Source organism: Macrotis lagotis, chromosome 1 (assembly GCF_037893015.1).
Source record: "Macrotis lagotis isolate mMagLag1 chromosome 1, bilby.v1.9.chrom.fasta, whole genome shotgun sequence".
Lineage (NCBI taxonomy): Eukaryota > Metazoa > Chordata > Mammalia > Peramelemorphia > Peramelidae > Macrotis > Macrotis lagotis.
Window position 1 is genome coordinate 450,333,871 of NC_133658.1, and position 112,570 is coordinate 450,446,440.

Sequence of the window (112,570 nt, forward strand, 5' to 3'; positions counted from 1 at the left end):
CCAGATGCACACTTGCCAAAAAAAAACCCCTATTTTATGGAGAACTCCCACAGGGCAAGCGCTCACAAAGGGGTTAGAAGAAGCAATACCAAGTCACCCTGAAAGTCTCATTGAAGAATGCTAGAATTGATTATATAGCATGGGAGACACTGGCACAGGACCACTTGGCATAGCATACCCTCATCAGTGAGGGGGCTGCACTCTATGAGGAGGGCAGAACTGAAGTAGTTCAAAGGAAACATGACATATGTAAGTTTAGAGAACCCACCCAAATGTTCACGTGACCCTGTGGAAGAGCATTCTGAGCTTGTATTGGGCTGATCAGCCACAGTCAGACCCACTGTAATTTGTCGCAAACATAGTGATGCCATTTTGGTCTTCTTTGATAATGACAAGAATGAACCAAAGCAAAAACAGTTGGTACAAAAATTGTCTCCCAAATCGGGGACACACATACAACCACAAATGTATTATATAATTCAGGGGAAATTGCTTACCCAAGGGAGGGGAGGGAGGAGGGAAGAAAAAAAAGAATTTGGAGCTCAAAAATTTTATAAAAGAATATTAAAATTTTTTACATGTAATTGAGAAAATAAAATAAAAACTTCTATGGTTAAAAAAAGAACTCTACAAGGAGTTCACCAGAAAACTACACTAAGGAAAGTTTCAGAAAGACTCTATGAAGAGAAAAAAAATAAATTTAGTTTAGGTTTAAAGGGTATATGTGGAAAAGAAGTTAACCTATAAGACATGCTTACATGTAAAAATAATTTTTAATACTTTTAAAAATTTGAATTCTTTCTCTCCTTCCCCCTTCCTTGAGAAGGCAAATAATTTGATATAGGTTTTATATATATATATATATATATATATATATATATATATATATACATATATATGTATATATGCAGTCATATAAACTATATATTCATATTAGTTATGTTTCAAAAGAAAACACAAACAAAAAAGCAAAAATTCAAACAAGAAAAACAAAGTTTAAAAACATTCTTTGATATGAATTCAGACACCATTAGTTCTTTCTCTGGAGGTGGATAATATTTTTCAGAAAAAAGTCCTTTGGAATTGTTGTGGATTACTGTAATATTGATAATGGTTAAGTCAATTTTTTTTTGCTACCACAATGCTACAAATATTTTTGTATGTATAGGTTCTTTTTCTTTTCCTTTGATCTTAGGATACAGATCTGTTTTTACTGAGACAAAGATATACCCAATTTTATAGCCCTTTGGTCAGAGTTCCAAATTGCTCTCCAGAATGGTTGGATAAGTTCATCTTTCTAGAATTCTGAGACTGAATTTCTTCAATGTGTCCAGTGTATCCTCAACTCCTGATGTAGACACTGACATTACTCACTGCTGTTCCAGAGACACTGCTAGAATGCCCATAGGATGGTCAAAATCTTCTGAATTTTCAAAGTTTACAAAATCCCTTTCTGTCTCCTCCCCAACCAAGCAATTCTTTCTTACGAACTTGACTGAATGTGCCCTCCTCAGGATGGCCTACCACTGAAATCCCAAGTTTCAAATGGCCTTGCTATTTATCCAAATTCTCAGTATCTTTAAAGAAACCCAAATACATTTTGTTAACCATAATTTCTGTAGGCTAAAAATGAAATAACAAAGATAGTTTTAATAAATAAAGTTTAATTTTCTAGGATCTTACCAATGGGTAACCCATGGGTGGATGGCATCCCTGCAAATGCCAACATTGGTACAAAATTTAGGGGCCATTTTATACAAAATGAACAAAGAATCATAAAAGTTTTGGCAACTAACCAATGAGATTTCACATAGATGACCTGGTTTTACAATATAATTCTCTCAAATCTTATAATATTTACTTAAAATTCCTATTGACAAGAATTCTACTTATGCTGAAGCCTAAATGTTTACAAATAACAATAAGATTTTCTCTCTGCTAATCCAGAAGTTTGTTGATATTGAAGTTTGTTGATCAGGAAAGGCTAACATTGAAAGGACCAGATGAAGTCCATGTTGTAGAAGACAGATCTTATATAACAGACTGACATTTTATAACTATTAGTTAAAGAATAAGAGACTAACTTCTGATCAGAAATATATAGATCAAGAAATATTAATTCATCTTAAAGAATATCATATTAGACAATTTCTTGTGTAGTGACATTTCGTCTAATGGTTTTCACTCTTTCCAAATTGATTGACTTTGCTGCACCCAATTCAATTCTGCACCCAGTTCACTAGCTGATTGACTCAATGGAGGTGTTCTCAGCTGATAAAAGTATCAGGGTATAGATCTTCTTGTTGATTCCTGGGCTTAGAATCAAGAAGGCCTAAATTTGAATTCTGCCTAATGCCTGTATGAACCTGAGCAAATCACTTAACCTCTGTCTGCATCAATTTTCTCATCTATAAAATGAGAATATCACTTACAAGTTTATTATGAGATTAAAATGAGAATATATATGTAAAGCACTTTGAGAATTTTAAAGCACCACAAAATGCTAGCTTTTATTATTAAAATTCAAAGTTAAGTCATAATTCACCTCTCTAAGTTTCAGTAATGTTTGCATAATGTTTGTTGCATAAACATACTTAGTCACAAAGGTCAGTTGGTTTCTGAAGGGTCTCTTATGTTGACATAGCAAACTGCAGATAGCCCCATTGTAAGTTCCTTTCCATAGCAGTCTTTAATTTCTTTGAAATTTTTTATGAATCTTGTTCAAGAATTCAGGGACTTGGGTTTCCTTGTTTTTAGAGATCTAGAAAAGATTCTGCACAATGATTCCACTTTTCCAGAAAACTTAAAATCATGGGAAAATAATGAATCATCCAGAACTTATTTAAACATATCTGTCTCAAAGACAGACAGGAAAACAAAGGCTTTATGAAGGCTAAGGTTAAATCCTGAGCAAAGATAAGAAAGTAAAGACATAGGAGGAAAGGAGGATGGCTTTTACCTTAAAATATAGATCATCCAAACATTTCCTTCACTCTTGGCCACTTTGAGAAGGAAATGCTAAAATGCAATCATGGTCCATAGTAAGATCCAGTGAAGGTGGGAGTTCTATTAGTCCTTTTTTTGAAACCTGATCATTTTCTGGAGGAAAGATACAATCTTTAGCACTACCTGATGGGAAAACACTCCTACCCAAAGTTAAAAGCCACTATGGTGAATGGGACCTGACAAATGGATCATAAATTAAATTAACAGTAGGAGATATATGCTATCTTGGTGTGTAGATAATAGACTTTTAAATGGTCAAACCCTCCCATACCAATTCAATGGAGATGATCAAAAGAGATTCATTTCTATTGGATTCCAAGGAATTTGGGCATAAGCAGAATCAAAACAAGGATCCTGCTCCTAGGAGCTCAAAAAGAAATAAAAACAGAAATAGAATTCTTACCTATTACAGCAGGTGGAAATACCAGTATCTCATGCAATGAAGGTTTAGCACATGCCTAGTCTCCTAAGACAAGTCATTGATATAGAAGATGCTAGGTATTGCTTCTGGGACACAGGAGACTGGAATATGTGTGGATATTCTGCATTGGCCTACCTTATGGAGGAAAGGGAAGAGAATATGTTACAACCCTAGTGGGGGTGGGAAGGGGGATTGTAGGATTCTGTGTCTTTAAAATTGCCTAACTGGGAAATCTTTTTTCTGGAATTCTCAAAGGAGAGAGTGAGGTTCCTTTACTCATAGTAGGTGATACTATACAATAAGGAGCAAGGACCTGAGGGTCACCACCTCCCCTTGTTCCCTTAGGCCATGTATTCTTAAGAAATGGGCCTGAGGTTTTTTACCTTTGTTATTGGTTCCTTTTCTGTCTAGATGCTAGGAATGGAGTCTCCAATCTGAAAGATCAAGACATTGAAATCCAGAAATCCAGAATATAGGTAGTCTGGCAGCAAAGTCCTGAACAAGGGTCTGGGGTACTAGTCCAGTGCAATTTAGACCTTAGTGTCATTGGTGGAATTCATTATATGTAGTGTCAAAGTATAATAAGTTTCTCAAAACCATATTCCTGGTTAAAAAAAAGACTGACATCTTTAGCGAATATTCAGCCTATATCAGTAACCTTGTCCACTAAATAAAGAAATTAAGACTCATGAGTATCTCCTTCTATAGCCGCTGGACTACTTGGGTTCGATTACTGTCACACGAAGAATCATGATTCAGATCCAGGAATGTGTGTGAAAAGAAAATAAAAATTTATTAAAAGAAGTTATAACACATATGAAAGTGATAGGCAGAGAGAGAGACAGAGATAAAAGAGCAATCAAGCAGAGCTGACTGGGTCAGGGAGTCAAGAGACTGGCCCAGACAGAGGTCCAACCCAGAATTTTATGGTCTTTTCCCTATCCAGAGGACAAAAGGTGAATTCCCTTCCCTTTACTGGACCCAGAATTAGGAAGAGAGTTGAAGCCTGAGGAGATCAGGATATAAATTTTACATATGGGGCGGGGATCTCCACTCAATTTAACAAGATTTAACAGCCTTTAAGATTATAAATTTTGTTTCTGCTAGTTTACCATTCTCTACATCTTTTCCCTGCATCACCCCTATGTTAATTACAAACTCCGGAGGACAATGATCAGGATACTGGAAGACTTGTTCCTGCCTGGAAGGGACAGCAGGAGATCAGACAGTATGAAAGTCTTGGAGGAGCAATTTGGGCAACTTGATATTGTGCAAACTGCATTATCAGTCCATAAAGGAGGCTAATTATTTTCACTCTTCTCTGTTTTTTGCATAAATATTTTCCTGTTTTCTACTTCAAAGGTGGTCATTACTTTAATGTCCTCCACCTATAGGTTAGAGGTAAGATCTTAGAGAATAAAACTTAAAATATGTAACCTATATTCTCTATCATTTTATCTTAACCCTATATTTTAAGACTTTTACAATTTTAGGGTTCTAAACTATGACCCTACTCTCCTTTCCCTTTCAATGTCTGGGATGGTATATAAAGGAGTCTGTGCCCTCAAGGTATTGGGGAAATGTATGCTAGTTCTTGTTGAAGTAAGGATCCCTTTGTAAAAGCTAATCTGGTGTTAAATGGTTTAAAGGATGTCCCGTGCTAGTCACTGGACTTCTAGAAATGAAGAAAACAGAATCAATGGAGGCTCAAGTAGATCGTGGAGTACATTGCTAAGAGGTAAAATTTAACAAACCTAGCCCTCAGATTAGACTCAAAACTAAGTGGAAGTGCCTATAGGTGGTTTTCCTCTGAAGCCTCAAAAGCTATTTTAAAAAATTTTTTTCACCTTTCCTTTGACCTCTTCCTTACCCAATTTCTGTGTGTTTTTCCTGGCCAAACTGCACCATTAATTGTTGTGTTGAAGAGAGTGCTTCTTGGGGAGAGTCATTAAAAGTTTATTAAAGGAACACAGGAGCCACAGTCACACTTTATGCTTAAGAAGGCTATTTTAAAAAACTTTCCTATCAACACTATGTTTCAGAAGCTACACCCAAAGTTCCCTTTGGGAGATGTCACTAACCTCCCTCTTAGCAGATTGGGATACCTTCTATCATTCTCAGAACACATATTCCTACTTACAGCTATGTTTGTCCTGGTGGCCATTGCTAGTCTAATCTCCCACGCAAATTTTACCAGTTGATTTGTCATTGCCTATATGTCTCTGGAGTGAGGAAAGCAATCAATCAGCAGACTGTGGGGGTGAAATTGAGGGCAGTGTCAGTAAAGATCCAATAGTCCCCCCTTCCCACCCCCACCAGGGTTGTTACTTATTCTCTTCCCTTTCCTTTCTCCCTCCCAAATTTGAAGCATTTTTAAAAATTATCATTATCACTACTTAGCGGTCTTTTTTCCAAAATATATTTTACTCCAACCTTTTACTTTTACTCTATATGCATCTCTGCTTCAAATGAGTTTCGTGTAAGCAGCATATTGTAGGATTCTGGTTTTTAATCTACTTTGCTATTCGCGTACATTTTAAGAGAGAGTACATCCCATTCACATTCAAAGTTATAATTACTAACTCTTTATTGCCCTCCATGCTATCTTCCATCTATTTGTATTTTTCCCCTTTTTTCCCTTTATCCATATTCCCCAGTATTTTATTTCTGAATACTACTACCTTCAGTGTGTTTGCCCTCCTGTATGAAACCTCCTCCCCTTTATTTCCCCTTTCCCTTTTCCCCTTCCTTCTTTTCTTCTTTTTTCTTTGTTCCCCCTTTTCTCCCCCCTTCTCATCCCTCCTTCCCTTTTCCCCTTTTAATACTTGAAAGGTAAGATAAGTTTCTTAACTTAACTGAGTGTAAGTTAACTTTAAGCCAAGTCTGAGGAGAAGATGATTCAGGTGATTCTAACCTCCTCTTCTTCCCCTCTATTGCAATAGGTCTTTTGTACCTCTTAATGTAATGTGATTTAACCCATTCAATCTCCATCCTCCTGTCTCATTACTGTCCCCCCTTTTAAGGATGTATTGTTTTAAAATCATTCTATCTGAGTCACAGAAAAGTTATGAGTGTCCATCACTTCTGGCTAAGTATATTCTCTCTAATATTGTTTTAAAATCATTCTATCTGAGTCACAGAAAAGTCATGAGTGTCCATCACTTCTGGCTAAGTATATTCTCTCTAATAGAGATATAATTCTTGTGAGTTGTTAGAGTCTTTCTCCCAGATAGGGATATAGCCAGTTTCATCTTATTGGAAAGAAGTCTCATGGTTAAGTCATGAGTGTCCATCACTTCTGGCTAAGCATATTCTCTCTAATAGAGTTATAATTTTCAAGACTTATGAGAATTTTTCTCCCAAATGGGGATATAGACAGTTTTATCTTATTGGATAGCAATTTTTTTTTCTTTACCCTTTTCTTTACCTTTTCATGTGTCTCTTGAGCCTCCTATTTGATGTACAAATTTCCTATTTAGCTCTGGTCTTTTCATCAGGAAATGTTGGAAGTCTCCCATTTCATTAAATGTTCATCTTTTCCCCTGGAAGAGAAGGTCCAGCTTTGCTGGATAGTGGATTCCTGGCTGCATTCCAAGCTCTCTTGCTCTTTGGAATATCTCATTCCAGGCCCTTCAATCCCTTAATGTTGATGCAACCAGTTCCTGCTTAATCCTTACTGTGGCTCCTTGGTATTTAAATTGTTTCTTTCTGGCTGCTTGTAGGATTTTCTCTTTTATCTGATTGTTCTGGAATTTGTCCACAACATTTCTTGGTGTCTTCATTTTAGGATCTCCTTCTAGAGGGGATTGATATATCCTTTCAATGACTATTTTACCCTCTGGTTCCAATGATATCAGGGCTGTTTTCCATCACTAAATCCTGTAATATTAAGTCCAGGCTTTTTTCTCTTCAATGTTTTCAGGAAGTCCTATAATTCTCAGGTTGTTCCTTCTCGATTGGTTATTGGGGTCAGTGGTTTTGCTGATGAGGTATTTTACATTTACTTCTATTTTTTTAATCTTTTGGTTTTGTTTAACAGAATCTTGTTGTCTCATTAAGTCATTAGTTTCTACAGATTCCATTCTGTTTTTAAAGAATTTTCTTCATTTACCTTTTGCAACTCCTTTTCCAATTGGTCAATTCTATTTTGAAATTTTCCATTTGCCCAAGTGAGGTTTTGAAAGAATTACTTTCTTTTTGCATATAAGATGAGAGAATTATTCTCATTTTGTATTTATCCAGTTGTATTTTCCAAGGATTTATTTTCTTGTTGCAAGATGTTAATTTTCTCCTGAGTTTCATTCCCCAACTTTTCCAATTAATTTTTAAACACCTTCATGATTTCTTCAAGGAGGTCTTTCTGGGTTGGATATCAATTTATCTTCTCAGAAGTGCTAGATCTCTCTGGGTTAGAATCTGTCTCTTCTAAGTATTTCTCCATGGGTCCCCATTTTTGCTGGTTTTTCTTCATTTTTCTAGGATCTTGTATTGGGGGTGGGGGGGCTGGCTCTCAGAGGTTTGTTTTTGAAAACCCTAGAGGTTTTGTTTACTTGCCTTAGTAATTCCAAGGGACAGCCAGTTGGGGTTGCTGGTTGCTTTCTCTGGAGTTGCTGTCAGGATGTGCATGTTTTTCTGGTTCTGCTCATCTCACTCAGCATCAGTTCATGCAAATCCCTCCAGGCTTCCTTGAATTCCCATCCCTTCTGGTTTCTAATAGACCAATAGTGTTCAATGACACAAATATACCACAGTATACTAAGCCATTCCCCAGCTGAAGGACATTTACTTAATTTCCAATTCTTTGCCTCCACAAACAGGGCTTCTATGAATATTTTTGCACAATAAATAAAATATAATATAAATAAAATATAAATAAATATAAATAAAATATAAGAGCTAGCAAAATTACATAATACGTAAGATTTTTTTTTTAAATTAAATTAGGCCTTTGGTCTTTGTTTAGACTCCACAATTCTTTCTTTGGATACAGATGGTATTCTCTATTGCAGATACCCTAAAATTGTAGGACAGTCTTTTCTCTGAAGCTTTAGTTGGACTCTTGCATAGTTATTTCCTTAATCTCTTAGGCTTCTCTCAGTACATAATCCTTTATTGTGTTCAACATTTTCTTCTTTTTACTTATATATTTTTTTTTTTAGTTTTTTTTTTTTTTTTGCAAGGCAATGGGGCTAAGTGGCTTGTCCAAGGCTACACAGCTAGGTAATTATTAAGTCTCTGAGGCCAGATTTGAACTCAGGTACTACTGACTCCAGGGCCAGTGCTCTATCCACTGTGCAACCTGGCTGCCCCTTATATTTTTTTCCTTCAGCTTTTGTGCTTGGGATAAACTCTGATCACTCTCATACTCATGGATGCTGTGGACTGACCCAATTTGGTCCTGTAGATAGTAGTTCACCCTAGACCTTAACTTTTAAGGGACTCCTGGGTTTAGGTTTAGCTTTCTGGGGGGGGGGGGGATCAATTTGAATTTTGACCTTGGATCTTTATCTGTTCCCTTTTTCTCACAGAGTCCTAAACCCAGAATTGACTCTATCCTTTTCTATGACTCTGACAAGTCCAGTCAATTGTTGATTATGTTGGTAGCCTAGCTCCTACAGAATTCCAGGTGTTTCTATCCCAGGTGTTGTCCTGGCTCTTGGTCTTTCTGTGAATCATATGGGACCTCAGATATAGTCTACTTGCTTGTTGGGCTGCCTGAGTATTTTTATGACCTTTTCTTATGCTCTGGTTCACTGACTGGCTGCACAAGTCAGTGCCAGGGTTTAGGCATGGGCTTCCTACTGGCCCTATAGTCTGGCCAAATCTCCTACTGTTGTTCATTTGCATGCTTTGCCTTTCACTTATCCTGTGGTGTCTCCTCTCAGACCTTCTTCAGGATTATAGCAGTCCTTTGTGTACTCCTCCACAGGATAGAGGTGTATAATAGCCATTTCTCTATGGTTTTTATCATTGTTCTGTTATACTTTCAGATCTAAACGGTGTTATTTTATGGGGAATCTGACCTCCTTAAAAACCTAATATGGTGTCACAATTCCCACAATTCCCAAAATATGTATTATGTATTATTCTCAATATATTAATAGAATACTGAAAAAAATAAGCTGCAGCTCAGTACCTGCCTATTTTGATCATTCATGGAACCTCATAAAGAGGCCTATTGAAAGAAGAGTCAAAAGAAGACAGTGAACATCATAAGGATACTTCTTCGACATTTTAAGTGGTTGCAGAGAAATTTGCCTTTGGGAGTTTTCCAGTACCAGGAGAACAGATGGAGTGGTTAAGGTAGTTCAGTAAAATGAAAGGGATATTCTCATTTCATGAAAGAAATGTGAGATGGCCCCAAGTAGCAACTTGTAGGATCTATCTCATTGAAACCAGACTGTTCCAGAAACAATTTAGGAAAATTCTTTTGTCTGTGATGAATAACCTCAAATGACACCTCAAACTTCTTGATTTATGGAATTATTAGGGCTCAACAGCCCATAAGCATTGCCAGTACCAAAGAAAATGGAAGGAAAAAACCCCAAAGAATCCAAGTGAATAAGTATACCAGGCTAATGGTTCAAGATGCCCTGAACTGTCTTCAATATTAGTCTTGTGCAGAAACAACTACCAGTTTACTATGGTAGAGAAAGATAATACTGCTTATATCTAGACAGATTTTCCCAAATTAAGCACATTCCCCAAGGCTTCTTTCCACCTACATTCTAAAGACTAATGGACAAAGTATTTGGAGATATGAACTAATAGCAAGTGTGGGTATATCTTGATGATCTCACTGCTTGGGAAGACCCTGGAATAACATGAAGAGAAATTAATGAAATGTTAAATCAGCCAAAGAAAAACTGCCTAAAATTTTCAATTGAAAAGTGCCAGTTTTGCAGTCTTTTTATAAAATATAAAAATGGCATGATGGACAGAGAACTGACCTTAGAAGACCTGAATTTCATTGCCACCTTTAGGCATTCAGTCAATATAGGTAGACCTCAAGAAGCCAACCCTTGCTTTATGGGCCTGGATAAATCATTTAACCTTTCACTACTAAAGGAATCTCTTTGACACAATAAAAGCCAAAGGGAGAATGTGTTGGAGAAAAGGCCCTACATCCTCAATCCCCAAGTTCAACTCTTTTCCCATAACTGTATGCAGGCCATTGTTTCTCACTTCTACCTTCACATCTCTTATAAATGTCCCCTTCCCTTTATTCAAGCAGTGCTCATTCTGATGCAGGCCCTCATCATCAATTCATGTTTGCTCTATTGCAGTAGTCTTTCAGTTGGTGCCTTGCCTCAAGTCTCTCCCTACTCCCATCCATTCAGTTGCCAAAGTGATTTTCCTAAAGGTCAGATCTAACCATGCCACACTCTTGACCATGATGCCCCAGCCCTCCACCCTCAATGGACTCCAGGGCTCTCTATTAACTTTAAGATCAAATATAAAATGCTCCACTTGGCATTTAAAATCCTATCACAACCTGGTCATTTCTTATCCTTCTAGTCTTACCCTTTATCCCTTCTACAATGCACTCTGATACAGCAACACTAGTCTTTTTGCTGTTCTTCACATTGATGCTCCATCTTCTATCTCTGTGTCTTTTCATCCTCTCTTCTCCTTGGTTTCATTCAAAATTAAGCTCAAACCTCACATTCTAGAGGAAGCCTTTCCTAACCCTGGATCCAGACCACTCACCTATGGGATTCTGTTTTTGACTTCCTTGCTCCTTAAGTTCTTCTTAAACCAGACCCATTTTGAACTGCCCACTTCTAACTCCTATCCAGTCACCCCCAGGCCATACCTTCTGTTCTTACATGATTCAGAAATCTTGGACTTTATAGGATATAATACATCACTTGCTATGAGGAATGACCTCAAACACTCTATTCCTCACCTTCTTCAACAGATACTCCAGCATACTCCCATCTCTTGTACTTTCCCTATCCCAATGATTCCAAGGCCCCTAGATATGATTATACAAACTCTATTCTTTATTCCTGGGTGCCCATATCCTTCAACACTATTCCATATTACAATGTATTACTCCAGATCTGTCTGCTCCTTCCACTCTTCTGTCTGATTTTAAAACTTCATTTCTCACTCTGTCTTCTGATTCTCAGAGTTCAGTCTTCCCTCCTGCTGATCCCTAGCTATCCTTTGAAGTACTAGTGGCACTTTCATTCACACTCCCAAATCACTGGTCATAATTGAGGAGTTGGAATGCTTCTTGCCTCCTTGCTGCCCCCCTTCTAGACTCTCTACCATCAATATTCGGGAACTTCTCCTTTGAGGGTCATTCAATCCTAATTTATTATACTATTAAACTCTATTATCTTCTGATGCTGAGGACATTCTCCTTCTTTCTCCAATGGGTCAAAAGCCTGTGGAATAGTTTTTTGCTTCACCATGTCTCCTCTCATACTAGTAGACTTGAACATACATATCAAAGGACCTTCAATACTATAACTTCCCATTTCCTCAATTTCCATAAGCTTCTCCTCCATTCTACTTCAGTCACAAAGTAATGGTCATATTTTTGATCTTGCCATAACCCACAAGTCTTTCACCACTATGCTCATGAACTCTAAAATTTACCAGATGATAATCTTTTATCATTTCATCTTTCCTTTGGCCTGTTGTTCATCCTCACTGTCATCTACAATTCCTCTTCACCTCAGTTTTTTTCAGGTCATCATCCCTACACACTCTCTTCCCTTCCCTATCCTGACCCCCTGGAAAATTTGTTGAACTCTTATGCTATCCTCTACACTTGAGTTCTTTGCTATTTCCTGTTCCCAATCACTCTGTGCCAAATCCTAAACTTGGATTATTCCCACCATCTGCCTCCTTCACTCCTATTCACTTGATGCTGAACACAGATGGCAAAAATCATGAAACTATCCCAAATGGGTCATATTTGAACCTGCATGTCTTATTCTGCATCTTAAATTCATTTCTTTAGTTTGTGAGTAGTATGCTTCATCACCGGTTTGACCTATGGTACTCTATTATTTGGTCTTTGGACTGAAATGAGTTCTAAAGTATTTCTAAATGCTCTAAAGTTGTTTGTCAACAGTTTGTTAGAATGTCTCTTTGCTCAGTTCAAAAATTAGTTTATATGTCTTCCTTAGTTTCTCTTCTAGCATAAAATTCTATAACCTATTCAGATACTCCCCAATTAAATGAGTACCCTTTTAGTTTTTAATTCATTAATAACACAAAAAAAGATTTAGTTTAACTTTTAATCTTAAGGAATTAAATTCTGAACTTAACAAACATCAAATAAAATTAGCATTTCGATATAAATGAAATAGAAAAAGAGATTGTACATGAAAGGGTAAATATGTAATTTGATTTCCTTTTAAGTTCAACACATTTTTCAAAGCTGTCTAAGCTTGTTTGTGATTCCTTTTGACCTTCCCTCTATTTGCTTTGATGACTTTATTTTCTTTCTTTTCATTTTCTTACTTACCTGATCCCTGGCATTCCACCCCAGATGCTCCACTGAAAAAAGAAAAAAAGTCCCTCATAATGAATATCCATAGACAAGTCATAAAATTCCCACATTAGCCACATCTGAAACTATATCTTAGGCTGCGTCCTGAAGTAATCAGCAGGTTGTCATAAGGAAGGTAGAATCTTCCTTTATTGATCTTCTGGGATTGTGGATGGTCATTGCATTGATCAGAGTTCTTAAGCCTTTACAATATCAGTGATATTATGTAAATTCTTCTCCTGGCTTTGCTTGCTTCATTTTCCAGTCTTTCCAGGTTTCTCTGAAACTATATATTTTTTTATCATTATATTCCATCCATTCCCTAATTGATGGGCATCCCCCTGCTCTTTTAGTTTCTTGTTCTTTTCTATAATAAAAAAGATCTAGTTTAACTTTTAAAGGGCCTACTTATACGAGAATACCAAGTACTCTTTAAAAAAAGAAAAAAAAAGACTGAGAATCAACCTTCTACAGCAGGCTATCAATAGGTCAAATATCCAGATCAAGGAGAATTCATATCTCATTTTAGAGATACCATGAATACCAAAAAAGTCTCAAATTTGAAACAAAAAAGGAAGCTTATGACCCAAATAGATATCTTTTGTGCCAGAACAAAGGCCTTATCCTTGAGAAGATTGACCTGGCTTCTCCAGGACACAACCTTTGCAGGGAGTAGTAAATTTATTTATTTATTTTACTAGAGATGCTAATATAAAGTGGAATATTTATCCTCAGAAAAAATCACTAAACCCAGTGGAATTAAGATAGTGATAAACTATAAGCTAAAAGCAAATGTTTTATTCTTAAAGAACAGAACAGATAAAAATTGGGACACTGAATTTTAAAAGATAAACTCACAGGACAGAATCTAGGAACCCCGTGGACAATAGCATTGTAGAAAACATTTGAAGCAATGTTGCCATGGGAGAACAATACGAACCACTGGGACAGGAGGAATTTGATAAGGACTTCAGGAACCAGGTCACACACAAGGCAGGAAGGCATGAGAGAAGGGACTTCAATTATCCAAACATGTACTGAGAGGTGTCTATGCCCCAAAGCATTTCAGATGAAAAATTTCTTGACTTGTCCTAATGAATAATTTCACTCTGCAACAGATGAAGAAAGTTATACTGGGGTTGAATTGTATCTTAGGGACTATTCAATAGAGGATGTTCAGAGTAAAGTTGTCAGACCTGATTTTGGTCAATAATATAGGAGCTTTGGATTCAGCCTGTTTCACTCCACCCTCCCCATGTGTAAGTAAAGGGTTTGCAGTTTGAGATGATAAAGTCCCTTTATTGGCTAAAAGTCAGAAGAATTTTTAACACCCCTCCTGTTTACTCTGTGATTCAGCAACACTGATTTCCTTGTTATTCTTCCCATAAAATAATCCATCTCCAGATGAGTATTTTTACTGACTGCTTCCCACACCTTGAATTCTTTCACTCCTTATCTTTGCTTCCAGACTTTCCTGGCTTCTTTCAAGTCTCAGATAAAATTCTATCTTCAGGAGAAGCCTTTTCCCAGAGCAGCATAATACTGTCTTCCTTTATTATCTCCAAGTTATCATATATATTTTTTGTTTGATTATACTTGTTTGCAAGTCATCTCCCCATCAAGCTATGAGCTTCTTGAGATCAGAGACTGTACTTTACCTTTCTTTGAATCCCCAGTGCTTAGCACAATGTTGGGCACATAGTAAATGCTTCGGACATACTTACTGAGTGAATTATCTTCCCCCCTTCTTGGCTTCTACATAGCAATGAGCCAGAGGCTCCTTAAACTCATGATCTGAATAGGGACTAGGATCAAACCTGAGCCTAGGTTTAGGCTGTCTCTTTTATGTTTTCCCTTTCCTGATCTTGGGAAAATTGATACATATCTTAGCTGAGTATGCTCAGATTTGGAAGTAACCTTGTGAGTTTTAAGTGGTTTGGACATCCCTTTAGATTGGAGCTAGAAGGCAAGAAATAAAGAGTACCAAGCAACTATTTTAGTATTCCTGGAGAGGTCAGGCATCAGTAAGACTTGTCCAAGCCAGGTCAATTCATATACTCCTAGAGTGGTATGGCTGATGAAGAGCTGAGGTAAAATGTATGATATCTAATAGTCAATCCTATAAACTACTTGGAGTTCAGATAAAGTTTAACTTTCATCTTCTTAGAATAATGTAACAATAGAATCATAAAATTAAGAGTTTGCAGGGCCCTTGAAGGATACATAGGCCAGACTTGATTCTATATTTGAAACTTTTCTGGGGCCAAAAGAAGTGTAAATGATCACAAAATGTAATAAATGGCAGAGGTATATGGAGATAGATTTTGATTTTGACTTAGCGCTGGAGCCATTGTTCTTTTCACTGTCTCATACAATAGGTATGAAGTATGAGTTACTGTATCCTGTTTATGTTATTTTATTAATGTTTAATCAGTCATTATGTTTAGCACTTCTTTAATATTTAGTTACCTGGAGACTTCCAGTCAAAATGGATGCCTGAATGGGCTGCAGTCTGCCCAGCTCCCATACACCTACTTCAGCAAAGACCTGAAATTCACACCAGACCAAATAATGACCAAGAAATCTAAAAAAAAAAACTATATTAAGTAACTACTTCCACCCCAGAACTGCATAAAATGTTAGCCAAAAGCCCATGGAAAATCTAGAGGTCTACCAGTAAAGTCAGAACTAGCACAATATAAACCCACAGCCTCCCAGGTCTGTAAAGTTCAAGGCTATATCTGAAGGGAGCAAGAATGGAGACCTGGGGGGGGGGGGATCATAAAGCCTCAGAGTGGGTCCTTGGAAACTCCTGGGAACTTCAGCAACAAGAGAAGTGCTCAGACCAGGACATTCCAGACCTACAGGTTCTAAGAACACTCAGTTCTGAAATGCCACAGAAAGACCAAAAGATCTAGTGATCTTAACCTCAAAGATCAAGTGATAGGTTAACCCCAAAAAGTGACAGTAAAAAGAGGAGATCAAGTCAGGAACAAGTAGGGCTGATTTTCACTTAACACTACCTAAAAGGGAAGAAAGGACCAAGAGGCAGGTCCTGATACAAAGAGCTAATTTAAAAACTAGAGATGGAATGAGGAGTAAATCAAAGAAAACAATAGAAGAAGTTCTTGAGGAAAGAACTGAAGAATCATTCACTTAAGTTCAAAGTCTTTCATAGCTTAACCCCACTCCCTATCTATCCAATCTTCTTATATACTTACACTTGCACTCTTTGATCAGCTTCCTGACTGTTCCTCAAAAAAGACACTGTATCTCTGGGTTCTAGGCATTTTCTTTAGCTGTTTCCCATATCTAGAATGGTATCTCTCCTCATCTCTACTTCTTAAATTTCCTAGTTTCCTTTAAATCCTGACAACTTCTCTTTCTATAGGAAGCCTTTTCCATTTCCCCTTAATTTTATTGCTTTCCTTCTGTTGATTATTTCAAATTTATAATTTGTGCACAGTTGTTTACATGCTTATCCCCAAGTAGACTGGGTGTTCATCTACAGCAGATGCAGTTGCTTGCCTTTCTTTTTATCCTCAGCATTCAGCATTGTACCCAGTGCTTACTGACTAAATGGTAGAATAGTTTGGGGGAAAAAATTGCATATATTCCCTAGGAAACAAACCTCCTGAAAACTAGAATAGACCAAACCAGAATCATTAACAAAAAATATTATAACAAAATTAAAAGATGGAAAAAACAGAAGATATCTGATATATGCTAAAATAATTGATCTAGAACACAGTCAAAAGGGAGATAATTTAAGAATCGTTATTTTTCAGGCATTTAGTGAAGTCCAACTTTTCAGGGCCCCACGGATCATAGGGCCTTTCAATCCTCCACTATTTTTTGAAATTTGTCCAAGTTCATGTTCATTGTTTTCATGACACTATCCATCTCATCCTTGCCATTCTCTTTTCCTTTTGCCTCCAACTTCTAATCTTTTGCAATGAATCCTGTCTTCTCTTATATGACCAAAAGTATTTAAGGTTTTCAGTTTCACTGTTTGACCTTCAAGTGAATAGCCTGAATTAATTTATTTAAGTATTGACTGATTGATCTCCCTACTATACAATGGACTCTTAAAAGTATTCTGGGGGGGGGGGGGGTAGCTAGATGGTACAGTAGATAGAGCATTGGCTTTGGAGCCAGGAGTTCAAATGTGATCTTAGACATAGTTAATAGCTGTGTGATCTTGGCCAAGTCACTTAACTCCTTCTGCCTCCACAAAAAGTCTTCTCTAGTGATGGAATTCCAGTTGAGCTATTTAAAATCCTAAGAGATGATGCTATTAAAAATATGACAGCAAATTTGGAAAACTCAACAGTAGCCACTGGATTGGAAAAGTTCAGTTTATATCCCAAATCCTAAAGAAGAGCAATGCCAAGGAATCTTCAGATTACCAAACAATAGTGCTTATTCAATGCTAGTAAGGTTATACTTAAGATTCTGCAAACTAGGGCTCAGCAATATATGAACCAAGAATTACCAGAAAAGCAGGCTGGTTTTCAAAGAGTAGAGGAACCAGGGACCAAATTGCTCACATTGGCTGGATTAAGGAGAAAGCAATATAGGTCCAGAAAAATCACCTACTTTTGCTTCATTGCCTACACTAATGCCTTGGACTGTATGGATGACAGTAAATAGGTTTGTGGTCCATTTCTTCCTGTAACTCACTTAACTTCTCTTTTAAGAATCTGGTGCATGTATGTTTTAGTGTAGCTATTGCTTCATTGTCTAAGGTCCCTTTTAGCAGGATTAGTTTCCTCCTTGATGTCTTTTAATTTTAATTTTACTTTTGATTCTTGATGTCTCAGTCATTAGCCTTCACTTGCTCAAATCTCACTTTTAAGAAGTTATTTTCCTTAATTTGCTTTTGTACTTTCTTTTCCATTTGGACAACTATGCTTTTAAAGGAGTTTTTTTTAAAAGTAGATTTTTCTATCTCCTTTTTCACTTGGTCAGTTGTACTTTTTAAGCAATTATTTTCTATTTCCAAGCAGTTGACTTCTTTTTTTTTTCACAATTCCATTATCATTCTCACTTCTTTTCCCAATTATTCTTCTACCTCTTGTTAAATTCCTTTTGGAGCTATTCCTTGAATTCTTTCTGGGTTTGAGATGCTGTTTTTCTTGATGTTTCATCTGTGGGTGATTTTGATATTGTCCTCTTCTGAGTGTCTTGATCTTCCCTCTTCATCATAATTTCTATAGTCAGATTTTTTTGGGGGGGGTTTACACATCTTTTTTGACCTTTTTTTTTCTTTTAAATTTTATCTCTGCTTCTAGAATAGAAAGGACAGTGTCTCAGCTTTCTTGAGCTAGGGACTTTATGGCCTGGTTGTTACCTTTATGTTCCTTGATGTTCATGGAGGACCCTCATATCTAGTGCTGTGCTGATGGGGTAGCAGGAAGGGGGTGTTGGCTGGCACTGCTGGAAATTGTGGAGTCTGGCAGTTTATCTGATGCTAAGCCAGGGTCCTAGTATTCTGAGGTGTTCTGAGGTCAGTGGGGTTTTTCTGCATTTTCTCAGAGATTCATTGATGCATGTGACAATCTGGCTACTGGAGGTAGCCTATTTACCCAGGGTTATGCTTGAAGCATGAAGCCATTCTCAGAATGAGAGTCTGCCCATTCCTCTGGCTACCGTGAGCCACATGGAACACCCTGATATTGGTGCTTGCCTGCTTCACTGCATTTGGGGGTCAGGATCTTCCTCTCATTTGCTGAGGTGAGGCTTGCTGCTCTCTTGTTAGGATGCTTCCTGTCCTGAACTGCATTCTCCTTTTACCCTAATGAGACATGCTTTCCTGCCAATCATCCATGTTTCTTGAGTTCAGAGATTGTTTCACCCTGTCTTTTTATTGGTTCTACTTTTCCAGGATTTGTTATGGGGTTAATATAGAAAAGTTATGGCATCCTACTCTGTGTGTATTATTTTTAATAATAATAACAATAATAACAACTAGCATTTATATAGCACTTTACAAAGCACTTTATATAAATTCATTTGATCTTCACACCCTGGGACTCAAGTGCTATTGTTTTCTCCATTTTACAGATGAGAAATTTAGGACACCGAAAGGTTAAGTGTCTTGTCAATGGTCACACAGTTGGTAAACATCTGAGGCTAATTTTACTTCCTGTCTTCTCTTACACTCTATCCACAAGTTACTTAGCTTCTCTTAATATTAAAACTAATGTGCACTCAAATGATTTTCAAGGGATTGAAAATTTTTGGTCAAGAGGAAAAATGTGATTCTTATTTTAAAACTTTTATTATTCAGTTGTTTTTAGTGGTATCCAACTTTTCATGACCCCATTTAAGGTTTTCTAGGCAAGGATAAAATAGTGGCTTGCTATGTTTTTCTCCATCTCATTTTACAGATGAGGAAAACTAAATCAAACAGGGTTAAATGACTTACTAGTGAGGGTCTAAGGCCAAATTTGAACTCAGGAAGATGACTTGAGGCCCAGCACTATACCCCCTAGATGTCCAGAAAACTCTCTCCTACAAAATCTATAGAAAGATTAGTTTCCTTAAGAAGCAGAAAAACTAGAAGTTATAGTTAGAACTGCTTTTCTGGACATATGTGTGGACTTAACTGATCTAGGAGCATCTTTGAGATAAACTAGAAGAAAATAGAAAGAATACTGTTTTTATGTTAGAATGATCTTAACTGCATTTTTACAAAGAAATATATAAGAATTTTATGAAGCATAAGTCCTAAATGAGACTGTGTAAAGTAAAAAACTGAAGATACTATTTTTCTTTTCATGGCTAATCATAATAAAATAATAATAGCATTTATACAGTATTTACAATGCATTGTCTTTTGCATTCTGTAAATTTCTTGTTTGACCATAACAATCCTGGGAGATAGGTGCTGTTATTATTCTCATGTTACTTTTAAGGAAAATTGAGGACAACAGAAGTTAAATAACCTGCCCAAGGTCACATTGATAGCAAGTGTTTGATGTTGGACTTGAACACATCTTCCAGATTCCAGGTCAAAGTACCACCTAGCTGCCTCCAACCAAAGATAAGTTAAAGACAGAGAGGTAATATTGTAATTTTTAATCTTACAAAGAAGATTCTTAAGATTTTCTCTGTTACTACTGGGTCTATACCCTGAAGAGATGATGAAAAAGAGTAAAAACATCACTTATACAAAAATATTCATAGTGGCCCTCTTTGTGGTGGCAAAGAATTGAAAATTGGGTAAATGTCCTTCAATTGGGGAATGGCTTAACAAACTGTGGTATATGTATATCATGGAACACTACTGTTCTCTAGAAACCAGGAGGGATGGGAATTCAGGGAAGCCTGGATTTGCATGAACTGATGCTGAGTGAGATGAGCAGAATCGGAAAGACATTGTATACCCTAACAGTAACATGGGAGCGATGACTAACCTTGATGAACTTGCTCATTCCATCAGTGCAACAATCAGGGATAATTTTGGAATATCTGTGATAGAGAATACCATCTGTATCCAGAGAAAGAATCGTGGAGTTTGAACAAAGACCAAAAACTATTACCTTTAATTTAGGAAAAAAACCCGTTATCTTATTATGTAATTCTTCTATCTCTTATAATATATTTTTCTTCCTTAAGGATATGATTTCTCTCTCATCACATTCAACTTAGATCAATGTTACCATGGACACATTGTAAAGACTAACAGCCTGCCTTCTGTGCAGTGGGGGGGGGGGGAGGAAAAATTGTAAAACTCAAAATAAATGAAATCTTAAAAAAAGAAAAGATTAAAAAAAAGATTTTCTCTGTTATCTTGAACAAACCAAAGTTATGAGACTATGGTAAAAAAAAGTGAAGGCATGGAATTTGCTATTATACTGTGATCTTAGATGACTGGCTGTGATCTTTCTTAAAGTTAAAATATTGTAAATACTTATATTCTGATTTAATTTTAATGAAATGAATATAATTCTTAACTTTAATATTTATTTAATTCTAGAAGGTTAAGGGAATTTATAAAAAGATACGAGCACCTATTCATAACAGAGAGGAAGTCTGTCTAGCTCATTAAAATGCTTGGTGACCATAATAACCTTCTACTGTAATTGATTGAAAGACATATTTAAATTTTTATTAATTACTGAGGAAATATACAAACATATCCCAAATTATCTTAAAGCTCAGGATATGATTAAATATGAAACAAATTAAGAGGCAGTCTAAGTAGTACCCTAAAATCTCTGTTACATATGGGAAAATGTCCCATGACTTTGCTTCATTAGTGTATTTTTTAATTTCATGCAAGGAAAGTTATCTATTTTATCTCTTGTGATCTTTTTGATTCATTGTTGCTTAAGAATTGGAGGAGTTACAACTGTAGAGTTTGAACAATTGTCTAAACCGAATGACATAGGACCTCAATCACATTTAAAATGAGGAAAAAAATCTTAGCTTTTTGGGGTCAAGAGGAGGATCAGAGAAAAGCTAGGAACACTGCTCAGTATAAATAGGACCATACTATGGACAGGGAGAAAAGACAAAACTACTTAACTTATTTCTGTTTCCTCTTCTATGGAAGATGAGCTTTGGACTGGGAAGAATAAAACAAAATTGATTACTAGGTAGCTGTAACAAAGTTCAACCTCATTTTCTTTTCTTTTGATAGCTATTTTAAAAAATTGTCAAAAAAAAGAAATGATATAGGAACAGCTGACATTTCAACAAAGCAGTTGACAAAATCTCTAATGTTTTACTTGTTGAAAAACTGGAGATACAGGGGTCAGATGATAACATATTCAGGAATATTTGTTTCTGTTTGAATAACTGTACCTAAAGAGTTGTCACTAAGTTTTATGTCACTGAGAGAGGTCTATGGTTGCTTCATCTCAGGAATCTGCATTTTGTTTCTGGCTTTTTGACATTTTTAATACCTTGCCATCTCTTCAGATGACAGAAAGTTGGTATAGATATTAGATGAAAAGATTATCAAGATACAGCAAAATCTTGAAATACTGGACCAATGAAAACAAAATTTAATGGAGATAAATATAAAGTCTTACACTTGGATTGCAAAATCAATTTCAAGTCCACAATGAAGGTAACATGACTAAACTAACAGTTCACATGAAAAACTTGTAGGTGTTACAGTTTAGCAACAAACTCCAAATGAGTCAAGAGTATGAAATGGAAGCCAAAATAATTCTAATAAGATCTTATGCTAAATATGTTTAGAACAAGGAAAGAGAAGTTTTAGTGTATTCTACACTCTGATGAGAATAAATCCCTATTACGTGTAGTTTTGGAAAAATAACTAGCAACTATATCAGATAAGTGACAAGCACTGGGAATAATTAGCCAGGAGAGAATGTGTAGGATGAATACAATAGTGGTCTTTATATATTTGGAGAGCTATCTAATCACATGTAGACTTGATCTACTTAGCCCCATTTACTAAATGAGCAACTTTTGACTAGATTTTAGGAAATATTTCCTAACAATGAGGAACGTAAGTGGAAGAGGCACTTTTGTGAGATGGTGGTTTCTCCCTCACTAAAAATATTTAAGCAGTAAAGATTTGTGTTTAGATATGGATTGGGCCAGATGACTCTTGAATTTCCTTTTAACTCTGAGATTCCATAATTTTATAAGGCAGGATATTAAGTCATGTTTTGAGGTTTTTTTGGTCCTTCATTTTGGAAAAAGACCACAACATCAGGGAGGTGATGCCACCACAAACATATGAATTGGATTTGAATAAGGAGGTGTTTTGTTAAGTCACCAGCCTCACTTTTCTTCTCCAGAGCCATTTGAGTCCAGTGGCCAGACATGAATCAGGATGGCTAGAGATGGCCCTGGATGTGAGGCAATCAGGGTTAAGTGACTTGGCCAAGGTCACATCCAGCTAGTAAGTAGCAAGTGTCTGAGGTTGGATTGGAACTCCCATCCCCCTGACTCCAAGGTCAGTGCTCTATCTATTGTGCCACCTAGCTGCTAGGTGGTGGAGTGAATAGAGAACCAGCCTAGGAGTCAAAAAGACCTGAGTTCAAATCTGACCTCACACACTAAATTATTGCCTAGCTGTGTGACCTTGGACAAGTCATTAGGTCATAAGAGGAGAGACAAAGATAAAAATATGATCCTTTTATTTAAAATTCTTAAAATCCAGTAGGGGAGACAAGATAGCTACACAAATAACAAGGATACAAGAAAAAATATAATGAAATGAAAACATAAGACACAAAATACTCTTAGAAAAATTTGACTTATCTAATACATGAGTCAGTAGTATCAGCTCTTGAAACAAAAGACAGCTTGTTAGTAAAATTTAATAGACCAGAGAATCATAGAATCTTAAAATTGAAAGGAAACCTCAGGTAGCTAGGTGGCACAGTAGATAGAGCACTAGCCCTGGAGTTGGGAGGACCCAAGTTCAAATCTGGCCTCAGAGAATTAATAATTACCTAGTTGTGTGACCTTGGGCAAGTCACTGCCCTGCTAAAAAAAAAAGGAAACCTCCTGAGGACATGTAGACCAACTCATGTCTGAACAAGAGTCATTTCTATAATATACCTGGCAAGTGATCACTCAGACTTTATTTGAAGACATCTACTAAGGAGGAGTCCACTAAATTCCCAATATAGCCTATTTTATTTTGAGATAGTTCTGATTATTAGGAAATTTTTCCTTAAATCAAACAGAAACCTATGCATTGTCACTAGTTTTGCCTTCTGAGACCAAGTAAAACAAATCTCATCCCTTACTCAATGATAACTTTTTAAATACTACCATGTGCCTTCTGAATCTTCCCTTTTTTAGGCAAAATCAGTTGACTGCATAAAAACATACATTTAAATGCTTACTTTAAAAAAATTTCATATAATTCTATCAGATAGGCAGGGTGAGTATTAACATTCCCATCTTATAGATAAAAGAAAATAAAAGAAATAAGCTAGACAAATTTTTTATTAAAAACATTTTGTTTATTTATACAATTTTAGATGAATTTGCAAAGATTGTAGAAGTAATTTATGGCAGAGCTAGGATTAAGAATCAAGTTTTCCTAATTCCTAGCCTAATCTTCCAACCATCATTGCATCCCTCTTATGGTATAGGAACACTGTTTTCTACAAATCTGCCACACAGACTTGCTTTTCCTAAGGGCCCACCCATATAGGCTAAGCTAGTTTTTCCTTCATTAAATACTGAAACTGTCCTCAAGATTTAATTGGCTCAGGGGACTAAGGATTGGGTTGTTGAATTTGCCTCCTGATAGTCTGAATATAAAAACAGCCAGGAGGGGTTTGAGTTCATCCCTCAGCCCTCTGCCACAACTTGCTGAATGACCAACATTAGTTTAGGAGAGCTGCACTCAGATGAACCAAGGCTATATCCTGGATGAACATCTTTTCCCTGCTCTGAATGTTCCTTCCCTACTGTGGCTAAGTAAACTTGCTTTTGTTAACTGTTAGATGGACTATGAATCTTTATATCTGAAGCACAGACACTCAACTTGCCTGGTCATGCAAGGACCAGTCATTCACTGACCAACACAATACTTAGTTTTACAGTTGTAAAATTTTATTTTATTTATTTTATCTTTGTCACCATTATTATCTGTAGTCTACTATATTTAAAAGTCTCCACTCAGATGGAATGGGGTCCTAATAAAAAGCACTAAAAATATTGAAAGAAAAATGCAAAACTTTTCTAGGTCTTTGAAACATGACTTTTTAAATCTTTTTACCTGCTATGAAACCACAGTAATAGTCTACTAGCAGTACAAGGTCTTGAAATATTTCTCTTAAGAGACAGCTGACAAGTTACCTATCATTAGACCTACATCTTTTCCCTCCATAATACTGTTATAGCTAGATTTCACATTAAAAGACTAACACCACAGAATCACTCACACTAATCACTGAAAAAACTGTCTATTTTGTTTGCCTACCTCATGCATTTATTGTGTATCTTCTGTTATAATTGTTCACATAGATCCTACTTTCCTTTTTGAGGACAGCAAACACTTTCTCTAAATTTTATATTTCTTCAAAGATCTAGGACCAGCATTTAAGGAGTTTAGTAGTTAGTTTTGTCTTTGCTCTCTACCCTTATAATGGTTGCTACTTGACTCACATTAGAGCTCATTGTTCTTCAGCCATGTAATGAGGGGAGCTACAATCCAAAGGAAAACACATGTACATGCTTTTTATATACAAGACACGATGCTCAGTAAGGGGGTTAGAAAGACAAGATTTCCTTGAGTTTACTGTAGGGATAAAACATTTATACATACTTTGTGTTTTATTTTTAATTTAATCAGTACTTGTCTTCCCCATTAAGATGTAAGGTCTCCTGTATGCCTGAATCTAATAATAATGTCTGGTACATAGTAGGTGCTTACTAAAATGCTAATTTATTGAACATGCAACCAGATTAGTATATACATTATTATGGAGGAGAAAGCATTAGCAACTAATAGAAAAAAATGCTTCAATAGGAGAAGACACATGATTTGAGTTTTGAAATAAAATGGGGATTCTAAGAGATAGAGGTAAAGAGGCAGTACACTCCAAGCAGGAGGATAGCCTGTGAAAAATAGGAAAGGGGATGCCAAGTTCAGGGCTGGAAAAGCACATGGACTAGTTTGGGTGAATCCACGAATATGAAGGGGAATACTATACAATAAGTCTGGTTTATAAAGATCTTTAAATGTCATGATAAGTTTATTTTCTAGAAACAATAGGTTCTTGGTTAGGGAGAATGATATGATCAGATCTATGCTTCTGTTTTGGCAGTTGTGGGAGTATGGATTGGAAAAACTAAAGTCTTAAGGCAGAGGGTCCAATAAGAAGGCTATTACAACAGTCCAGATAAAATTTGATAAAGGTCTAAAGAGGTGTGGTGGTCATGTGAATGTAGGGAAAGTGATAGATATGACAGATGTGCACATGGAATCAATAAAACAGGTGTTGTGGTATAATCCAGACTACTAAGACTATAAATGAAGAGGATCTAGCATTTATGAAATTTACAGAGAAGTTAGAACTGGAAGGGACTTTTAGGAGATATGCATATATATATATATATATATATATATATATATATATATATATATAGAGAGAGAGAGAGAGAGAGAGAGAGAGAGAGAGAGAGAGAGAGAGAGAGAGAGTGTCTAATTTCATTTTGGGTTGTTGCTTATTTGTTTGTTTTATAAATGAGACTTTGATTACACACACATATACACATATATGTATGTATACACACACACACACACACACACACACAGCTTAAGTTTAAGTGTGTTCCTGGATGGTATCTAGTTGAGTTGCTTACAAAGTCCATTTTTCTTCTTGTTCTAATCTACTGAAGTAGGAATTTTTCATTAAAGACCCTGGAAGCTTCTCTTATCATTTTAGTAATGCTTAAACTAGTCCAATTGGTTTCATTACCTTTTAAACAGAAAAGTCAACAAATAAACCAAGATACTTATCTTTCAGAAGGGCTTGGGATTTATTAGGGAATAAAAACACACAATATTAATTTTTATTTCTTCTTTAGGTGTATTTTGGTAGCTCCAAAATCTATTCTGTTGTAGATAGACTATAGAGGAAGAAAAGTGAAGTAATGCATTTCAACTCTTACATTAATCACCAAACTGTTCATCTTATAAAATGTGACATTCTGATCTCTGATCTTTCCATACAGGAATTATTTCATTGCTCAAGTTTCATATCTGGTTCGTGAACATACTTGATACAATGAAAACACTTAAATATAGAATACTGTATTTCCTATGTAGAACCTGCACTTAAAAACTGATTTCTGTATATAATTAGACATGTGTGAATATCAGGTACATTACAAGTATAAACAAAGAGGTACATCTAAAAGCTAACCAACTTTTAGGAAAAGGATTTGGCAAGGTTTAAAATGTCTTTCTATTCCTCTTTCGTGTAACCCATGTATACAATTACTCTATAGCTAAATTTTCTCCTAATTGCACATTAAAGAGAAAAAAAATGTGCTAATGAGAGAAAATTTAATGTCCTCTATTTTCCTTCTAAGTTTTAGATATCTCTTTAAAGAATGATTTAACAGTACATGAAGTTATTAAACATTTATGTTTTTCAAAAAACTTGTATTGTTTTTATGTAACACTGTAGGTGATTGCTATTCTGATAAACAAATTGAGCATAATGAACACTTAATTTATATTATAAACATATATACAATGTTTATACAAATCATGAAGTTAGAAGGTAATTCTTATCACTTACCAGAAATACTGCACAGACTTTAAATTATGACTGATTTAAAACAAAAAAAAAAATCTCCATCTTCTGTAGACAAAATCTTTAAGAAGCAACAGTCCCTTCATTTTTTGGTATTTCTTTTTCTTGTTCTTTTTGACTGCAGAGTGCAAAATATTCGTGGACAAATTGTCTACACATAGGGCACTGCTGAAAATATTTAACACAGCCATCACACAAACATGTGTGTCTACATGGTAAGAGTACCCAATTCACCTTCCCATTCTGGCAAACAACACAGTCTTTGCTATTTTCTTCATACTGTTCCACTTCACTTTCAGCCAGTCCAGCTTTTTCCAACAAATGTCTGTCAGTGTTTTGTTCTGGAGAGGAGCTACTCAAGGATGGCATATTATTATTTGCAGACATGAAAAGTTGCTGAATAAAATAAATTAAAATGATTATAAATTAAATTCAGTATTTCTAGCAAAAAATTATAAGAGATAGCCAAACCAAATTTGATCTAGTAAATTCAAGAAAAAGGAGAATTCATAGGCAGGAAGAAATACATCTCAAAACTTTATAGTTCAATTCTCTAATTTTTGTATATGATTGAACTATACAGACATTGGACCTAAATTTCTACTATTATTTTAACCTTGGCACAGATACTGCTAATGTTAACATTGGGCACATGTATCAAATGAGAATGAATTTCATAACAAAAATTTGACTCATAAAATCTACCAAGAAACTGCTACTAAAATTACCAATTATCTATTTTAAATCTCTTAAACGTTACACTTAAAGACAGAAAGAAAAGATTATATTTAAGATACAACTTACCTTAAGGTCATGGAATTGGCCCTGAGCCAGTAGTACATACTGATATAATATTCTGCAGGAAAGTTTGTATTTCTTATCAGGAATATGAATCACAGTCACCATTGAAATCTAAAAGCAAAATAACTATTTTACTTTCTATTGTATTATGTATATTATACATATACAGGGAAACAAATACACAAAAAAATTAAGATGAAGATAAATCAGAAGTACTCCAAGTTAGTAACTTAGTTAATAAGTGCACACAACTTATTAGCTCTGTGACTCTGGGGAAGAGTCCTAGGCACTTAATTTCTGTGTAAGTTTCCTCAATCTGTAAAATACTACTCACTTCTCAGGGTAGCTGGGGGATATGAGACAAAATTTATAAAGTGCTTTTCAAGCCTTAAAAGTATTATATAAAAGCTATTATTATTTTGAAAATATTTTAAAAAGTTATATCCCCTAAAATTAAATATAGAATGCATCAACTAACAACATACCCTTCTAGAACATATTTTAAAATATCATTATAGCTAATGTTTTTAAAGGAACAAAGGGAACAGATTTCACAGCTAATGTATCAAATCACAAACCTGGATCCAGAGAATATAATTCCTCTTATGGAAAATACAGACAATAGAGAAGTTATAACTATTCCTAATGATAGAAATTTTTCTACATCATTTCAAGAACTTGTGGGTTTTGTTCTCAGAAGAATAGTCAACAAAAGGAAATATGAAAATAAAATATCAAAATAAAGTTGGCTCCTATTATTTTAAAAAAATGTTATAAAAACATTCCCGAAAAATAAATTGTTAAGACTTCAGTATTGCAGACTTATTTTATAATAGTTTTTGAAGGAATTCAGTAATTTGGCTGTTCAACTATATCAAGATACACAATAATGCCTCAGTGTTTCAAGGAATCTATAATTTTCCTGACCTTGGTACTCCTTTTCAGCAATGCCTATCATAAGTCTGTCAAGTCCAAATCAATCTTGTCCATGCCCTTCCATAAATCTTTCATAAGGGATCTATCCAATGAGTTGGAAGCTTTCCTTTGACTTGTTTAGTATTTTATGTATATCTGTTCAATGTTTAGGCTATCTATTACTCTTTACTCTTGCTATGTGACCAGCCCATCTTATTCAGTCAAATATGCCTGCTTGATTATGTCTTTTACACCTCTTTTACACGGAGATCAGTCTTGGCAATATGCTACAGTCTGCTCATACCATTTATTCAATATGAACTGTAGTCTATTATCTTGAAGAAAAATAGATGACTTTTCAATGAGGTGCATCTTATATTTAATAGAGACATAATTGAAATGAGAGTGCAGAAGCTCTAGTTTGTCAGATTTTAGACTTCAAAAATAAGATAACCAAACACTTTAGAGAGAACAGACTGATTACATACTAACAACAGTAGTCATCAAGTATCCGATTAAAAAAAAAATAAAACTGGGGCGGCTAGGTGGCGTAGTGGATAGAGCACCGGCCTTGGAGTCAGGAGTACCTGGGTTCAAATCCGGTCTCAGACACTTAATAATTACCTAGCTGTGTGGCCTTGGGCAAGCCACTTAACCCCCTTTGCCTTGCAAAAATCTAAAAAAATAAAAAAATAAAACTAGTATTCCAATAGGAAAGATTGGGGGTCATCTTCCTCAGTTCTTTCTGACTGCATCTTTTGGATGCTATGATTGATTTGCATGAGAATAAGTGAGAGAAATATCACTGCTTCTTTTAGGGGGAAAAAAATGGCAGCAAGAGTAACCAAGAAGAGTATTCCTTTCATTTTATGTTCTCCTGACTGCAGAATAGATGTAGTCAACCATACTTTTTTATTCTTTTTATATTATGTTCAAATCTTACATGAATGGAAATAATTAGCAATATAATTGAAAAGTGAAAACTGTCTCTGACATTTGCCATTTTAATAACTTCTAATAACACATGAAAGACTTCAATTCCTTATTTCTGAACTACAAAAGAATTATCATACTACTTTAACTAATTGGTCACTGTACTTATTTAATACAATATATGACTAGGGACAAAATAGTCAAGCCAATAATAAATCTACATTTATTAAATACCTTCTATGTGCTATACATTTTGCTGTGTACTGGGAATACAATGAAAAACAAAACCAAACCAAAATAGTCCCAGCTTGCAAAGGAGTTTCCAGCATATTGCGTACGTAGAACTGATATGCAGGACTACTCAGTATGTACATAGTTATATGCAATATTTACTGAAAATGTTGATTAGGGTAAGTCAACTGTGTCATATGAAGTGCATTCAAAGTCATTTTTAGTTCTATATCTCTAAAGAGTTACTGGGTTCAGACAGTTGTGAAGGATCAGATATTATCTTCTGTGAAGAGAGCAAGCAAGATTAAGGAAATAAGGCACTATAGAAATTTCTGTACATGTCCAATATTAATCCTTACAGGGAGTTCATACTGAGCATGAATGATTCAAATGTAAATGCCTTGTAAAAGCAACGAACATGTATTTATTGAGCACCTCTGAACAATATAGTTTTTTTGCAAGGCAATGGGGTTAAGTGGCTTGCTCAAGGCCACACAGCTAGGTAATTATAAGTGTCTGAGGCCGGATTTGAACTCAGTTAACTCCTGACTCCAGCGCTGGTGCTCTATCCACTGCGCCACCTAGCCGCCCCTGAACAATATGTTAAAAAGCAATTTGTTATTAGGTCCTGGGTGGAATGAGGAAATGGGGGCAGAGACATACATGAAAGTAGGTTTCAAAAACAAATAATATTTGCCCTGAAGGACAGATCTAATGCAAGTACACAAATATCTATCATAAAAACTCCATGAGAGTAATACAAAAAATCATTTGCTAGTGACTTCACACATTCCCATTATCAGGAATTTACTTGTATGTTGTTTTTCCCAATACAATATAAATTCTTTGAAAGCAAGAAATGCTTTTAATTTTTGACTTTATATCTTAGAATTCTGGAATATGGTAAACAATAAATGTTTGTTAATTGGATTGAGATATCATATGCATTTTTACTTGGTTGATTGGCAAGGAGAGGTAATCAAGGAAACTTCATTAAGAGGTAGTATTGGAAGGGATTTTGATTAAATCAAATTTTGTGAACCAAAGTATGACAACTGTATAAGCATAATTTGGTTCCTAATATATTTTTCCTCTTGACAATTATCAAAATGTCTTGACAGACACCATATAATTAATCCTAATAATGCCTCTTGAGACATAGGCAGAGAATTAAAAACAGGTCTCTTCAAAGAATTAAAAACTTAGGTCTCTTCACTAGTTCAGTGTTCAAGAACAGTGGTCTACAAAGTGGGAAACCTGGCCCAAAAACTGTGTGATCAATCAGAAGACAGGAAGGTCATATCCTACCCTCTCCTCAATAGCCAATCATAGTGTTTGTCTCTAACACAATTTCATCTACCCTAATCCTCCACAACACTCCTCCACTCTACTTGGTCTCAATCTTCCTCATTCTGAATTCTGCCCTGGCTCTTAAGGAAATTATAATATACCTGCAGTTGCCACTGGGATCCTCCCTTCCCATTAATGTAATGATAGCATTACCATTGCTCCCATTCCTTAAGGGCAGCTAGGTGGTGCAGTGGATAGAGCACTGGCCTTGAATTTAGGAGGACTGGAGTTCAAATCTGACCTCAGACACTTGCCACTTGCTAGCTGTGTGACCTTGGGCAGCTCACTTAGACCTGCCCTATATCCTGGGATGTCTCCAGTTGTCCTGCTTCATATCAGGCCACTGGACCCAGATGGCTCTGGAGAAGAAAAATGAGGCTGGTGACTTAGCACAGCACCCCCTCACACAAATCCATTTCAAGTGCTTGTCATGGCATCACCTCCCTGATGTTGTGGTCTTCTTCTAAAATGAAAGACAAACATTATTATTATTGTTTAAATGATGAGTCCTAGAGCTTAATGAGTAAAAGTCCTGTCCCTTTTCTTAGTTTAATGGGATAGAATAGGATAAGCAGGCACAGATAAGTAATGATAGATTTCATTAAATTTTCTTTTTTCTTCAAACCTATCTTTCTTCCAAACTTCCCAATTACTGAGGAGCATATATCATCCTTCCAGTTACCCAGCTTTATAACCTTGGACCAGCAACCACCTCTCATTCTCCCTCACCTCAAATATTTATTCAGTTCCCTAATCTTTGCAGAGAGAATTTAGTCTAGAGGATCAGGCCAAAGGTCAGACTGCCAAGTGTTATAAGAGGTCAAGTGGAGGCACCAATCATAGAATAATTTTTCGGCACCAATCATAGATTAATTTCTCAAGAAGTTTAGCCAGAAAAGGGAGAAGTATAGGATAACAGCTGGTAGAAATAAGTGAAAGTATTTTAAGGATGGAGGAACATGGCAAGTTTATAGACAGCAGTCAGTAAATGCAGAGAAATAAAAGAGTAGAGAGACAAGAAATAACAGTAGGGGCAATGTACTGGAAAAAATGGGAGATGATTGAATAATGTTTGTTTTGTTTTATTATTTTTTGTCCTTCATTCTCAAAGAAGACCATGACTTCTGAAGGTGATGCCATGACAAGCACATGAATTGGATTTGAGTGAGGGGATGCTGTGCTCAGTCACCAGTCTCATTTTCTCTTTGAGAGCCATCTAGGTTAAGTGACTTGCCCAGGGTCACACAGCTAGTAAGTGTCAAGTATCTGACCCTGAATTTGAACTCTCATCCTCTTGATTCCAAGGCCAGAGCTCTATCCACTCTGCCACATAGCTGCCTGTGGATTCAATAAAGGACTCATGTAAAGGAGCTGACCTTGGCAAGGAGAAGGGTCCCTTCTTCATTAGAGACTATGGTGTTTGCCCAGGTTCCAGAATTCCTAGTTGCACAATTCATCAGGATCTCTAGAGCTCCCTGATTTTACATGGCAATTATAGGAGGAATAGTCTAGTGGACTAAGTTCAAGTTAGTCAAAGTTCTGTATCTGATTCAAGGCAAGGACTAATAGTAGGAAACATGACATTTTTATATCAAAGCCACCCGGTTGGCTCTAAGTGGATCACAGTTAATTAGATTCATATGAGGTACATACATATACATAAATTATACAATCCAAAACATACATTTTTTCATATATTATAAAGAATGATAAAATTATATAAATTATTTATATATGGTGAAATTGTTTTTATCTTAAAGATACAATAGCAGCTATGAAGAAGTATAGACACTACTTGATTTCAAAAGAAGAATGTAAAACTGAACTGAGAGTATTCTAATAAATAAGAGGTCCTAACCACTTAAGTTTTAATAATAAAGAATGCTAAAAATTTCATTTAAATTATGCCTTCAGAGAAAGTATGAGAAAAAGGGAGCAATACCATGAATGAACAGTTGCAAATATATATGTCACATTCACAATCTAGTACATTAAAGTGATTTTAAGAAACCCAATTGAAAGAAGTTCAAGTTTCACAGGGAAAATGAAACTAGTCAAATTTTTATGAGACAAAATAAGGGTTTCTTTATTTTAGGAAAATAAAAATTGAGAACCATCACTATCACATTAAAACTCTAAGGGAATTTTCAAAATTACTTACAATATCATAAAGTCCTTGGGAATCTTCATCAGCTAGAGTCAAAAGTGCTACCAGGGGATACTGAGATCTAGGCACAATGCCAAAATCTTCAATTTTAGCATCACTTGGTAACTGACAGTATTTTTCTTCTTTGGTATTTTTTTTAACACTTTTATTTGACACATGTAAAGGGAAAATAACCACTGTAACTGCAAACAAAGACCCATAATAAGTTAAAAATAAGAAAAACCAATTTAGTAAAGCCTCATTTTATCCACAAATTTCAAAGCCCCAAATCCTCATTTTATATATATATATATATATATACATATACATATATACATATATGTATATATATGTATATATAAAATCCAAAGGATACAAATGTTGTTCTCGATAGACATATTTGCTATATATAGCATCTTCAAGTGCCTGTGGAGTATTTATTCTGGAGAGGTAAATGTGTTTCTGCAAAGCTTCATACAATTCTTGAACATCACAACCCCAGTAGCAAGTAAGGATGCTTTCTTCAATACAATCAGGTGTTAATGCTATACCATCTATTAAAAAAAAGAAAAAAGAAAAAACTCATATCCTTACATGGGATTATACATTATGAATGAGAAAAATTTTTGATTCTCCTGGTCAGGCTAATGTTAGCTCTCCCAGCAATTGATACAGAGATTTGTATTTCTGGAGTTGAATGAGAAAAGCTATGAATGAATGAAAATGAAATGAATGAAAAAGCTATGAATTCTTGTTTCTGTTTTAGTTTTTTCTCTATGTTGTCACAGAGACCTAAAGAAGGAGGACAGGAAGTCCATTAGCTTTTGTTTCAGTTGACAATCTCAACCTATAAACTTTAGTGGATTATTTGCATGCAATAAGCCTGAAAATTACCATTCTTTCCTCCAGTGAAAAGTCCTACTCATCATTATAATTGTTTTTCAAAAAGCCTGTTTTTTTAAAAAAGTATTACAATATTGAGAATTGCTGTTTGTGCACACTAATGGTATGGAAAACCCAAAATAGCATATGATGCAAAAAAAAAAAACCCAAAAAATGTTTATACTTGTTTTTTTTTTCTTGGTGAGGCAATGGAGTTAAGTGACTTGCTCAAGATCATTCAACTAGTAAGTATAAAGTGTCTGAAGTTCAAATGCAGGTCCTCCTGACTCCTGGCAGTGCTCTATCCACTGTCACCTAGCTGTCCCTATACTTGGTTCTCAAATAAATTTTTCATATATTTGAAAATGTATTCCTGACTGAATAACTCATTTTACTTCTGAGCTTCAGTTTATTCATACGCAAAAAATTAAAGAATAATATTTATACCACTTAAAACACACATCAAGACCTAAATAAGTGAGAACTATAATACAAGTATGGATTATGATCTGATAATTCATCTTAAATAAAACAGTGAAGTAGCATATTCATTCAAACAATATTTACAAGGAGCCTACACATGTATAAAACACTGAACTAGGCTCTGAGAGACAAAAAAATCTAGACATTCTACCTTCTTATAGTTTGCAGTATGGTGAAGAATAAGATACATAATACATTAAGTGCATTATAGAATTACAACCTCGAAATCCCATTTAAGGTTTAAGAGAGGAGGGAGAGGATCAATCAGGGAATGCTTGGTGGAGGTGGCATCTGAATTGTTTTAAAAGAAAAATGGAGAGTTGTGAACTAATCCAACCATCCTGGAAAGCAATATGCCCCAAAAGCATTAAAACTGAACATACTCTTTGAACCAGCAATACCAATAATAGATCTACATCCAGAAGAAATCATAAAAAATGGGAAAGTCCCACATGTTTCAAAATATACATAGTAGCCCTTTTTGTAGTGGTAAAAAAATGGAAATTGAAGGGATGGTTGAACACATTATGGTATATGAATGTTATGGAATACTACTGTTCTATAATAAACAATGAATGGTCAAACTCTAGAGAAGCATGAAATGAATTACAGGAACTAATGCTGAGTGAAGGGAGCAGAACCAAGAGAACACTGTACACATTAACAACATTGTGAGTTGTTCAGTCTTCTTGGATACAGCTCCTCTCAGCCATTCAGAGAGCTATTATGGGGGAGACCTGTTATAAACAATGCTGGAAGACCTGTTAAGGACAATGCTATCCACATCCAGAGGAAGAAAAACAAAAAAAAAATTTAAATCCTACAGAATCTGAATGAACACTATGTTCGCTTTCTTAAAATTTCTCTTATATTTTTCCTTCCTATCTCATGGTTTTCTTTCTCTTCTCTCACTCTTAATTTCTCATACAGAAAATGACTAAACTGTAAATATGTTAAACACAAATGTATATGTACAGTGTTTACTAGACTGTCTCAGAGGGGAGAGTGATGGGAAGGCAGAAGGAAGGAAATTATGTAACTTCTAAATATGCATATGCTTGTGAATGAATGTTGAAAACTTTTATAACGTAACTGAAAAAATATCAACTGGGGAAAAAGAATGGGAATTAACATGTTAAAAACAAAAAGAAGAGAGCATTCAAGGCAAAGGAAACAGGAGAAAAAGGAGGAATATATAGTAAAGGAGAAGAAGGGCAGAGAGATTGGCTGAAGCACAGAGTACATAGATGTTAGCAATATTGATATTGGAGATTTTTAAATAGAAAAATGATGGGATCTGAGCTACATGTGAAAGAATATTCTGGTAAGAATTGCCCCAGATGAGTGTATTGCACTAGGGAAAGAATAGAGATCAGAAGATCTGTTAGGAGGCTGTTGGCAAAAGATGAAGTCAGGTGGCAACAAAGGATTCTACTAGGGTGGTGGCAATGGATAAAGAAGAAAAGTAAAAATATAAGAGATTCAAAAAGTAAAACAGACAGAACTTATTAACTAAATGTGAGGATATAAGCAGTTAAAGAGAGGGAAAAATCATAGATTGTAAAAGTTTACAAAAATACAAGACAGAATAAAGACAGTGCCACAAACAGTTATGAGAAGTCAGAAGTAGAGAAAGTTAGCCTTCTGAATGATGATTTAGAGATATTGGAATATCTAGACAAGAGATCTAGATATTTGAGGTGTGGGTTAGGACCTCAGAAGATGGGTTAGAGATATGAACCTCATTTGCATAAAGATTGATGCTGAAGAAACAAGTAAATGCAATTGCTAAGGGAAGGAGGGAGTTAAAGAAAAGAAAGGTCAATGGGGTTCTGAAAAAGTATGGGAAAACACAAAAGAAACTATTAAAAAAAATACAGACTTTAAGAGAAGCTCAGAATCTACCCATTCTTCCCTTCCTGTAAACTTTCTACAATGGGATCAGGGAGTTCCTTTAACACCAAGTTAAAGACTCAAACCTTCCCTAAAATAGATGTACTGGTTAGTGAGAAGGATGTTCTTGTGGAAAAATAAAAAATGCAGTTAGAACTAAATCATGTTGACATATATGTGTATGTGTGCATATTTGTCCATTCAAGAAAACATGTAATTTAGCAGATCATTAAGTATACTTTGATATTATTAATAGATTTGAAAATTAATGTTGTTAGCAAGTAATCAATGTAAAAATCATCCTTACTTAAGGATGCAATGTGTTTCAATACTTCAATGAAATAATTGGTCTATCAATAGTATTCCCAATCTATCCATCTATTCTTATTCTATATAATTCCTTCACAAGAGATACATCTAATATGCTAGCAATCTTCTTCTAGTCTTCAAATTTCATGAATAATAGCACAAGATTCATGCTGCTTAATTTTTTTCTGAGGACTTGATTGGCTGTTCTGTTCATTTATATATGTATTAGTGTCTTTTGTGCCTCTTTGGCCATGAAAATTATTAATTGATAATTAATATTATTGATAATGTGTTGATTTACTTATATCTACCACATAACTTTCCATTTTACTAGATTATAATTTTAATTCTCTTGAGATACTGCTGCTCCATAACTTGCTGAGAGTTCTATTCTCTGTAAATCAATTTACTGCTCATATTTAATCCTTAAGACATAGATACTCAATGGTCTCACTATTGAGCTGCATGTAGTGATCTGTGAAATATTCATTTTTCACAACTTTTCTATTTCTATTTGAATTACTATGTAAATCTCTTGAGATGTTTAGAATCTCTTGGATTCTGGCTTCAGGATTCAATGCAATAAAAATATCAAAGCAAATAAGGGCATGTAGAGAACCTCATTATATGCAGAGAATCCTTTTTTCTATTTAGAGTTTCTGTAAAACATCAACTGTGAATTTCTTTCCAAACATTTCAAGAAAAAATAAAATTTTCACTTTTAATTTCAAAATTTGTAGACAGAAAGAAGCTCAAATACAGGATTTTTAAAGTTCTAATCATGCTAAAAAGGACCAAATTCTATCTTTAACTTTACACAGGGCAAAATTCAATTTTAACATTTTATATGTACTCAGTGGTCAACTTTAAATTTAGGAAATGAAAATTCAGTCAAAGTCAAATACAACCATTGAGCAGAAAAGGAAATATTTCACTAACAGGAATTAAAACATTTACTTTAAAATACTTATTTTTCCCTAAGCACATTAGAATCATACAAGAGTTTTCCTTTTTCTTATTTTAATGGAGGGGAGACAAAGGTAGAAGAAAAAAAAGAAATGATTGTTAATCAAAAAAGAAAACATTAAAGAAATTATATTTCTATACAAGAAAAAAGAAATGGTAAGATAATGCAAGGAAGGAAATAATGCAAAACAAAAAATATGAGAATAAAAAAGAATAAAGCATGAGCCTTATTTCTAAGATGGAAATCAATAGAAGAAAACCAGGAAAATAAAGACAAGAGTGAAAGGAAAATGAAAGAAAAGGGGGAGATGAAGATAAAAGGAAAGTGATTAAGGGAAAGGAAAGAAGAGAAATATAAGGATATGGAAAAAAAAGGAAAGAAAAAAAGGATGCAAGGAAAATCATGCTAACACTATGGAGGAGGGGTGGCTAGATGGTAATAATTACCTAGCTCTGTGGCCTTGGGCAAGCCACTTAACCCCATTTGCCTTGTAAAAACCTAAAAAAAAAAAAAAAAAAACCTCTATAGAGGGAAAAAAGATGAATGACTAAAACAAAGACCAGGATGAATAGATGAATGAATGAATGAAAGAAAATTATTAAGCACTTTATTCTAAGCACTATGTTAACTGCTAGGGACATAAACATAAAATCAAAACAATATGTGCTCTCAAGGAGTTTAATATTCTAATTGGGAGAAATAATACATTAAAGATGGCTCATTTGCAGTGAGAATGAAAAGGCCCAGTGACACTAAAGATGCATCTGAAGGATTGCAAGGAGGTTCTGGAAGGTCAAGTGGTAATGCCTGAGAGTCTAGAACACACTAGGCCTGTTGGTCCTTAGTTAAGGTTCAATATATTCCATATGCAGGAAGAATGAGATGAAGACAGAACAAAGGTAGTGTTAGTTCTTTTATAAATTCTATGAACCCTGAGATATTATTCTGACAAATCTGTAATTTTAGAGAGACAATAATTTGCTAAGAATGTGACATTTTATCCATTTGGTTTACAGTTATGAATGCCAATTAAAACATTTTGCCTTCTTATAGTGAAAATGGTGGGGATTTTCATTTGCGGATTTTTTTCACAGTTAACCTTTATAACAATCAATACTTACAAATTAAGTGCTATTATTAGTTGTTATTATTTGTTTTTCATCTAGGTATCTGCTTACAGGTTAGGGGATGAAAGAAAAGAAGAAAGTTAAAATTCTAGCAAGGTAATACTATCTGATGAATATTTAGACATGGAAATAACATATTTGTGAAGATATCACAATGAAAAAAGTAGAGTCTATATAAAACTCTATTCCCCTCAAGTATTCAAGAATTTATACACACACACATATATATATATATATAAATGTAAATATATTATGTATTAATGCATCAAGTAAATGGTTTGTAATGGAAACTTGAACTTCTATACTGATTCTCTCAGTAGGATGAGATTTCAAAGGTTAGTGGTTATCATCGTTAAATAACAAAAAAAAATTGTGTCACCTCTCCTTCCATTTTTCACAAAACAATCTATGAAAACAATTTTCTTTAGGTATGCAAATAAAATTAATAATTTATTACAATTTTATACTTCATGAATTTAACATATTTAATAACAAGAAATAATTGTTAGTAAAATCCATTATAATTTTCATAGTCAAAACTTATAAAACAATAACCATAATATGACTGTGATGGGTGGGATGAGTTTTTGGTGGGAGGCTTCTAAAAATTCAAGGACATTGGTTATATTGTTATTCATAATTCTTTTTTCAACCATTAATCAAGAAAGATATTTAATTTTTAACATTTGTGGTAGAAAACTCTGTTTCACACAAATAAGGTGGTACAAGATAATAAAATTTGTATTGTTTTGGTTGATGAACCAGAAAACTGCTTATTCGTGTACAGTCAAAAGATAAGATTTTTCAGGTTCAAACATTTGTTTCAATACAATAATCAAGATAAATCTAAAATTTTCATTTTATTTAAAAAACAGATATTTTCTTAAATGAATGGATAAATAAAATGAAAATTGTTTCTGCAGACTGGATTAAGTGATTTATAAACATGTAATGACTTACTATTTCATTTGCAGAGCAAGTATTTTTAAGTTGGGAAACATATAAATTTATTACCCACAATTCTTTTCATAAATATAATCATTTTATCTACCTGATTGATGATATGAATTTGAGGTCTGGGCAATGATTTTGTGTACTAATTTTTCCCCCAAAATACCAAATATGCAAATTTTAGGAAGACATTTTTGTCAATAATTGAATTTATTTTATTCTTATTGTTTTCATTTAGAACAGAATTCCTTTTTGAGCTCAAATATCTTTCAGAGGAAACCATGAGAAAATCACCATGTTTCACAATAATATACTCTGCACCTAAATGGTCCCACAATTTTGCAAAGAATCTTCTTTTTAAAAATATGCACATTTACTATTATTTAAAAGTAGACCTTGAAAAAGAAATTGAGGGAATTATAATTGGGAAGGAAGAAGCAAAACTCTCACTCTTTGCAGATGACATGATGGTATAACTACAGAATCCCAAAATATCATCTAAAAACTACTAGAAATAATTAGGAACTTTAGCAAAGTCACAGGATAAAAAACAAAGCCTCATAAATCCACGACATTTCTACATATGACTAGCAAGTCACAGCAGAAAGAGCGAGAAAGAGAAATCCCATTAAAAGTAATCTCAGACAACATAAAATACCTGGGAGTGTATCTGCCAAAGCAGACTCAAAAACTTTTTTTTTTGCAAGGCAAATGGGGTTAAGTGGCTTGCCCAAGGCCACAAAGCTAGGTAATTATTAAGTGTCTGACACTAGATTTGAACCCAGGTACTCCTGACTCCAAGGCCAGTGCTTTATCAACTACGCCACCTAGCTGCCCCCTAAAAAACTTTTTGAAAATAATTACAAAACTCTTCTCATGCAAATAAAATCAGATTGAAATAACTGGGCAAACACCAATTGCTCATAGATAGGTTGAGCTAATATAATAAAAATAACAATTCCACCAAAACTAAATTACTTGTTTAGTGCTCTACCAATCAAAATTCCAAAAAATTACTTTAATGGGTTAGAAAAAGTTGTAAGTAAATTCATATGGAGAAATAAAAAGTCAAGAATTTCCAGGGATTCAATGGAAAAAAGGGCAAAAGAAGGTTGCTTAGCCTTACTAGATCTAAAATTATATTATAAAGCATCAGTCATCAAAACTATCTGGTATTGACTAAGAAATAGAGTGGTGGATCAGTGGAATAGACAAGGTGCAATAGCAGGAAATGATTATAGTAATCTGCTGTTTGATAATCCCAAAGAGTCCAGCTATTGGGATAAAAACTCTCTCTTTGATAAAAACTGATAGAGAAATTGGAAGTTAGTATGGAAGAAACTTAGATTAGATCAACACCTCACACCCTATACTAAGATAAGATCAAAATGGATACAGGATTTACACATAAAAAAAATTATTATAAGCCAACTGGAAGATCAAGGAGTAGTTTACCTGTCAGATCTATGGAAAGGGAAGCAGTTTTTGACCAAAGAAGAGATGGAGAGCATCATTAAAAACAAACTACATAATTTTGATTACATTAAATTCAAAAGATTTTGCACAGACAAAAGCACTATAACCAAGATCAAAAGAAATGTAGTAAATTGGGAAACAATTTTTACAACTAGCATTTCTGACAAAGGACTCATTTCCAAAATACACAGAGAACTGAGTCAAATTTTCAAAAAAAAAAGTCATTTCCCCAATTGACAAATGGTCAAAGCATATGCAAAGGCAATTTACAGATGAGGAAATCAAAATGATCCACTGTCATATGAAAAATAGCTCTAAATTATTACTTAGTAGTGAAATGTAAATTAAAGTGCCTCTGAGGTACCACCTTACACCTCTCAGACTGGCTAATATGACCAGACAGGACAATGATCAATGTTGGAAGGGATGTGGGAAATCTGTGACACTAATACATTGTTGGTGGAGCTGTGAACTCATCCAACCTTTCTGGAGAGAAATTTGGAATTATGCCCAAAGGGCAACAAAAATGTGCATACCCTTTGATCCAGCAATACTACTACTGGGTCTATCCCTGAAGAGATGATGAAAAAGGGGAAAAATATCACTTAACCAAAAATATTCCTAGCAGCCCTGTTTGTGGTGGCAAAGAATTGGAAATTAAATGGATGTCCTTCAGTTGGGCAAAGGCTTAACAAACTGTGGTATATGTATGTCCTGAAACACTACTGTTCTATTAGAAACCAGGAGGGATGCGAATTCAGGGAAGCATGGAAGGATTTGCATGAACTGATGCTGAGCGAGGTGAGCAGAAAAAGAAAAACATTGTACACCCTAATAGCAACATGGGGGTGATGACCAACCTTGATGGATTTGCTCATTCCATCAGTGCAACAATCAGGGACAATTGTGGGGTATCTGTGATGTATCCAGAGAAAGAATTGTGGAGTTTGGACAAAGACCAAAGACTATTACCCTTAATTTAGGGAAAAAACCCATCATCTTATGTAATTCTTCTCTCTCATACTTTATTTTTTTTCATTAAGGATATGATTTTTCTCTCATCATATTCAACTTAGATCAATTTATACCATGAAAACAACATAAAGACTAAAAGACTGCCTTCTGTGGGGGTGAGAGGGAAGGAAGATTAGGGGAAAAATTGTAAAACTCAAAATAAATAAAATCTTAAAAAAGTATAGCTTCCTGAAATTTGAAAACTATATGTAACCTTTTAGACATTTTCAAAATGATTGTTCTGTAGTTATTTCAAATTAACAAATTTTTTCTCAAAATCCAATCCCTTTTTCCTAATTTTCCTATTTCTGTAAAGGGTATTGTCATCCTACTAATTGTCCATGTCTACCAGGTTGGGATCAAATTTAAATTCTTCATTCTCAATCACCCCACATAGTTAAGTAACTGCCAAATCTTATCAATTCTGCCTCCATATCTCTCCAAACCACTCCTTTTTCTCAACTCATTTGGTCATTCCGATCATTCAGGTACTTCTCACCTTTCTTCTGGAGTACTATAATTTTCTCTTATGTCCCTGACTCCAGCCTCCTTCACCAAATATTCTCCATGTAGCTGCTAAATTGCTATTTCTAAAGCACAAGACTCATCATATGTTTTACACTTTTCAAGAGGTTCCAGTGGTTTCCCATTTCCTCTAAGATCAATACGAACTCTTCAATTTGGAATTCAAAACCCTTTACAATCTAGCTCTAACTTACCTTTCCAGATTTATTAATCAATCAACCAACCCACTATATGCCCACTGTGCTAACAACTGAGGATACAAAAATAAACAAAAGACAGTCTCTCCCCTCAAAGAGCTTACAATCTATTGGGAGAGACAACATGCAAATAAATAGAAAGTAAGTTATATAAAGGATAAATAGGAAATAATTATCAAAGAGAAGGCATTAGAAATAAGGGAAGTTAAAGAAGGCTTCCTGTAGAAGGAGGTATTTTAGTTGGGACTTAAAGAAAACCAGGGAAGTTAGTCAGAGGAGAGGGGGGAGAACATTCTAGACATAGGAGACAAGCCAGGGAAAATGATAAGAGCTAAGAGATGGAATGTCTTGTTCATGGAAGAGCCAGAAGGCTGGATGGCAGCATATGTGTTGGGAGTAAAGTGCAAGAAAGGTAGGATGGCCTAGGTTAACAAAAAGTATAAAGTTTTGGGTACCAAACCAAATATTTTACATTTGATCCTTGAGATAATAGGGAGTTATTGGAATTTGTCAATTAGAGGGGTAACATGATCAGACCTGAGATTTAGGAAAATCACATTAGTGGCTGAATGGATTGTTTATACACAATGACATTTCACTTGCTGTTCCCCATATAGAAAACTGTTTTGCACATGCTTGCAATGTACTCCCTTCTCATTCCTGCCTGTTAGAAACTCTTAGAATCTGTTCAAACACTTTCAAAATGAACCTTTCCTGATCCTGAGGCTAGTTAGTGCCTCAATCTGCTCCCCAATTACCATATTTCCCCACATATAAGATGCACCCTTTCTTCGAAAAATTTGGGGTCTAAAAACTAAGAGCATCTTATACAGTAGCTGTAGATTTTTTTACTTGCATTTCCTGCTTTTTTCATACTTATTGTCTTTGCACTCATTGCTTTACATTTGTTACCAGTATATTAGGTTGTTTTGTCACGTTCTGCCCAGAAATGGTTCAGAAAAGATTTACATGCAGTGCTGAATTCAAGTTCAAAGTGATCTAGTTTGCAAAAGTGAATGGAAATCATGCTTTTCTGAATGTTTGGTCCTCCTCCAACTGAGAAAACAATCTAAGATTGGCTACAAGAAAAAGAAATCCAATTGAAAACGCTCTGGCAGAAGAAGGCAAATCAGCCAAATGGCCTGAGTTAGAGAGAGAGAAGTGAAGAGATGGAATGAAGAGCAAAGGATCATTGGAATTCCTGTGTCCACAAAGATGGGTCAGCAGGAGGCAAGAAGATTTGTTGATGAAAAGGAAGCGACTGATTTCAAAAGAGGACACAACGGGTGCTTTAAGTTCATGAAATGGACTAAGTGTGCATCCACACCCCAGACTTGCCCAGGGAGTGCTTGTGGTCAACCACAGATCAGAGCACAGGCAGGAGAGCAAGGAGAGCCTTCTCTTAAGACAGTGAATTGTCATCACCACAGATAAGGACAAGCTAATGGATGGGAGTTTGTGAGGAGGAGTTATATGAATATTATGATGAATAAAACGAGTTCAAGAACTTTATGTAATATATATTTTTTTCAAATTTCAGGTTCCAAAATTAAGATGTGTCTCATATATAGGGAAATACAGTATTTTATATTTTCTTTGTATATATTCTGCACCACTTTTACAAATGCAGACTGTTTCCTCTTAACAAAGATCTTTAAGAATATGGATTACTGAATTTTTAATTTTTATATTTCCAACACCTAGCACAGTACCTGGAACATAAAAGCTATTAAAAAATGCTTGCTGATTGATTACCAATACAAATGGTTGTCAAGAATTCAATATTTTCAAATTGCAAAGGCACTACACTTTAAACTAGTGTTTATCAACCTATGTATGATGTTTTGAAATCAACCAACTCTGTTGATAAAAAGTCCAATGTAATTTTCCTACATTGTTAACATATTCCTTTAAAAAAAAACCTGTCAATTATATGGAAAATTTTTCTAAATATAGTCTTGACATTAATAGATTTAAAAAGTAGGGGGTGGCTAGGTGGTGCAGTGGATAGAGCACTGGCCCTGGAGTCAGGAGTACCTGAGTTCAAATCCAGCCTCACTCACTTAATAATTACCTGTGTGGCCTCAGGCAAGCCACTTAACCCTATTTGCCTTGCAAAAACCTAAAAAAAAAAAAGTAACATTTTTTTCTAATATCAGTTTCAACAAAATTTGATCTTATATATAAAATCAAATGTTTTCTTGCCTTAAATTATTTATAGTCTCTAATTTTTAAAAAGTGAAATAATATCTCATTTTTGTTGTATAAGCAACACAAACAAAAAAAGAAAATAAACAGGAATAACCGAACTTGTACAAAAACAAGTACTTTTCTGTTTGTGTTGATTATATAGTTCAAGGGGATTTCATTTTTAAAAAATTAGGGACAACAAATAATTTAAGGCAATAAAACAAAATCTCAAGTAACTATAAGTTTTCACATTTATTTCAATTTTTAAAAGTAGATTTTTTTGTAAAACATATTTGAATGATATTAAGAACTACAACAGATATTGATATTTTTACTTATACTTTTAGCTTATATACTTCAGGTTCCAATGCAGCAAGTAGTAAACCAAAAGGAAAGAGCTTAAGCTGAAGAATGGTGACATGGCAAAATGTAATCACGTTAAGTCGACATTCACCAACTGAAATTTCATGTGTTAGCATATGCTGTATTAAATAATTACTGCCCTCTAGTTAGTGTTAGAAGATTATTTTAATGAAAAAAAATAGCAGATATGTTTTTGTGGGAATTATATAAATTATATAAAATTATATAAAATAATATCTAATAATTTTTGCTATTGCTGTGTTATAACTCTTTCCCACAATAATCTTAGGCACATACTCTCCATTGTGGAAAACCCTTTCAAAGGTCATCTTCTGCATCCCTCTATCTGCAAAAAATATACAGGATCAGTGGGTGGAGAATAGTCTCTTCTACTGTTTTCTTATCCAAAGTCTTTAACTATAAATAAACTTATGTATATATTTTTAAAAACCTTAAATTTGTTTCAGGAAAGTTTCTCACTGTAGTTCTTTCTTCAGCTGATCAAACTTTAACATAGAAGATATTACAATAATACAGCAGGGAGGTACTTCCTTCCTAGGTTGCAAATTATTCTAGCTCTTTTGCTTTAAGAACAAAAATCTCATCTCCTTTCTCTTACCTAAAATACCTTACTACTCCATGTTTTTTCTTTTTCTTTTCTTCCCACTTCATAAAAATAAGGTCAAATATTCCTCTTTAATGCAATTCAAATATCTATGAAATATCTATTAATTTTTTATGTTTGGCACTGAGGGAGATATAAAAATAAAATAAGAGTTCCCTCAGGAAAGTTTATAATTTAATAAATTAAGGTGAAGACAGTATTATTATACAAAATAGAATAAATGAGTGGAATAAAGTACTACAAAAGATCTAAAGTCACTCACTACTGATTTTGGAAAAGAGGGATTAGCAGGTTTAAAAATGAGCCCATAGACCAACATCTCACATCATATGCCAAGAGAAGGTCAAAACAAGTATATAATTTAGATAAAGGGTGACAGCATAAGTAAATTAGGAAAGCTAGTCTACCTTTCAGATTCATGGATAAGGGAAAAATTTATGACCAAATGAGACAGAGAACATTATGGGGGGTAAAATAGAAAATTTTAATTACATTAAATTAAAAAGAATTTGTACAAAAAACACAAATATGGGCAAGATTAGAAGGAAAGCAGAAAAATGAAAAATTTATACCAGGTTTCTCTGAAACAGGTTTTGTTTCTTAAATATATAGAGAAAAGAATTAAATTGATAAGAATATCAATCATTCTCCAATTGATAATTGGTCAAAAGATACAAACAGAGTTTTCAGAAGAAACAGAGCTATATATATATAGTCATATAAAAATGTTCTAAATCACTAATGATCAGAGATATACAAATTAAAACAAATCTGAGGTATGCCACTCACCTATCAAATTGGCTAATAAGAAAGAAAAGGAAAAATGAGAAATGTTGGAGATGTGGGAAACTGGAACACTAAAGCTCTGTTGATTGGAATTGTAAATTGATCCAACCAATCAAGAGAGCAATTTGGGACCTTACCCAAAGTTTATAAAACCATGCATACCCTTTGAATCAGCAACACAATACTAGGTCTGTATCCCAAAGAAATTTAAAAGTACAAAAGGAAAAGTATCTCTTTCTTGCAAAAATATTTAAAGTAGCTCTTTCAGTGGTGGCAAAGAATTGGAAAGTGAAGGGATGCCCGTCAACTGGGGAATGGTTGAATAAGTTGTGGTATATGATGGTGATTGAATACTATTGTGGTAGAAGAAAAGATGAGCAGGTGCATTCAGAAAAACCTTACATCACTTACATGAACTGAAGCAAAGTGAAGAGAACAAAACTAGAACATTGCACACAATAACAGCAGTATTATATAATGATTAACTATAATTGACTTAGTTATCCTCAGCAATACAAAGATCCAAGACAATTCTAAGGAGTTATGATGAAAAATGCTTTCTAGTTACAGAGAAAGAACTGATAGAATCTGAATGCAGATTGATAAAATGCCCAATGTTTTTTCCTCTTGAAACTCTGTCAATATTCTAAAGAATGGAAAATATCATAAATTACATTAAAGATCAAGGAAGATGGGATGGAGAGAAAGAGTAAAGATAGAGGTTTAATGAATATACAGTATTGAACTTAACTTCAAATATTTATATTTAATTAGAATGAACCACCAATTTGTACATGCTTGCTGCTAAAAAGAAATGGGTGGAAGTTGTGGGGAATGAGAGATAAGGACAAAGAAATATATATACATATATGTATATATATTTCTTAATATTATCCTTTAGACATATATGTCTGTCCTGGTCCATGGAGTGGGGGGGGGGGAGTGCTGAGAATGTGAATTCTAAACAAGCTTACATTTCCCCTCCCAAATTAATTCACTATCCTACTTTCCACAGCAAGGTCTCCTTACTTCAATCCTCTTCCCACTCTCTCAACTTAGAACCTAGCTTCATAAGAACAACAAATAATAAAATGAGACCATTCACCAAGAATTTCCTCCTATCATTCCCCTCATCTCACATTACTGATATTTTCATATTTTCTCCATCACACACACACACACACACACACACACACACACACACATATGTGAAGAGATAACCCTTCTCTTTGCCAAAAGAAGCCCCTCTACATGTAAACTTGATCCCTATTCCATTCTGTTTTCTCAGATTGCCTATGCTATCATTCCCACTTTTTTTCCAAATTAAAATACTTATCTAATGGTTGCTTCCTTGTTTCATATATATACCTGTCTCCCCCAATTTAAAATCCTCACTTGATCCAATCTTTACATAAAGCATCCCATATTCTTCCTGAGTGCCTTTGCACAAATCATATACAATATCTGCAAAGTATTATCTCCATGTGACTACATCTCAGAATTTCCAATTCCTTTCAAAATTCAGCTCAAATACCACTTCCTAAATAAAATCTTTTTTGATCATCCTCACCCCCAAATTGCTTTGTATTTACTGCATATTTCATATTTACAGTTGTGTGAACATTTCCCTCTAGAATGCAAACTCTTTCAATAGAGACCACTCTGTTTTTGCCTTTATTCCCATTCCTGAGAACAAGGACTAACAGAGTAGGTATTTAATAAATGTTTGTTGATGTCACATTTTATCAATTGTAATTGTCTCACTTTAATATACTGCTTTGGAATCTTTATTTATATTCCCTATTCTAGTCTTAAACAAAGGAGTTGTATTCCTTTTACGTCAGCCACCACCAAAGTCAATACTTTAATATCTAATACATCATAAATACATAAGAAATTCTGATAATACACTTGAGATTTTTAACAAAAAATTTCAAGAAGCATAAGCTATGGTTCAACAATATCTAGTGAGGCTCTAAATCAATTCTGTATTCAACTATGCAATCTATATTCAGCTATCATGATCCTTAATACTCAAAGTATTGATGTTATAGTTGATCACTATTTATGTGTTATTATTATTATTTATGGGCTGAGTAAATGTTTGCTAAAATGAACTGAAAAGATCAATACAAGGCCAATAGTCCTTCTAGATTGTTTAGTTTGCACATATAGTTGATATTTATCTGCCCTACTTTAGCATACAATTCAGCAGTTTTGTTAGCATCCTATCATGTTTTCTCTTCATTTCCAGAGTCATGAAATTATTTTACAGGAAGAATTGCTTCAATGATTACTGCCTTGTGAGGCTATTGTTGGTGAACTTGTTCAAGCTGTAACATTTATTTCAGGTTGGAGCTCTCTAGTCTTAGGCAGAATAATGCAGGAAAGAGTATTGGACTTTTGGTCAAAAGTTTTGGTTCTAACCCTAGCTCTGCTTGTATGACTTTGGACAAGTCACTAAACCTTTAGTTAACTTCAGTTTCCTTCTACTAAATAAAGTAATTAAGACTTAATAGGCTTCTAGCTCTAAAGCTATAATTGAGGGGTATAATGGATAGAGGTGGCGTAACAGTGTCAGGAGGACCCGAGTTCAAATTTGACCTCAGATACTTAATAACTACCTAGCTGTGTGACCTTAGGCAAGTCACTTAATCCCACTGCCTTGCAAACAACAACAAAAGAAAAAAATCTGTAATTGTAGGAACCTGTGATTGTTGGTAAACTTTTATCTTCATGACTTTCTTCTTTTTTCCAGTCATGCCTAGGAGATATTTCCAAATGTTCCAAAGGCATCTTAAATACAACATGTCCAAACTATCTTTCCTCACAAGTCTTAATTTGAATGAAAGGAAAAGCTGTTTTTTAAACATTTACTGTACACTAAGCACTATTAAGAGCTGAGAGTTCAAATGAAAAGATAGAATTTAAAATAACACCTATAGGGTGGCCCAGAAGTAGAGCTTTGGTACAGGAAGTCATGGTAGAACTATAAAGTGAGAGGAATTGGTAGTTTTTGGTTTAATTAATATTCATAGAGCTAGAAATGGGAAATATTGAAGGGGGAAGGGGGAAACAGCTGGTGGAAAATGTATCAAATTTCTCTGACAAAAACTTTAAATATGTGATATAAAGAGAACTGATAAAAACAAGATTCATTCCTTAGTAAAAGGATTTGAACAAGTAGTTCTCAGAGGAAGAAACACAAGTTTTGATAAACCAATGAAAAAAAGATTCAAATTACTAATAATTAGAAATGCAAATTAAAACAACCCTGAGGTTCTCCTTCACTTCCAAAGGATTGACAAGGATGAGAAAAAAAGGGAAATAATTGTTGGAATAGGGGAAGGACAAGCACACCAATGCATTGTTAATAGACAGTTCTAAAAAGCAACTTTGTATTATATACAAAAAGTCATTAAAATGGGATTCTGATGCAGTCCTACTAAATGGATACTTTTGTAATGGGGCAGTCCTAGATGTATCTAAGCCTGCTTCTAAAGGTTTGTGATGATGTGGAATGAAGGCATTATTCTGTCTGCTTCAGAACAAGCACAGATATTTTAAGGCACTGCATGATGGAAAAAAAGGGTTCGTTCTATTGGAGATTTAACTGGAACTGAATATGGCTTTGTGTGGTGGGTTTTTTTTGGGGGGTTTTTTTGGGGGGGTTTTTTTGTGTTTTGTTTTTGCAAGGCATGAGGTTAAGTGGCTTGCCCAAGCTCTCACAGCTAGGGAATTAAGTGTCTGAGGCCACTTTTGAACTTAGGTCCTCCTGACTTCAGGACCAATGCTTTTATCCACTGTACCACTTAGTTGCCCCTAAATGTTTCAATTCAATGTGAACTGAATACAAAAATACTTCCACAGGAACAATTTAATACCTCTCATTCCTAGTAATAGTGAGGCAAAAATTGCCATAAGATTTAAGGTAAAAAAATGGGATAGTGTCGCCACCTGCAACATAGCCTACTTTTCCCATCCAAGTTGGTTCTTTTATTGCTTCTATTCCTACTGTGTTTTTTCTTTTTTTTTTTCTTTTTTTCTTTTTTTGCCTTTGGTGAAGTATTGGAGACAGAACTGAATAGACAGGAGAGGGAAAAGCTTGAGACAGGAGGTAACAATAGTCCAGGTGAGAGGTGATGAGGATATGAACAAAGTAGTAGCTGCGCAAATGAAAAGAAATGAATTTAAGAGATGTTGTAGGGGTAAAACTGACAAGATTTGGCCACTGATTCCATATGAGAAGTGAAGAAGGATTTATAGCTGAGCACAACTCTAAGGCTATGAACCTGGCTAACTGAAAGACTTTTAGTACCCTCAACAAAAATAGAAAAGTTCAGAAGCAGTATGAGTTTTTGGGAGTAACATAATGAGTACTGTTTTGGATATGTTTAATTTGAGATTCCTATACATATCAGTTCAAAATGATCAAACAAGAGTTGATGTGGGACTGAGTTCATGAAAGTGGTCAGGGACAGATAAATGCAGATTTAAGAATTATCTGAATATACATGATAATTAAAACCATAAGACCTAATTAGATCACCAAGAAAGAGTAGGTATGTAGACAAAAGAAACAGCATATAGTCTTTAGTGTACACTCATAATTAGAGAATAACATGAATGACGATCTGGCAAAGGAGTCTGAGAAGAGGTTAGAAAGATAAGAGACCCAAGAGAGAACATTATCAGGAACACCCACAGAGAAGTATCTAGAAGAAATACTAATGCTGTATAGATGTCAAGAGGGATGAAAATTGAGAAAAGACTATCAGATTTGTCAATTAAGCAGCTATTACTAACTTTGAGAGAGTAGTTTCCATTGAATGATGAGGTTAGAAGATAGATTACTAGGAATTAAAAAGTAAGCAAAATTTGGAGGAAGAAATTAGACAGCTTTTTCCAGAAATCTGTGAAAAAAGAAAAATGATGATATAAATAGCTTGCAGGGATAGTAGGGTCAGGTGAGGATTTTTTCCCAAGATAGATTGAGGCCTTGGTAGGCATCAAGGAATCAGTCAGAGATAGAGAGATGAAAAATTAAAGAGAAGGAATTAATGTAGCTTAAAGCTGAATTAGCCTTTTTGGAGGTTCTATCATACAAGAGCGATATTGAGTTTCACAGTGGTACTTAAGACAAAACTTGATTCAAACCAATGAAACTTAACAGTTCATCTCCTTTAGGACAAAAATGTTAATTAACTATAGTCCTGGAAGAATTGGACAGGTAGAATATGTCTGAATGTATGCTTACTTTAAAAAAAAAAATTTCAGTGGATAGAATTCTGGAGTCATCCAGTGAATATTTCACAAAGGGATTACTTGTCCTTTATCATTCACAAAACCAATAGATTTCCAGTTTTTTGAAATGAAAAAGATAACTAGATTGAATTATCTGGTAGAAATGAAAGACATTATTACGAAATTAAATTATCTGAGAAAGAAATAGAAAACTTTCCTATTTTCTCCTTGCAAAGTACAGTCATTTCAGTCACTAACATTCAATAAACTAAGTAAATATAATTCAGGAAGCAGGTATCTCCCATGGGCTTAGAAGATTCAGCTATTTTATATAAATATAGTACATCAATCATATAAAACCTTGGTGGTTGGTGATAGGCAAAGACATCTGTAGTCTCATCTATTAACAAGTATCCAGCATTAAAATCCATTTGTGCCTATTTATCCAATGCCCCTTTTGTCCCTCTTCTCTCATGAGTTTACTAGAGTTAATCCTACTTGCCAGAAATCATTTTTCTGATGCTGCTACAATGTCAAAGGAAAAATCAAGCTGTCCATTTATATGTGACTAGCCCAAATTCTTTTTCAATGATAAATTTTCTGATATTTGTCACTCCTGTTCTCAGAGGGTCCTTTTTTATTATGTTACAGATTTATAAAACCTGTTATGCTCCTCTCTACTGTCCTATATGTGATACAAATTTTCAGTTTTTTGGATAGTAGAATGTTAGTATTAAAAAATATAGGCTGCTGTTTCTGGGAGAAGATTGAAATTTCCTGAAAGCAATCAAGCCCTCCTTTAAATCTGGGTTTAATACATTGTACACTTGTACTGCTTGTGAATGAATGAATAAAAAAGTATGAATTAAGTGCTTACTGTCTCTAAAATGTTAAAAATGGGGATATAAAGACAGTTTCTGCCCACAAGAAGCTTGCCTTCTAAAGAGGAAAAAGATATATACCAGCAAGACTTGAGACTTTGTGGTTATAGAAATGGCAATTGGGGAGAAATCCACCACATCTCATTCAGATCAATGGAGGAGTTGATTTGATCCTGGTACGTGATTTTAGGACTGAAAGAATAAGAGGGAAGAAAAAGTATATTCGGTTGGCAAAGTAAATATCAAAGAAGTTTTTAAAAACATGATTGGAAAGGAGGGAGGGAAGTAAAGCATAGCTGGGGCCTTCTTGAAATGAATGTTCTAGGACAGGCAGTCACCAATCTGGAGAAGAAAAATTTGGGACAGATGTTCTTCCAGGGTATGGTGTCTACTGCAAGCTGCTTGGTGTGCTTAAGGAGGAAGTTTACAAATAGGTGATCCTAGAAGAGAGAGTTTGCCAGAGACAAAAAGACAGACAGACAGACAGAAAGACATAACTATACTGATGCTCTAGGTTGTACATCTAACTATATGTCATACACTAGACAACAATTATTATTAATCTAGTTTTTTTCTCCCTGTGTATTTGATAGACAATAGTTTGAAAAAAAACTTTGTAGAATTAGTGGAAATTTCCAACTTGTAGGAATGAAGACTAGAGGAGGGTTCAGCTATAAATTCCAAACAAATCTCCAGAATGTTCTCTGGGGGCTTGCTAGCCAGTAAAGCTTCTCATTTTTTAGGGGTTTCTTGGGAAATAAATTGAGTTATTAGAAAACTTATTGTCAATATTAATGTCTGATGACAAGCAACATCAAGATCAAACTTTTAGTTACATCTTATTGATTACTAAATGTAGGCCTTGTAGAAAATCCTAATTTAGGCCACTTCATTTTTTTTTTTACAAAACAAAATTTGTATGCATTGTTGATCACATACAAGTTACCAAGCATAAACTCACATTATTTTTGCAAAAGGTTATTCCTTTAGAACTTCTCTTCAATTTCTTGATTCTCGACGTCTAGCTATTACTGCCATTAAGTGAACTGTCCTGAGTTTGCATTGAAGGGATTCTCATTCCCCAATTACGCCCCATATGCAAGGTTCTAAAAACAAATAAGCAGACTTTTTCCTATCAGTCTGCAAAGATAGCAAACTTTGCTCACCCTTGAGGCCATTTTGGCTAGTTCAACCATTCTTCTTTAAGTTTACAGTCCCCAATGCTAATACCTCCCTGCTCTTCCTAACACTACCTCTCCCTCCTCCAAATGAACTGTAAAGTAATTCAAAGTTATTGCAGAACAAAGAAACTAAAGAAATGTTATTTCCCAGAAAGTATGGTAGCTTCTGACATAAAAATTTTCCATATCAAAAAATGAAGAGCCTCTGTCTGTTGTCAAATGTTAATTTATTACAAATAGTCTTCTCTGCAGCTTTTGCTGGGCATTCCACAGGACCCCTATTTTTGTCAAGATTTGGTATTTCTGGTACTTTCTATATAAATGAACTCTGAAATGATTGTTTTAAGGAATGTTAATGATATATTTAACCTGTTGAATTGAAAGAACTTCCCACTAAATAATGGAAATGTATTTTAACACCATCCTCTAACGCTATTATATCCTTAAGAATGACTACATAAAATAAGATTTTATATATATATATATATATATATATATATTCCTTATCATGAAAAAAACCATACAACAAACATTTCACAACTAACAGAACAAGATTATTCCAAGACTGTAAAGATTTCTGTATTTCTTTTTATACTTCTATGTAATAAAAATAAGGTTTATAGTGCCACACTGTGGTCTAAAGCCAAACTGTACCTCTAGAAGTATTGTCAGCCAAATTTCCAGATGAGATCTTTTTGACCTTAAAGGATAGTTGCTACAATTAACATTTCTTGTTATTCTGTTTTAAGATAACAATGATGGAAGCATCCGTAGTTTCTTAACACTTTTTCTATGTCAGTGAACTTTTTAAAAAAAATTAATATTTTTACATTTGAAAAATATACCTTTTCTCCCTCCCACCTCTCCTCAATTTGAAAAAGGGGAAAAAAATCTTCATAACAAATATACAGTCAAGTAGAACAAATTGTATTGACCTTATACAAAATAAAATATGTCTCAATCTGCACCCTGAGTACAAGACTTATCTGTCAGGAAGAGTATGAACTGCTGGTCTCCTTTCAGTCCTCATCCTTTTTCTGACTATCCTCTCTCTTCCAGATGCTCCCAAATCTTTGAGTTTTCTACTAGCAGAACATTCCTCAGTCTCTTTTGTTAGCTCATCATCCATATCATAAATTGTAAATGTGATTATTTTCCACAGCTTTGTTCTAGGCACTCAATTTCACTTAAATATAGTTATCAAAATATTTTTTTAAAAAAATAAGTTCATCAATCTTAGGTTAAAACCTGTCCCTCTATCACTGCTCTAGAATTAAATGTAAATTCCTCTTTTTAGCTTTTAAAGTCCTTAAATTTATTTTTCCAATGAACATTTCTCCTCCACCCACACTCTGTGATCCAATCAAATTAATCTTCTCTCTTTTTCTACCTACCATCTCTATGGGAGATTTGTATTGGTCATTTATGGAATTCATTGCCTCCTCACCTCTGCATCCTTTAAGATACAGTGCAAGCCCCATCATCTTTATGAAGACTTTCTTGATTCCTCCAACTGTTAATGCATTTCCTCCCAAACTTCTCTGTATTTAGCTGTTTTGTATTTATTTGCTTAAAATTTAAGCATTCTTATAATCTTTATCCTTTAGATTACAACTTTATCTTAATTGTATCACGCCCTAGAATACTACAGAACCTTTCTCAGTGAGAGCTATAATTCCTAAAAAGGAATTTGTATTACTAATAATACACACTGGAAAAATTTAAATGAACACCTTTTGTCCGGAATGGCATACAGTGGATGGGTATGTATATAAAACATATATAACATATAAAAGAGCTAACTGAATGGGAGGAAGTGAACAGACTTGATTGCATTTGGGAAACTTTCAATAATCTCAAAATGTTGCTCCCTGACACATACACAAAAACAAATATTAATTTTGATATTAGGTAACTGCAGATCATAGAACACCATGATTTTCACTAAGAACATGAATGCTATCAGGTCACTCTTTCTTCAGGACTTGGACAAAAAGATTGATTTCTTAATAGCTGGCATGAAGATATTTGGATCTTGGTAATTATATGAATTTTACACTTCAAGAGTCCCTCCCTATGAGCACTCACTGTCTATAACATTCAATTAATAATTACCTGCTACTCAGTTTTTCATGTAAACATTGCATGTTCTCAACTACACTATGTACACATTAAGATAGAAGTCTAGTCTTGGACATGTTTTATATCCATACACTATGCGCAATAGGCATTCAAAAAATTTGCTAATCATGATTGTTAAAAATGACCCCAAAAAATATAATTACACTATGCTTTGCCACTGTACCCTAAGGACCATGGAGCTTTTCCACTTGCCTTGTGGTTGAAGTCTCTTTATTATATTCCCCTATTAAAATATGATTTCCTTGAGAACAGGGGTGCTTCCATTTTATAATTGTATTCCCAACTCTTGGCCCAGTGCTTTGCAAATTCTAAGGGCTTAATAAATAAGGGATTTTTTATTTATTCATGCATATTGAAAAAGCCATGCTGATTTTTCAAGGTATAATGATTGTGAATGATGTATGAAATACTTTTAATGCAAGAAATCAAATGAGATAGTGTGAACAAAAAGATTTTAAACACAACACAAATTTAAACTGGCTTGAAAATTTGTTTATTATAATTATAATAAATTTTTCACACCTGTACTGCATCAATATCTATTTATTTCTATGGAATAAATTGGATTTTTGCTTGTAGTTTTTAATCCAGGCAAGAGAATTACTAGTATGTTCCTTTTTGCTAATGTATGAAGAAATATATTAATTTTAATGCTATGTGGTACCAATATTCATTTCATGTTGCTTCCTTTGCTTGACGATACCTGATACTGCTGTGAGTCATACCTATTCATTCTCATTTCAGTCATATCAACTTAAGAGTTAGATATGATCTCTGAGGCTATCTAATGCAATCACCTACCTGAAATAAATACATAAAGGAGAAAACAGACTCATCACTCTCAATTTGATATACAAATTTTTCAAAAAAATTTAAAGAAAGTTTTAAATTATCTTATAGAAGTGTTACAGGAAAAGTTGCATTTTAAAATTTTATCATATAAGAGAAACAAGTTATAACAGTAGATGATAGATTTAGAACTGAAAAAATACCTTAGAGGTCATCTAGTTTCAAGCTTTTCATTTTACAATGACCTGTCCAAGATCACAAAAAGAGTAAGTAGATTCCAATCCAAGTCCTCTGATTCCATATCTAGCACACATTACACTTTACCACATTGACCATATTAATTTAGTATTTTCTTATGTTGTCTTTTATAAACTATCTATCACGAGTGAAATATTCCTTTTTTGTAACTTCAAGTTTCTATTCTTTTCTTTATACCTAAAGAAAACAGGGATTTCCTCATCCCATTTTTGCAGAGAATAAAACTGATGGAGGGGGGGCAGCTAGGTGGTGCAGTGGATACAGCACCAGCCCTGGAGTCAAGAGTACCTGAGTTCAAATCTGACCTCAGACACTTAATAATTACCTAGCTATGTGGCCTTGGGCAAGCCACTTAACCCCATTTGCCTTACAAAAAACCTAAAAAAAAGGGGAGGGAAGAATAAAACTGATAGGTAAGTATTTTTCAAATGACCAGAATTAAGTTATTAATCAGTGACAGAATTCAAATAGAAGCTATTCATGTGCTCCATTAACAAAACCACAATTCAAAATAGAAAAAAAACAAACAAGAAAGGATCCCTACTTGTTTTAACTTTTTAAAACTTTTTATAATATTCTGCAATTTTAAGGTGTACAGAATAACTAATAAATACTTCTGTGGAAGCAAACCATTTAAATTTTTGTATTTGGTACAATCCTACATTAAATAATTATCACTGAAATGTAAAAGTTATTAATGAGATCACTTCCCTCAAAAATTGTACTAATTCCTCAATGATACTAATCTGAACTTATCAGGATATATGATTTCATGTGACTACTTTCCTCCATTGATGCAAAATGCAACTAGTCCGCAATTTAGTAAAAAACTTTCATGAATTGTTTTGATAGAAAAAAAAATCAGACACTCTGAGGCCAATCTTCTTTGAACTTTGCTAGTCTGGTCTTCTAATGAAAGATAGAGTGTGAGGTCATACCAGAGGTCTTTTCTTTATATTTTTGTTGTTTAGTCATTTCAGTTGTGTCCAACACTTTGTGACCCCATTTTGGGGTTTTCTTGGCAAAGATACTAGAGTGGTTGCTTGTTCCTTCTGTCATGCTGGATACTAATGATTCTGGAAGAAAGAGTAAGTCTAAAGAGTCTGCTAAGTTCTGCTTCATTTAAAACAAATTCAGTGTAAGTTACCCATCATCTACTACCTCATTCATTTTTAAGTCCTGTGGCAATTGATGAGTGATGAAACAGCAGATGTGGAAACACAGGTTGCTGTAGCTACATCTTGCACACAGGCAACTGAAAGTACTGGATCACTTTTTCACTAGATTGAAGAGCAGTGTGTTTTGGCAGCCGCTGGATGTCTAAGCAGATACCCACTGTGACTCTAGGAAGAAAGGCTAGAAAAAGCTGTCCTAAAATGGCCTGCTTCCCACAACAGACAGGGATCCCACCTTATTGATCAAAACACACACACACACCCCTAAAAAAATTTACGAAGTTGATTCCACTTACTATTGGTACATAGAATGTGTGCACACCATAAAACAATATGAAATCCAGTAGATGACTACTTTTGGTGTGAGAGAACTCACAAAGTACTACATTTAATTAGCAACCATGAGTAAAACAAGGCTAGAAAACAAAGGCCAGCTTACTAAAATTGGAGCTGAATACATGTTTTTTTGGGAGTGGCTGCTGCAATGTTCCACAATCAAAACTAATCTAGTAGGGCAGCTAGATGACAAAGTGGATAGAGCACCAGCCCTGGAGTCAGTAGGACCTAAGTTCAAATTCAACCTCAGACACGTAATAATTGTGTGACCTTGGGCAAGTCATTTAACTCTATTGCCTTATAAAAACAAGAAGAGAAAGAAAGGGATTCATGAAGCCTTCATTGATGAAGTGGCACCTAAGCTGAGACTTGAAAGAAAACAAGTATTCTGAGAGGTAAATATGAGGAAGGAGCAAATTCTGAGCAAATTCTAAACATGAGACATGGATTTGCACAAAGGAATGGGAGCATTTGAATTTGAGAAGAGCTAGAAGATCAATTTGAACACAAAGCACAAGAAAGCAATTAGTATGAAATAAGGACTGTAAAAGGTAGGCAAATGTCAGATTACAAAAGGTTTTAAATGCTAAATGCTAAAGAATTTGTATTTATTCTATGGGCAATGAAAACCTGTAAGAGGTTCTGAGAGGGACATGATCAGATATGTGTCTTAAGAAAATTATTTTGACAGTTATAAGGAAGATGGACTGAAAAGGGTGAAGAATATTTGCAAAGAGATCAATTTAAGAGGCTTTTATAATAGACAAGTGAAGAGTAATGAGACTCTGAGTTAGAGTGGTGGCTAAGGGAGTAGAGAGAAAGAAACTGAAGAAATGTCATCAAAGAAGAATCTACAAGACTATGCAACTAATGGGAAGCAAGAGTTAAGGAAAACAACAAGACTTGGGAGGACAGCGATACTAAGAGGACAAGTGAGTCAAAGGGTGAAGATTATTACTTTTGTTTTGGATATATAGAGAATGAGATGCCTATGAGGCAGCAAGGCAACAAGGCCGCAAACAGATGTTTGAAGGCAGCTGATGATGCAAGACTGTAACAATTCAGGAAAGAGACTAGAATTGGTTATATATGCTCATAGAGAAGATAATAGATCCATGAAGCTGATGAAATCACCAAGGGAAAAGAGTATACAGAGAGAAAACAAAGTCCTCAGGAGAGAGAAGCTGGTTAAGTATATAGCAAAAAAAAAAAAAAAAAAAAAGAGCAGTTAGAACTAAAAAAGAGAACCAAGAGAAAGCAAAGGGAAATATGTTCAAGAGGTAAGGATGGTTAACAACATCAAAAATATTAGAAAGATTAAGGAAGAAAAGAACTGAGAAAGCATGGTCTATATAAATCACTTAATCTGCTAGGCTCAATTTCCTGATCTATAATATGAATTGAACAGTATAATTTCACCAAGGTCCCTGACAGTTCTAAATATATTCTTAGGTCCTTTGTTTCATCCTTTCAGTTCTAAATCCTTTGAGTTTGGGAAAGGACAATCAGACTAACTATAATCTGGCAGTAGCAAATAAATAAATAAATGCACCAAAAACTTTATTGATGTTCATCAATCTCAATTGTAGTATATTGTAATAGATTAGAATTGTCTGAGTCTCAAAAGGTTATGTTGTTTGCTCATTGTTACATAGGAACTAAGCATTAATGGTATAAACTCAATCTTAATGACTCCATTTCTACCACTCTATTCACTATATCACACTTTTTCAATCAACTGAAAGCATCAAGAACATTGAATATGAATTAAGATATAAGAACCATATATAATGATTGAAAGAGTATAAAAGATGATGTTGGGGCAGTTGGGTGGTCCAGTGGATAGAGCACTGGCCTTGGAGTTAGGAGGACCTGGGTTCAAATCTGGCCTCAGACAACTTAATAATTACCTAGCTGTGTGACCTTGGGCAAATCCCTTAAATCCATTAAAAAAAACAAAAATAAAAATAAAAAAGATGTTAAAATGGCAAAGGGGAATGGATTGGAGACATGGGAACCTGTGAAAAATAAACACTAACTTGTGACTGAAGCTGAAGTTGGATTCGAGATGGCTAAACCAAAAGGATTTTTGACTTGTTTCATCTCCTTTTTGGATACTCTTGTGTTGAATTCTATCTCTTCTGAATTTCTCAGGATTACTGGAACCTCCAAACCAAACCTAAGGGAAAACAAGGGAAATTAAAGTTAAAAATAGTTCAAATTCTAAAAAGTATTTTATGCTATATTTTTATTGTTGTTTTTAACACTGTTGAAAAGCAGTGATTTGCATTGTTAGATGTATACTCAAGTATAAATGAATTTATCTTTTAATCAATGTGAACATGAATCAATGTGAACATTCAACAATGTGAATCACAATTCATACAGGTTTACCCATTCTATGTGACTCTTTTTGTTTGTTTTATTTAATATTTATTCTCATTTTGTACAATGTTTATTTTTATACATTAATGAAATATTCTTGTTTAAGAGTAAACAAAATACCCCCTCTATGTGACTCTTGACCATGTCCTTTCATAAGTTTACTACAAGACATGTTCGATTAACATTCTGGGATCCCTCCTCAAGTTTTCCTGACCCAAGAATAAGAAAACCTGCAGACTGCTGATCAATTATTCCATATTTTTGTCATGTGCACATCTCTTCTTTTTTCCAATCTTTGATGAAATCCTTTACACAGCATTTCCTTTGTAATTTCACAATTTTAAATCAATCTTAGGTCTAATTCTTTGGAGAATATAGCATCTCATGACTCATAGCACACATCACTTGAAAGTATCTTAGTATTTTTATTAAGGATCCTTTGGTTCAGGGAGAGTCATTAAAAGAACCTACAGGCAGTTTCCTGAAGGCAATCCCATCTCACACTTCTATTTCTGTTTATCTCTAGCTCTAATTCAGTCTATTTGCAATCTTCATTCAAAATAAATATACTGTTAGATAAATACTGTATGTTGTCCATTTAATTACTTATCATGGTCTAGACAATAGGCATTCCTCATCTTGTTTTCATCATGTGTACATAATTAGCTCAAACTCTTTAAATGATTATGATCTAATTCAAAAAATTTTGCAAGGTTTCAGGGTCTGATGCAATTAGGTCAATGCCAACCATAAAAAAGTTTTATGAGAAGTTCACCATCCACTGGAATTCTTTTTTTACTTGGAACTTGCATTGGAATGCTTCTATGACAATGATGAGCAAGCACTTGTCTCCCTGGATATTAATAATCAGAAACAGTTATCTGTTAATTCTTTCAAGGAACATTATGCAATTTTCACAAATATGTGGGAGATATTTTGTTAGAAGACAATCTTCTAAGGCAGGATTTTGCTTTATCAAGTGAGATTTTTCATAATCAAAAACCAATTTAATGGTATAGTGTATTATTTATGGTTGTCAATTAATGATGTGATGGTATAAATATGGATTAATTTGAAATTTTTTTTTTACCATTTAATGTCCTCATGTCAAGGATACCCTCAATGTAAATGCAAATTATTCTTATAAAAATTTTGTATATATGGTACAATTTTGAGTCATGTTTTCTCAGTAGCCTTTAGGTAAAGAGTTAGTGAAAGTGTTGATTTTTTTCCCATGTTTTCCATATTTTTTCCTTTCTTCAGATAATCCTGAAACTCAAACCTCTAATGACTTCAAAATTGTGTAACTTCTATGCATGAGGTACATTTTGAAGGCATTGGAGGTTTGAGTCTCAAGGTTATCTGAAGGAAGGAAGGGTCACTTCTATGCATACTTGGTCTAACTACCTACTTTACCTGCCTTTGTTTTCTTCTCTGCCATATTAACTTCCTTTAATAGCAAATCCAAATATAATAGCTCCATTGTACCTGCAAAAAGTTTACTCTAAAAACTGTTATGGATTATTTCCATTTTTTTTTTACTGTGTTCCTTCAAGTTTCACACATAGAGGTCATCCAATGATTTTTCTTAATTGGGTCTCTTACCAAACTTTCCTCAAAACTGGTTTTCCCCCTCTACTGTTTGATGCTATTATATGAGGCAATTAGGTTGATCCAAGAAGGACCAAATCAGAGAGACCATAAACTTATATCACAAAGACCTGAAACAAGAAAATACTGACCTTTGCTACAAGAAAGATAATTGAGGGACTACCAACAAATACCAATCTATGTAAGTACTTTTTTCTCTTTACAAAAAGAATTTGTGAAAAAGGAATAAGGTTTTAACAAATGTTATTTATGCTGCAATAGACAAATCTTTACCTACATAGAAAAGATAGAAATATGTTTAGAATAAAAGTTCTTACTGTGTGTTTGTTTACTAAATAAAATATTTTGCTTGGTTGAACAAAAGGTCTTCCTAAAGGTTCTCTTCTTACAAAGGCATTTGAAATTCTATCAACTTGGGAAGTTCCCTCTCTACTTGCCTTTCTTGTATAACTCTCATGAGTTGGTCAAGTTGGTGAGAGGTATACTTTCCTAACATCATCAGAATAGCATTAGAGACTCATCATCCTTCATTCTTACTACATGATTAGTCTATATTCTCTTGTCATACAATTCTTGATATCATTTACTCTTATTTTTCCTTGGAATTTTTTAGGCTGCTCACATATTTCAGCTAACTATAATTAGTAAAAAAAAAAAGGGTTTCATTGCTGAATATCACTTGGAAAAGTGTGCTTGCTACCTCTAACATCCTCATTTACAATGCCCTTAATTCACATTAATTTCTCATAAAAAAAGGAAAGATGTTATAAAGATCAGTATGTTCTTGTGGTCATGTTTCAGTATTTAATAAGGTCTAATATTTTTCCCCACATCTTTATTATCTACTTCTCTGGATCCTTTTTTATAAATCCCTCAGTGTTCTCATAATGATAACACTGCCTATATGAATTTCCTCTAAATACACTTGGACAAATCTGCTTACTTTTCTCTTCAATGTCATTTCTACTTTCCTAAAAGCACATTTGAGACTTTGGTATTAGGGACCAGGCATAGTGGTTCTACTACCTTTGAAGGACAAAACACTTTTGTTATAATGATTTTTACAAATCTTTTTCTTTCTTTGTTTTATCTGTTTTTTTAGTCTTCCTTCCATTTTCATCTTTAAATGTCCCTGAGATAACTTGACTTATTCAAGAGAGCTATAGAGAATTAAGGAGCTATCTAATATAAAAAAATGCTGCTTGCATGTGATAGGGAAAGATATGACATAGGTTCTGCCAAGTTCTGCTGAGTAAGAGGGTGTGTCAGCACTGCCAAAAGGGTAGAGTTGGGGAAGGAAAGTAAATGGGATTTTGAAGCTAGACTCTTTCTTTCCCTCATTTATCTTCAAGAGAGATATTGGGGATAGAAGGATCACATCAAATAATCTATAGACTAAGGGCATGATTCTAAAGGGTTCAGAATAAAATCTGTTTTCCCTGATTATTGGGAAGAAAAAAGTTTATGCTCATCAACTTGGTCCCTAACTATGCTGATTACACCAAGACTATCACAAATGCCTAGTAACCTTTTATATTTTCTTACACAAAAGTAAATTGTGTATGCAGAGCCAAGATGGTGGCATGAAGGCAGCATTTCCTGGGAACTCCTGCCCCACCCCCCAAAACTCCAAAAAGCCAAAATTATAACTCCAGCCAAAATTTAGAGGGGCAGAACCCACAGAAAGACTGAGTGATACATTTTCACAGTCCAAGATAACTTCGAAATTCCATGGGAAAGGTGTGTTTCACCAAGACTGGGGGTTGGAAAAAAAGCCAGGACCACAGCACAGTGCAGCATAACACAGCCCAGCCCAGCCCAGCCCAGCCCAGCCCAGCCCAGCCCAGCCCAGCCCAGCCCAGCCCAGCCCAGCCCAGCCCAGCCCAGAGATCACTGGCAACAACTTGAAGGGGAGGTAAGAGAACTCTACTACACCAGAATGAGTGTGGAGTGAGGAGCACTGGTTGCAGAATCTGCAGCGAGAATCTAGAGAAAGTAGCCTGTACCCCCAGAGATGGTAAGGGAAGTCTGCAGAGATTTCTCTGCTCTCCCTTGGGGCAGGACTCTGCTGCTAGCCTACACTTAGATCCAGGTTGCAGTTCGGGCTTCCATACTAAGTAACCAAGCTGGATCCCTCCTTACAGCTCCAGAGCAGAGGGATGTACAGGGGCCATCTACACAGCAAAGCACAGGCAAGAGAGCATAAGACCTTGGAGAAATAAAGGTCTCAGTGGGGTGTCCCCCCCCCCCCCAAAAAAAATCCAAAGCCTTGGAAGTGCTGTAAATTAGTTTTGGGCTGAGGAAATGAGTAAACAACAGAAAAAGAAGAATCAGACCCTTTAGTCCCATAGGAGATCAAAACAAATACTCAGATGATGACAAAATTGAAGCTTCTGTATCCAAAACCTCTAAGAGAAATAGAAAATGGGCTCAGACTATGGATGAGATCAAAAAAGACTTTGAAAAGCAAATAAGGGAGATGGAGGAAAAAATGGGAGGAGAAATGAGAGCAATGCAGAAAAATCATGAAAACCAAATCAACAGCTGGGTGAAAGATATACAAAAAAAAATACTAAAGAAAATAAATATGTTCAAAACCAGTTTAGGCCTAATGGAAAAAAGCAAAACAAAAGGCAAATGAGGAGAAGAATGCCTTAAAAAGCAGAATTGGCCAACTGGAAAAGGAGATAAAAAAGCTCTCCAAAGAAAATAACTCTTTCAAATGCAGAATGAAACTAAAGGAAGCTGATGACTTTGCAAGAAAACAGGAAGAACTCAAACTCTTTCAAAAAAGACAAAAATTAGAAGAAAATGTGAAATATCACATTGGAAAAACAACTGACCTCGAAAACAGATCCAGAAGAAATAATTTAAAAATTATTGGGCTATCTGGAAGTCACAATCAGGAGAAGAACCTAGACTTCATTTTTCAAGAAATGATACAGCAAAATTGTCCTGAGATCCTAGAAGCAGAGGGTAAAATAGAAATTGAGAGAATTCATGGTTACCTCCTGAAAGATCCCAAAAGGAAAAACTTCCAGGAATATTATAGCCAAATTCCCAAACTCCCAAATCAAAGAGAAAATTCTAAAAGTTGCTAGAAACAAACAATTCAACTACAGAGGCTCCCTAGTCAGGATTACACAGGCTCTGGCAGCATTGACATTAAGGGCTCGGAGGGATTGGAATATGATATTCTGGATGGCAAAAGATCTCGGTTTACAACTGAGAATCAATTACCCAGCAAAACTGAACATCCTCTTTTAGGGTAAAAGATGGACTTTCAATGAAATAGGGACTTTCAAACTTTCCTACTGAAACAACCAGGGCTGAACAGAAAGTTTGATCTCCAAGTACAGGACTCTGGTGAACCATAGAGGGGGTGGAAGAGAAGAACTATGAGGAACTTAATGATATTGAACTGTCTGTATTCCTGCATGGGAAGAAGATATTGATATGAACTATTTCATTTATAAGGACTGTTAGAAGGAGCATATATATATATATATATATGTATATATATATATACATATATATATATATATATATATATATATGTATAGAGAGAGAGAGAGAGAGAGACAGGACATAGGAAGGAGCAGAGTATAATGGTATAATATAGTAAAAAAGATGGAGTCAATCGGTGATAAAGGAAAGTACTGGGAGGGAGGGAAAGGAGATGAAGAGGAAACTAAGAAATTTCACATAAGAGGTAAGAAAAAGCTTTTTCAATGGAGTGGAAAGGGGGGAAGGCAAGGGGGGAATGAGTGAGCCTTCCTTCTCATCAGAAATGACTCAGAGAGGAAATAACATACACACTTAATGGGGTGAGGAAATCTGTCTTACCCTAGAGAAAAATGAGAAGAAAGGGATGGGATAAGGGGGAATGGGGGGAGGGAAGGGGGGAATAGGTGATAGAAGAGAGGGAAGATCAAGGGAGAGGGTCCTCAGATACACACACTTTTGGACAGGGCCAGGATGAAAGGAGAGAGAGAATATTATAAATGAGAACAGGGAGGAATAGAGTGGAGGTACAATTAGTAATAGCAACTGAGGGAAAAGCAACTTCTCTGGTGGACTTATGATTGTAAGACCCTGAGTTTCGAAACCTATGAACTTTTGCCTGAATGCCTGTAAGACCCTGAATGTCAAAACCTATGAACCTTTGCCTAAATTCTGCTCCTAAGTCTCTGCTTGGTCAGCTCACTGAGTTTCTGCCTGGTCAGCTACTGGAGATTCTGCCTGATCAGCTCTCAGACCATGCAACAGGGGGGCTTCTCCGAGGACCTGCATCCAATAAGAACACCCCGTACCATCTCAAGACAATCTGCAGGCAGATGCTTGAAACTCCCCTACTGAACCATATATAAGGTCTCTCCTCACTTTACTTGGGGTTCCAGGGTCCTAGCCCTGTCCTAGGACAGAACCCTAGCTCAAGCTAGTTTAATAAACCCTTGCTATTGCATCTCCATCGTGTGGAGTGCCTCTTTTCCATAATTGGGGACTTTCCTGGGATCTTAACAATGATAAAGAAAGCAAATCACCCCAGAGACAGAGCCATTGGAATCTGAACACAGATTGAAGTACATTTTTTTCTCTCTCTATTCTTGAGGTTTCTAATCTTCCTGGGGTGGGGTTATGTTTACTCTTATAACACATTCAATTTTGATCAATGTGTAGCATCAATGTAGGGACTATCAGACAGCCTTCTGTGTGGGGGGGGGAGGATGGGCAAAAAATAGTAAAATTCAAAATCTTACAAAAAATGATGGGTAGATACTACTATTGTATATAATTGGAAAACAAATAAAATGTTAATAAAAAAAGTAAATTAGTTCTTCAGTTGTTAACAAGATAAAATCTTTGCTCAAATTAGGAGAAAGAATGATCTTCCCCAAGAATTTACTCTTTAAGATTTCTGGTGCTCAAGGTCAAGGAACATATAAGGGCTAACTTCTCTTATATGTCTGTGACTCTAGGGCTATAGCAGGCCATTCAAAAATCTCCCTAGACTTTCTTTTACCTCATCTCTCTAGAAGTCCTTTCTAGAGACTTTAAACAAAACAGAAGTCCATTCTTCATTTGTGCAAAGTTGTCAATCAAAAAGAAGTCACTCTCCCTTAAATATATTCTGCCCAAACTTGGCAGAAGTTTCCTTTTAAAGGGTTTTTTTTCCCTTCACTGTTTCTTCCTGCTTTACAAGACAATATGTTTCTTCATAACTCTTTTATTAAAGATTTTATATTCTAATCTAGTTTTACCTTTGGCAACTATATCATTTTAGCAAGTTAGATATTTGTGGAGAATATTTTTTTGGTCTTCCTCTACCACCAATTAATTTTCATTGTTTACTCTGAGCTTAGACTGTTACAATTTGTATCATTGTCATTTCTGTTGTCAGTTTCTCAATTTTAATTGCCAATTTACTTTTTAAAAAATAGATCAGGATTGTAGTTATTTATCTCTCATTTAAATTATATTTGTTGTTTCTGTGACATTATTCAACTCATCTGCTGCTGTTTCCTTTTTCTTTTGTCTTCAAATTTTCCCAGCATTTAGGGTCTTTTCTAATGAGTTTCATCTTCTCATCATATGGCCTAAGTATTTAAGCATCAATTCAGGATTAAGAATTGTATTCCATATTTTTTCTTATTAGGGTAGTTAACATTAAATTAAAATTGAAAAATAGAACTATTTTTTGCTCTCGCAAAATAGATAAAAACCACTTTTTTAAAAAAAAAGTGGGGGTGGCTAGGTGGTGCAGTGGATAGAGCACCAGCCCTGGAGTCAAGAGTACCTGAGTTCAAATCCAACCTCAGACACTTAATAATTACCTAGCTGTGTGACCTTGGGCAAGCCACTTAACCCCATTTGCCTTGCAAAAAACCTATAAAAATATGGAGGATAATCAAAGGACAATTTAGATCCAAAGGATACTTGGAAGGGAATCCAGTATACTGAGAATTACAGAAAGATCATCAGAACATGGAACAATTTTTAGAATTTATGAGAAGACATGGATAAAAGTTGTTCAGTTTGTAAGGGTGTGGTTGGATTGGGTTCTGCATCACTGAAGGAAAATCATTTTTTTCCCAACTGATAAATCAACTGAGGATAATAACAAATAGTTCCTAGATGGGAAGACCTATGAAATAAATAAATAACAAGATCTGTAGTAAAGAAATGCACATTGAAGTACTTCTGAGATTCTACCTCATCACTAACAGATTTGCAAAGAGGACAAAAACAAAAATTGACAAATGTTGCAGGGGGCTGTAGGAAAACAGACACCATTCTGGAAAATAAATTGCGATTATATGCAAAAAGTTACTAAGCAGTGTAAGCCCTTTGATTCAGTTAAAACACTTGTTGGTCTATACTTAAAAGAGAAGAAATATTTATACCCCTTTTTGTGATGGCAAAACTCCCTATAAATTTGAAAATAACTAAATAAACTGTAGTATAATGATGGAATATTAATGTATTAAGAGAAATAAATGAATTAAAATGAATTCAAGAACTAAAGTGAATTAAAAATACAAACAGGGAAAGAGCTGTGTGAACTGATAAAGAATAAAGTAAGCAGGGGGCGGCTAGGTGGCACAGTGGATAGAACACCAGCCTTGGAATCAGGTTCAAATCCGACCTCAGACACTTAATAATTACCTAGCTGTGTGGCCTTGGGCAAGCCACTTAACCCCATTGCCTTGAAAAATCTAAACAAAAAAAAATATAAAGTAAGCAGAACCAGAAGAATAATTTATATCATAATATCAAAATTATAAAAAGTAAGAATTCTGAAGAATTTTATAACTATGAATGAAATGGTTAGAACTATGAAAATATTTTTAGAATTAAAAAGATATGATAATAAGTCTCTATAAGGTACTTAAAGGTCTGTAAACACTTTACAAATATTTTATTTTGTCTTCACAACTATCCTGGGAAATTGATGATTTTACAGATAAGAAAACTGAGGAAGGCAGAGGCTAAATGACTTGTTCAGGGCCATATAGCTAGCAAATTTCTAAAGCTGGAATTGAACTTCCTGACTTCAAGTTTAGCTCTATCCATGGTATCAACCTAGCTGCATAACCAAACTTTGAAAGCTAAACTACAATCATTGTAATGATCATATATGATTTCAGAGGACCAAGGATGAAGCACCTACTTGTGATAGATTCAAGAGGTAGGATGAAAGATATTTTTTGCACATGGTCAAATAGGGAATTTGTTTGATTATGTGTATTTGTTACAAGGAATTTTTTCCTTATAGGTTCTTCTTTTTTCCCTCAATGGAGGGGAAAGGAAGAGGGAGAGATGTTACATGTTAATTTAAAAATTAACACTATTCAGATCATATATGAATCCAATTATCAAAGTAAGACAGTCTTAAAAAAAGTTCAACTGGATTTTAACAATTATGTCATCCTATTTTTTAAAAAGATAGCATTTTCCAATTAAAGGATGCTATCGAATCTTAAATAAAAAAATGCCAAATTCTAATCATCAATTTCCTATGAACTTTAAATAACTGAAATCATAAAAACAGAACTGGAGTGCTCAATAAACAAGTTATGTAAATGTAATGGAGAATTAGTAATTGGCAAGAAACAATGAATAAATGTGGAGAAACAGAGAGAGATTTCTGTGAAGTAAGTGAAGTAAGCAAAATCAGGGGAACAATATGCACAATGACTACAATATAAATGAAAAATCAACAAAAAAATTAAAACTGAATGCTATATAAAATTATGACCAAGATTGGCCCTTCAAATAAAGACGTGGGAAAGCACCTCCTTAACCAATTTGCAGAACTAGGATTCCAAGAATGATCTGTATATAAGATCAATCTGTTAGAATATGTAGGTTGGTTTCACTGAGTTTTGGGGGGTTTTTCTTGTTTTATTCTTTGGTAGAAGGGATTTTTCTCTGAGGAGAAAATAGAGAAATAAATTAGAAAACATGGGTGATATAAAAGCAAAAGATCTAAAAGAATTTCTCAACATCCATTAAAAAAATTCTGGCTGGATATGTATTACTACATTGAAACTAAAATAAATCTTAAATATCATCTTTCCCATCAATAAAACTTTCTCCCATTTCATGTCATGCCTATATTTGTTATATTTGTCATTGGTATTATCATCCTTACCTTTAAGCCTGATTAAGGTTCAAAAGCTCAATCATTTTAGCTCCCTTCACACCCCCCCCCATATATGTCTTCCTTTCATCAGTTATTGGTAGCATTTAGCCTTTGCACCTTCCTTTTGATTCCTACTCTAAGAAGCAGTATATTTTAGAGAAAAGAACATTGGATTTAAGATGAAAATTTATATTCAAAAAGTTGTTGCTACTCTGTCATTTATTAGCCATATGGCATTAATAGTCACTTCAACTCAAAATTCAGTTTCTTATCTGCTTAGTACATTTATTATTACTACACTATCATAGTTGAAGCCCTTATGACCTGAAATTTAGCCCGTCATAACTTCCTCCCCCAAAAAATCTTACTGCCTATGAAAGCACACAAATATTTCTAAAATATTGAGAAGCAATATTATGACTGTTCTAATCTTCATGTGACTGATGATATTATGTCAACTTATTGCCAGATATGGAAAAAAAGTGTTTTAAAGCCCTTCTTTCATTACTGAATAATCTGGCAGATTACAATAAATTAGATTATAAAAGGAAATTTTAAAACAGATCATTCAATTGCAGATTCTTTTTTTTTTTTTGCAAGGCAATGTGGTTAAGTGGCTTGCCCAAGGCCACACAGCTAGGTAATTATTAAGCATCTGAAGCCAGATTTGAACTCAGGAACTCTTAACTCCAGGGCCGGAGGTCTGTCCACTGTGCCACCTAGCCGCCCCCAGTTGCAGATTCTTAAGAAAACAAATTGGAAAATAGTTCGTGTGACAAAAGGCTGTATCTATACAAGCAGAAGTTTCCCCTTTGATCACCAAATAAGCAAAGTGACACAACAAATTAAGATTCTTGTACAAAAAGAGAGTTGATCAAGTTTAGATATTATGGGTAGCATGTTTGTGTACAAAAAAGTTAACGGACTAATACATACTATACTTTACTAATTTGAAAAAAGATCTAGATCCAGTAGGGTTTGGGGAAGAAGGAAGGAAAAGTGTGAAACATATTTGGAAGCTAAGTAAAAGAAAGTACCTGTAGTATATACCAAAATTAAAGTGAAATACTGAATCAGTACAAAGAGAAATGATTACATTTCTAACTTGTTTCAAGGCCAGTGTGGGATCAGAGTAAGGAAATGAAAAAAAAACCCCAACTTTTTAAAAAATAAATTAAAATGTAGTGAATCAGCAAGAGTATAGATTAAAATACAATAAAAACATATAGAAGCAATGTAAAGCAGAAGCACAATTAGAAGTACAGTTCCAGGCATTAACTAATCTAGAGCCCAGACCCACGTCTCTTATTTCTGATTTCCCCAAAACAAGAAGATAGAACTGGAACCTCTTGCTTTTGACAGGGACCAATAGAAAGGTCCTTATTGTACCAGCTATAGAATTCTATAGTAAGAGACAACTGAAAAACAGAAAGAAGGAAAAATCATGCCAAGAACAAACTCTGGCTCCACTAGTTTCTAGAATTCATAAAACCTATGCCATAAGAGTTTCTCACAAATATAATCCAAAACCAGACTCCTAGAAATGGTCAGGCAATTTTGAGACAGATGACCCAGAGTGATTCCTTAGACACGTATATGGTCTTTTTTTTTTTTACTCAATTTAAACAATTACTATCATCTTTCCAGCTCAGATCAGATAGACTGGCTAGGGCAGCTTAGATGGCACACAGTGAGTAGAGCACCAGTCTGAAGTCAGAAGGACCTGGTTCAACTCTGACCTCAGACACTTAATCTGTGACCTTGGACAAATCACTTAACCCTGATTGCATAGCATTCAGATTCATCTCCTGTTGTCCTGATCCATATCTGGTCACTGGACCTAGATGCTCCAGGGTAAAAAGTGAGGCTGGACTTAGCATAGCACTCCCTTCACTCAAATCCAATTTACGTGCTTGTCATGGTATCACCTCTCTGGTGTCATGATCTTTTTCAAGAATAGAAAAACAAACATCATCAGATAGATCAAGCCCTAAATTTGCCTAATGAGATAACTTCCGAGCAGGCTTCAGGAAATAATGGAGCAAAAGGTTCAAACCGGTGCTGCTATAATCCAAAATCAGTTAATAAGGTATTTTTCTTTAACAACATGGCAATTGATTTCAGGTTCCCTTTATAATATTCTAAGTTATTGAAGAATCAAAGAATATTTGTTTGAGTTATCACTATCTATAGTTACCATACTAGCAATTAAAATTTTTTTTTTTTTTTTTTTTTTTAGATTTTGCAAGGCAATGGGGTTAAGGGCTTGCCCAAGGCCACATGGCTAGGCAATCATTAAGTGTCTGAGGTCAAATTTGAACCCAGGTATTCCTGACTCCAAGGCCAGTGCTCTATCCACTACACCACCTAGGCACCCCAAAACATCTTAATATTTTATTCTCACAGACCCTTTTGAAAGTCTCAAACCACAGAGGTTTCAAATATTACCTAAAAGCAGTATTACTATACTTGCCTTATGTGCCAGACACATAACATTGGGAAACTAATTATGACAAAGAAAGCAGCCTATATGATAGGTTATTCTCTTAACATTCAAGTAATTTTTTTCAAATTGTCATGTTTTATAAATGTCAGCATATTCTCATTTTGATATCTATGTTTTTCAGAATGGGTTGATGCTAAAGCAGATTCCATGATAGTTACAAAGATAGCTGAAGGATTTTATACCATGATTTGGTAGACCATATCTAACAATAGTGATCAAAAGCCTTATTTAACAACCAAATAATGCCTTAGCACCCTCTCTCCCTATCAATTTCAATCAGTAAGAGTCCTTTGCAACCCCATTTGGGATTTTTTTTTGGCAGATACTGAAGTAGTTTGCCATTTCCTTCTTCAGCTCATTTTTACAAATAAAGAAAGTGAGGTAAACTGGGTTAAATCTTTTTAAATTTTTTTTAATTTTAGGCAATGGGGTTAAGTGACTTGTCCAAGGTCACACAGCTAGGCAATTAAGTGTCTGAGACCAAATTTGAACTCAGGTCTTCCTGACCCCAGGGCTGATGCTCTATCCACTATGCCACCTAGCTGCCCCCTGGGTTGTATCTTTAATCACCAAGAAGTTTTTTTTTAATTTTTTAAACCATAATGGTATGCCTGAAAATTAAGGTGGCCAGGATATGTTCTGCAACTGATCTGAAATAGTCAGATGTCATTCTTCTTGCTCTCCTGAGAATATGATCCATTTCAAATAAGAAAATTGACCTTATGGTCTGCAATCTTTAGAACTTTTAGAAACATCTTCTAGTTGAGAGATTTTGAAAAATCTGCCATTAAAGTGCTTCCAAGATGGATTTCTTCTGCCTAGTAAAGTCATCTTTAAATTATCATCAATTTCATCACCAAATTCAATGGCCTATTCTCAATCCTCAATTTTGTCCATCATCCTCTTTCCCTTAATGCTTTTTCCAGGCTTCCATGACACTTTTCCTATCTGTCTGAGCACTTCTCTATATCTTTTGCAGGATCTTGAGCTAGATTATGCCCTCTTATGGTGGGTATCCACTTTGTTTTTGGCTCTTTCTCTTTTTTTTCCTCGATATTATTTTGTTTAATGAACTAATTAATGTTCATGGATTGAATTATTATCACTTCTATTCAGATGGCTCTCAGATCTTGTCCATTCCTAATCTATCACCCAATCTTCAGATTTGCCTCTCTAACTTTCATATTGAACATCTTGAACTTGAGATTTCACAGACATCTGAAATTCAACATACCCCAAAAAGGTCTGCTTATCCCCCCCACCCCATCCTCCCCTCTTCTTAACTTCCCTTTTAATGTAAAGAATATCACCACCCCCATCAGTAATTACTAGGTTTGTAACTTGGGAATCATTCTGGATTCCTCCTTCTCATTCCCTCTTAACTTAAACATGAGTTTAAGTCCCACTGATTTTACCTTAATATCATATATATCTCCTAATTTCTCTCCTGATATCGCCAGAATGCTACTAAAGTGCCTCATTTGATTGACTACTGCAATAGCTTACTGGTTGCCCTTCCTCCTCCATTTTTATTCTCTAGTCAGATGTCAAACTGGCCTTCCGAGAGATCTCACCATATTATACCTCCCCAACCCCACCCCTCACCCCTGCTCCTAATCAATAAACTGCATTGGTATCTTATCAACTCCAGGATCAAATACAAAATTCTCTATTTGTAATTCAAAGCCCTTTATCATCTGGACCTGTTCTACCTTTCCAGACTCCTAATATCTTACTCAACCACACATACTCTGGGATCTGCTGCTTCCTTGCTGTTCCTTGCATAATACATCCTTATCCCCCTACTTCATATATTTCCACTGCCTGTATCCTATGCCTGTAACTTCCTTCCTTATCTTCATCTCCTAACTTCACTGGTTTCCTTCAAGGCCCAGGAGAAATCCTGCCTTCCATAGGGAACCTTTCCCTAGCTCTCATTTACCTGGTTATATCTTGTTTGTCCCATAGCATGATCTTTGACTGTTTTTGTATCCCCAGGGCTTAATAGAGTGCCTGACACACAGTAGTTGTTTAATAAATGTACATTGGACTGACTGACTGACTAGTTCTTTTCCCTTACCACTTAGGAAATATTGTTAAAGAAATGGTAGTCATGACCTTCAACATAAAAAAATATTCTTCATATGGTCTAATTTTCTTAGAACTCTCAAGTTCTTTTCTATTTGTAGCAATTAAAAATTTTTGCTCTCTGTATTCTCTCAAATTAGACTACACTGATCTTGAGAATGGGGCCCAGAACTTTTATTTCATTGTCTTATGTGCACTTTTAAGAACTCAATCATCATCAATTCAATGAATTTCAGTAAAATTTAGAAGAGAAAAAAATGAAACTGGCAAATATATGAGACAAAAAGAAAAACTGAATATTCAGCCAAAAAAAATAGTTTATAAAGCATCCCTAGGAAAGGATGTTCCCATAGCTCATGACGCTCGCAAGGTGTGTAGACCTACTGGGCTGAGGTGCGGGCCAGAGTGGACACTCCCCCCTCGTCTTCGGCCCCTGTCCTGGGGACCTGGGTGTCTCGGGCTGCCCCTTCCCGCCTCGCCTAGAAGCCGCCAGCCCCCATGGCCCCGGGCCCCTTACCATCCCAGCACCAGTCCGGCAGTGACGACGAAGCAGGTGAAAACCAAGGCGATATAAAAAAGTGGTGAATACTCATAGAGCATCACCAGAAACACGGCAGCCATCGGGCCGGCTCGGAGAGGCGCACAGCCCTGCCCGGCCCGGCGCAGCCCTGCCAGGCCCGGCACAGCCCTGCCCGGCCCGGCGCAGCTCTGCCCGGCCCGGCGCAGCCCCCACCCGCCTGAATCCCACCCAGGGAATCCCACTGACTATGGGAAGCCAGCGTGGACAAACCTGCTGGCTTCGCGTTCGCAATGTTTGTGAACATGGAAACCACAAACCCTAGTACCTGAAGCTGCGAACCAATCAGGACCTGGCATCACCCACCTCCCGACAAAGAGCTCGGGAGACGCGGGCACAAAAAGATACATTTTTGCCTATGACTGCGGTGGGGATTCAGTTTGTTTGCACAGTATTTATTTTTATAAGGTTGTTCTCCCAATCCCGCTTCTCTTGACTTTTGGTTTGTTTTAGTTTTTTTGGATTTGCAAGGCAGTGGGGTTAAGCGGCTTGCCCAAGGCCACATAGCTAGGTAATTATTAAGTGTCTGAGGTCGAATTTGAATTCAGGTCCTCCTGATTCCTGGGCCGGTGTTCTATCCACTGACACCTAGCTGCCCCCCCCCCCACACACCCCTTCTCTTGACTTTTAATGAAGAGTGAGGAGGATGGGAGACGGGGATTTGCAATAGTTATGGAGGAGAAAAGGCCCCTGAAAGTTTTTTCTTTTTATTGAACGGAGGAGATTAGGAGGTTCAAAAGTAAAGGACAATCAGAACAGTATTGAATTTAAATTCAGGAAGAATTTATTATATGCCTTTCTTAAGCAAGCAGAATGAAGATTTACAATTTCACAGTGAATCTTATTTTGTGTTCTGCTGTGTGTATAAAAATAAACTTTTTCTTTTTAATGTTTAAGTTCAAAAAAATTTTTTTTAAATTTAGGATTGTGTTAAAGGACAGGGTGACAGTGCTGGTAACTAACTCTACCCAAGAAGAAAATTTTTCACTTTGGAGAGCTACAAAACCTACAACCTCAGAAACAAAATGATGATATATTAAATTCTTTTGGTTAGTGTAACCACTCTGATTTGGGCCCAAGTTTCCTGACTGGCTCTTATGAAAACAAATTCATCAGTGTTAACCTTACCACCCCATCATACATCTAACTTCCCCAAGCAGAGTATATGAGAGAAACAAAAAAGAGAAACATACAGATGAAAAGAGAAAAAGTACAGTCAAGATCTAGAGTTAAGGGGGGGGGGAAGGAAATACTTTGTATATGAGTTATTTTATGACACTGGAACAACCAGTATTGACTCAGAATATCAATTTTTAAGAGCAGCGGCTGAGGGGTTCAAAGTGACCAACTAGCCCAAATAACATTTTAAAATTCTAATTGTCCTTTTCATAGACCATCTTAATTCTGAAGCTTTCCTAATCTTAATAAGTTTCTGGGACTGAAGGCTTAGAGATGCCCATCCACTGCATAATTTTATGTACAACTTTTATTTTGCTTTTGTTTTCTCTTCTGAAGAGAACCATCTTCAAGCAAGAACAGAAATAAAATGGTTAACAAGGAACTGAAACTCAAAATAAGTGAGGAGGTAAGCTCCCTGTCTTCTACCCTTCCATGTTTCAGAGCCTGAATAAATTATCTGTTTCAACTGGTCCTTGTTGATTTCTGAAAAATCAAGAATAGAGAATGCTTTAGGCCTGAAGATAGGTTGATGTTTTGATGCTCTAATAGGGAAGACTGATTCTTCTAACTCTACTTATGCTACTAAATTTATCTTTTATTCTTACTCAAATTCTAGAACATATTATTAAAGCCATGGTTTGTGATCTTGGACAGTCAAGTAAAATGATAAAGACTAAACTAGTACAAGTTCATTAAGAACAGGTAACGGGGAAAATAGGTTATGCCAGATTACTTTCATTTCTTTTTTTCAGTATGATTACCAGACTAGTATCTTAGTGGAATTCAGTAGCTAGGATTCCTTAGGGCTGGATTTGAGAAAGAGATTTTACAAAATCTTTCAAAACATAAACAAGATCTTTTTGGACAAGGGGAAGAGAAATGACTGAAATATAGAGTCAGGCAAATTTAGAATAGATTGAATGGAAAGACTCAAGAGTAATCATTAATGGGTCAATGTCAATCTAGGAAGAGGTCTCATTAGGGTTTTCAATAGTTACCTTATCCTTTCTGCTCAACTTTTTTGTCAGTTACTTGAAGTCAATGGAAGAAAAGATCCCTGCCAATTTGTTATCCCATATAAGATAGGTTACCTTCCCTCTAAAAGGCAAAGTTGTGCTTTAGTCTTGGTTGGTCATAGGGATTAAGGCTTTAACCCAAGGGTATAAGACCAACTCATAAAGAGTTAAGCACACTTCAGACTTGACTTGAACATTCCAAAGCCTTGAAAGTTCACTTATCCTACCTTACTGGGGTCCTTTATGGAGAGAAGGGCCATGTCTGAGTTAGGAATTTACCTTTGCTAAATATCCTTTCTGCTCCAGAACTAAGAATCCTTTTATTAACTATTAAATGTGCTACAAGTACTTCATTTCATTCCAATCTTGAACCTAAACTACCAGACCAGGCTGAATAAAAACTAGTCTTTAATATTTTGGCAAGATTGGGTCAAAATGGTATCATGTCCCACAATTGATTTAAGCAAGAGAGGAACAATGCAAAGGCAAAGGATGGGAGTTAATAACATAGCCAGATAGCAGTGTGGCACCTTGTGGAAAGAGCCCTTCTGATGGCATATAAAGTCCTTTCAATGGAACAGAAAGAACCTCTTGCCTCAGCATCTCCCCTGTGATTCAAAGCAATTAGCTCAGTATTGGATGTTAAAGGAGGTTAACAAAAAGGCTAAAGAAACAACAGGTCCAAAATTCCCTTATCACTGTTAATGATCCTTGAGAAATTTTCCAGCACAAGGAAAAGAAAGGCATAATCAGCAACTAGAAATAAAGTTCTTGTAAAGTAGTGCCATGATGGCAGAGAAGTGGAACTGGTAACAGCACAATTTAAAGGAGTAATGTTGATATGTGTAGAGACCTAAAGGCTTCAGACAGGAACCCACAAGCCAAGGGCAAAAAATATAGTCTCTGACCCAAAGGTCTTGCTTTGTTGTTATTCAGTCATTTCAGTCATGTCCATCTCTTCATCACCCTATTTTGGGGTTTTCTTGGCAAAGATACTGGAGTGGTTTGCCATTTCCTTCTACAGCTCATTTTATAGATGAGGCATATAGGGTTAAATGACTTGACCAGAGTAACACAGTTACTGTGTGAGGTTAGATTTGAACTCACTAAAACGAATTTTCTGACACCATCCTCTGTGCCACCTAGCCGCCCAGTGTTTTGCTGGAAAGAGTTAAATCCTGCTGAGAATAGAAGAAAGAGAATGAGTTGGAATTAAGCATGAAAATTGCGAACTGCCATTAATGGTAAGAAAACTGCTGGCTTATATTCCATAACTTTCCTCTCATCACTCAGTTTCCTTTACAGAAGGATGGCTAAGTTCTGACCACGAAGGACTTGGCAGAAGAGGAAATGGCAGAAAAAGTTTAAAGAACTGAGTCCTTGGAACAGTGGTTGAGTAAAAACCTGGTCTAATATATAGCCAATGCAGGCTCCTTTTCTATTCCAAAGTTCCATGGTTTAGGGTGATTACAAAGGACTTACTTTTGCAAAGTCATTTAAATCTTTTTGGGGTTCTGCCTGAGGCCTTCCTATGACCCTTTTTAAGTGAGTAAGATGGACAGTTGGTAATACTTATGTAGAACATTCTTTATTAATGGTCTGCAATAGAAGGGAAGAAATTTTTAAGAAATGGGTTTCTGGACAGAGCAGTCTTCACTCATATGGCATGAGGTTTTAGCAATGGACTCTTCTGCCCACCATCATATAGTAATGGATAAATCATTGTGGTATTTAAGCAATCACACCAGCTTTGTGGACAACTGTAGTTGATGCAAATGGCAGTCTGTAGGTGGAAAAAGTAATGCTGTTTGGTTGTGGTTCCTGAAACAAGGGATTAGAGAGGCCACTAAGGGTTGGATTATAGTGATACTGGTGAAATTGTACAACTATATTTGGCAAAGGAGTCCACAAAGGTCCTTTGTCCCCAACCCAAGTGTAACACATCTAAGGGCAGAAACATCATGAGCTCTTGAGACTTAGTACCTATAGATCTTTTTGGTCACCTCTAGTAATTACTGTAGGTAGAGCTAAAGTGAAGTCCTTTAGAGTTGTCTGAGCCATTCCAGGATTTAATATCAAACAATAACAAGTCCCCAGGTAGAGGTGTGTGTGAGAAAGATATTTCCTCACTAGTGATAAAGATGAAGAAGGCTGGAATATTTCACTATTACCAACTCTTCTTACAAAATCTCTGTGTATCCTATTAAGGCAGGCAGGTAGCACAAGTGAATAAAGGTGACATGCCAACTGCAGAAGCTGTTTCTCACCTGGTTAATGTAATGGATTAGATACCTCAAGCTGCAATAAGTGGTTTGGAGTTTTTAATCTCACCAATGCCCCCTCCCCAATTATGTATCTAAGTCTAGCCAGGAACAGATTTTCACCTGGAAAGGAGTCCAATATGCCTTTACTATCTTTCCCTTGTTGACCTGAAAATTTTCCCTCATAATGCCATAGTCTGGTAAGTAGAAACCTAAAATGACTCCACTTTTGGAGAGGACTGGTGTTCATCACTATCTTGTTGACATAATATGGCTCAAGCTAGATGAAGCCATGCTGGCAGAGGACTGGTGAGTAAGAAAGCCTTGAAGGGGAGGTCTGATAAGATCTTCATTTACATTAATTACCAGATGTTAGTCATTGAGTCTTGTCAAGTGGTCTGGGGTTTAGAAAAGACTGGAATGGATAATCCTTTTCCAGTCAAGCATAATGGAGGTTGCCAGTGTCTTCATCATTTGTGGGGTTAATGAATATTATGTCCCTTCTTGAAATGAGATAGGATGATGTCCTTATGAGACTGTCAGAAGGTGGGAGTGTAGAACCATTGCCTACCTTAATATAGGGCCTATGGTGCTTTGTTATGCTAAGTAGGGATAAATAATAAGGATAAGATACTTCTCCTGCTTAATGGGGTTCTTATCCCAAATAGTTCTCTACTTATTCCCAAATAGCAAATTGGTCCCCTGTCCCATCTCAGAGCAAAAGATTTGTCCCTACTAAATAACAGCTTTGTCATCATGCCTTTGTGTATCAGAACTGGATATCTCACCTCCCAAAAGCCATGTTTATATCAAATCAAAGCAATCCTAATGCAAGGGAGGGTTCTCTGATTCCATTGTTTCTCAAATCCAGCCTTCAGGAAGACTTAACTAAAACAGACTATTTGGGGGCAGAATTCTAGTTGATTATCTCTGATATTTCTTTATTCTGTCCCCAGGCCTTGGGCTATCTACCCACCCAGCATATTTCAAACACCCTGAGGAAATGGTTCAGGTTACTCTAATACAGTGAAACCTCTTGGGAGACTAAGAGGTAGATAGTATAGTTGGAAGGTGATTTGCTGGTTACCTAAAAGGGCAGCCCATAAAAAGTCAGTGCCTCTTAGACCCTAACAATCATGTGATTCACTCCCCTATCCAGATACATTTCTGTACAAAGACAATATGTATACTTTATCCCTGATGTTCGTAAAAATAAGTTTATTTTTTTAACTTTCACTAATTATTAAATGAAAAATTATTATTATTTTTAAATTATTTCATTTCAATCTCAAACCTAAACTGTCAGGCAGGTCTGATATACAATAAAGGCATAGATGGCATACTTGTCAGCCTTATAGATGACAGAAAACCAGGAAGGATAACTAAGATGCTAAGCAACAAACTCAGGAGCCAAAAAGATCATAGCAGGCCAGAAGAATGGGCTATATCTGATAATAAAAATGACATTTACATAGCACTTTATTCTTAAAGCACTTTACATATACTAAATCATTTGATCCCCCAAACAATCCTAAAGGTAAGTATTATAGTTTCCTCTTTTACAGATGAGGAAACTGAAGCTTAGAGAAGGTAAAGAGCTGTTGATGGTCACAATTATTGTTTCAGAGGTAGTATTTAAAACCAAATTTTCATAACTTTAAACTCCAGCAATATTCTATTCAATATGTCCTGCTATCTCCAAAGCATGGTAAAAGTCCATAACTAAAAAACACACCTGCACCAATAAAGTATGGGCAATGTGTGACTGGACAATGATTCATCTGAAAAAGGTTCAATACTTTTAATGGACTATAATATAGCTCAAGATGAGTAAGTGGTATATGTAACATGGCAGTCAAAAAAGCTTGTATTAGCAGGATTCTACTGCCAGGATGATGATGGTAAAAACCCTGAAATATTCTATTCTGGTCAGATCATATCTAGCATAATGTGTATAGTTCTGTATGCTACAGCTAATGAAGAATATTAATAAACTGTAGAGTATTCAAGAGGGTGACCAAGAAATGAGGATACTGAAGCCAGGATGAAATGAACTGGAAAGGACCTTAGAGGTCATTCTAATATAATCTTAAGCAAAATATAAATGGTACTAGTTGGACTACATGATCTTCTTTGAGTTCTCCTTTAAAATAAAGGTAATCAAATACAAATATTTTTATAAAAGGTTGTCTGAAAAGGAAAGACTATTTTGCTTGATCTCAAAGAGCAGAAAGTGGAACAAAAGGGGGGGGGGGAAGTTGCAGAGAGTCAGATTTCATTAGAAGAATAAACTTCCTAAAAATGAGATCTAACTAAAAGTAGGAGAAGCTATTTTAAAGGACTGGGGGTTTCCTGCCAAGGGAAGGAGTGGGAGTAGGGGGTGGGGGAGTACCATCAAGGAGGATGGTCTCCAAGTGGAGGATAAATGATTACTTGTTTTTTTTAAAATAATTTTATTTTTCTTTAAAACCATTCTTGAATTTCTTGCTGTTATCCCCATTATCTCTGGGGAGTCCACAAGATTCTTTCATCAGGCACTACTGATTCATTTTCCTTGATACTTTGTTTTTTTTCTGTTGAGATTTTACTCATTTTTTTCTAGAATCTAATCTAATGGCTTATCTATATGTGCAATGGATTTTTATTGAGGATTTTTCTTCTTTTCATTTTTTAGGCATTTTAGTATTTTCATTGTTTGTCCTTTCATTCTTATCTCTTCCTCTCCCCACTTCTACAGCAGCATGGCACACAATGGAAAGGCACAGACTATGGAGTCAAAGGCCCTGTCTTCAAATCCTACCTTAGACAAATACTAGAGTGACCTTAATTAAACAAATCACCTGATTTCCTTGGGATGTTTTCCTCATCTGTAAAAAAGAAATGGCTGGACTCCTACAGCTCTGCTGCTGGGATGATAAGGGACCTAGGGTGAGTGGGGAGTTAGTTCATAGGATAAGCAGGATGGGTTCCAGACCAGATCTCAGGAAAAAAAAAACAGCAGAGAGAAAGAGAGGGAGGAAGGGGTGGGGGGGTGGGGATAGTGAGTGAGAGTGAGAGTAAGAGTCAGAGAGAGAGAGAGAGAGAAAGAGATTGTGTGTCTCTGTCTACTTGTGAGTCTGTACACAACCAGTCTCAAGTGGTTTTTGGTCCCACTTGTTAGGTCCAATATTCATCTCTAGTCTGTGGATCTCAGTGTAGGGTACTTAGCATGTTTTTGTATGCATCCTATTGCCCAATTTCTTCTTAAGCTCTCCTTTTTTCCTTCCTATGGCTTGGTAGAATCAGCAGCTGCTACTTATTGTGGGATGAGGGGGGTTGGGGGTACCAATCTTAAATCTAGGCCTCAGTAACCAGGCAGTATATTTTTAGGCCACTAATTCCTTCCTCCCCTCCTCCTTTCCTTCAGTTGATTAGGCAGAATCAGTATCTTCTGCTTTCTGTGTAGTGGTGGGAGGGTAATGGAAGCATTCAGCCAAGATCATTACAGCTACAAAGCATCTAAGACCAGACTGAGTCACAAACTGCTGTTCACAATGGCAGATAGTCAGTCATTGTGTCATGAGATCTCTAGGTTATAAAGTTCTCCATTGTTAATACATAAGTTCTTTATATTGTTCAGGACTGGGGGGAGGAGGAGGGATGTGAAATCAGCTGGAATTAATCTATTTCTATCATATTTCTTTGTTTTTGAGGTTAGTAAAAAAAGGAGTATAAAACCCCTCAGCTATTTATATATTTTGCTGGTAACATAATTAGATGGGTTAGTTGTAAAGGATATTGTATGATATTGTATTCATGAAGTCTTGGAACTGGAAAGGACCTTAGAGGTCATTCTAATGTAATCTTAAGCAAAATATGAATGGTGCAAGCTGGACTACATGATCTTTGAGTTCCACTTTGAATCTGAAATTCTATCATTTTAAAAATCCTATGGAGTTCCAAATCAACAACAATCTTTCTTTTGTTTGGATTCTGTAAAAGGAATTTTCTTCAACATTGGAAAACCTCTTAGGTAAAGCTATTTTCCAAGTTTTGTCTCACTTGGTGTCAAAAATCATATCATAGAACAAAATTATCTAGGTATTCACATCTCTCAAAATTATAAAATTTTAATGGGTTCATAGGCAACAGACACTTCATTAAAGGTTAGTCCTTAGATCTATGTGCATTTTCCTCAGTCAAATGCTTTTTAAACATAAACAAATAAGTTTAAGTGATCTCTTATAATCCATATGCCTTTCAGGCCAAATGTGAGTCTATAAAGGTGTGGTCAGCAATGAAAACTGACTTTTATCTTCTAATTATCAAATATCCTCAATATAAAGAGAAAGTAAGTATAACCTACTTTCAAAAATTTTTAAAAGATGAGAAAATCAGGAATATGAGTAAGTAGTATCTGATGCTTTCTTTGTTGATTTTTATCATCTTAATTTTTTTCATCCTTTTGGCAATTCCTCCTTTGAGAGATCTTAAAATCTGACCTAAAATGCTTTTAAAACTGTCCCCTTCTGCTTGGATTTCTTTTCTCTGTGCGTAGTCAGGCCCAGTCACTTCATCTCAAGTGCCATTGTAACTCCCTCATATTATACACCAAGAAAGACAATCCAATTGTGATCTTTCTTTTACGTAACCAATTAGAATACAATGTTAAAGAAATAACATTTCTGTTCCATTTGATAATCTGTTGTCCTTCCATTTTCAACATAAAAATGTATTTCACATGATCTGACTTTCCTAGAACTCACAGCAAACTCTTCTCTACTCCCAGCACTTCTAAAGTTTCATTTTTATTTTACATTCTCTCTAGCACTAGGTTGCATTATTTGAGTGGACCATTTTTTTTTTATTCTTTTCGTATGAGCGTAGTTAAGAATTTAATCATCTGTTTAATGAATGTCAACAGTTTACTTCGGAAAAAAAATGAACCTTATAAAAGAAAAGAGACAAAAAGAAAAAATCAATATCCGGTTAAAGAGCTAAGTTTATGATGCACTTAGAAATGCTAATTATTCTTCACGTTCCTGGGGGAGGCCGAGGGATCCTAGGGCCCGAGACGCTGCTGGGGTGTTTGTTTACCTGCGGGCCTGGTGCAGGCCGGAGTGGGCTCGCCACGGGCCCCTGTCGTCCGCCCGGTGTCATCCCCTCCCCGGGGACCACGACACCCCACCGCGCCCGCTCTTAGAAGCCGGTTTCCACCCCCTCATCCCGGGCCCCTTACCATCCCAGCACCAGGCCGGTGGTCACAATAAAGCAGGTGAAGACCACGGCGATGTAAAAGAGTGGTGAGTACTCGTAGAGCATCACCAGAAACACAGCAGCCATCGGGTAAAGTCGGCCAGGATGCCAGCCCGGTCCGGTCCCGACCCGACTGAAGCGGCCCCGGAAATCCTCCGGACTACGGGGAGCCGGCGCGGACAAACCTGCGGCCTTCGCCTGCTCCCGGGGCCGAGGTCGGGAAGGAAGCCCGGCCTCCGACTACGTCAAGCCCAGACGACCAATCAGGCCATCGACTGTCTGCAGAGCCCGCCCCTTCCCCTTGGCAATGGAAATAATCACTTCCACGGTCCTCGGGCGGTGAAAGAGAGCAGACTCGGAGGAAACCGCCTCGACTCCGCTTTGCGATTCCGTGTGGCTTTCAAGATGGCCTAGCGGACCTAAGTTTTAGACAGGAGGTCGGAAGGCGGCGGAGAATCGGCGATAGATAAGGCGATGAGAAAATCATCCACGCGGGCCGGGCAGCGATGGATTCCTGGAAGCTGATGAGATCGCGAACTGGGAGAAGAGGCCCGGGGTGGCCTCCCCAGGGCCACGCGGGGCCTGGATGGGACTGAAGGGGGGCAAAGCTGCAAGAAGTGCGGCCCCCCTGCCCCCCAGAGTCGCCAAGACTACAAGGGACGGCTGTGGGGGCAGGGGCTGACCTTGGCTGTTGGGGGCCGCCCCGGCGCCGAAGCCCGTGGAACAAGTCGTTCTCATCCGTCCATTCCGCTAGGGGAGTCCTCACATGCCTGGGATAGCACCTTTCCCTCCGCCACCCCCTAAACCACCCTGCTCCCCGAAAACTTAACTAGATCCCTCGTTTGTCCGGGTGGCCACTGCGGGCGCTACAGCTTCTTGGAGCCACAAGTGAGAGTTTTTGGAAAGCAGCCCCAAAAAGGATGTGGCCGCCCTCACACTACATTCCACCCCACGCGAAAATACAAAGAAGACTAACAGTCTTCAGACAGGAGAAGTAGGAGGTAGTGTAGTGTCACAAAAAACTAAAGAACAGAGAGAGGATACTGGATGGTGTCAAAGACTGCAGGGAAGTTGAGAAGATGAGAATTGAAAGGTCAATTAAACTTTGGCAATCAAGAGATTACAACTTTGGAGAGAGCAGTTTTGATTGAATGATCACTTTAGAACTCAGATTATAGTGAGGACTTTAGACACAAAGTGGAGGAGAGATATGAGACAAAAACTGGCAGGGGAGGGATGGATCAAATGAAAGGTTTTTTGAGGATAGAAGAGACATGAGCATCTTTGTAGGCAGTTGGTCAGAGTCAGTAGTCAAGGAGAGATTGAACATGAGTGAGACTGAGAATGATTAGGGAGACTTGGGTAAAATGGGATGAAATGAGGGTTTTACCCTGGGACGTTGAAAGGCCTCCTTTTATGAGGAGGGAAATAGTGGCAGAAGGCATCTGGGTGATATGAAATGAGAAAGAGGGGAGAAGTAATTTATTATTTTTTTTTTTGCAAATGATCCTAATTTAGAAGGTTCTCAGCTAGGACAGTAGGGACAAATATAGCCATGGGAGTTTTGAGGAGGGACGGTAAAATTTGGAAGAGCTGCTGTGGTGAGAGGGATAGTAACTTATTAAGGAGTTGTTAAAGGAGTGCCCTGCATTAGTAAGGGCCCAGTTGAATTTATGTAGCATAAATTTCTGTGAACCCAAGTCAGCACAATTTTGTCTTTTTTTCCTCCAGTTTCATTCAGTAGTCTCAAAACTTAGGCTCGGCAGGGCAAGATCAGTGACAGACACAAAAGAAGGAAGTATAGAGTTGAACTGGTTCACCAGGAGTCAAGATAAGGAAGTGAAGATGGTGTAACTAGTGCAGGAATGATTTAAGAACTGAGAGGTCAGAGAGTGAAGGTAGAGTGTGGATGAGGACAAGGTTTGGAGTTGCAAGGCAGAAGGGAAGTATGACAACAGATTGTGATCAGACAAAGGAATTTCAGAATTCAGAAACTTGCATTTATAGGCAATAGAAAGATCAAAGATATGACAATCTTTGTGTGGGACTGAGATATGGGGTTAAGGAGTAGATCATAGGGAATGAATAAATTGAAGAACTGTGAAAATAGGGTGTTTAAGAGAGTATCAACATGCATATTAAAGTCCTCTAGAATAAGGACAAGATTTGAGAAAGCCAGGCACTGCATCCTCTGAGTAAAGGGGGAGGGTCCTAGAAGTTGAGAAACAGCTAACAGAATTCTAATTTGAGTGATGAATGAGTGAATTTCAAAAGAGTAAAGATTTCTGAATGATGATGGTAGATTAAGAATCTGGAAATGGCATTAGAGCTAAATGTATTTACATTGGGACATGGGATATGTACATAGATCAACACACCAGATCCAAGTTGCTTTCCAGCAGCATAAGTGAATCTCATTTCATTGAACCAACTTTCCTTGCCTCAGTTATCCGTGGATCATCTGAGGGAAACAGAAAACTGAGAAAGGACATGTGGTATAACACAAACCTCATAAGTCAGTCTTCCAATGACACTGTATTGCTGTTTGCAATGGCAGAAGTTGGAGCTGTACATTCTGTACCAGAGTGTTGTTAATTGCACTCATGGCACCAAGAAGCAGTTGGTAATGCCCAAGGCATATTGCTCCATGATAATGAAAGGTCTATGCTAAGCTTTTAGATATGACTCAAGAAAGGATTCTAGAACTAGAAAGAAAAATATTTTACTGATCCAAGATAGATATCACTGAAAGATATCACTATTTTCAAAGTACTGGCAACACATAAGGCTTACTTGAATAATAGAAGTACTAGAAACCCTTTGGAACTTGTTTGCATTGATTTCCTAGCTCTGGAAGGAGAGGAGAACAAATGTTATATATATTGGTTGTGACAAACTGCTTTATTAGCTATACTCAAGCATATCCAGTAAGAAACCATAAAGTCTCCACAGCTGTGAAAGTGTTATGAAGTATTTTTCAGTGTATGGACTTCCTTCAAGGATCTACTCAGATCAAAGTAGTGACTTTAAAAGTATAATTCTCAAAGAGATGTTGGCTCTGCCTCATATCAAGAAATGTTAGAAGCACCTTATCATCAAGGGAATCCATAACCTGAACATTTCAACTATAGCATATTAGGGATATTGAGACCAGAACAAAGATCTCAGTGGAACCAGCATATAGCTTTTCTGATGCATGTGTACAACTCTACTGCAAATAATGTCACTGGAAATACACTACACCTACTGTTTGAGTGTAAGCCACATCTACCTTTTGACCTATATTTTGGGGTCTCTGAGGAGAGAGAGACTACAGATGATCAGAATTTTTCTCATATTGATAAGTTTTTAAAAGTGTTCACCTTACATCATCAGAAAAAAAGAATGTATAAAGGAAATAAAGGGAGATATACATCTATTCATTCAGGATTTTTTGATAAGGTGACTGTCTTGCTAAGAAATCTTCACCTTCATGGGATAAACAAATTAGCAGAAGAGGGTTGTATTGGAGGCAATTCAAACCAATAAAAAGAGTCAATTGTTAAATTTTCATTGTGAGAAATTAGTAAACACTTCAGATAAGAATTTAATTATTTTCTTGATTTTCTAGATGTAAGAAAGTGAAGAAAATGTTAATGATGCATATTGAAAAATTTTTTATATATTTTCAGAGAATCAATTGTTAAATATTTACTATGGCAAAATGGAATAGAATGCTATTCCATATCTAGTTGTGAAAAGACCAGGCAACGGTTTACAGAACAACCCTTGGGACTAGTGGCTGGACCAGTAAGGAAAATTCATCATATCTGCTAAATTGCAAATTGGTGAGTTAGTTGGAAAGACTGAGGCTGGAAATTAGTTGTTCACTTCATCAGACTCCAAGTAGGATTTCACCTATCATTTAAAGATTGTCAATCCAGATAAGGGATCAGAAACAGTTTCTAGTGAAGAAGATCCTATTTGTTGTAACCTAGTAACCAATTCAAATGAGGAGAGACAACAGAATTCAGTAGACTTTTCTGCTTAATACATAGGAACTTATGGGGGGGGGTGTTATTTTATATGAACACAAGTACCAGCCTTGTTGCAGCTTATTTTGCAAGGGGCTGCAAAATTACAAGCCACAGGTAGGAGTGGAATAATATCTATTAATAATTTGCCAGTCATAAAGACCCTGAGAGTTAGTTCTTCCCACCTTGGGAAAAATGGAAACTAATAAATGATTAATTAGTCTTCGAGGAAGTGGAGGTGTTTTGTCTGTAAAGGGAGTTTTGAGGAATTCTTGAAGGAAGATGAGAAGAGGAGAAAGGAGAGGCAATGGTTTTTCAAGGTAGCAACAAGAGTAGGGCAGATGATTCTGCAACAACATTTGCATCTCTCTCTCAATGAGAGATGACCTCTAGATGGGTAAGCAGAGAGGTGTATGACTTTGTTCTTTTGATTTTTTTACTGAGAGGCTTAACCTCTCAGTTCTCTCCTCTATCTGATCCATGCTGACTATATGACCCAGGGCACATTTCTCAGAGATCCAGGCAACTTTCTAAGAATATAAGTTGTAGAGAAAGTATTAATTTACATTGGTAGAACTAATTTTTCTCAACCAGGAGTTTCCTATATAAAAGAAATCACAAGTCCAACTATAAAATATGGAATATTATTACTTATACATGCTCAGAACTTCAGCATTTAGTATTTAAAATGTGTTTTCCACCTCACCCTGAATTTGTGCTTCAAATTAAATGTTTGATTCAGTTTAGTTCAATAAATATTTATTAAGACTACTTTGTATGGGACATTATAGTAGGCAGTTATATTATAAAGGCAAAAATAAACATTAATTACCTTCAGGGTACTTGCAATCTACCTTTGAACATTCAGTCCAAAGTCCAAGAATGGAGGGTTGGACCTATGGACATATTTGGAATATTCAAAATTCAAATCCTGGCTCTGGTACTTACATAACCTTAGTTAGCTATACATAGCTAACTTTAGGCAAATCATTTAATCCCTCCTAAACCCCAATTTTCTTATTTGTAAAGAGAAGAGAATAAGAATAGAACTTTCCTCACAAAGATTTTATGAAGAACAAAATGAGATATATATATATATATGTAAATGTTTACTTATTATTTTTGAGAAAAATAACTTGTATATAAAATTAAATACAAAATAGATAAAAAATAATTACCCTCTGGGTGATTCAGTGGACAGACCACTAGGCCCCCAGTTAGAAAGAGCTGAGTTAAAATATAGTCTCAGGGGCAGCTAGGTGGTGCAGTGGATAGAGCACTGGCCCTGGAGTCAGGAGTACCTGAGTTCAAATCTGGCCTCAGACACTTAATAATTACCTAGCTGTGTGGCCTTGGGCAAGCCACTTAACCCCATTGCCTTGCAAAAACCTAAAAAAAATAAAGTAAAATATAGTCTCAGACACTTACTAGCTGTGTGATCCTGAGCAAATCACTTAATCATTTTTTGCATCAGTTTCCTTATCTGCAAAGTGGTAATAATTATAGCACCTACATCCAGGGTTGTTGTTGAGGATCAAATGAGATAATTATTAAAACATTTAGCAGAGTTCCTGGCAATAGTAAATGTTACAATATTAACTTTCATTATTGTCTTATGAGAGTTGGAACTTGAATTGAGCCCTGAAGGAATGAAGAGGGAATGTATTTCAGACTTGGATGCCATCTATACAAAGGCATAGAGATGTAAAGCAGAATCTGTATGTTTGTTGTTCTTCATGTTTGAAGAGGACTAAACATAACCCACTATCTTGGGGTTAATGTACAGTGTGTCCAACTGTGGCTGATTAGACCAATTTAACCCCTGAAGGTTCTGCCATAGTTTGGGTACAAATTATCTGGATGAACATTTGAAGTGGAGATTTCTCTAAATTTGTACATCTCACATTGCTTTTGAGCTACTGAAATTCTGCTTTGCTCATAAAGCACAGCACCTTCTTTGCTTTGAGCATGCCATGCTTGGTGGTCCTGTGCCAATATTTTCCATGTCTACCAATTGATTCTATAGTTCTTCAAAAAGATCTTGAGAAATTCATTTTATTGATTCTTCTGATTCCTGGGTAATTGCCTTATTGGAGTTCTTTTGAGTTTGCTAAAATCATCTTTTAGGCAAATGTGCTCAGCCATCAGAGTTGCACCCTCTATTAAAGGGTTTGAATACTTGACAGTTCAGCTCAAAAAAAGAATCTTACCACCCAATACTGGACAGATGCACTTCAGGATCTTCCTAAGACAATTCAAATGGAAGTGATTCAGTTACCTGGCATGGCACTGATATACTGCTCAGGTTTCACAGGTATACAACAATGTTCAGTTTCGTAGATAGTCTAATAATTTTTTTTTCTCCCAAGCTATCTTTTGGAGCATTGCAAATACTAAGCTTGCTCTGACAATGTAATAATCAACCTCATCATCTGTGTACATCCCTGTAAAGTATATTGCCAAGGTAAGTAAACTTAACCACAGCATTCATAATTTCTCCTTTTGCTATAACTGATGGTTCCACGTATGAGTGGTGTGGTGCTGGCTGGGTGGAGAAACTTTGTTTTCTTGCTTTTAATTGACAGACCAAAATTAGAAGCAGTATCTGAAAATTGATCCATGCTTCATTAAATCTCAACCTCAGAGACTGCATCAGGTCTTCCTCCAATCTAGTCCTGGCTTGTAGCCTTTCCAGGTTAAATAATTTATCAGCAATGTGCTAGCTAATTTTCATGTCATTTTCATCCTCCCTGAAGGCATCTGATAACATTGCTGAACAGCATGGGAGCAAAAGCACTCTACTGATGAAAGGATGAGAGCATCACATTATCCAGAACACATGCAGGCATGCCATCATGAAACTGATGTACTGATGGATTTATTTGGGCAACCAAATTTTGCTATGATTGTCCACAAGTCCTCACAACTCGCAGTATCACAGACCTTGGTCAGATTGATAGGCATTGTGTTCTGCTCTTGAAGTTGTGGCATAGCAATATCACATCAACTATTTCCTGACTCTTTTTAAAGTCACACTGACTCTCAAATTGATAACCATCTTCCAAGTGAAGGACCAGCCATTTTAATTTTTGCAAGTCAATGGGGTTAAGTGACTTGCCCAAGGTCACACAGCTAGGTAATTATTAAGAGGCTGGATTTGAACTCATGTCTTCCTGACTCCAGGGTCTATGCTCTATCCACTGTGCCACCTAGGTGCACCTTGTGCCACCTCGCTGCTAACCCTTCAATGATCTTCCCAATCTTTTGTCTACTGACCCAAGGACCCAGTACATGAACTTGGAATACTATCCAAAGACTCAAAACTGGATTGCAACCCCATATCCTTCTCTTTCTCCAGTGCCTTGGAGATCCTGACTCTGAAAGTTTGCTCAGTCCCCAACAGACAAGCTGCACATGGCAGCACTCCAAGTTGCGGAAGTTTGCTGGGTTTTAAGATGGAAGAGCCAGTGCAGTGCTGGTAACATTCTGAGCTACAAAAAGATCTCTGCAGTAGAGTGGATGAACAGAGTACATACACATGTACATATACACATACATATTTATGTAAAATTATACATCTATCAGGAAATACTAGAAAGCCACTTGTTCTAATGTAGATTTCTGTGGTGATTGGCTTGGATTAGCTGGTTTGCTGGGGTCCCAATTCTCAAATTCTTTAAATTCATTTGATGATATTAATATCTCATCCCTTTTTCCTCAGTCTTCTTCACCACAAAGTATGTGGTATACTTTATCAAAGTTTTGATAAGACCTAGGCAAACTACTTCATCTAATCATCTAGTAAACCTGTTGTGTGTGTTTGTGTGTGTTTGTGTGTGTGTGTGTGTGTGTGTGTGAGAGAGAGAGAGAGAGAGACAGAGAGAGAGAGACAGAGACAGAGACAGGTAGAGGTAGAGGTAGAGGTAGAGACAGAGAGACACACAGACAGAAGGCTAGTCTGGCATTCCTTGCTCATGATGAAACCATGTTGGCTCTGTAATCATTACTTTTCTTATAGCTGTTGAGCATTCAACACTTTAATAACCCATTCTGAAATTTCCAGGAATTGTCAAATTCAATGTTTTATACATCGCAGACTGTTATTTTTTTTTTAAATCAGGACATCTGCCTTCAGTCTTATGGTACCTAGAAGTGTGCTGGTAAAGGTTTAACAACTGGCTCTCAAAAATGTATGCAATATACTTTCAATCTGAATTAGTAATATTTTTTCTTTCACTTAAGTCTAAACAATCAACAATACAAATCAAGCCTTTATTTGTAGTATTTGATGATTTCTAAGGTATATTTAATAATCATGAGTTGGCTCCAGCACATTCTTTTTTTTCCCTTTTTTTTTATATTTTATTTAAGGCAATGAGGGTTAAGTGATTTACCCACAGTCACACAGCTAGGCAATTATTAAGTGTCTGAGGCCAGATTTGAACTCAGATAGTCCTGACTCCAGGGTTGGTGCTCTATCCACAGCACCACCTAGCTGCTCCGCTCCAGCACATTTTTTTTTAGGGCTATATTTTTTAATTAATTAATTTTTATTTTTGTACAACTGATGCTTTTTATACATTATTAAAATATTCTTGTTTAAGAGTAAACATAATACCCCCTCCCCCAAAGAATATAGACCCTCATGAAAAATAAAGAGAAAAGAAAATGTGCTTCATTCTGTGTTCCAACACCACCAGCTCTGTCTTGGGTGGATCACATTCTTTGATAAGTCCATCACAAAAGCTACTTCCATATTTTTCACTGTTGCCATTGCTGATCGCAACTCCCTCCATTCATACCTCTGCACTACCATATACTATATTTTCTCTTTTCTTTCACTCTGTCCCTCTTCTAAAATGTGCTGGAGGGCAGCTGAGTGGCCCAGCGGACTGATCACCAGCCCTGGGGCCAAGAGGCCCTGAGCCCACATACCACCCCTAAATCCCAGCAACCACCCAGCTCTGTAGTCCCAGGCAGGCCACCCAATCCCAACCCTTTGCAAGAAGTAAAAAAGAAAATGTGTTATATCTGACTACTCTTCCCCATGGTCCACACCCTCTTCCATCACTCACATTCCCCAGGGTTCCCTGTCCCCCTTTTCTCCTTTTTCTCTAGATTTTTATACCCCATTGAGTATATATGCTGTTTCCTCTCCTAGTCACCTCTGATGAGAGCAAAGTTTTCCTCATTTGCCCTCGCCTTCCCCCCCTTCCATATCACTGCAGTAGCTCATTGCAATAAAAAAAAAAACTTATTGTATGAAATATCTTAGCCTATTCCTCTTACTCCCATTACATTTCCCTTTTAGTCATGGACTCTACTTTTACAATATATTGTATCTTCAAATTCAGCTCTCTCCTGTGCTTCATCTATAAAATCTCCCTCTACCTGCTCTATTAAATGAGAAGTTTTATATGTTGTACCCAAAGAGCGAGACGGAGACCAGAATTTGATAAAGTTGGAGATCTTTATTCCTGGGGACTGTCTGGGGATTGAATACCCAAATCAGATAGTACCTAAGTGTTCAGGGGATAGGGTTTTTATAGTGTGTTTTTTTGGGGGGGGGTACTGAGAGCAAACAAGATACAAAAAAAGCAAAGACAGCAGTTAGATATATTATCTTGACATATAGATATGTAAACATAGGGTTCCATATAGATAGGGGTGAGAAGGGGTCAGGGTCTTTGTGTAATGATTGAACATATTTTCTGAGATGAGGGAGTCAGGAATTTACTATCTTATGGTTCCAGCCGCATCTGGGGAATGGGGAGGCACTCCTGGAATTTAGCAGATACAGCAAGACAATTAGGCTAACAAGGGTGCTTTGTAAATCTTTAGACAATTTTATGGTATATCCATGACCCCTTGGGTCCTATCAGACTATTTTCAGACCCAAAGGCACCCAGCCAAAGTTATATTTCTAAGGAATTTCTCAGGGCCCAGAAGGATGGTAGGGACCCCTTTCTATACAGGAATTTCACAAACATTGATATTGTATTTCATTCCCTGCTTTTTTTTCAAAATAACTCAAATCCTTGAGTTATCTTCATAACCTGGATAAGCATGAACGACAAACATCTTTACAAAGGATCCAGGTATCATCATTATATCTCAATCCACTTATCTCTTTAAATTGTACATGCCAACTACATCAGAGATGAGACTCTCCTTAGACAGGATATAAATATACTACCCAATAGTCTTCCTCTTTTTCTTTCACTGGAAAACTTCTGCACCCTGCCTCTCCTCCTTTTCTCAGGGAGAAGGGCATAAGTAGGTGTGTCACACTTACATTGTCAAGGGGAGGTTACAAAAACAGATCCCTTGACTATACAATGTAAACATTGGTGAGAAATGGTAGAGATGAACTGGTCCAATGTCTCTTCTTTCTTCTCTTCTCTCCTAGAGACCTCTGATGTCCTTCTGCATCTTCTGAATCTGTTACAAAAAGTCCTCTCCAGCTCAGGTGACTAGTTGAGACTTTGTCTTCTGGTAAAGAATCTGCTTAACATTTTACTTAGATCAAAACACATGTTTTCTTCACAAGACAATGAGATTTTTGGGCTTATTGCAATTTACATTTTGCCTTATTGCCATATTGATGTACATACTTTATTTTAACACAATAAACTTTCGTTAGTGTTTTACTATATGAGCAAACTCCCAATGACAATTGTCATACTGTCTTAAGCTTGTAACATACATTCAACAATCATCTTAGTTCAGAGTACCCAGCATACGGTTTAAAAATAAAACAATCTTAGCCTTTGCTCTTATTACAATAATGTCTCAAACATCCTTAAGCAAAATGAAAATTTTCAAAATATTCTCAAATATACCATTGATTTTCCTTTTCCTGATATACTTCTCTGACTCACATTCCTTTCCTTAAGCTAGACCTTAAAACTATAATTATCCTAAGAATTTCCCATTCTTCTTCTTACCTAAATATCCCTTCTAAAAATTAAAGAAACTTAATTCCTATCTTAACATGTAGCTGTTAGCAGGTGTCAGAGCCACACCTAACACACCTAACCTATCTCTGGATATTATATATCCTATTCACCTAAAATTTCTTTTTTTCCAGTTTTCTTAGTAACTAACTATAAAGATCCAGGACATTAAAGGAAAATTTCTTTATAGATATAAGTATTGCATGTCAGTGTTCAGGCAGAGGTCACATGGGTAAGTCAAATGTCTTAGGCCAATATTTATTCTCCCAGGTGAGATATTATCCAAATGTCATTTTGGGGAAATCAAGTCAAAGGGGTCCAACCTCAGCCATACTGAGAAGTTGCCCCTTTGGCTGCCCATCCCAGTCACCTGACATCTTGGCTTCCTTGGCTGCAAGAACATGACATTTACCCAGTGGCATTTCCTTTTGCTGAATATCTTGGTATCTGACATAAGAGAAAATCAATTAAAAGTCCTGTGATCTAAAATGCTTGTTTTACCTAGTTAGAACTTCCATTGAATAGAATTCACTAAATTCCAATTATAATCTTAATAGAGTCCCAATTAATGAAACCCTACCTAAAGCTTGGATTATCTTTCCTGGGTCTTTGCCTAAAACCAGGTACTCTATGACTGGCCCTACATGCCTGTCTCCTACCTCTTACATTCAGACATTCCTTTGTCTGAAATCATGTCTACTCTATCTGTATATCAGATTCCCCTTGGCTAGAGAAACTTCCTTCTAGCCTGTTGTATCTTACAATAAAAAAAATGCCTCCTTTGACCAGGAAACTGCACAGAGAAATATCAAATTATCTTGTATTTATCTTTCTCATATTACATGCTTTTGCTTCAAAGCAAACAATACATTAACTCATTTATGTACTAGCCATCCTCAGCATACAAATAGTTATTTTTGTTTTGGCAAAGCAATTGGGGTTAAGTGACTTGCCCAAGGTCACACAGCCAGACAATCACTAAGCAAAGTCTAACTTGAACTCAGGTCTGCTGACTCCTAGGCCTAGTGCTCTATCCTCTGCACCACCTAGCTGCCCCTTAACATACAAATTACTTTTCAGAATTCTTTAAAACCATTAAAACATCTTAGGTAGCTTTAAATTTCCAACATGCGTTATTAATTTCTGTGAGTAACAGAGTAACACACAAATTACTAGATTGTACAAAGCAATTCCTCCATTATTACATTATTCATGAACCCATAGATCTATCCCAGAAAGGGTCATACTTTTTCACATTTTCCTTATTGCTCCTCAAAGCAATCACATTAATCCCACGCTTTAACAATACAGTATTTAAAAAACATATTCACAATAGATAGCTAAGTATTGCAAATATTATCTCTTTGCAGTTACAAAAGAACAGCACATAACTGATAAAAACATCTTATTCATCAATAAGTTACCTTACAATAGGGCCCACAATTGCAATTTGTTCAGAGTCCCCATCAGCTGTCTCCAGTTACCAAGAAAGAAGTCTACATTCTTGACTTCTTTTTTTTTTTTAAGGTTTTTTTGCAAGGCAAATGGGGTTAAGTGCAAGGCCACACAGCTGGGTAATTATTAAGTGTCTGAGACCGAATTTGAACCCAGGTACTCCTGACTCCTAGGCTGGTGCTTTATCCACTATGCTACCTAGCCACCCCTCTTGACTTCTTTAAACATGCGTTGTTAATATACATTCAACATTAAGATTTATTTAAACATCTCATTTCCCTTAGAACAAAAGCAAAATGAATATCCCATGTTCTTTACACTTTTGTCTCTACCCAAATTCTCAGAATCCAGTCTCATACATATGACACAATTAAGACCCCAATGTAATTACAATTCAACTAACTTCCCAACAGCTTAGTTTGATAAAAAAACTTTAGAGTACCTTATACAGAGAATTCAGCACTCACGTTCCAAATGCTCTATCCAAAATAAAAATACAATTGTTAGCATTATTAAGCAACATTGAAACCAATCAGAACTTTTCCCCAAAAGACATCAGTAAACATCCCTGATAACCTAGGTATTTCTCTTCTTAGTAACCCAATACCACTTTTCTTTAACCCAAAGGTGTTACAATAGCTTAAAATCCCAAACCACATAACTCCTTGCAAAAGTTGCAATAGTGTTAAAATAGTTTAATCCCAAACTAATTTAACAGTCTAGGTTATTTAATTCCTCTCGTTCTGTACAAATTTTGTCAGAATGTTGCAACACTAGTATCCCTCTTTTAAAACCCAAAACTCTAGTTCAGAAACTTTAAAAACAATGAGAGTCACACTTAGGCCACATGGCCAGCAGATATTCATTAAACGTGATTTCCTTTCAGTAAAGGAGTCTCTTAACCCCTGGATCTTAGATTTTTTTTTTTTCCTTTCCCAATCACACATCCCACCTGTGGAGGGGTCCTCTTTCCCTTTAAGGCTGAAGCACTTGAGCTCTCCTGTCTCTCTATTGTTTTTGAGATAAGACTTTTTTCTGCCAGTTCCCCACCATCCTCCTGCTGCCCTCTTCTCCCCTTTTTATTCAGTGGAGGAATCTTCCGAGAGGGGGAGTAGCCTGGTTCAGAGGGAAGGGGAGACAGGTCTAGGAATGTTCATTACCCTCCCTGCTCTATCTAGCAAAGGAATCTTCCAAGGGGGAACAGACAGGACTTGGTGATGGGTGGGGGGATGGGGTTTGGAAATTCAGGGGCTGAGGGCTCTAAACTTAACAAAACAGTAATAAATGTAACACATTAAGAACTAGATTACACAAAATAATCTTTCCATTATTGCAGTTATACTGACCTACAGATCTGGAGCAAGATCCAACACACCATTTAAAATTTTCAGGGAACCCAGAAGGTCATGCTTTGATAATTTCCCTCATTAACAATCATTAATTCCAGCTTTGACATCATTACAGAAAAATAGTTTATATTTCCAAAAGCTGATCACATGTTTGATAACACTCTTCATTCTTATTTACTGATAAATCATCTAATTAGGGTTACATAATTTTTAATTTCCTAATCATTTACCAAAGCCCCTCACATTTGTTCAATATCATTGAAAAGGGTATCTGGCAGTTAAGATACTGTAAACATTAAATTCTTAACCTACATGAAACAGAACATGCTGACATCTCATTCTCTTAAAGCAACATAAAACAACAGGTTCTCTTAAAGTTTACCTTATAATTAAGTATCTTTTACACACAAACCTCTTCTGAATTTCTGCTTTATAAGTTATGCTATCTTCTTCCAAATACACTTCTATTTTCAAAGAAAATAAGATCTATCAATGTTAGTTTTATACAATAATTTCAAAAGCCCAATGTACACTTATTACCTATGACAGTGTTAGTTATATGTATAATTTCCTCTTTTAACAGATAATAAACTACACTGATCTCACATATCAATATTCTCTTTCATAAACATGAGGTGAAAAACAAAGCCTTTCACAAATTTTCTGGGCCAAAAGGACCTTGAGAACTATAACCCATTGGCAAGGTATTCTCTAGTTGTTTTTTCATAACAAAATCTTTACAAATGTGATAGGTGAAACTTCAATTCATTTGTTATTACAAAACAATTTTAAAAATATCAAAAAGTATAGTTTAAAATTGTTCTTATACAAAGCTTACTAATTGTACACAGCATATTTCAATTGCATGTCTGTTTTCTTTATTCCCTAAAACTTTAAAATGTAAAGAATTAAGACCAGGGAGTTGCTAAAAAATCCCTGCAAGATTTTCTCCATACTTCTTTTAGATCCCAAAAGTCATATTCAAATTAGCCTTAAATCATTTTCATTTCAAAAGCTTAAAAAGTTTGTAAATTCTTTTTATCTTTATTAGTGCAATTCTAACTTCTCAGTGCTCTCACTTATAAGAGCTTTCTATCCTCACTGACAATATTTCTTAATATTAGAACATTCTATGTTCTGGGAATTGGAGATTCCCCATAATTTGAGATATCAAAGTGATATATGCTAATTCTTTTCCTTTACGGTTTACCATTACTCACTCCAGATTCTTCCCAAATACATGATCTACATTCCAATCAGTATAAAATTATTAACTTCCTCTTGTTTAGTTATTCTAAAGCTAACTCACAAATCTGTCCTGACTCCCATGACTCTGGAGGGGCCATAAAACATCAGAATTCAAACTCAAACATATTCTTTACAAATCCCTTAATTCAATTTACATGTATGTTTAGATTAGCACACTATTTTTAAATCACCCCAACCTCATTTAAACACATATCTCCCTATAGAGTTATAGTTCTATACTTTATTCTTTTCTTACAATTTGTAAACCATTTTCCAAAGTTCCCAAAATCCATCTTTGGTGTACAAAGTCAACCCTGCTCAAACCTTCTGTCTACATACTTTTACTAATTTCCATACTTAACAAATGGTTCAAAAGAAACCCCAATTGTTTCTATGTCTAGATTTTCTTTCCAGTGCTTTCAGAATCTTTTACTCAAACTATACAACTCACATTTTCCACCATTCCTTTCCATTAGCTCTTCTTGACTTTAATTCATACTATTCTGAACTAGAGTCACATAGCTTATACAGCTATATAAACTGCAGATATGATTCCACTTTTCACAATGCATTTTCTATTCCAAGGTTTTAATATTTAACATTTCTTGATTACAACTGCTAAAATCCTGGAGAAGGTAGTCATTCAAAAATCCCTTAGCCTAATTAGAATATTCCCTGCCCCCCTTCTTCAAATAGAGTAAACTGAATAACTTTTATAGAGAGAGAACATCCGAGATTCTTTCGGGGGGGGGGGTTGGTCTTCTATTCTTCAACCCTTACATGTCTCTCCTGTAAAGGGGAGGGAAGGGGAAACACTCTGGCAGCACAGAATCAAGGAGAATGGGAAAGAGAAGGGAACATAAACAAGGAATGGGGGGGGGAGTCCTTCTCATAATAGTAAAATAACAGGGTAAGTAGTTTGGCCTTAGTCAATTTAACACCAAAATTCATTCCTTCTTTAAATAAAAAATTAAAAATCCCTCTTGAAAGTGCTCAAGAGACAACGCAGGGGTGAGGAGGGAGGGATCAGATTACCCACTGTAACACAGGCAGAAAGCAGGCTCAAGGGGAGAGCCAGTGAGGGCATTAGATGCCTAAAAATCTATCTGCCCCAAATAACAAAGAGCAGCAATTTAAATGAGGCAACCCAAGGACAATTTTAGTGGAACTTTTCTCCACATCTAGCAAATCAATAGAAGAACCTGAACACACAAGTAAATAGACAATCTAAACACATAAAGACGGATGAGGCACAAGCACAGATCACAGAAACGCAATAGAATTTTCCAAACTGACAATCACAACACACATCAATGGCAAATTCCTGACATCTCAGGAATGCCATAAAGGGAAATTTCAGTGTCAAGTCTGACAACCTCTGCCTACCAAAGGCCAACCAAGTGTGTTCCTGCTATTGCAAGGAGCACCCAAAAGAGGGAACCCAGACATCATGTCTGATACAGAATTCTCCTGCAATCAAATGTCTAGACCCAGAACCAGAACAAGCTTACCTCTGGAGGTGTAATAAGATCTCCACTTAGGCCGAATGGGGGATTGCAGTCGAGAAGAGGTTCATACTAAGACTGTCTACCTAGTCCTGGGGCCCTGGAACATCATCAGGGCCAGCTCCCCTAAGAAAGGGAGAGACAACCCGTTTGAACCTAAACTCGAGGCTCCCATGGTCTCCTTTGGTGACACAAAACACCAAGATCTTGCTGGGGCCTCCAAATGTTGTACCCAAAGAGCAAGACGGAGACCAGATTTTGATAAGGTTGGAGATCTTTATTCCTGGGGACTGTCTGGGGATTGAGTACCCAAATCAGATAGTACCTAAGTGTTCAGGGGATAGGGTTTTTATAGTGGTTTGGGGGGGGGGGGTACTGAGAACAAGCAAGATACAAAAAAAAGCAAAGACAGCAGTTAGATATATTATCTTGACATATAGATATGTAAACATAGGGTTCCATATAGATAGGGGTGAGAGGGGGGTCAGTGTCTTTGTGTAATGATTGAACATATTTTCTGAGATGAGTGAGTCAGGAATTTACTATCTTATGGTTCCAGCCTCATCTGGGGAATGGGGAGGCAGTCCTGGAATTTAACTGATACAGCAAGACCATTAGGCTAACAAGGGTGCTTTGTAAATCTTTAGACAATTTTATGGTATATCTATGACCCCTTGGGTCCTATCAGACTATTTTCAGACCCAAAGGCACCCAGCCAAAGTTATATTTCTAAGGAATTTCTCAGGGCCCAGAAGGATGTAAGAGACCCTTTTCTATACAGTAATTTCACAAACATTGATATTGTACTTCAATAGGCATATTATCAGTATCATTTTTCTATACAGGAATACATGTGGTTCATCATCATTAAATCCCTCATATTTTACCCTTCTCCACCACTCTCTATGCTTCACCTGAATCCTGTATTTGAAGGTCAAACTTTCTGTTCAGCTTTGGTTGTTTCAACTGGAACAATTCAAATTCCCCTGGTTCATTGAAAGTCCATCTTTTCCCCTGGAAGAGGATGTTCAGTTTTTCTGGGCAGTTGATTCTCGGTTGCATTTCAAGCTCTTTTGCTTTCTGGAATATTATATTCCAAGTCCTATGAGCCCTTAATGTAGTTGCTGCTAAGTCCTGTGTGATCCTGACTGCAGCTCCATGATATTTGAATTGTGTTCTTTTGGCTGCTTGTAATATTTTCTCTTTGACTTGGGAGTTCTGGAACTTGGCTATATTCCTGGGGGTTGTTTTTTCTTTGGATCTCTTTCTGGGGAAGATTGGTGAATTCTCTCAATTTCTATTTTACCTTCTGCTTCTAGGATATCTGGGCAGTTTTCCTGAAGGAATTCTTTAAAAATGAGGTCAAGGCTTTTTTCCTGATCATGACTTTCAGGTATCCCAATAATTTTTAAATTATCTTTCCTGAGTTTGTTTTCCAGGTCAGTTGTTTCACATTTTATTCTAATTTTTCATTCTTTTGGTGTTGAAGTATTATGTCTTGACTTCTCATAAAGTCATCAGCTTCCTTTAGCTCCATTCTACATCTAAAGGAATTGTTTTCCTCAGAGAGCTTTCTTATCTCTTTTTCCATCTGGCCAATTCTGCTTTTTAAAGCATTCTCCTCAGTAACTTTTTGAACTGTTTTTATACATTTGACCTATGCTTGTTTTTAACATGTTATTTTTCTTCAGTATTTTTTTGGATCTCTTTGACTAAGCTGCTAACTTCATTTTCATGTTTTTCCTGCATCTCTCTCATTTCTTTTCCCAATTTTTCCTTCTATCTCCCTTACTTGATTTTCAAAATCTTTTTTGAGCTCTGTCATAACTTGAGCCAAATTTCCATTTTTTTGGCAGTCTTTAGATGCAGGAGCTTGTACTTCCTCATCTTCAGATTGAGTATTTTGATCCTTCTTGGGATCATAGACAATGTATTTCTCAATGGTGTTCCTCTTTTTTCTCTGTTTACTCATTTCTACAAACTGTGCCTGGTTTTAGGGTGCTTCCTGAGCTTTTGAGTATTATTGGGACAATCCCCCCCCCCCACAAGGATCTCTGTGTGTGAAGCTCTGACTTCCCTCCTGGTCTGTGAATGACCACAAGTGCACCCCTCTGCCATGGGGCTGAGGTGGAGGGGTGGGCACTGTTCTGTGGAGGGCCTATACTGCAATCAGGATCTAAATGTGGTCAGAGTCCCAGAGTCCTGTTCCAGGTACAGAGGAAGTCTCTCTCCACTCCCCTACATTTGATGGACTGAGTACTCAAGGCTCAGTTGCCTGGGGGCTTCTGCTTAACTGCTTGCTTCTGTATACTGACTCCATGCCTGCTTCTGTTTCCTGGATCTGGGCTGCAGTGCAGCCACCACTGCTGAGCTGACCGGGCTGACTGCTGTAACTGCCCTGAGGATCTGGGCTTCATGTGCTCACTCTAGCAGAGGTCCCTTCTGCTTATTCTCCAGTTTGCCCCCAGTGCTCCCGGGGGTGTAGGTCAGGAAACTGCCCCTGCTGCCATTAGCCGTGGCTCCCAGGTACCCTATGGCTACCTCCAGGAGGCTGAAGTTTCTTCCCTCTGGTGGGCTGCCCCTCTAACCCCATGAAGCAGAGCCTTTCCACTATTTTCCAGGTTACCTTGCTCTGGAAAATTGCCTTACTGTATTTTTTTTTGTGGGTTCTGTCTCTCACAAAAGTCTTAATTTTAAGATTAATATTATGGAGAGAACACCTAGGAGAGGCTCTTCTTCTGTTACCATCTTGGCTCCACCCCTTTCCTTTCTTGAGAGTACCCTTGGATGTAGTTCATTTGAGGAAAGTGATATATTCATTGAAGATAAATAAATCTTTTCTCAAGAAGTTTTTTCATATTCTTTCTCTTTTTTCCCCTTAATCCATGTTTCCTCATATATAAAATGAACAGGCTGAGCTGAATAAACTCAGATTTTTTTTTAGGTTTTTTTTTTCAAGGCAATGGAGTTAAATGTCTTGCCCAAGGCCACACAGCTAGGTAATTATTAAGTGTCTGAGACCAGATTTAAACTCAGGTACTCATGACTCCAGGGCCAGTGCTCTATTCACTGCGCCACCTAGCCGCCCCAACTCAGATATTTTTTTAAAAGAATATTTTATGGCCTTGGGCAAGCCACTTAACCCCATTTGCCTTACAAAAACCTAAAAAAAAGAATATTTTAACTTAGGAATAAGACAAACATTTCCATAACAATAAATAGAAAAGATGATTGGACATGAAACTGCAAATCAATAGACAACAAAATTATCAAGTACATTTTTTTCTTTTCACTCCCATCTTCCCTAGATATGGCTACCATTAGACATATATAGATATATGTAAATTTCTGTGAATACACATAATATATACATGCAAAATTATTTTACACATCCATTCTTCCTCTGGATGCAGATATTTCTAGTAGTAAAAATGATATATTCACTCAGTCATTTTTCATGGTTGCTTTTTAAAAATCTAATTACATTTTTCCCCAGTTACACATAAAAACAAATTTTAACATTCATTTTTAAAACTTTGAGTTTTGAACTCTTCCCACCTTTCTCCACTTCATTTAGAAAGTTATTTGATATATGTTAAATATGTGCAATCATGGAAAACATTTCCATAACAGTGCTCAAAGTAATTTTTAAAACACTGTTATAACTGCACATATAAATGTTCTGTTCATTTCATTCTTCATTTCATGCCAATCCTCCAGTCCTCCAAACCTAATATCATTTAATTCATTTTTTATAGTACAGTAGTATTCCATCACAATCATATACTTCAACTTGTTCAATCATTCCCCAGTTGATGGTCATTCCCGCAATTTTCAGTTCTTTGCCATCTCAAAGGTAATTGCTATAAACATTTAAAAGCATTTAGGTTCTTTTCCTTTTCCTCTAATTTAATTCATAAATAGAAGAAGTAGTGGTATTGTTGGATCAAAAGGAATAAGTATTTTAAAACTTCTTTGGACATGATTCCATATTGTTCTCTAAAATGGTTGGATATTTCACAATTTCACAATGAATATCCCAATTTTTCCACATTCCTCCACAACATTTGTCACTTTCCTCTTCTGTCATTTTAGTCAATCTAGTAAGTATAAAATGGTGCCATAAGATATAGACTAGATCTTAGCTCTTTTCTTGAATTAAACCTATATGATCTTATAAAATCTGCTGCAATAGCCTAGGCCACCAAATCTATGGATATTGTTATTCTAGAAAACCACATCAGAAATATCTGGAGAGAAGCTTTTGAAGACTATAGAAAAAATCTCTATGAAGAGAATTTTATGAAGAGAACCATTTCAGCTTTTATATCTTGAGTATGAAGAGAGTTCTTGAGAAAAGACTTACCTGATAAACTTTGAAAACTGAATGTTGAAACTGTTTTCTGAAGCTAGCAAGTTAGAGATGATTTGAATTGTTTAACTGATCTTTTTGCAGCTAAAACATTGTAAATAATATTTGTTGTCTGTTACATTAAAAAGTTATATGATAATAGATGCTTAATTAATAGGCAATTGTTTCTATATATGAAGACAGATGCACAATTATTTATGAGAAAAAGGTTTATCTGGTTGATTAAAAAAATAAATGAACTGGACTGGAGAACCAAGATAATTAATTAATTAATTAATCAGAAATATCACAATTTTAATGATTAATGAGAAAATATTTAAACAAACACTGGGTGAACTTAGAACTAGAAAACATCAGATCAATTATTTTAATATCTCAAGTGGCAGGATAGATACACTATATAGGCTATAAGTCAGTACAGTTTATTAGCACCCTCCTCAACTTTTACATAATAATGTCCTAAGCCATCCAAAATTAGAAGGGACTGGTTTATGAAGATCAAGTTAATTTTTATTGGAAGAATACAAGCAGTGCTTAGGTTATAGTCATAGAACTTTAGATCAGTACCAATTAAATATTCTAGAACTAACTCTATCATTTGTAGCTCTCAGCTGTGAAATAAAATTTGGACTTCAAGATATGAAATAAAGAAAGATGATCTCTAAACTCCCTTTCAACTTTCATACTCTTTGATGGTATTTTATCAGCTCTAATAGAAGCTAAAAAAATTTCTACATCTTTTAAATCTTTGACTTAAATATATGTGTGTGTGTGTGTGTGTGTGTGTGTGTGTGTGTGTGTGTGTTTGTGTGTGAGTTCATCTTAAAGTCACCTGCAAATGGCAGAGAATTCAAGGAAATTGGGAATGATTGGGGAAAAAAGGGTTTCATTTGAAGGAAAATCAAGATGGCAGGCAAACAAAAAGGTGAAGAAGAAAACCATTGTAAAAGAGACTCCTGTTGAGACATTCAGAGCAACTGCTAATAAGCCATGAGGACCTGCTGGAAGGTCAGTAGAAGAGTAACAATTAGAAGACTATATGCAGATCAGAGACTATTATAACCAGTCCCCTAGCAAGAGGACTGGTAATAATCTGGTGAGACAGATTTGCCTTATCTCTTTCCCTCAGAGAAGCCATGGAAGCAACAGTGGGTAAGGAGAAGGAAGGAGGAAGGAGAAGGTGAGTTAATTCTTTCACCTTCAAGCAAATCTGCTTAATTTGTTTCCATTATTTTCATTAAAATCATATTTACCTCCCAGAACCAAAACCAAACCAGAGATTTCAACCCTGTTTACTATTTGTAGCCTGGAAAGATTATAGAGAGATGCCTCTCTCAAGAGAGGATGGGAGGCATGTTTGCTCATATCTCAAAACTGAGCTGGGGGTTTGAGAATTACATGTTCAATATGTTAGGTGGTTCTACTGAATGTCCTGAATTAAAGAGAGGACCTATCCCTGGGAAAATACTCCTAATAAGCAAAGTAGTATAGCCCATGAAGAAAGAGTTGTGTGAAAGCAAAAACCAGGTTTCTGGCCAAGGTTTTCCTTCAGAGATGAACTGTTTCTGACATACATAGATGTCTTTCAGAGAAGAAGGAATGAAATATAAATCTCTTTGGGAGAGAGAAAGGAAATGTGTTTCTTCTATTAAAAATAAATTCTCAGAATGTTTGTTTTAAAAATATTCCAAGCGATATTCCATAGTATCTTTTCCACAGTATTACATTATACCCCACATATTGCTGTGATATGTAACTGGAAAATCTAAACTTCTTCTCTTGAATTTTAAATTTGACCACCAAGGGATACATTTCTAAATTTTAAAGATGCAAACTGTTCCCAAGTAAATTAAAAATAATAATGAATTCTAAAGTTATTTGAAGAACAAATAAAATAAACCACTAATGCGGAGAGAAAATATACAGCAATGAGTTAACCAATAATAGTTAAAGCTGAAAGAAAAAAACTTTTTTATTTCAGAGACTTAGTTTAAAATATGAAATGTTTCTAAATAAAAATGCTGAAATTTAGCATGATAGTTTGACTCTGGTACCCTGCTACCACTGTGTGTCTAATCTAAACATTATTCTTGATTTTTTTTCTATTTTATGTATATATGGAGATGGATAAAAAAAAGAACTTGTAAAAATATTTACAAAAAGTTTTAACATTAAAATATTATTTTCTGCTTGTTCTTTCTTAGAGTGGTCTGGTAAGACTTAAATTCCAGCAAGAAATCATTTCATTTTTGTTCATCATTCCATTGCTATAGGGATAAATTTAATCTTGAAAGACACTGGCTATGTTATATTAAAGAAATGTCACAGTATAGATCGGCTAATAATGCCTTGTTGGGGAAACAACATGACTTTTTGCTGATTATGATTATTTCATGTCAATATTTTAGCATTTAATTAAATTCTGAGGTCAGATAATAGTAATTTCCAGCAAGAATCTGTGTGTAAAGATGTTAACAAATGTTAAATGTGTAAAATGTTAACAAATGATAATGTTTTTTATACATTACAAACACAAACTTTCACATGGTGTTTAACTTTGAACCTAAGTATTTCAATTTTAGCTTTTAATAGGACTCTTGTAATTTGATGAGTAAGTTCAATGTATAGCAATGTGTGCATAAAGAAATTATATTTTTTGTTGAAGTTTTAGCTAATTGCCTCCAACCCTGTATATATCATTTGTAACTTTTTTAAGTCGGTGTTTTTTCCCTAAATATTCTGCTTTCCAAATATATACAATAGTAGTTTCTACCAGTCAACTTTTTTGCATGGTTTTTAATTTTGCAATTCCCCCCCCCTTTCTTTCCTTTCCCTCCCCCAATAGAAGAGGCAATCTGACAGTCCTTACATTGTTTTCATGATATGTGTAGATCAATATTAAAATGTTTTAAGAGAAAGAATATATCCTTAAGGAAGGAAAGAAAATATTAGGGATAGCAAAATTATGTAATACTTAAGACAACTTTTTAAAATTGAAGATAGTAATCTTTGGTCTTTGTTTAAACTCCACAGTTCTTTCTCTGGATACTGATGGTATTCTTTATCATAGATCCCCCCCAAATTTTCCTAATTATTGCACTGATGAAATGAGCAAATCCATCAAGGTTGATCATCACCACACATTGTTGTTAAGGTGTACATTGTTCTTCTGGTTCTGCTCATCTCACTCAGCATCAATTCATGCAAGTCTTTCCAAGTTTCTCTGAAATCCCATCCCTCCTTATTTCTAATAGAACAATAGTGTTCTATCACATACATATACCACAATTTGTTCAGCCATTCCCCAATTGATGGATATCCCTTTAATTTCCATTTTTTTGCCACCACAGACAGAACTGCTATGAACATTTTTGTATATGTGAGGTTTTTTACCCTTTTTCATGATCTCTACAGGATATAGACCCAGTAGTGGTATTGCTAGATTAAAGGGTGCACAAATTTTTATTGCCCTTTGGACATAATTCCCAATTGTTCTCCAGGAAAGATTGGATCATTTCACCAACAATGCATTAGTGTTCCAGATTTCCCACATCCCTTCCAACAATGATCATTATCCTTTCTGGTCATTGGTCATTCTGAGAGTTGTGAGGTGGTACCTCAGATGCTTTAATTTGTGTTTCTCTGATCAGTACTGATTTAGAGCAATTTTTCATATGACTACAGATAGCTTTGATTTTCTCATCTGAAAATCAAAGAGGGTGTTAAACTGTGGGTTTATGTTTCCTGTAGTCTTATATATTATTATTATAATTTCTTGTTAATATTTCTTGTCAGTAAAGAATAAGCTTAGGCCTTAATGCTTCTCTGTGTAAAATATGATATAAAATATGTAGTGGTAAATGTGGGTTCCAAATGTATAGAGAGGCCCACATGTAGCAAGTGTTTTCCTTGAGTGACTTAATGGGAGGTAGAGTATGTATCTCAGCCTCTTCATTTGTGGAAGGTAATCCCAAACTCTAAAACAAACTCCATTGACTCCACTCCTCTGCTAATACCAGTTCCACAATGAACATAGAAAACAAATATTAAAAAAAAATCAATTTATCCAAATTATAGCAAAACATTAATCAAAGAAGATAAAAATAGGAATATATTTCAGACAAAACAGAATAAAGAAACTCTCCCTGTGGGAGCAAGATAACTCAGCTCATCCAAGAGAGAGTGTCTGATTTCACCCAAAGTCTCTAGAATAGCAAGCTAGATATAGGAACATGATGGAAAATACCAGCTCCTCATATGTTTTCCCAGAATCTTTTCCTTCAGCAACCTGAAGTGGGGTTGGCCTTTTCCATCTTGTCTTTTAAAGATGCAAACCAGGAAAGTGTGAAATGATTCAAAGTCATGAAGACTCTCTTAGAGAGTCCCTAAAGGAAATATTGGATGAGAACTGAAGTTCTTGCCTCTCACCAACCCTGCCATACCCCTTATCCAGGGCAGGGCCTTTGCCTGTACAGATAAGGATAGAGTCCCAAACAATGGACTTCCTGATGGGTATGACAAATATGCATCATATCCAATTATAATTATCTATGAGCATCTCCTTTGCTTTCAAGTTGAGAATATTTTGACTATCAACTCTCTTGGAGTTTCTCTTTTGGGGAATAATACCTAAGAGTAAGGCTTGTGTTTATAGTATAGGGAAAATCACATTACTCTTCAGTGAGCATATGAATCACTGTATATATAAATGAACCTATTAAGCTCCCCTACTCTGTGATTGTTAATAAAATATAAATTCATGTGTTATTTATCCATGCGTGAATTTTTCCTTTTTCCACTAAAATTAGGTGTCTTTTATAATCATCCTTTCTTGATGTTGAACCTGTAAAAAGCATTCCTTACTCATTTTAGTCCAAGGGTTCCTCTTTAAGAAGTATTATTTTATTGTTATTTATTTTATAGAAGTAAAATGTAGGAGAAAGATAAGATTTCCAGTAAGCCTCAGCTCCCTCATCTCCTTGATTAGGGTTTCATGCATTCAGGGAATTCATTTAGGGTCAGATATTCTTTCTAAAAGAGCGTAATCAGATTTTTCTTTTTCCTGTTTTTGCATTTCTTAGTTTATTTTAATTTTTAATTATTTTTTCTAGGTATTTGAATTGAGAGAAACATTTTAAATTACAAGACAGTAGCTTCTGATAAACTTTGTAAAGTTTGCATAACTTTATTTGGGGATGATTGTAAGTAACATCCAGGTACACTAACAATGGGAGACCTAAGCTCTTTTTAAAGACTAAGAATAGGCTGCTTGGGACATTTTCTT

At 35.7% G+C, this 112,570-nt stretch overlaps 1 protein-coding gene across 3 annotated transcripts; it reads right to left on the minus strand.

The window, feature by feature from the left end:
• Positions 1-6,360: 6,360 nt before the first annotated feature.
• On the minus strand, positions 6,361-86,622 carry CGRRF1 (cell growth regulator with ring finger domain 1). Of its 3 annotated transcripts, none has more exons than XR_012473920.1 (8): positions 86,372-86,622; positions 61,424-61,563; positions 33,967-34,144; positions 33,606-33,753; positions 28,019-28,126; positions 27,200-27,610; positions 15,408-15,485; positions 6,361-14,047 (listed from the first exon to the last, which is right to left on the minus strand). XR_012473920.1 is itself a non-coding variant. In XM_074213461.1 (6 exons), the coding sequence occupies exons 1-6, from the start codon at positions 86,473-86,475 to the stop codon at positions 27,278-27,280; spliced, it is 1,011 nt and encodes a 336-aa protein (XP_074069562.1). In that variant the 5' UTR covers positions 86,476-86,611; the 3' UTR covers positions 27,200-27,277. The 3 variants fall into 3 exon arrangements, 1 of the variants encoding a protein (XP_074069562.1); XR_012473921.1 differs by lacking the exon at positions 86,372-86,622 and adding an exon at positions 76,638-76,799 and having other exon boundaries at positions 15,408-21,513; XM_074213461.1 differs by lacking the exons at positions 6,361-14,047; positions 15,408-15,485 and having other exon boundaries at positions 86,372-86,611.
• Positions 86,623-112,570: the final 25,948 nt, after the last annotated feature.

Bases quoted from the DNA above. Each gene is read 5' to 3' on its own strand.
- CGRRF1 (XM_074213461.1), bottom strand. From the start codon at position 86,475: ATGGCTGCTGTGTTTCTGGTGATGCTCTACGAGTACTCACCACTCTTT. The intron at 61,564-86,371 runs GTAAGGGGCCCG...GTTTTCCCTTAG, and splicing joins ACCGGCCTGGTGCTGGGATG to GTTTGGTTTGGAGGTTCCAG. The intron at 27,611-28,018 runs GTAAGTTGTATC...TATTTTATTCAG, and splicing joins GCCAATTCCATGACCTTAAG to CAACTTTTCATGTCTGCAAA.